The 128,494-nt window shown below is 32.6% G+C and overlaps 9 protein-coding genes across 9 annotated transcripts; 7 read left to right on the forward strand and 2 right to left on the reverse strand.

The window, feature by feature from the left end:
- The first annotated feature begins 26,701 nt into the window (after nt 1-26,701).
- LOC123670092 (protein rolling stone-like) lies at nt 26,702-34,966 on the forward strand. The gene is made up of 5 exons (XM_045603604.1): nt 26,702-26,850; nt 27,385-27,596; nt 32,186-32,326; nt 32,560-32,787; nt 34,815-34,966. The coding sequence occupies exons 1-5, from the start codon at nt 26,702-26,704 to the stop codon at nt 34,964-34,966; spliced, it is 882 nt and encodes a 293-aa protein (XP_045459560.1).
- An 8,743-nt stretch (nt 34,967-43,709) lies between these two features.
- Nucleotides 43,710-62,945, forward strand: LOC123657591 (protein rolling stone-like). The gene is made up of 5 exons (XM_045593116.1): nt 43,710-43,906; nt 49,352-49,765; nt 54,739-54,846; nt 55,142-55,337; nt 61,696-62,945. Exons 2-5 carry the CDS (start codon nt 49,453-49,455, stop codon nt 61,889-61,891), a joined length of 813 nt encoding a protein of 270 aa, XP_045449072.1. The 5' UTR covers nt 43,710-43,906; nt 49,352-49,452; the 3' UTR covers nt 61,892-62,945.
- Nucleotides 62,946-62,990: 45 nt separating this feature from the next.
- Nucleotides 62,991-68,902, forward strand: LOC123657597 (protein rolling stone-like). The gene is made up of 4 exons (XM_045593122.1): nt 62,991-63,921; nt 66,060-66,173; nt 67,424-67,610; nt 68,089-68,902. The coding sequence occupies exons 1-4, from the start codon at nt 63,606-63,608 to the stop codon at nt 68,270-68,272; spliced, it is 801 nt and encodes a 266-aa protein (XP_045449078.1). The 5' UTR covers nt 62,991-63,605; the 3' UTR covers nt 68,273-68,902.
- Nucleotides 68,903-70,926: 2,024 nt separating this feature from the next.
- Nucleotides 70,927-74,639, forward strand: LOC123654123 (protein rolling stone-like). Its single transcript, XM_045590079.1, has 4 exons — nt 70,927-71,242; nt 71,371-71,481; nt 72,718-72,907; nt 74,254-74,639. The coding sequence occupies exons 1-4, from the start codon at nt 70,927-70,929 to the stop codon at nt 74,480-74,482; spliced, it is 846 nt and encodes a 281-aa protein (XP_045446035.1). The 3' UTR covers nt 74,483-74,639.
- A 3,050-nt stretch (nt 74,640-77,689) lies between these two features.
- LOC123654140 (protein rolling stone-like) lies at nt 77,690-88,773 on the forward strand. Its single transcript, XM_045590080.1, has 4 exons — nt 77,690-77,984; nt 82,939-83,049; nt 86,934-87,129; nt 88,001-88,773. The coding sequence occupies exons 1-4, from the start codon at nt 77,690-77,692 to the stop codon at nt 88,209-88,211; spliced, it is 813 nt and encodes a 270-aa protein (XP_045446036.1). The 3' UTR covers nt 88,212-88,773.
- Nucleotides 88,774-93,460: 4,687 nt separating this feature from the next.
- LOC123654156 (zinc finger protein 628-like) lies at nt 93,461-102,434 on the reverse strand. Its single transcript, XM_045590083.1, has 11 exons — nt 102,153-102,434; nt 101,774-102,021; nt 101,168-101,363; nt 100,321-100,554; nt 100,046-100,225; nt 99,800-99,995; nt 99,464-99,609; nt 98,723-98,860; nt 95,795-95,886; nt 95,075-95,168; nt 93,461-94,132 (listed from the first exon to the last, which is right to left on the reverse strand). The coding sequence occupies exons 1-11, from the start codon at nt 102,432-102,434 to the stop codon at nt 94,058-94,060; spliced, it is 1,881 nt and encodes a 626-aa protein (XP_045446039.1). The 3' UTR covers nt 93,461-94,057.
- A 2,996-nt stretch (nt 102,435-105,430) lies between these two features.
- Nucleotides 105,431-112,299, forward strand: LOC123670101. The gene is made up of 5 exons (XM_045603612.1): nt 105,431-105,852; nt 106,092-106,274; nt 107,366-107,690; nt 107,883-108,141; nt 112,000-112,299. Exons 1-5 carry the CDS (start codon nt 105,739-105,741, stop codon nt 112,259-112,261), a joined length of 1,143 nt encoding a protein of 380 aa, XP_045459568.1. The 5' UTR covers nt 105,431-105,738; the 3' UTR covers nt 112,262-112,299.
- A 3,112-nt stretch (nt 112,300-115,411) lies between these two features.
- Nucleotides 115,412-117,617, reverse strand: LOC123657610 (piggyBac transposable element-derived protein 4-like). Its single transcript, XM_045593135.1, has 2 exons — nt 117,448-117,617; nt 115,412-117,365 (listed from the first exon to the last, which is right to left on the reverse strand). Exons 1-2 carry the CDS (start codon nt 117,584-117,586, stop codon nt 115,522-115,524), a joined length of 1,983 nt encoding a protein of 660 aa, XP_045449091.1. The 5' UTR covers nt 117,587-117,617; the 3' UTR covers nt 115,412-115,521.
- An 8,035-nt stretch (nt 117,618-125,652) lies between these two features.
- Nucleotides 125,653-126,307, forward strand: LOC123670111. The gene is made up of 2 exons (XM_045603622.1): nt 125,653-125,781; nt 125,988-126,307. The coding sequence occupies exons 1-2, from the start codon at nt 125,727-125,729 to the stop codon at nt 126,263-126,265; spliced, it is 333 nt and encodes a 110-aa protein (XP_045459578.1). The 5' UTR covers nt 125,653-125,726; the 3' UTR covers nt 126,266-126,307.
- Nucleotides 126,308-128,494: the final 2,187 nt, after the last annotated feature.

Raw genomic sequence — 128,494 nt, forward strand, 5'->3', positions numbered from 1 at the left:
CATTCATCACTCATCGTCATCACCGTCATCACCATCATCACTTCAGCCTATCGTATTCCACTGCTGGACATAGGCCTCCACAAGTTCACACCAATAATGGCGTGAACTCGTGTGTGTGCGTTGCCATAGTCACCACGCTGGGCAGGGTGACCGCAGGGCTGGCTTTGTCGCACCGAAGACGCTGCTACCCGTCTTCGGTTTGTGTATTTCAAAGCCAGCAGTTGGATGGTTATTCCGCCATCAATTGGCTTTCTATGTTCCAAGGTGGTAGTGGAACTGTATTATCCCTTAGTTACCTCTTCCGACACCACGGGAAGAGAGGGGGTGGCTATATTATTTACTGCCGTAGCCACACAGCAGCCTTATACATTATATATAATATATAATGTCAATTTTAATAGGAACCGATCAATAATTGGCATTCCTTGGAGACAAAACCTATGCAAACTTATGCATAGAAAATATTTTATTTGAATAATACTTCTTAATTTGATGCTTTGATAAAATTTAGACAAATCAGGTTGTGTTTCAAATACTTAGGTATATTTTGATGTATTTTGGGTGTAGTTTATATTTACAATTTAGATGTAAAACTGATATGTTTTGTAGTTCATGAATACAAAAATCGTCACCACTGTAAAAATAAGAATAAACCAGAGATTTACCTTTTTATTTATTGACTATCAATTTATTTTTAAGTTTTCGAGAAAATACAGTCCTGTCTTTTAATTTTAAATGTCTACCAAATAATTAATTTTTATACTACAAAAATCTTTGTAAATAATTCGAACCTTTTTAATAAATTGTAGCCTAGCGATACTCAAGATTTAAATGTTTCTAAACTTTCAGAGCTGATAAAATACCTATAATAAATCTCAAAATACTTTTCGTGATTTAGTCAATATTTACATTACGTATATCAAACAAATGAGTTTAACTAAGCTAATATCTTGAATATTCGTAGCTACGCTGTAAAGTGATAATGAAAACATTTGAATTTGTAATTCAAAAGCAATTTTATCGCAATAACAACAGTTTCAAATAATCAATCCTTGAATTGTAAATATTACAGTTGGAGTTCAGAAATTCTTTTTGTATCGAATACATTATTTATTTCTATTAGTTTACATTTACACTAAATAAGCAATTATGAAATATTTTAAATATCGTCTTCATTTTAGACCCAATAGAACGACTATAAGGGTTACTTTTTGACTATCAAACTATTTTACTTAACTAACATACGTAAGATTATTATTATTGGTTATAGGTTTTATTGGTTTCAATACTATTTCGAATCCTAATTCACTTTCATACTTTAACCATAACAAAGAAAAATGTTCAATTACTACAATTAATAAATATTCAAATTATTGTAACTTGTCTTGTTTCTTAATGAACTATTGAATATTCAAACAGCTACATCGAGTTGGTACAGCCGAGCTATGAGTAAGTTGAGCAGCCAGCGACGTCTAACTAGAACTTATTTGTAGTCTATGTAACTTAGGTATTTCATAATTAAACTAGTCGTCTTCATATTATCTTACAAATTAGATTCAATGACGGCATTGTACTCAAGCCGCAGTTCGTTTCATTAACAGAAAAATATGTTTCTTATATTTTTACAGAAAATAAGTTTCATAATCATACTCTATTAAAAAACCTACGCGGTTTAACCTATATGATATGTTATATTTTACAATCTGTGGAAGGCTAGGTAAGGGTTAAACCGGCCTTGCCAAGCTAGCCCCGAGTGTCGTGAAAGCCGCCGCAACACTCGAAGGCTGCTGCCGAACGTGGATGGTCCGAGCGCCAAGTGCCATCGGCTCTACTCCGGCGTCATCCGGAGTACGGCCATTTACGGGACACCCGTCTGGGCGGATGCCCTCGGTCGCACCAACAAGACCCTGCTGCGACGACTGCAGCGGGTCATCGCGACGAGGGCGATACGCGGTTACCGGACGGTGTCCTGGACGGTGGTGTGCGTGCTGGCCGGCGATCCCCCCTAGGAATTACAGGCGTAGATTCTCACCGAAACATATCATTTGGTGGCGGCGAGGAGATCTTGGGAGAGCCTCCTTACGTGGGAGGATTGTGCCGGGGCCCGGAAGCTTTGTCCGGGCCTACCGCCGGGGCGAGGTGGCGAATGCTAGCGCGACCCCATCTCGTCCCACCCAGACGGACGACTGCTCACACGTGGTGGTTTTTTAGTCAGTAGGAGTCTGACATAACCCTCTGGCGCCCCCGCGCCGAAGGGTATCATGATGGATTTTCCCCATGTAAAAAAAGGGGGTGAAACCGGCCTTTACAATCCTGTTTCTGGTAAAGTAAGCCTCTATAAACGTGTAGCACATAAAGAGAAATTCTTAACACGTAAAAATGAAAAAAAAAGCTCTTTTACATGACTGTTAAAGATATAATCTTTATAAATAATGCATCAAGCAGTCGGCGTAAAGTAAGTCCTTTGAAACTAAAAGGTCGACCCGAAGTTTCTCTTTTTGATGTAAATATATGCATACAAATAAGAAGCTTGTAGTTGCCAATCAAAATATTAACTTAAATCATATTTGTATTTAAATTACAAAAGCTTTTTATTTCCAATTAAATCAAGTAATGATAAGTGGTAAGTACGTACTACGAATATATTTAATAAATTTTTGTGTATTTACGGCAACTTTTTATATATCATAAATATTTTTATAAAGCTGAAATTTACATCAAAAAAATTAATTACGAACTTAAAACCTGTGCTACTTATATACTTAGTGTGTATATAATAAGTATTAATAGCCTTTGACTTCTTAGAAGAAGAACTGTATTGGAATGTTTCTTTGTAATAAAACAAGTAAATGAAAATTCTATTTGGCAACTCTTAACCTTAAACTAATCCTAAGATTATGATCATTAATAATATCACACCTGCTGTGATAATTTGTCTGCCACAAACAAATTTCTGTCCATAACACAAAAAATATATTAACAAATTTCGTAGATGTAATAGTGTGTAAATGACACTATGTAATAATATTGATAGTATCATAACATAATACTGTCGGTCAATCACTCTTTTTAATAAACTCTATTTCCATTGTCCTAAATATCCATTAATGTAATATATTTCTCGCCGGATAACTAACTAAAAATGTTAGAAAATTTCTAATTTTGAGTATAAGTAAAATATAATAAGCAATTAGGAAAGTAAACTAAAATATTTCGTTCAGATATATTCAACCTAATTTATATGCTTTAATTTAGTCGAAGAAAAGAAATAAATTAAAATGAAAGCTTTCAGTATAAATGAAAGGTAATGATGTCGTTAAAACTTAATAGCTACCGAACTTTCCTCATTACTCAAGTTAAAACGACCCTCAATTTTTCATTGCGTAATTAAAACGTATGAGGTTTGAAATAAAACGAAAAAGTGTTTACTCTTTTTTCCAAAAAAAATTTTTTTTTTTAATTATATTTTTGTTTATAGTATTTAATTTCTAAGCATTGTTTATGAGTCTTAATGCTAATCTTAATAAATAAATAAATAAAAGTCCTAACATATTTATTAAACAATCATATGGAAAACGCGATATGTTATAAAATGTAAGCTATTTTATCTTAGCTATATAAACTATGTGATATCACTATATCCTTATAGCAAGGATCAAAATTGCTATAACTTAAATAAAATGCGATAAGAAATTAATTTATTTCAACATAAAAACAGATATCGCTACATGAAATAAATATAAAAAGTGTGTGTGTGCAGTTCACACACAGCAAAAGTAAAACTTCTGAAAAGTCATCGGAAGTAGAGCGATTTGTTCTATCGATGATGATCACGGTGTTTTGAAAAAGGTCGTAAGCGCCGCCGTGAACACCGCGTACATGAGTTTTAAGCAGTAATGTATTTTTATCTGATTATCTCCTATGCCTACATTTATGTGTTTTTTTTTTATCGTGACGCATTTTTCATTTCTCCTATTCTTTCCTCGATTCTAAAGAAGTTTGACTTCAAAAATATAAAACACAAATTCGTAAATCGTTTTTCTGAATTCCAAGAATACATTTTGTGTACCTACTCGTATCACAATACGAAGTTAATCTTCTTATATATAAAAATGAATCGCAAAATGTATTGCTAAGCGCAAAACTCGAGAACGGTTGGACCGATTTCGCTAATTCTTTTTTTAAAATGTTCCTTGAAGTACGAGGATGGTTCTTAGGGAGAGAAAAATTCTAAAAAAAAAAAAAATTAAATTTCCTGAAAAAGTCTAAAAACAACACTTTTCTATACTCCCATACAAAAGATTTGTGATAATAATTAAAAGTCAATTTGAACTTTAATACCATACGATAAAGTTTGTGTTAGGCGATACGAAGTTCGCCGGGTCAGCTAGTTGGTTATAAAAAAAGCCTTGCTTCTTTTTATTATGCATAATATAAAATTCAAATGTAATTTTACAAAAATATCTTAATAATAATAAGAAATAAAAATTTCGTAAGTATTTTCGTAATTGTTTTGACTTCTACTTCGACAAGTAAGCATAATGTAGATAGACGAAAACATAGTGAAGGAAATAAGGATTATCAAAAATTACTTAAAAAGTAGTGATCATATAGTATCTCAATATCAAATTTAAATGGGACTACAAAACAAGTATCAGCTTTCGATTAAAACAAGAATCATCAAAATCGGTATACTCAGTGAAAAGTTATACGAAAGTTATAATACAATGTAGGTCGACGAAAATATAGTCAAAAAATATTAAATACGCATTATTAGATATAACTCAAAAAGTACTTGTTAGATCGCAATTAAATTTAAATGGAACCCACATGACACGCGCCTAATTTGAATTTAATCTTTTTTATCAAAATCGGTTCACCCAGTCAAAACTTCTGAGGTAAAATACATAAAAATACAATCAAATTTAGAACTACCTCCTTTTTTGGAAGTCGGTTAAAAAGAAAAGTCAATCGTTTCATCTGTTTTAAAAAAAGGCAAAATTTTCTGGTTAGAATATTGGAAAATATGTTAAGTAAAAGGAGAACGGTGGAGCTAAGGTGCTCTATAATTTTCTGCGCTCTTATTATCTCTAAGTGGCTGACTTTTCTGTGACAATTTATAAAAAGTAAAAAGTTGATTACACCTTTAGAAGACATCTATAAAGTAAATTTACCTACGTATCATATATCAACAATTTCCATCGTCTTTATTTTGTTTCAGTTAGTAAAATGATTTTCGTGTTTTTTATTACATTAATGTTTCAAAGTTCTCAGAAGCTTTATATATTTTTAATTTTGTTTAAATTTAGCGACTTATTTTTTTATCCTTTCTGAATTTATCACATACTTAGCTAAAAAGTTCTTTGTATTTATTTTTACCTAAAGATTTTAAGAATCTCAGAGCTCTAATGATTAAAATATGTTTTTTTTTCGGTATTTCATTTTGGTTGGAATATTTTATTTTTAAGGAGATAAAGAAGCGATTTATTTATTACTTTTGTAAAGTATTAATTCGCTAATTTGTACAGGTATTCTATGCTTATATATACACGTACTTACTACAGTTCATTTCAGCCTAATACAGTCCACTGCTGGACATAGGTCTCCACAAGTTAGCGCCAAAGATAGCGTGAACTCATGTGTTTTGCCCATAGTCACCACGCTGGGCAGGCGGGTTGGTGACCGCAGGGCTGGCTTTGTCGCACCGAAGACGCTGCTGCCCGTCTTCAGCCTGGGATTTCAAAGCCAGCAATTGGATGGTTATCCCGCCATCGATCGGCTTTTTAAGTTCCAAGGTAGTATGGAACTGTGTTATTCCTTAGTCGCCTCTTACGACACCCACGCGAAGAGAGGGGGGTGGCTATATTCTTAATGTCGTAACCACACAACAGTTAAGCAATACTAAATAATGCAATATTATTATGTTACTAATATTTAACTTTCCTCAATTGAAAATTAGCAAAACAAAAAACAATTCTATGGGAAAAAAATGTAAAATCAATATCTACCACTTGTGGCGTATCCACACAAACTTTTTATAACAGCGTAACAATCAAACTTCATTTCATGTTTTTTTTATACTTTTTATAGAATATTTTTTGATAGACGTCAAGTATTTGTGTTTTGAATTCTTCTTTATATTTTATTTTACAATTAATTATTGCTATTGTATATTTTGCTACGTGGTCGTTGTTTTATATTATTTTTGTTCATTAATAAAAAGTCGGTGAAAATATCGAATATTTTATTATTGCTTAACTCGTTTAATCATTCGCTAAAAACTTCGTAAAACTGAAAACTTTAGTGTGTCAACCGATCTTTCTGTTGTTATGTAGCTGATTAAAAAATTCAACCTTTTTATTAGCGTACAACACATTAGATAAGTCATCAATACCGGGTCCAATATAAAGTCTCAACAAACCTTAAACTGCAGTAATAGTTATATAACTTTGAAGATATCGGAAGGAAGTTAGTCACTGTTAAACTACCTCCCATTTCATGGATACCACGTTGAATTTTATTACGAGTAATATAAGTTCTTCAAAAATTAAGTTAAGTGTCTTAAATATTTAACTACTACCTGATCAGGTTGACATTCGTTTCTTAATAAGCTGCGTATTACGATAAAACAAACAGAAAAAACGACAAACATACAGACTGCCAGTCCCATGAAGACCCTTCGTAAAAAACATTCAATCTATTTCCTATATACACTTATTTTATAAATATAGATTTGCCGAAGAATATTACATAGACATAGGTATAAATTTTTCTTCATGTAGAGAATAATCCAAGGACGACAACGACGGAGAGGCGCCATAACGTCGAGACACCCTCTTTATGCCACGGAATGTTCTTGAGCGCTTCGATATTAAATCCCTCTTAAACACGAATGATATAAACGTTATTTGAATAGTTACATAAAAATGTATATAAGGTACGATTTAAGAACATATATTCTGAAACGATTTATAAGCTGTACTTAATATTTTATATATGATTGAATGTCCTTACGTTCCTCGAGTTCCTTTATTTTTACTTCAGCATAATAATTATGTTCCGAAAAACGAGCCATGCTATTTTTAGACTTAACGTCGAGAGTTAATACTAATGATTTCTCAGACTTTTTTACAGTTAAAAAAAATAACGATACTAAGTAGTTAAATTAGTTCATTACCAAAATCTTAGCAATAATACTTCAAATCACTTACGCTAATAATTTTTAAATTCCCTTTCGCTATTGTTACTTAAATACTTTTATTAAATTGCCAATATCTTTCAATTTGAAATTGGAACAGTGTTTGAACTTCCAGAGACTCTCCTACTTTATATTAAGAGGGAAGCGTGCCTAACCGGGTCAAGTTCATCAAATTGTTTGATCAATACTCATAAGGGATATTCGTTGTTAGTGAGAATAGAGACAGTTTCTTTGGCATCATACTTGCTTATATTTTGGACAAAACAAAACTTCGTCCATTCATTGAAGGTTTGAAAATCACCTACTTAGATAGTTGTTTTTAGGGTTCCGTACCTCAAAAGGAATAAACGGAACCCTTATAGGATCACTTTGTTGACCGTCTATCTGTCAAGACCCTTTTTCTCAAGAACGCGTGTAGGTATTAAGCCGAAATACATATCAAATACTCAGGTCTACTATTCCTTGGAGCTGTGACCTAACCTAACTTCTAAACCAACGGAATCAAAAGATACAGCCGTTTATGCTGCAAATTTTCGACACTCACAAGGGAATCGAAACCTACAGAGTACTTCCCGTGAACTCAGAATCTTGAAATTTGGTACGAACCAGCTTCTTATAGCACACATGAAAGAAAAAATTACGAAAAGCATAAATTTTTAGTTACTTCATATCATAAAAATATTTTTAATAATTTTGTCATCATTAATCGTAATATGTAACTGACATTACACTGATATAACATGACTTCTCTGAAGCTAGTTTAGGACTTTTTATTGACATTGGGTAAACATGGTCTTTGTTATCAAACAAAAAAAAAAAATTCCAATTTTCATCGATAAAAAATATAAAATAATTTTTAACAAAAAAAAACCGACTTCAAACAGGAAACTAAAAAGTGAAAAATAAATTTACTTAGTACAAAGTAATTCGTATTTTGATTTAGTTAATCAGAAATGGTTAAATAAATATTTTATAATTTTGAAGTCGGTGCCAATCAGCCGGTCGGTGTACAATTTTTGAAAGTTTTGTGATTAAAATCGAATGAAGCTGGTGAATTTCATTAATTTATTACATTAATTTGTTACAGCACTAGTATTAAAAATAATACAATTGTGTTTGCAGACATACGAAGAAAAACCGACTTCAATTATATCGACAAGTAATACAACGTAGGTAGACGAAAAAATAGTCAAGTAAATACGCATTATCAAAGATTACTCCAAAAGTTGTAATCAGATCTCGATGAAATTTAAATGTGACCACATGATAAACATCGGCTTTCGATTAAATTAAAAATCATTAAAATCGGTACACCCAATAAAAAGTTATGTGGATTTTCGAGAGTTTCCCTCGATTTCTCTGGGATCCCATCATCAGATCCTAGTTTCCTTATCATGGTACCAAACTAGAGATATCTCCTTTTGAAAAAAAAAAGAATTATCAAAATCGGTTCATAAACGAAGAAGTTATCTCCGAACATACATTAAAAAATATATATATATACATATATATATATATATATATATATATATATATCCGAAATGAGTAACCTTTTTTGAAGTTGGTTAAAAAATAAAAACATCATCATTGTAGGTAGTGGCAAAAAATACCCAATTTCGTATAGGAATAACTTAAAAACTTATTCGTCAGATCTCGCTCAACTTTTAATGGGAGTTTCGAAAAAAAATACCATCAAAATCCACAAAAAGTCATGAGGTAACCTTAAATTTTTTTACCATCGAACTGAAAAACAATCGAAATGAGAAACTGGTCCTTTTTTTAACTCGGTTAAAGATTAAAACAGTCAAGTACTGTCAGCACTTAATTAAATACATTTTGTTTCATGCTTTGCCTAAAAGTGAAGTAGAATATCTATCTACAGGAGCTATAAAAAATCAAAAATCAAAATAAAAAACAACTTCATTCAAATAGTCCCCATTAACATTTTCGAATCATTTTACAAATTAAAACTTTCAATATGATTAGTATTATTTTAAAAGTAAAGCTACCACCGATTCGGAATGTAGATTTTGCAGAGAAGAATCGGCAAGAAACTCCCCAGTTACTCTTTTGAAAAACTAGAAGAATAGAATATCAAATCATACTACTAAGGGCTTAGGGGCAAGGTTACCTTGTTTAATATATGTTTTATTTGTAATTTAAATGTCTGTATTATTAATGTGTGCTGTGTTATGATTTATATTTCAGATTTCTAACTTAGTAAGTATTAAATCTAAAATTATTGTACCTACTATATTCTTTATTTTATGAACTGTAAAATCAGATGTTGTTTTAACTTCATATATGAATCAGCTTGTAACATCCCACTGCTTAGCTTTTTTATTCGTGTAGGAGAAGAATTTAAATACTAATTTAATGCAAACTTTACTTTCAAATCTATTTTATACTAGTGACCCGCCCTGGCTTCGCACGGGTGCAATGCTGATACTAAATATACTACAGAATGTCTTTATTTATAGTGTGAAGCTAGCTTATAGCATGGTTATTAACTTAATAACAACAACATTCAAATATGCGTCGTTAGATTACACGTTGTCACAGAATGCGTCGAAGAAATAGAGGTTCACTGCTCGTTCCCCGTAGGTGATAACGTGATAATATACAGCCTATATGTTGACCCGACGTCATACTACTATTTTAATTTCAAAAAAGAAGTTACCTATAATTTTGATGCTCGGAAATAATATATGTAAATAAATGACAATGAATTGCCGAAAAGAATGTACGCACATTACATCCGAAAGGCTTCGCCAAATTGGATAATCTTTTTTAAGTTTATTATTTTACAAAGTTTGTAAAAAAAAAAATTAAAAAAATCGACACATTCAGAAAAAAGTGATACAAAGTTCGCCTGGTTAGTTAGGGCGTTATATGAAATTAATATCACGTAAAGTAATGAAAACGGATATATACTTTTAACACAAAACTTTTTATGGTTAATAAATTGCTCGTGATTCCTTCTTGATTCGGGAAAATGTACTCTCATTTTCCCGAATTTCCCACGTGAATAATCCATCAACTTGAGATTTCATGGATCGTCAGGACAAGCTTAATAATATAATAAGTATTTAAGTTATTAGTGCGGAAGATGAAATGAATAATGAAAATAATAAAAAATGTTATTTTGTTTTGTATGCAAACGTGTGCGGCAGAAGCGCTTTACAGAAGTTACACTCAGTGTGACTCTAAGGCTAAATCTATAAGTTTAAAACGACACGCGGATGAACACAATAAAAAATTCGAATTGTTATTCAAATATATTGTTACTTAAATATATTTTATTGTAAGCTGTAATATTAAGATTTACCTGAGGCAATTTTTATATTACTCACTTATACTTTTAAATTTACTTACAATAATGGAAAGGTTTTGTCGAATATCACTAGAACGCTACATAGTATTACATATAAAAAAAACCTTGGTGACAAAATTATGACACTAAGTCCAAAAAAAGACGTTAATTTTCAAGAATCGCCCTCAAGTTTTCTCCCAATATTTGTTATCCAATTCATCTAAACAAATATGAAAGTCATTGAAGGTCGGAGTAGGAGAAAATTACTAACTTCATAGGATCAGTGTAAGAAAATGAAAGCCCATCCTCTTCGAATTTCTTTAATTCGTTATAATTTTTCATTTTTTCAAAATCACAATCTAATATGGCTGTACTTGACGAATAACATACACACGTAATTCTTACAAAGTTACAATAAATATTATAAAGCTGAAACGCGCTAATCTCAGGAATAGCTGGTTCGAATTGAAAATTTATTTTTGTGTTGAATAGCCTATTTACCGAAGAAGGCTATAGGCTATTTATGCCACGGGGTACATACGCGGATTTTATGATAAAATTAAATATTTAGGGTATAATTTGTTATTCTTAAACATTTCAAGAGGGTTTGTTCAAACATTGTAGATAACGCCCTCGTGGAAACATTTAAAATCATCTTCGCTTAAATCCAAAATCATAAATATGATACAATATTTTTGCTAGGGCATCATTTATCAAATACAAACGTGAATATTGTTCACCCTTTGTTATATGAATTTACAATTACAAAACAACATTAGTATTTAGATAGTTTTAGCAGGCATACAGAGTACAGGATAGACTGGTTTTTCTTAATCTGTACAAATAAATAAAATTGGAGTGTCTGTTTGTAATATTAAAATAACCCCATTTCCTAAATGCATATGGATGTATATACGATACATACATATACCAAAATAACATTTTTTACAATTCTGGTCTGTCTGTCAGTGTCAGTTTGTTCCGGCTAATCTCTGAAATGGCTAGACCGATTTTGATGGCACTTTCACTAGCAGATAGCTGATGTAATAAGGAGTAGCTTAGGCTACTTTTATTTTATACAAAGATTTAATTTTATAACTTTGCAAACTTATTGAAAACTTTTTGTTTAATTCCACGCGGATGAAATCGCGGGCACGACTAGTGTTATTTAATTATACTTTAAAAACGTAATAACTAATTAAATCATAATATTAATATCATTTCATCGTCTAATATTAAGAACAACCGGACTGAATTGCTTTAAAAAAATGGTTATCTGTAAAGTTAGTTTACGGAAGATCATAACAAAACATCTCGGACGCATAGGCCTCGATTGAGTGGAAAAAAGATAAGTGTAGCTCAAGAGTACAATTAGCGTAACGGGACAATGAGGACACTTTTTTGTGCATGCAACCAGCGCTCATCGATTTATTAGACGTTGTCACGTCAATACGCAAATATAATACGAACACAAACATCCATAATTTATATTAGATGTTTAATACAATTGTTCCTTCTGACAATGTATATAAACTTCTTAAACAAGGCTCTATAATTTTTATGTAAATGTTAGAGTCACTAGAGCTATAAAACACAGTATATCGCGAAAAACTGATATTATGACCTTAAATAACCTTGAATAAAATTAAACTTACAGCGCAGACAGGTCTTGTAATCGGTACATTTAAGAAAACTTATGAAAACAAAAATGAATGCTTCTTTTCATTTGTTTCTATATTGCACATTCGTTAGAAATATGCTCGCAAGTAATTTGTCCCTTCAAGTTATCTGTTAACTTATAAAATTAAATCATTCTTTAAGTCGATTTGAAACGATTTACTTTTTATATAAAAAGTAGTTCAAATTAATAAGTTACGGTCAGGTGCTCAAATCGAAATAAATTAATTTGTAAAAATAAAATCATTAATACAAATTGAATTTTTAGTAGGTAATATACATATACTTTATATGCACACGTGAACTTTGACATACAACTTACTTTGGAATACTTTGTTTCTCGTTGCCGTCACTTCGCTACATTTTCACATTATAGGGGAACCCAAGTGACTAAATAAGGATTTACTCGATCGTCATGGAGACCAATCTGTTCAATTGTGAAGACTAGATGCAAAAAAAGATTTATAAGATGTATGCCCTTTCACAGTTGAGAAAAGCATACACAGTCCTAAAAATAAAAATAAAAACAGTCATGAAAACACACTGAATAATATACGCAACTTATGTGTTTCAGATAATGAAGAAATACTAATTCATCAGTTTGTATGGTGGGAGCTGGCGTACGACGGGAGAGAAAGTTAAAAAAATTATTGTTCTAGCACGTCAGATATTAAGAAGGGGTGTTAAGCAAGCCTTTAAGTAGGTCTTATTCGAAAGACTAGCGATTTGGACGCAACCAAGTCACAACTGAGATCTTTTCTCAGAGGGACACCTAATGGGACATATGTACATAGGTAGATACATGTACGATACTTTATTGATTATTTATTAAAGCTATTTCAGCCTCTGGATATCAGCACACTATAATTTTCCCATAATCCTTGAGTGCTGACCTTCGTAATAACAAAATGTTAGGGTAAGCTTTTTTTTGCAAGCTTTGTAACTTATCCATTTCCTCAAATGGTTTGATTACAGAAAATCATACTTTTCTGCATGAAATTAACTCACCTTGCTTTAATTTGACATACTTAAAGTTTTCTAATGATTAATTTTTTTGGCTCCTTTATACCAATAAACCTAATACATCAACCTAATAGTATAAGTCCAGTACAAAAGGGGAAGTACACTATCCCAGTTAAATCCTGAGTTTGTATTACATCCTGAGTGAACACAGAGGCTACGGCTGTAGCTACGGCATTAAAGAATATAGCCACCCCCTCTCTTTCCGTGGGTGTCGTAAGAGGCGACTAAGGGATAACAAAGTTCCACTACCACTTTGGAACTTATAAAGCCAACGGATAGCGGGATAACCATCCAACTGCTGACTTTGAAATACACAGGCCGAAGACGGGCAGCAGCATCTTCGGTGCGACAAAGCCAGCCCTGCGGTCACCAACCCGCCTGCCCAGCGTGGTATAACACACATGGGTTCACGCCGTTTTTGGGGCAAACTTGTAGAGGCCTATGTCCAGCAGTGGACTGCAATAGGCTGAAATGATGATGATGAATGATGAACACAGAGCTGGTGCCACCCACATAGATCTCGATTCTTTTGTTGTTGAAGTCGAGAACGACGAATAATTCAACTTGATCTTGGATATCATTTCACGGGGGGTTGTGGGTTCGATTCCCGCCTGAGTATGGGTATAATATTTGTATTTATATATGTAATATTTTTATGAAAATTTATAAAAAAAATTTTTAGCTACATCAGCTGGCTGTTACCTATTACACGCATTAAATTGCTTATCTTAGGAACAGATGACTATGTGTGATTGTTATAAGATATTTATTTATAATTTTTTAATTATAAAACCTCTTATTTTCAAAGTACGCCTTTAACAATAACAGTGTATAACACAAAAAATACACTCGCAAAGATGTTTATCTAAAGAACACTAATATTTTGTTTTCTCTTTTTTTAATGATTTAGTTGTTTAAATATAGTATAATATTGTACGATAATTAAATGTAGTACGATGGTATTGATCTTTAAATATACATGTTTTTGGATTTTATAAATACTTTTGTTTATCTCACTTATATCACTAAGGTACTTGTTTGCCGACCTAGTTATATAAAAAAATATTTATTAATCTGCACACGTCGTGATGAAATGAGAAAACAAATTATATATGAGGAGTTTTTTACTACGATTGTAATGTACGTATTTTACGTTTAATTAAATACAAAAATCCAGTGGTTGGTGCACTCTGTGTCCACATTAAATAAAAAGTAGGGGTTCGCGACCCCCAGCGTTGTGCGAAAAAAGACACAAACCCACAAACTTTACTGTAAAAATAAAAAAGATAACATTTTTACAATAATTAATTTATTACAACTTCTTCGTTACTAGTTTTAGTGTCTTTTTCGTGCGTATTTGTTTTATTAGGTTTTTATTTCCATAAGTAATGTATTTTATCGAAATAATAATAAGTAAATAGCCAGCGAAATTAAAGTATCCACCACATACACTTGTGACCAACAATAAAAATAACCAATACTCATTGACATCTGTTGAATAACGCGAAAAATAATATTGTAAAAATGACATTGCATTTAAAATGACACATGTATAGAAGAAAAGAGTTTGGAAGCCGCTGACTTATAATATTAGTGGCGAACGGTAGTCTGGCTCAGTGCGGGAGCGTCGAGTGCATATGCTGCACACGCCGGGTCGGCCACGAGACGCTACGATTGAAGCCTACGGTTTGACGTTCCTAAACTTCCGATAGTAAAACAAAAATCAAATACATATATTTTTCTGTTACAATGTGCAAACATTTTGTGTTAGTTCCTTTGGACGCGAGTGAATCTGGTATGTATTTTATTTAATTTCTTTTTATATCGCAATATTTTATTTCACATAAATGACAGCGACTTCTATGTAAACATTACAACTAAACACGAATTTATAAAATAACTAGCTTACCCAGCAAACGTTGTTTTGCCATATATATTAAGAAAATTTTAGGTTGTATGTATTTTTGATGCTAAATCATAATAAAATAAAAATAATATCAATTATCAAAATATATAAAAAAAATTGGGGTGGACTACCCTTAACATTTAGGGGGATGAAAAATAGATGTTGTGCGATTCTCAGACCTACCCAATATGCACACAAAATTTCATGAGAATCGGTCAAGCCGTTTCGGAGGAGTTTAACTACAAACACGGCGACACGAGAATTTTATATATTAGATTTTATGCAAAATAATTATAATAAAAACGAAATTTTCTGTAATTTACCTTCATTAACTCTTTTAGATATTAAAGTGTACTGAACATTTGTTAGAAAAAATTAAAGTCAATAATAGTTGATGACCACATATTATAAGCCCATTTGTTTTTATCAAGGAACATCTATTAATCGATTATTTCGACAATAAGTCGTCGAAATTGAGTGTTATTGTCAAGCCATGAGAGCACAGCCATAGAATTAATTCTAATCGAGCGGGCAGAAGAGGGTTATTAGTGATATTGACATCCCACGGCTCGCACCGCAGTGGTTCGTGGGCAGCGCGCCTGCGCGCTACGCTGACTGTACTCGTATTAAAAACAACTAAGAAATACGAATCCTTGTTATTTGTTACGATAAATATAGTGCCGTTTCGTTATTTAGTTGGAGTTACCCGAAACTATAATACGAAAGATGAGATTGCCGAAACTGGATAAGTGTAAGTCTACGAAATCGTTAATAAACCTACACTTTTTAGATGTACTTGCATGTATTTCCTGTATTCTCAACTTGCAGTTAAATGGTTTTTTTTTGCAAACAGAGATTTATAAATTACCCATTTTACAAGTACTTTGTTTTCGCTTTTAAATGTTATAGAAGATTTGATAGACGCCTACATCAATATTATTTTTTTCGCATACGATGTTTTGCAAAATAGTTGCCCTTGTTACAGATGCAAGAGTTAAATATAATAAATAAATAAAAATTACACTTAGTATTTAGGTCATTGTAATTTTGGGACGGACGTCGTAGTCAAGGTATTAAAACTACATTAAAGCTAGAAAATAGATTTTTTTTTACTAATTTTTATTCATACATAAATTGTAAGTGTTTTTTTATTTATTTATTAACCCGTAGTTATCAACCGCTATGCGACACAATAACTGAACCATGTACACAGCAAAGATAAATAACTAATGTCATAAATAGCCTTAACCAATGTTATTGCTACGTCACATCCCTATCGATTTTGTTTATATAAACCTAAACCTAGTTGTTAATACTGTCCCATAAACAGCAAAAAAACAATTCTTTTGTAGCTATGACGTAGCTACAAAAATGTTTTTACCTATCTTCTAAAATACAATAAAATATCAAATAAAAATCACTAGTCAAGCTATTATTTTATGTATCAAGTCATCAGTCAGTCAGTTCAGGCTATGCAGTCCACTGCTGGACATAGGCCTCCCCAAGTTCGCGCCAGACATTCTGGTTTTCCGCAATCCTCATCCAGCCTACACCGGAAATCTTACGTAGATCGTCGGTCTAACAGGCCGGAGGACGTCCCACACTGCGTTTGCCAAGACGCGGTCTCCACTCCAGGACCCGTCTGCTCCAACGGCCATCGGTCCTGCGACACAGATAATCAGCCCACTGTCACTTCAACTTGCTAATTCTGTGGGCTATGTCGATTACTTTCGTTCTCTCGCGGATAGTCTCATTTCTAATCCTATCTTTGAGAGAAACCCCAAGCATAGCCCATAGTCATACAGTACAATAATTTATTTATTGTTTCTTTCTTCCAAAAAACGTCTGAATATTAAATTTTATCGAAGCAAGGATATTACCGAGACGTTTAAAACGACAATTTATATCGGCTAGTGAATCTTGTTTCTGTATGTTCGTCGTGTGTTCGATTACATGTCGTAAAAAATGTATTGTTTCGACCAACCGCTGGTTTGATTGTTTGAGCCCTGTAAATCAATTATAGGTGAAGTTACAACAATATTAAGCTAAGACAACAATATTACAGACGCCTCTTACGGCACCTACGGCAAGAGAGGGATGGCTATATTCTTTAATGCCTTATTCATACAGCGCGTATATATTAATATTATTTACTGTTAATTAATTGTCATTTATATATATATATATAATAAAAGAATGTTTGTCTGAATGCCGTTTATAGAATCGTAAACTATGCATTTGGTCATGTCATGATCTTCAGCAAAGTGTTTTGCATGAGCCCCCAAAGGTTTAAACAAAAAAAACGCGTTGCAATGCACGCAGGGTACTGTTAGTTATCAATATTATTTTGCTAAACACTAATAAATGAATTAAAGAAGCATGTATTGACAATGTTTTTACGAACACTAGCTAACAAAACCTGACGACGATTAAGCCTGTAACATCCCACTGCCGGTCATAGGCCTCTATCTCCACGTAGAAGAAGGATTAGAGCCTAATCCACTACGCTGCTCCACTACGGGTTGGCGGATATATTACTATGAGTAACAATCACTATCAGTTGTATATGATAGCAACTGAGACCGATAGCATAACGTGCTCTCCGAGACACGGTGGGAAGAAACACAAAGTCAGACGTCCAAACCAAAAACAAATATTTGTCAAAATTCAAATATTCATCCCGAGCTCCCGACAACAAACAACCCGAAAACGCCGGTGTTTATGCGTCTACATGGCACACTCACCACTACACCTGAGCAGTTGTTATCATATATATCAAGTAAAACTATATTTATTTACTATTATCGTATAATATAAGAGGTTTACCGCTTAAACCAGAAACCACGTAAAAAAGCATTCAAAAATGGGGCTAATACGTTTATCCTATCTTTTATTGAGTTATATTATATTTAATTATTTATTCTACGATACTGAAAGTTATTGATTCCAAAAAAGATTTATACAAATAAAAAATTTTAATTGTAAGAAAAAGTCACTTATATAATAATTGTGTTTGTTCACAAACAAAAAATACCGAATTCAGTAATACAACGTAGATGGACCAAAAAATAGTCAAGTAAATACGCGTTATTAGAGGTGGCTCTCAAAGTACTTGACAGATCTCGATCAAATCATTGAAATCGGTCCACCCAGTGAAAAGTTCTGGAATAACATGCATAAAAATAATAAAAACAGTCGATTTCAGAAACTCCTCCTTTTTCAAAGTCAGTTAAAAAGCAGCTATACAAAATTTAAATATATGTATATACGTATTTTCGTTTCGTTATATTAATTCGTGAAGCAAAAACTTTGTACCCTTTTTTAAGAAAATTGCGCGGACGGAGGAGTATTAAATTCCGCACACTTATAGTTTATATAGAGAAGGAGTGCAGAATGTTATTTTTTTTTTAATTATGCATTAAAATTAATTAAATCAATAAAAAAATATTACACACACTACCATGTATTGGACACACACACACATATTATACTCTTTTGTTTATTATTATAGAAGTATATTCTCTGACAAGAGAACCTTAATAATGTTCATACTTATAATTTAAATTAATTATGGTCAGATTTCGAGAACTGAGCGACCGCTAGTGATACGTAAATACTTAATAAAATTTATATTAAATTGTGTAATCAAAATAAATGCCCACAAACAGATATCAATCAAATTAAAAAAAATACTGAATGCAGAAACTGTTCTATTAAACACAATATTGACAGATAACAAACTCTTTTAAACGACAACGACAAAAAAGGACAGTACTCTGATGACAATGAACGTTTACGTCAATGATATCAAGACTAAAACAATTAAATACGTATGAATGAATATGTTCCTATTAATTAGCATTTGTTAACAATCCTATGACCTAGGTCTACTGCAGGTGGCCAATTAATATTAGTATCCATTGGCAACAGTCCTACAACCGTAATATTCCAATTAATCGCAATTCAAACTCTGACATTCACTTGAACTGTCTCGACAAACAATCAACATATTATGATACAGATTGCCATTCAGTCAAAAATATTCTTGTATCGATCAATTATCGTCTGACGTTATAGGCTGCTCATTAAAGAATCATCTGAATGTCAAAACTTCTGATAAAATTTGAAATTTCAATTGAAAGAATTGAATTTAATTATGGTACCTTTTACAAACAGATTTTATATATTTTATTGAACACAATAGATATTTGTATTTTAATGCTACACTGATATATTTTTTTTTGAGATTGAAGTTCAATTTAGAAAGTCCTCAAAAAAACAACGATGTCGACTGCTGAAATAATTTTCCTTGGTAATTAGTGAAATATTAAAACATTTTTTTAAGATAATCTTAAGGTGTCTATTTGCTGATGAAATACTTCGTACGAGACATCTTAAGTGCTTTAATTAAGAATTTAATAACGATTAAGCACTTACGACAAAGTCTAGTCGCGGCTTCCATTCAAACAGAATTAATCATAACGTTTCCTTATTAAATTTATGTCGGATTTTTAACCAATTGCTTTCAAAATTTAAGTTTTTTTTTTTTTTTTTTTAAATTAAAGATTGTATAAAATATCGCTTATATTTGAAAGACTAAAATGATAATATAAAATATATATTTAGTCTGAAACAACAATTTAGAATACCTAATTCATTTCCTTCAGTGTGTACAAGTTTATTAGTAAAACATAAAAAAAAGTGTACATAGTTATAATGGGGATTTTTTATGTCTCTGACATATGAAAAAATCTGCTGAGTGCACAGTAAAAGTAACGTCAGGATTATTGCGATTTATCACAAGTCGCAGCATCCGCTCGTCAAATTGTCAATTCTGTGTCTGCCCCGCTCTATTGTGCACATTGTCATCTATTCACATTTGCAGTTTTGTAAATTACTTTTATCAATATATAAAGCAGAAGCAGCTCGCTACACTGAAATCATTTAAATATTTAAGAAACTAATGTTGCATTCATCCTCTAACAGCCCACCACTGGACATAGCCCTCTTTCTCCATTTAGGAGAAGTATTGGAGCTTAATCAGGCACGTTGCTCCAATGCGAGTTGGCGAATATTTTACTATCAGTTTATATCGTAAATTAAAGATAACATAATTGTGTTTGCAGGCAAATGAAAAAAAACCGACTTCAATTATATCGACAAGTAATACAACGTAGGTAGATGAAAAAATAGTCAAGTAAATACGCATTATCAAAGATTACTCCAAAAGTTGTAATCAGATCTCGATGAAATTTAAATGTGACCACATGATAAATATCGGCTTTCGATTAATTTAAAAATCATTAAAATCGATACACCCAGTAAAAAGTTATGCAGATTTTCGAGAGTTTCCCTCAATTTTTCTGGGATCCCATCATCAGATCCTGGTTTTCTTATCATGGTACCACACCGGGGATATTTTCTTTCCAACAAAAAAAGAATTATCAAAATCGGTTCATAAACGACGAAGTTATCCCCGAACATACATTAATATATATATATATATCGTTTATGAACCGATTTTGATAATTCTCTTTATATATATATATATATATATATATATATATATATATATATATATATATATGGTCGAATTGAGTAACCTCCTCCTTTTTGAAGTCGGAAAAAAATATAAAATACGCTTTAGCGTATCGCAAGATTTTGTAGACGCTCTGATTTATTAAGTAGCTCTTATGACACATCTAAAAAGCACATATCTGCATAGTCGAGGATAGGTAAAAGGATGGATTGCGCAAACAGAACTATTGGTTTTAAATGAAAGAAAGTATTGAAGATGCTTAAGAGAGTGGAATATGTAGTGCATCCGTCTGCTGACTTCACTGACACGAGCTATCCAAAATATGTTTTTATCCAAAATCAAGCCTAGGTTTCTAACTTTGTCGCAGTATGGTATCGATGTTCTACAGTACAAGACAGGGAATACTGTTTTTCAGCCAAAGCGGTTTCTCAGACAGCTGCTACCGATAATTAATGACTGAGATTTTACTGTATTTATAATAAGTCCTAACAATTTGGCCCATAGATTGATAGCAGCAAGATCCTTGAGCTTTGAACCTTGTTAGGTTGGTCGATAGCCTCATGCAACTCAGTCAGCCCAAAATGACAGAAGTGTCGTTTGGGACAACTGTGCGCACTTTTGTCATTCATACGATTCTGTGTCTTAAATATTACAGCTAAAGGAATAAAAAGTTTATCCTTGAAAAGAACATTTATTAGTCTATCAATGGAAATTAAAACTTGAACAAATTTAAAGTAAATCTTTTTGCAATAAACAATCAAAGAGAAAAAATCGGAATGCGTTCATTTGACCTATATTGCAGGTCTATAACTATGGAGTAAGTAAAACTATGGAACTGAGTCGCATAACTATGGAGTAAGTAAACGCGTATAGGGTAAGGAACCGATTTCTTTAGTAAAAACACGAACAATTACAAAAATATTATTTTGGAGTCAATACTTTCTGGAAGATCCTATTATTAATTCAGTCCTCATTTTTAGTCACAAAGGTAATTTAACTTAGTATATTTTTTCGAGATCAATCATATTTATCTCAATCACAAAGTTAACTGTCAAATGCTATGCAAATACTTTGTGATGAGCCTCCATCCGATAAATCATCACGGTGTCTTTTCTGAGAATAAATAAACGCTGGTGGGATATATTGGCGATCACGGTGACGCCTCTCTCTACCTTTTTTCCTTTTTTAGTAACCACCTTTGGAGTGTTCTTTGGCACTGTGCTCACACCAGTCTCATCTACATTGAATATGCGGCTTGGCTGCAATTTGTATTTCTCATACAAGTTTTTATAAAATCGGTCAACTTGAACTTTATTAAGCCCCATAGCTCGAGACAGACTAGTTGCTGCAGATTGTCGGATGACTTGAATGAGTTCAGCGTGACGTTTTAAAAAACATGCCACCCAGTTACGCCCTGCTATTTTTTGAAGAACGATTAAATCTGTTATCGATATTATTCGCAGAAGCATAGGTATTCATATCCCAAAAGCCATAAATCATTTATGGTGAGTCCAAAAAATCTTTCATCCATTTTCTTACAATGAATGACAAACTCTTCCTCTTGTTTATTATCGAATGTTGGCATAAAATGATCCATTGAATTAGCAGGTTCATCCTCTTGTCTAGGATTTACTTATGTCTATGGCGTAGCAGCAGCAAGCTTACTTTTTCCATTTCGGATAAGTTATTTAGCAGTAACAAGTTGTTGTTATGTGACTAGTGCTAGTTCAGGTTTTTTTCTAATATATATTCGCGGCATGATGATCAACACTGCAATATAAAAAATCAATATACATAAGCACCTTCAAAGAGGTGTAATTAGAAGTTTATCTGTAAATCAACTAAGGCATTATGCCATCAAAAAATTTCCTAATGTAAGTGTACGCGTGCGCACACTTACCTGCGCACACTTTCCCCAGGAAGCCAAAATACAAATAAATGTTGATACAGGTTTAGGCAGCGAACATAACCTCAATATTATTTTTCACAAATCTATTTACTAGAATATGCTTATTATATAGCAAAATATGACTTACCTTTACTGGATTTAAAACTTAGACACTACACGAGTTTCCAAAAGGCCAAAAATTACAAATGAAACGAATAAATTTAGTTAAAAACGGGTAAGAACTGGATAAAACGTCACGCGGCGCAATGTCATGTCACTGCGCTAACGCGTCGTCAACATGTTTGTAAAAGTACTGGCTGTAGCGCATCGGTAATAGTACTGACTTTTGCGCTGGCGGTCGCGGGTTTGATTCCCGCACACGACAGACATGTGTATCGGCTATATAGATGTTAGACGCGGTCTGGGCGTTGTGTTTATGTATTGTATGTGTTTTCAGACCCCCAACACAGGAGAAAATCCTACTGAGGGATCCGTTGAGTCTGAAGCGTTTATTAATTATTAACAACTAGTTTGCCGCTTCGACGTCCTTGTTTCACCCAAACAAACCACGCTCTCGCGCACCTCGTTCCGGAGATATACTCAGTCCGCTCACTTACCCACTGCGCACGCTTACCCCTAATTACTCTATAGTTGTAAATCATCTGCATACAAGTGTATGTTCAATTTAAAAAGTGTGATGAACAACATAGATTGCATAGATAAGAAACAGAGTTTCACTTTCTAAAGCATTACATTATATCTGTATAACAATGTGGAACTTTTTTATAAAATAAATAAGTATGATAAAATAATATAATAGATTCCAAGAATTAATTAGGTTAGCGTCATGATAAAGAAAATCTACGTCTACGGCATGAAAGTAAAAATTATCTTTGAAAATCAAATATAATTGTTGATCAAAACGAAATCAAATAAGTAAAAAACTATTTTTACCCTTTTCATATTTAAATTTATATTTGTTCAGATGCTTAGCACGTTTATTGTTTTGTTGAGATAGTGGTAAGCACCCGAACAAATCTTATTTTTATACTATTAAACGAGCAATTCTTGTATATATATATAGTTATAATCTGAATCTCGGAAACGGCTTCAACGATTTTCGTGAAATTTAGTATGCAGGAAATTTCGGGGGAGATAAATAAATTTAGCTAGGATTCATTTTTAAAAAATGTCGTTTTATCCCTATTTTTAGTCAATGAAAAAATGGTAACAATATCGTTAGAATACGAAGGTAAATTTCGCACTTGTCAATTCAGGTGTGTCAGTTCAGGTGGGAAATCGACCGGTCGCGATCGGCCGAAAATACCACGGTTCAAAACCTCAAATTTCCAGATCGATTATTATCGTTTCTTTTTTTTTTTTCTAATTGGACTTGTTATTTTTTATTTAAATAGCCAGTTCATATTTTTTATTATTATGTCGGTTAAATAGAAAAATATTATTTATATTTTATCATTATTTTTTTTTTTTTTTTTATGTTTATTTATATATTTTACTGTTGTCGGTAAAAAAATATTGTTCATATTTTATTATTATGTAATTCGTATTTAAATATGATTTCCAAAAAAACACGATTTACTAAAAATACCGAGCTAAGCTCGGTCACCCAGGTACTATAAATTTAAATATGAAAAGTGATCGCATTAACTTAAAACAATATATTTTTACCCTACCTAAAAAGTTGTACTAATTTGTAAGAGCATTTTAATAAAACGGTTTGCAACGTAGAGATTAGGTTTTATTATTTTCCTTTCGGAAAACTCACATAATTGACTTTCCGACCCATTGATCTCGATTATTGTTATCGGATTCGATTATCTGATATGAACTCCACGGTTTACCAATTTTAATATATCTCATAAAATACTATAGATGCTATAGTAATGTTGAATAACTCTTGTAAATATGTACTATAATAATGTTATTAAATAACTCTTCGAATATCGTATTTATAAAATCCAGACTTATAGTTTTAATAACTCTCTCAACTGTTTTTACCTCTTTCGTGTTTCGAACATATTAAAACTTTGAATTCGGCTATTAAACTTGTCAACTCCTCGGATGTTGTAGGCTTAATTAATTCAATAGAAGATGTTTTGTTGGTGGAACCTAGTACATCTTCATTACTAAAAATATAAGAGGCACCTCTAGACCAGAACTATGTCTGCTGAACATGATTTATACTCGTACTGACCCCGTATGACTTAATAGTTCTTCTGGGAGGGTTCCATTCCAATCGTGGCTTAACAGTCTCATAATGTTGACATACTAAATATAATGCGATAGCTTAGTGAATTCAAACATTCATGACAATAACTTCACATAATGTTTGGATTGACTATTGATTGGAACGTATGAAGGTAGCAGGGTTCAGCCTGTCAGTCATGTTTTCAAGTCATATAATTTTTTACGTTTTTCAAACAGATGCAAGGATCTTAAATGATATTTACCTAGGTCTACGTTTTGAATAAATTAATTACTATTGATATATTTTTTCTTTAAAGTCGAGAAAGTCTGATTTTTAATGAATTATCTTTGAATGAATGCCGAGTTATTATATTTTTAATTCCATCGTTGTTATTACATTCTCAATTAAGCTTCTGAATACCCGCTTTGTGTACATCTGTCACTAACTCTTAATCTATCCTTCCTAAAATACGTAATAAAAGAAATGTATTCATAAAAATAATCCTATATACAACATTGTATGCTTAAAACGAATAAAATTCGATCTTCAATTGGCCCATATTTTATACATGACTGCTGTTATCTGTTATTTCATCTTCATGTCAATTATTGTGTATATAATAAAAAAATAAATCATACAAAATAATACAAGAAAAAGTCATACAAATCTTACAATTCCTTTCATTTATTATACCTATATTATATGTATATATATATATATATATATATATATATTGCAACATAATGCACGTGTAATTAAATAAATGAACTATTAAAAACAAAAGTTTAAAGGGTTCTTATCATTTATAATTATTTTTCACAAATCAAAATGTCAAAGTTAATTTACTCAAATATTTTTCGCCATAATATATTTTCTATCAATGCTAAAATAATAATGTTAAGCATGAAAGTAGGCAGGGTTGTGTAAAACTTGAAATTATGTTGTCTTTATGAGTTTGGGCACAACAAATGTCTTACTTAAAATCTACAACAATGTGACTGTGAAAGTACCTCAACTTTATAAAAGATTAATACCGACTAATACAGCTCTCAGTATATTAGTAGTATTCTTTTGGTGAAAAGGATTTTCAAAAATAGGGGGCCAATACGAAAGCTTTCAAGAGATTTTAGGCTCCGCCAACAGCGTGCGTAGCTACGTTACTTACGTTAGCTGCGTTTTCCAAGAGTCCATAGAATACGGTAATGCCCGGACAACAAAAACATAGATAAGTTTATTTATTTCGAAGTACCTTTGTGTTTCTAATAATTCATTTAAAGACTATATTTTCATAGCCTTTATACTTTTTTTATTTTTTATTTTAATATTATGAAAACTCTTCTGGAAGCTTAGTTATATTTTTATCAATTGATCTGTCGTTGTATGAATTTGTCTATTCCGCGTAGTGTTTCAATTGATATCAATTTGGAACTGTCTTATTATTCTTGTTGTGGCTAATTGAAGCATTCTCCAAAAAATTGCCTAAATCTCCTGTTGCTAACAACATTATTTCATTTAAAACCTTTTTAACCGACTCCTATATAAGGAAGAGGTTCTCATTTGTGTTAACTCAGAACTTTTGACTGGGTGGACTGATTTCAACATTTTTTTCTCAATGTAGAGGTGTTGCTTGTCATGTGGTTCCATTTTAATTTAATTGAGATGTGACAAGTACTTTTTGAGATATCGCTAATAATGTAATTGCTTGACAATTTTGTCGATCTACCTTGTATTTATTATATCTCATGCCTTTTTAGTCGGTGAACCGATTTCGATATTTCTGTTTTTAATTGAAATATGGTGCTTGTCATATCGTCTAACTTAAATTTTAAGACGATTATATTATAAAACGATATATTTAAAACGACTTATGATAGTTTCAAAGTATCAAAATCACAAAATAAAACTAATTTTTCTTGTTATAATAATACAATGATGACATTTGACAGCAATGAAAAAAAGCTGTAAAGCAGCAATGCTGAGCAGGATCTGGCAAGCGAGTCGACGGGCTCTGAACTTAGAGCACTCCCCTCCTCAAGTTTTCGCCTGTAGCCAGTGGCAGCGTGGGTCTCAACCAGTCACATCCTATCTCGTTTACAGGTATACTTACTATATAAGTGTTACTAAAATAAATATAATTACCGTTTCGGGAAAAATGGAAAAATACCTTTTTCTAAACCGAAAATCAACTCTAACCTAATCCTCTAAGTGACTCCACTTTTGTAAAATACAAAGTTCTTAATTTTAAGTTAAACATCCCGCTTTCTTTATACAAAATTTCCTTTATTGCCAAACATCAGATGAATGATTAAATAAAAACCCTTAATAATTTAGATGCTTTTTCGTATTTGATCTCGCGACATTTCCGTTACGATCTTGTTTAGTCAACTAGTCTATCCCATACTTTTTAATAAACTTTGAGGAATAAGTTTTTACTATCATCAAAATACTATTGAAAACTAAAGAGCCACGTAATTTGACCTTTTTACGTCATTTACTAAATACATATTATGTAATCCATTCATTCATACGAAATTATTCAACAAAAACAACAGCAATCGTTACTAAAGAATGGAATCGAGTCTAAAGTCCTCATATTATATTTAAAGTTGTCAATTAAATTTTGCTCTACAGGTGGCTACTATTCCTCTCCGTGTTGTCAATTGGAATATCAAGCTTCGCATGTCAACGCCTCCCGCGATTATACAAGGGCCCTAAGGTAGAACTGAACTATATGAAATGGTTCATATACTTTACCAACTGGGGCTACTTGCTCATCGTACTGCAGGCTGGTCTGGCGCTCATGGTAGTACACCGGTACAGATCACAGAGATCGTTTAATATACGTAAGTACCATTAGTGACTATTTATTTGTTACTAGCGGACCCGACAGACTTCGTTCTGTCAAAAAAATTTGGAATGTGGCAGTTTTTTGTTCCTACCTATTTTATAGTCGGCGCAAAAAATTCTCCTGAACAGAACCGTCACCCTGTTGATAGGGTGGTGTGTGAGGTTCAGCTCAGGTGACCAAAGTATCTTCGCTTCCACGAACTTTGGCCACCCTTCTGTGACCCACTTAAAAACTCCGACTGGGATGTCTGCAAACCTGATTGGAAAATAATCAATAATAATAAATAATAAAGGGACAGTGGGTACCTAAAAGTGACAAATATTTAAAAATTGTGTGCCTCAATGACATAACATAGAGATAGATGTATTATTAACCGACGTGATTGTATTTAAAAGTGGCGCAAGTCTACGTCACAGAACTCGCGACGCGTCGTGCCCAATCGCGCCGATTTTGCCTGATCGTGACGTGATATTAAATTAATAATATTTTTTTTTAAATGTATACAGTAGCGCTTAACTGCGATCTCACCTGATGGCAAGTGAAGATGCAGCCTAAGGTGTTGCGCACTTGCCTAGAAGATGCCTATTCACTCTTGATTTAAAGATACCCAAGTTATATTTCGTTGGAAAAATGGAAGCCGGAAGGGCATTCCAAATTTTTGCGGTGCGTATTAGGAAGGAGGAAGCAAATCGTTTAGTGCGAGATCGTGGGATTTCAACCACATAGCGGTGCAGATTCATGCGATGCCTTGCGGTTCGGTGGTAGAAAGGTGATGGTGGAACCACATTGTATAGTTCTAGAGCACACTCTCCGAAATATAACCTGTAAAATACCGACAAACAGGCAACCTTGCGCCGATGTTCGAGACTTTGAAGTCTAGAGCAAACCAGCGATTTGTCACCGATGAGTCTTCTGGCGCGTCGATCCACAGAATCCAAAGCAGCGAGCTGGTACTTGGCAGAGCCATCCCATAAGTGGCTGCAGTACTCCATACACGATCGAACTTGTGCTTGGTAGAGAGTAAGAAGCTGTTCCGGTGTGAAGTACTGCCTGACTTTATTGAGGATACCAAGTTTCTTACCAGCAATTTTTGCCTTGGATTCTATGCATTGTCCGAAGTTCATATTAGACGAAATATTTATTTAATTAAAAATAATAAAACCATTTTTTAACGCGATTTGTTTGACAGATTTAATGACTTGAAAACTAATGCATTTTATGTCGCGTGCCGAAACTAAAACAAAAGAAATAATATCGCGAAGCCAACCAAAATAAAAACCAGTACTAATGATCTATAGCTCTTACATTTTTTGACTATTCAATTTGGTCGAGTTCGCGATATTATCACTTTTGTTGAGTTTCGGAACGCAACATTAGATCGTCTAACGCGGACACGCACACAGTTTTGATAGATATGCTTGAATTTGAACTTTGTGCAGTGATAATAAAGTGCAAATTGACTCTTTGACGTTAGGAACATACCTACATTGCTTAGACAACAGTGAGTGCTTGTAATTTAATATGAACTTTATTAAATAGCAATAAAGTTCAAATTGACTCTACATTTTAGTTAGAAAACGTTTGTATGGAAAAAAGAAAAGGGCTGTTTTTAGGGTTTTCCCAGAAATTATTCGCGTTTTTCTCGCCGTAAAAACCATTCTTGGACTTCAACGAAAATTTAAAAAAAAGAATTGTTAAAATTGGTCCAGGCGTTGTTGAGTTATGCGCTTACTAATACATTTTGCGATTCATTTTTAAATTATAGATTATACGTTTTCGAAAGCGTTGACATTTTACCACACTTATGAAACCCTGAAATGACTGCTTAATTGTATTAAAAAAATTTACATGTGAAGATAGATTCGGAGTCGATATTTTTTTTTATAATCTGCCACAGTCTACCAAGGTGATGAATTTTGGATAATAGTTTGGTTATATATAAGTGGACTTTAAAACCATAAATATCTCTCCTAAACCTATAAATTAAATCGTTGACAACGTAATATTTTACACAATGTAATTTATTAATTATTCTTTAAACTGTGGCCATGAACTACAGTGTGGTTTATTAGTGTATAAAGGCATTTACAAGAACACACATGTGGACAAATCAGTGGATTTCAACAATGTCAAAAGGCTTGCGTGATTTAGCCTGTTGGATTTATCAAAGAACTCCCGCGGTCGGTAATTATTGATAGCAATAAACTTGAGTCACGAGTCGCGTGTCAGGAACTAAACACTCCTAAGTCTTGTGACTATTAATTATTTGAAAAAAATCAACGGATCCGATGAAAGTGCGCATTATGAACAAAATTTTAATTAACCCAAAACAAGGATTTGGAAAAGCGACTAAATACTTAGGGTTATTAGTAATTAAATCTTACATAAAAATTGAGAGATTTTATCCATTCTTTAAGCAGAATTATATATAATGTAACGTTCTTTTACATTTCAATAACAACCTACACATTTGAACACAACAGCATTTGTACAAATAAATTTTAAAGTTTGAATTGCCTTTGTATAAGAATACTTTTATTTAAACTTCAATATAGAACTAAACAATGACTAAATGAATTTTGCATGACAGATTCGCATTTAGAAACAAGTTAATAGACATTCACATTAAACGCGGCGCGAGATAAAGATCAGCTTTACAAACATTGTATGATGTCCATAGTATTTGTTGTATTGTTAAATCTATTATAGTATAATAAATGCAATGCCGTGGTTATAGAACGTCAACATTTTTTATATCGTTACAGAATACATGCGAAATCTAATATATAAATGGCTTGACCAATTTTTACGATATTTTTTGTGTAAATAGACTTAGGAATAGGTCGTAAAGTACATTTTATACTATTAGTTGATAACATTGTTCTTAAATCTAATGTGTCTAGAAACTCCTACATGAATATCTAAACAGTTTTTTTATCTCAATTTCACGCATTTTACAGTTCGCAAGAACAGGACCTCTGTCGAGTCAGCGACGGATTATATAAACCTGTAGATTTAAACTCTATATTGATTCATACTCTCAGTATTTTTCTATGTTCCCATTTCTAATCCAAACAGTAGGAAAAGTGAATAGGTTTTAAAGGTAATAAAGTCTACTACAATCTTTACTAATCTGACGATATTCAACGCTTGAAATGTTGAAAAGAAAAGCAAATTTTCTAACCCATTATGAAAACCATTTATTTTAAAATAGTTCCTACATCATATGTAATTTAACCTAGACGCATAAAAAGCATATTCGAGATTGTAATCTGTCTAAATGAAATGAATCACTAAATGTGTTGCTAGGGCATTAAACTCGAGAACGGCTAGATCAAATTCTTTCCTCAATTCTAATACTTAATAAAAGGTTTATTTGGAATTAATTTCACAGAAAATAGGAAATTTGCAGAAAACGTCACGAATGTTTAAATTTCATATTTTTAATAGTTTGCGAAACAGGATCTGTGGGGCCAGCTAGTGCTCAATGTTTTTCTGATTGATAGATTTATTTATAGATTGAGCCTGTAACATCCTACTGCTAGGTAAAAGCCTCTTTCTCCCACTAGGAGAAGGGTAGTCAACCATACTGTTCCGGAATTCACTTAAATCACGGTTATGGACATGAAATGGAAACCGCAGCCCACGATATTTTCGTGCCATCACACACCACAACACCTAGAGCGATGCCAATGATCAAAATTTTTATTGTAACTTTCTAAGCTAACTATACACAAACGCAAAGCACACGAGAGGACGGGACGGCTGAAGTGTACTTGATTGATACAATTCCGCGTCAATTAAACTCCGAGTGGGCCGCCACCCGCCACAATTATCCTCATTGGTTCCTCATTCCTATTGACGTCCGAATCGATATTACAATGTTCGACAATTGTTACAATATATCACCGTGTATGCTCACTTTTACTACTCCATCTGCTTGTCTCTATCAAAATTTAAATTAAAAAAAAATGTCTTCACGAAAGAACAGTGCTATATTCCAATAGATGCATAACAAGCTGAGTGAAGGCCTAGGGACAAGTATTTTAGTTTTAAGTCGCTAATTGTTCTGTTACTTTCTTTTTGTAATACTTCTGCCCAAATAAATGTTTTTTTCTTTCTTTCTTTTCCGTGTAAACGTTAGGAAGAAGTTAACATTTAAGTGTTATTTATGAATTCCTCTTAAATTATAATTAATCATAAAAGGAAGGATAACACTGTATGATATTGCTTCCATCATAGTACCTGTCATGTTGGACCACATGACAGGTACTTAGTTTTAAATTGATAGAGATTTGACAAGTATTTTTTTTGTTTTATCGACTATCTACGTTGTATTACTTGTCGGTGTAATTGAAGTAGGTTTTTTTAAGTTTACGAGCAAACACAATTAATACTTTAGCAAGCACGAATCTTTTTAAGTTCAGTTTTCTATCTTCTTTTGTTTTAAATTTGTTCAAAAAAATATATTTCAATTTCTTTTAAACCAATATTGACGGTAATTTGAGGAATTAATGACAAAACATTAAAATTGCATAATACAATAACGAGAACTATAGGTATTCATCAATGTCTTATCTTTAGCATGTGAAGATGGAAACATTCCAATGCCTCGTCGACAGAGAACGCCGCTGCTGTGCCGCGTCTACTGGCTGGCGCATACCGTCGCCACCGACCTAGCCTTCGTCATCACGCTCATATACTGGACGTTAGTTCATGATCCTAGTAAGTTGTCCCCTTACAACATTTATATAATTAATTCTAAAACATGTTATTATAAAAATCAAGCTTAAAACTTTATATATATATTTACCGATTATTTTTGCTAAATTTTTACCTTATAAGAAAATAGTTGCCTACATTAGTATGTGTTATAAACAAAACTTGCCAAAAATTCTAATTTAAAAAAAATTAGTCATAAAAATATCGATTTTTAACATTTCATTTTCAATGCGCAGAAATTCATGAGATAAATGCCCTCAATCTACTGGTACACGGAGGAAATTCCCTCGTAATGCTGATTGAGCTGGCGGTGACAGCACATCCTGTACGGGCCGCGCATGCGCTGTTCGGTGCCGGCGCAGGCCTGGCGTACGGCGTATTTAGCTGCTTCTACTGGGCTGTTGGTGGCACTGATAGAATTGGTCTACCAGCCATATACCCTGCTCTAGATTGGAATAAACCAGGTTCTAGTACTAGCACTAATTTAATCTAATCTTAAAATTGCATTTAAACAAGTGGGCACTTCTCGTGCTTTACAAATAGACATATTCCTGAAAATGTGTTTTTGAATAAAGTTCACAAATATTCAGTTAAACGCGATCGCGCGATATTATTATATCGTTCAAGCACGTATCAATTATTATGTAATGACTAATAAATTGTTTCATTCGTCAAATTGTGTCATTATAATCGCCTAATATACGGTGGGAATGAAAACATCTTTTCCAATAAAATATCATTCCTAACGAAAGTAAAGATATATTATTTACATTTTGAAATTAATCGTGTTAAGCTGACAACACAGGTTACTATATTATACATACGATATATCATACCTACGAGTACATAGGAATATGAACTTTTGGAAATTAGATTCTAATATAGCGCTGGTGAATTAGTCGTTATTTATTTCAGCTATGTGTCAATTGTATTTTAATGCATGTTCAGGGATAACTCCGTCGTTCATGAACCGATTTTGATAATTCTTTTTTTATTGGAAAGAAGATATCCTTAGTTTGGTACCATGATAAGGAAACCAGGATCTGATGATGGAATCCCAGAGAAATCGAGGGAAACTCTCGAAAATCCGCATAACTTTTTACTGGGTGTACCGATTTTGATGATTTTTAATTTAATCGAAAGCCGATGCTTATCATGTGGTCACATTTAAATTTCATCGAGATCTGATTACAACTTGGGGAGTAACCTTTGATAATGCGTATTTACTTGACTATTTTTTCGTCTACCTACATTTTGGAGTTACAAGTTTTGTGATATTTGCATCTTTTTGAAGTTACGTTTCAGATATATGTTTACGTTAAAGTTTTAATAAGGAAACTAAATAAAATAGTAAAGAGATGTAATGTTTATAGACTACTTAAAAAGACATTAAATAAATATGAGAAGCAAAATCTTCGTACTTAAATATCAAACGAAACACGTGTAGGGAGGATACGTGGAACTATATGCTGTTTACTGTCTAATTTGTTTGGTCATGATAGCGAGTCAGCAGAAGCTAATACGAAGTATTTTTATTTCACCTGTGTAGGTTTGTTATGATAATACGTAAAAGATACGTTATATTGTTACAAATAAAAAATAAATCAATATTATGATTTATAATTATAGAAGGCAAAAATAATGTGAAACTTAATTACTAAGTTATTTTAGAACAAGCTTTATACTTTGGTTTGTTTATTATACTTAATTAGTTAAGTTAAAAGTAATTAATTATTTTGAGCCTTATCCTCGGTTGGGTGTACAATGCTGTGCGTATTTACTCAATATTTAAATGAAATAAAGTATTAAAAACTGAAAATTCACCGCATCACCAAAAGCTTAATATACCATTCCATAATTTCTTTATTCAATATACTTTTCTATAATGATTTATGTACCGTCGGCCAAGAAAGTGGTGTACCACCCTAAGGTTGAATGCCGCTTGCAGATTCATAGGTGATAAAGATTAGTTTTACTTGCAAAACGATCTGACAACTTCTATTGCCGTCTTTATCTGATTATTAATAACGATATTATTTATACCTAATAGAGATTAAAATGTCACGTATAATCATGACGTGTGAATACTTATCAATTAGGTTTACGTCATTATTATATGTCTCTTTCAGTAATATCTTTTAATAACGAACCATGTTGTAATTTTCGATGACCAGGAAACTAAATCAAAACTGGTACACCACTTGCTTGGCCGACAGTACATGTTTATAAATCAAATATAACAAAAACAGTTTTTTTTTTATTAAAAGTAAATAAAATGCATAATAAGCGAAATTATTTAAACTTGTATATAAAAAATTGTTCTGAGACATTTCATACGTTGTCTACTTTGCTACACAATAGCGCGTTGGATTAAACTCTACATTTTTCTCTAAAATAACACCTCTATGAAAAGAGCATTAAAAAAACCAGCATTGCGATATTTATAGGCTGTTACAGAATTGTATGCTAATCAATTAATTCGTCGTTTCAGCATCAGCATTAGGTTTCGTGGCACTCTGTGCAGCGGTGATGATGTTCGCGCACGGAGTTGCAACGATACTCGCTTATACTCGATCGCGGGTGGCGGCGAGACTGCTGCCCAGCCATGCGCCAGCGGACCGGCTCACGCTACCCACACACTGAGGACAGAGAAAACGGCGATACGCACGAAACTGCTACAGGAACTTTAGAAGTTATAGGAATTAGTGTACGTGTTAAACATTCCTTAGAGGATTGCTGCAAAAACTTATAAAGTGCAAAATAATTTAAACAATGATTAGATAGTAAAGTTTTCAGTATCGTTAATAGCACGACCGGTGTAATGCGACATTTGTGATAAACGCACGTAACAGAGACACGTCTATAATACTCTGATACCGTTGACCAGGCTAGACATTTTTTTATAGGCATGTGTAAAGGGTTTGTGCGTATCGAATACAGTGTCTATAAAATGTACCTCAAATATAAAAATGGTATTTATTAAAAAATATTAAAATACCTCCTAATTATGATGTCACTATTAATTGCAATTATCACAATAAAAACATTTGATTAACCTCAAAAAGCAACTAGAGTAACGACAAAAAAATGTATAAACACCATGAATATCCAATAAATATTCAGTATCAATGCTCAATATACTATAAACAAAGTATTTGCAATAAAGGTTAGAGTTATTTCTTTAAGAAAATACTATTATTGAGTATTTACTTCAGTCCATTTAGAGAAAAAATTATTAGGTATATTAAGATATGGTATTATTGCTCTAAGAGCTGTAGTGTTAAAACACAAGTATTCCATAACAAAATAGTATAATTGTAACATAAATTAAATATATCCTAGTAAGATTAGCACCTAATGATTTAATCGCATCTACAAACCCAAAAACGCGTTAAATAGCGGAGTTCGTTGTGACAGTATCCGTATTCTACTAATACATGCCTGTCATACACACGAAAAATGAACGTCGACGTAAATTCAATACTTCGTTTATACTTTTTATTTATGTCAAACGTTATTTCAATGGCTTAAACTTATATCCAGTGTAATGTTATTTCACTAGTATGAAATTTGTGAAATAACATTGGTGAATAAAGCAGACACTTTTTTTTTATTAATTTCTTTGATTTACTAGCTTTCAATATTGCAAAAAGATCACTGTTTTTCAACAGTGTTAACGAAAAGCTTCATTGTGGTTTCAAGTCACAAGTCAACAAAGTCAATTTTATTTAGTATTTTTATTGAGGAAATTGGTATACACTCGGATGATTTTTACTTACGTTTAAAAAAAATGTCATGAATGTTAAGCATAAAATGATTACATTACTAGAATACTGAAACTGAAAAAGTTATATATTGTTACATAATGAAAATATTGATGAGTCTAGCTTTGTTACAAAAATGTAATTGTAAAGTAGGTCACCAGGTGTCGCCGCCAGACTACGTAGTGCGGAATACTCCAGCAGTCACAATCATTCTTAAATTAATATAACTAGAAATGGTGTTTACTAAACCGGCAAATTATTTATATTTATTTTGAGTAACTAAATGTATTAGTCTACGCTCAGACGAACCCCGTCAGGTGTTATATTAGTAATAGTGCTTATCAAGCCCGTAATGGATTAATTGGTAGGTAGTAATTTATGTCAAATATATTTCATAAAATGAAAATTATCTATAAAAGTAGTGAGGTGCAACTAACTGTTATCGTTCGTTATTATACTAATAAATTCACATAATTTATTATACCAATAAATAATTTAATAGACAAATATTAAATTTTAATATAATTCCTATTAGCATATATTTTAAAAGCATTATTATCCATGTGCGCCAAATTATGAACAACTATCTATGTAAGTACTATTATTTTTGTTCATTATAGGCACACAATTTCTGAAAGTCGTGTCATCTTAATGGTAAACTACGTTATAAGATCGTAATAATTAATCACTACATATATTAATTGTAAAACGTAACATTTACCGCATATTGTTTGCACAGCTAGGGGATATTTACCATAATGCATAAAAACCTCATAAATATTTCTGGCTAATCAAATCATGAGATGGGGTACCAATTTCGATGTCTAGCGTTCATTAGAGATTATTGTTACTAGATTACATGGCTTTTAGTTCTGGTGACATAAAAGTCTGATTACAACTGCCAACACTTTATCCCACATAATTATAAAAAACGTTTTAGTCTGAAAAACTTATGTATGTTCTTTGCTTTAAAGGTATATGAAAAAACAGTTTTATTCAGACTTCAAATGATATCATCATCATCACCATCACTTCAGCGTACCGCAGTCCACTGCTGGACATAGGCATCCACAAGCTCACGCCAAAAATGGCGTGAACTCATGTGTGTTGCTCATAGTCACCACGCTGGGCAGGCGGATTGGTGACCGCAGGGCTGGCTTGAATGTGGTGAAAATGATACGCATAATATAATATACTACGCACTGTCATAAGTTACAATTTATATCATAAAAAATCAAAGCCTGTCTACGTCTGTAACAGATAACCAAATATCAATAGTTTTTATATAAGTAATAATTATAATTTGACGATTGTTATTAGGTACTATTTAGCATTTATTAATTTGATACATGTTATTCTTTCACACTAAACCGGATGTTTTGGTTTTTCGATTGTGCATTTATTTAAGTTTTAAACGTATAAGGATTTAATTAAAAATAGCATACATACTGATGTATTTGTGTTATGTATATGCATTTATGTTAGCTTTAAAATCAGTCTGTTCATTTTTAGCTACCATGTATGTATCTTTACGATATTGGCTATAATTATTCAGCCCCCTTGAGGTACTCCTCAGGGGGGGCTTAGCTTATTCCATAAAATCTTGAAACATATTTCGTTTTTGAATTTTAACCAAATGTGGCTCTTTAACGTGTGTAATGTATTAATTATTTAAATTGACACTCATACGCCTGTAATTTTTTAAAACGTATCTTTAAAATATTTTGCTAATGTACATAGATTTTAAAAATGTTTAGGCGTAGGAAAGAATATCGTTTACTTAATAAATTACAAAGATTAAATAAAAGAAAGAACGACAGCTTATAACCTTTGCATAATTGGTAGAATCGTTTTCCATTAAGGAGAAGGGTTAGAATTGATTCCCTGTCACTGTGACGCTACAGAAGAAACATGTAAAAAGATTTTAAATTTTTTTTTTTTTTTTGTTTAATTTTTTCACAATCTGTTGCTTCTTTGATTTGAAACTGCATCCAAAACTCAGCTGTGCCAACTCGAGGCTATCTGAGTCTGCGGCAGTCTATTGTCTATACACCTATTTAGTCCACTGGGCCACTTTAGTTCGTAAAACTAACATTATTTTGTGCAATTATTTTATTTATAAATGAAACCAATGTATTTTTAAATTGCTTTTATATATAGTACAAAATTTTACCAATGTCGCTATGTTTTCGTATGTATTGATAAATAATTTAGCATTATATCATTATAGTTTTATAGTCAGTGAGAGTTACTTGTGATTTTAGAAATAGGAGAATTGTTCCTAGCCTTAACATACTCGTGTATTAAAAGGTAAACTCTGTGATGCGTTTCACGCAGGTGTTATTCTGGCACGTGTATTAGTATGTAGTTAGTGAACAAAAGCAATACTTTTGTATATTGATTTAATTGATTATTAATTATTAATATTAATTAAAATCAAATCTACTCTTTTGATTTTTGTAAACCTGTTGCAAAGGAACAGATTCTGAGTCAGTTAAATTCGAAGCAACAAATGTATCTGTGCAATTTATTATGATATTACTGAATTTATCGTTTTAATAAAATGCATTTCTCATACTTATGATTATTTCATTTATTGTCATTTATCATTATTATCAGAATTATAAGCCGTAGTATGCTTGTATACCGTGAAATAGCAAATCAGAACAATACTAACAGACACCTGAAAGCCAGAAATACTATATAAATACATATCAGCAGACAGGGTACGTGTGTCATTTACAATTACAATTAATAATTTGAATTTTTGATTGAGGTTAGTTTAAAGTAATCAATTTATATAAATCATAATCAATCGTATCAGCAAACTCTAATAGTAACGATAAGACGTGTATGTGTGTATTTAAGTGGATGGATTAATACTTGTAAGTAATAATATAGGTATTACAGTTATTTTCTTCACGCTGTTATTTCATGAACTCTCTCCCCCGCTACATGACACTCTTTCTCATGACGATTGGTTGACTGGAAGAGATCTCTTCCAGTAAGTCCACATTTTTCATCAACTACACATGTAGTGAAATGACCTGGCAAACGTTATCTTGCCACTAAACGCTACTTAAAAAAGGCTTATATGTATTTTTTAATTAAAAATAAAAACAAATATTTGGTGTTGGGTCACTTTTATCTTTTAGGGATATAAAAAAAATTGATATTGGCCAATTCTCAGACCAACCCATACAAAATTTCATAAAAATCGGACCAGCTTTTTCGGAGGAGTTTGGCAACACACATCGCGACACGAGAATCATATTATAATATTATATTAATACGCTAAAGTTAAGATTTTTGCCTCCCTTTTTAGAAAAAAATCTTAGAATTACTATACATAAATTATATATCCTTTTATTGTGATGGGTCCGCTTCCACAATAATAATAGCCTTTAATTCTTCATTATCAACTTTGGTGTCCGGCCGTCCACGGGGCTTGTTCTGCAGGTCGAAATTTCCAGAACTAAAACATTGAAACCAAAAACGTACTATGTTTTCTTTTGCTTTGCCGTTTTTACAGCACTGATGCTACGTACTTGTAAATAACACGATATTTCAAATTTTCCATTTTGTAAACTGAGTGAGACAAAGATGAAAAACAAAAGAGCAAAAAAACAAATGAATTACGATTTTTGAAACGCATATGCATGAGTAAATAGCTGTATACATTTGAAAAGGGAATTCTTAATCAAAGAGGAAATATTTAAGATCAAAGTGGCCAGTACAATAAAACGCCAATTTCATATGTAAGGACTTAATATAAGATAATAAGACGTCAAACGAATAATTTACAATGTATGTATGTATTCGTCAATATTGCAATACCACTAACTCAAGCTCAAATATCTTTTGATGACTACTTTTTTTAGTGTTCAATTTAGGCTTGAAAACATGAAAGAGGATAGAGACCAATTATAGTAGTCACAAAATAAGAGGCCCGTTTTGACCTTTGACAAATACCCTAGGACGTAACATTGTACGAAACTGTAAGAAACAATAAAATAATTATTAATAACATAAAGTGTTTTTAAAAAATAGGTAAATTTTTTGGCGCTTTAAATAATATGATATATGTTGGGAGTATTCTTTTCGCGCCTACTTTATAGTAGCATGCAATTTCTAATTAATACGAAACGTCTCAAAAACAGTTACGTTCTAAGTCTTCTTTAACCGACTTCAAAAAAAGGAGGAGGTTACTCAATTCGACCGTATATATATAATTTTTATGTATGTTCGGAGATAACTCCGTCGTCCAGAACCGATTTTGATAATTCTTCTTTTTGTTGGAAAGAAACCAGGATCTGATGATGGGATCCCAGAGAAATCGAGGGAAACTCTCGAAAATCCGCATAATTTTTTACTGGGTGTACCGATTTTAATGATTTTTAATTTAATCGAAAGCCGATGTTTATCATGTGGTCACATTTAAATTTCATCGAGATCTGATTACAACTTTTGGAATAATCTTTGATAATGCGTATTTACTTGACTATTTTTCGTCTACCTACGTTGTATTACTTGTCGATATAATTGAAGTCGGTTTTTCTTCGTATGCCTGCAAACACAATTATATTACTTTTAATACTAGTGCTGTAACTAATAAATTACTGAAATTCACCAGCTTCATTCGATTTTAATCGTAATTAAATATTATGTAGTGATCTTTACTGAACAATAGAGCTTGGCATTCAATGCCGTAAAATTTTTTTCATTATAATGATTAAAATTCGTATAAACATTATTAGAAAAGAATATAAAGATATAAAATAAAGTCAAATTGAGCTTTTATACCATTGTATTATTTCAAATTATTTATTCATTTATTTTTAATGTACACCAAAATACAGACACATATAAAGAAAGATACAATACAAGATGTTCAAAGGCGATCTTATCGCTTAATAGCAATTTCTTCCAGATAACCTTTGAGTACTAGCACTAACACGATACAGTAGCAGCGGTTAGAAGTGTGCTCATAATTTACCTACAATATTAAAGTACAAGATTAAAATTTTAATCAAATGCACTTTACATTACATATAATCAAATCGATCAAATACTCATCTCAGAAACTAAGCTGTCGTATGGTTCACTATACACGTCCCGATGACAAATGTCAAAACGGGCCTATTGTTTTGTGACGAATATAGTTGTTAATTGTATTGTAATATGATTGTAATATACATAACCATCAATACTATAATCACGAACCATCATAAAATACATTTTAATCGCAAAATAATTTAATTTTCTACGTGACTGGCGAAATCATCTGTGCTCATTTGGCACTATTAAGGCCATTTTGACCTAAAGAAGAAAATAATTCTACTGTTTGATTCATATAACACATATGTTAGGAACTCATATCAAACATATTTAATCGTTTACAAATAATATACATTTTGTTATTTTTTGAACAAACTAGATAACACTATAAAAAAAGTCATTTCAAATATGAATTAACGTACACATTCATGTCCTTAGAAATTATATTCTGCACTTATTTTAATATGACAAAACTAAAAATTTTATTCAGGCGCTTAAAGATAAACATAATTACGTAGTATCGTTAGGAGATTAATCTACAATGTCGCTCCACTACAAATTTACGGATAATTTCCTACAAATAACTATTACAAATAACTATTTTTTTTTAAATGATTCACACTACTAAACAACACTGTTTTCAAGCAGTGTTGTGTTTCTGTTGGTGAGTGAGGTGACCAGAGCTCCAAGGGGGAATTGGGGATGGGGTCGGCAACGCGCTTGCGATGCTTTTGGTGTTACAGACGTCTATAAGCTACGGTAATCGCTTACCATCAGGTGAGCCGCTCGTTTGCCGATCTAGTTATATTTAAAAAAACTAATAAATCGCATCTGCAATGGTTAGCGTTAATGGAACTTTCATCAATGCTACACTAGTATGGCATTCACAAGGTAATAATAATACCTTAAAAAAATTTAGAACAGTAATTATATACTACAAGCACACCGTAGTTTTGACATTTATTGTTGTTGCTTGATTTTCATTGATGATATGTTAAAGTCTTAATAACCTTTTATAATTATTAACGGCTGTAACATTCAACTATATTTGCCTTTTTCACCAGTTGTGGATAGAGCTTATCTTGCAAATAAGCTACGAGTAGAGGCAAAATAGACTGTTGTGACCGGTTTCTCTTTAATTAATGAACTACAACTTTTAGATTCATTTGCAAATAGATGTCATATAGATATAGTAAAATTCGTTGGCTTAAAAGAATAATATGTCAAAAACTTTTATCTGTTGGATACCGTCATCCGTCAAAAAGCGATTTAAACAACTGGTGAAACAGGACCTAAATCTATTGTGTAACTTATATGCTGAGTTTATTGACTTTAAACGAACTCTATATTAGCTTTGTTATATTAATGTTTATTAACAAATAAATAAAAATATTTACTTTAAATCGTTCATAAAGTACTGAGTGTGTAAGTATAAATATACAAGATTTGAGATTTCAAATTTGTTTTAATGGTCATGCGTCAAAAAAACTGGAATTATATTTTTAATTCTGAAGATGTTGAATATTTATGAAACGGAATATTTTTAAATGTCAGATTATTTTATACTCGTATAATTTATTCTTACTGTCCTATGCACATTAGAACAATTAAATCAAGTTATACATATTTTAATTTTGATAACTGGAAGACGTTTCGCGTAGTTTCTCAATAGTGTTGGATGACTTTAGGTGGCATCGGAATGATTGGCGGTGCGTGAAGGCAAATTTTTCTTCTCGTGAACCTTGAATCAACGGTAGAGCGCGCACAGTCGTACACGCATGCGATATCAATCAGGGTTGCCGTGACCGTGTACGATAACGTTACGAGTACATACCATTTAATTTGAAAATTTTATCACTATACATACAAAATTGCACATAACTAAGTATATGATATTTAATATTATTTTAGATATACACAACATTACTAATAGAAAAACTTTGTCACTATGTGACAAATGATCAAAAACTTAATTTGGTGATTTAAAATCTAAAAGTAAACATAGTTATTTGTTAATTTATATGTTTTTATTTTCAAATTAACATCCACAGGCTCTAAAATACTAATGCCTTTTGTGTAACACCATGCATTATAATTATGCTTATCTTGCAGGTGACATTATATTTAAGACTACAATTCAACAGTTCTCTGACTGCCTAGTAAAGCTAGGACGTGGCCCGGCGCTAATGTTATTTTTCTATTACAATATCTATTTTTTTTATCTGTACCTTTGAAAAAAAATTCTTCGCAATCCAACAGGCGCATACACTCACATACATGCACACATACATACACACGAACATATGTACATATATATGTTATTTAATCAATTAATTTTTTGATGATGGCTTACAGATGACTACTCTTTTTATGAGAGCATGGACCCCACACTACCCCTTAGCATCTTGAGCAAAACCCTTGCTACTGACATGTCGCCCTTTTAGAGGCATCTTTTCAGATTGTATTCCAGCATGGTTAATGTTATTGTGTTTAAAAGAAAACGATATTTTGACAGCCCTACACTCGCAACACAACTCGTCTGCTAGATCTTCGCGCTTCCACACCAGGTACGTATGCCAGCGATGGCAGAATCAGTCGTACTCGCGCACTAATGTGCGCACGGAGCGCGCGATCTTTATGTTATTATTTATTTTACATAACACCGGTATTAATAGCAAAATTCAATTTAAACATAAATAAAAGTGATTGTAAATAAATCAGGAAATCATGTTGCTTTTATAAATTCGATTAGCAAAAAATGGTAAGCTTTATTAATAAGTTTAACTTGATTGTTATAAACTACTGTTCATAATAAAATATAAATATTATTTAATAAACCTAGGTAACCTTTGGTTTTTTTTGTGTAACGTTTCTTTGTGGTGTACAATAAAGAGTGCTTATTACTATTATTATTATTATAACCTTATTCGCATAAGTATTTTAATTATTGGGTATATCTTCATATTTACTGCTACATTTTTATTTAAAACCTGCTTTTGGATTCATTTTAAGTAAAAAAAACGCGTTAACATATGAACTTGATACTTTTTTTGAACGTAATTATTGACGCACGAGTTTATTTCTTGTTATTATTTATTATTTTTATGCCAACAAATAATTGTTTTAGCTTTTAAATTATATTTTATATAAAAAGTAAACACATCTTATAAGGACGGATTTACCGGGGTGGTATTTTAAATAAGTATTCATTTTACTTATCAGTATTAGTGTTGGTTTTGTGTGCGAGAATAAAATTTACTATTTTTCCAATTATTAAAAAATATACATTTGAACTAACATAAACTTAAAAGACAAAAAAAATTATTATCTACTTATGATTCCAATTACCTATAAAATCATATCGCTTTGATTAAACGCTGTCAATGAATCAAACTAACAAAAGTGGTTTATGTGATCACATTTCCACGTTAATAAAAAATGTTTCTCATCTTACAACACGAGATAATTGTGTATCAGGTAAATATATCGAAAATCAATCCATTCACATACTTCTTGTTTATAAAATGTCACATTGTATATTGGTATTCTACATTTTTGTCTTTTGTTTTGCCTGCTCATTGCCAATAAGTTTTCATTGTTTGTTCTTTGTAAACTATGACCTAAATACCAGTCATTGCTGACTTTTTAAGTACGAGTCGGAAAATATGATGCTATTAAACATTATTTTACGTAATACCACATAACTTCGAAATAAACGTTTATTGTTTTTTAACATTTAAATCACTCATTTATATTTTATAAATAACGATAGGTTGTTCTTTAAAAATTATTTCCTGATTACAGATTTATTTTTAAATTTAATGAAATGAAAAATACGGTCATTATTCTATGAGGAAAATGTAAGCGAGACGTAAATAGTGCCAATATTTTTTTACACTATTATCAAAGATAAAAAATATATTATTACAATTGTTTTTTTTTTCTCATCATTTATTTTTACTCGTGATGTTGTTTGTTACTAATAATTTTACAAATACTATCTTTAGTTTCTTTCCAGCGTTTATATATTTTTATATTCATTATACTTAAATCAAAAACGAAATCAAAAAAGGAAAACAAATTTCCATTGAATTCTCTTTGTTCAAGCTTTTTCTTTTATTTTCTTCTACCTGTCGACTTTGTACACTGTGTTGCTGTGCACTGTGGCTCACCTGCCACTTGCCAGTTTAGCTTGTCAATCGTTACAGGAATGTTGTCCAATGGATTTTAAGTTTTTCTGGCAATCATCAAAATTTTACCTTTCTCCCTATTACTTTTGAATTTCTGCAAGAAAGCTACAAAAAGCAATTCTATTTATGGAATGAATATTCAATATATGTAGTAATTATCACAAACTATAATACTAGAAATACTAGAAATTTAATAAATAAAGACCAATCCTCACAGATGACTCTTTTTGTTCAAGGAGAAAAACATTTTTATTACTATTATTGTTGGCTACTTTATTTTATTTTTATTACTCGTTATTATAATGACCGGAGAAATACGCATTTTGATTCCGCTAGTACCCTTTGAATAAAAAATAAAATCCTTAAGATCTTAAGACTTAATAAGATTTTTAATGAAATAAAAAAATAAAAGTAGCAGTTTATATTACAAGTTGATTCATAAGTAATAAACAAATTAAAGTGGATTGTAATAATTGTGTTTGCTCGTAAACGAAAAAAAAAACCGACTTCAATTACATCGACAAGTAATACAACATAGGTAGACGAAAGAATAGTCAAGTAAATACGCATTATCAAAGATTACTCCAAAAGTTGTAACCATCACATGATAAATATCGACTTTCGATTAAATAAAAAATCATCAAAATCGGTACACCCAGTAAAAAGTTATCCGGATTTTCGAGAGTTTCCCTCGATTTCTCTGGGATACCATCTTCAGATCCTGGTTTCCTTATCACGGTACCAAACTAGGGATATCTTCTTTCCAAAAAAAAAGAATTATCAAAATCGGTTCATAAACGACGGAGTTATCCCCGAACATACATTAATATATATATATATATATATATATATATATATATATATATATATATGCGATCGAATTGAGTAACCTCCTCCTTTTTTAAAGTCGGTTAAAAATAAGAAATAGGATTATGCCTGTTCATAAACAAATTTTTTCAGTCACTCTTTCACCATTCGGACAATTAAGCTATGAAATAATTTACCATTATATACCATTATATAAATTAAATTAAAAATTAAAAAAAAAACCCGACACAATAACCTGAGTTGCCTTTAAAAAGTAAAAAATAATTAAAGAAACTCAATCTTAAAGTACCTAAATATGTACAGAGTATTAATAATTCTAAAAATACATCGGCGATTATAATGTAGATTTTGTTAAGTTGTTAATAATTGAGTATTTTCCCCACTTTTACCCCCAGAATTTTTTCAGGGCTCAACCGATTTTCATTGAACAAATAATTTTTAATGTGCACGTGATGCGCTTTCATTTGAGACCCCACTAGACTATATTTGCAGATATTCGGTTATTCTTCCCCACTTTCACCCCCCACAACTTTTAAACGACTCAATCGATTTTCATAAAACATCTCTAAAAACACTCGCCTGTAACTCACCTTTCATACAAAAAAAAAATTAAATTAAAATCGCTTCATACGTTCGCAAGCTATGGAGCCACAGACAGACAGACACGTCAAACTTATAACACCCCTCTTTTTGCGTCGGGGGTTAATAAAAGAAGCCAAATCACTCCCATTGTTCAAAAAATTAGTAAAAAAGCATTACCTTAATACTGAGGGCGATTCCAATAAATTTATAATATTTGTTTTATTTATTAATTTTTTTAATTTTTTATATTTATGTCGGAATTGATTGTAAATTCTATGAGATACTATTGTTATATGTATGAGTTTATTATATTATTCTAATGTATATATGTATTGCTTTTAAGTATTAATGTGTAGATATTTGTATGTAAGTTTATTATAATATAACTGCACCACCTACCCGATCTTCAAATAAATAATACTCAATCCTATTTCGGGTTGTCTGGAAGAAATGGCTAACTAGCCATAAGACCGCCTCTTGTACTACACATTCTTAAGTTGTCTGTATTATTATTATATTGTATTTGCATATTGTGGTGTACAATAAAGAATAAATAAATAAATAAATTATTCAATAAAATAAAAGATATTGTATAAACTAACGTAATTATATTAATTTATATATTATTAGCAACTTAATTGCAATTGTGAAATAAATTTTAATAAACTACCTAAGTTTTGCCAAGAATCATCCGTAATGCTACTCAAAACTCATTGCATACTCATATCCTCAAAACGAAATCACTCATTTTCCTCGATTTCTATAGCCGTGAATCAATTACTACATTTTATAGTAACACGCAACGTGCATTGCGGGAAATCAAATAAAATGGAATTTAAAATTTAAATAAATCTCATCACTTATAAATTAATTAATGAAATCTATGACCGCATATCCTTGACGAAAAAGGAACTTAAAACGTGTTTTGTGTTGTATTGAATCTCTTATTTTAATGATTATTTACTGAAATTAATTGAACTGAATCAGTCTGTATCGAATGTCTTACGGTTGGGAAATGGCCTTACCCCCATTTTGGAGAAGTGTTTTAACGCAGGCCACCATGTGACCATACTGTTCTTTGTCATTTACTCTGCTCGCCTAGGCTAATAATTCCTAGTATGGCTTGCCATGCGCTATGCCAAAACATCATATTTTTATTATTGTGTATTTTCAAAGTATGAATTTACTATTCAAGTTAATGTGACTGTCGAAACATGAAAGGAATAATAACCTCAATTTTTTCCAGTAACAATTCATTAAAATTAATTTAAATAAAAATTGCAATTGTTTTAAATACAATTATAATAACAATCACGGTCTTACAATAACTGTATAATTGAAAAACATTTGTGTTAGCATTATCTAGGAAAAACTTTATCTTATTATTATTACATTTAACTGTTATCGTTCCTTGAACCATTGTATATAATAATTACAATTTCCAATGTCATTTTACAACATAATAGTAGCAGTAAAAGAGTGTTGTAAAATAAAAACAGTTAATCTGGTGTAGTGTACGAATTCGATTGTCGCTAAGAGCAGATATTTATCATTGCTTGTGGTAGTAAACACATCCAACAGCCCACAGTAAAACAGCGTGATGTATTTAACTCATCTCCGAAAAACGGCTTTTCCCAAGTGAGACCCTTTAAAGCTGATTCAGTTCAACAAAACCACAGCACTCATTTTTTTTTATCATCAATTCATAGACAGTAGTCTGTCGTAATTTTTTTAGATAAAATAACTAATAAACCATAAACTTATTCTTACTCACAATTACACGAGTATAAACGCTATGTAGATTTTTATTTTTTAATTGATGCTGCATACAATAAGTCATCACTAAATAAAGAAATATTTATGTGACAAAGTTATTTACAAATAACGAAACTTGAATATATTCATTTACATATACGGATATCATAGAGATAAAAAAAAACTGTTTGCCTTCCGTGGAAAATTTATACGTGCGTTATATTCCAGTAACCTTTCATTACGATGTATATAATAATTAGTACTATAGCCCTTACAATGAGCCAGTTTCAACATTTTATTTATTTATTTATTAAAAATAGGTTTCCTAATCAAGTTTGTACAAATGGAATATAAAAATTAAGAACTCTATAGTAACAGTAAATACAAAAACCAATTAATGGTAAAGAATATTCCGATAGGTATGTACCATTGTACTAAGTTTTTAATTATTTATTATTTTTAAAGTTATCTGATTAAACTATCTGGCGCATAACGATATCAATCAAATAAAGATTTACCATATATTCTTCTTTCCATGTTAAGAAGTTCCATTTTATTTGTCAGGTATTTGTACTCGAATCTTGTGACTATAAAGTTTTAGTTTATTAGTTGAGATGAAACCTGATCTAAAGACCTACTATAACTGATAAAGCCTATCAGTCACTTATATTATAAAGATCACAGAGGTACAAAAATTAATTTTCTCACGATCTTTCAAGTAGATAGAATACATATTCATCTAAGACAAAATTATTTTTTTAGGTCAGGCCATGCTAAATTTTTGTACCATTGTGGAATTAAATTAGTTCTTTTGAAAGAAAGAACAATAACGTTTCGTTATTTGTTCACAGAAGCAACAAAGGCAAAGAAATATATTACGCATCTAACATAATCATTAAATTTCAAAAAAGAACATCGGAATTCAGTTTTTTAGAGAACTTAGTATATAAAAATGACGGAGGTTCAAAAATGGAAAGAAGAAGCGCCAGCGAACTTCTATGCATGTTGCACAGCGGCACTTAAGGAAGGAAACCAATCGCCAGAATCATTCAGAAAATGTTGGACCAGAAGGTTGTCACCGCTATACTGGCGATTGCCAATTTTCCTGTGGGCCATTGTCATTATTTCCTGGTCGACCATTTACTTTTGGGGACCTCGAGAAAAGTTCCTACTATATATGACTCATTGGGGTCTTGTACTTATTTTCCTGGAGTCTCTTTTTGGCATCATTGTCGTTGTCAAAAAATACCCTGAGCAACTACCCGGTAAGTTTTAAATAATTATTTTCCGTAATTTTTAATCTTCTGTATCGTTTTAAGTGTGTTTGTTCGTGCATGTAATTTCTATATAAATATGATGCTGTTTTATAACTTGAATAATGATTTGGTACATTTTCATTTTACTGCTTTGTATACATTGAGTTTAATCTCGACGCAAATAAAATATCACCTGACTGAAATATAGTTGCAGAACTAAAATAGCACAAACACATGTCCCCATTCTGTTCGTAAAATAAATATCATTGGCACACAGAGTCATTAATCCCGGTAGAAATCTAATCAGATTAAATAAATCGAATTTAGAAGCTAGTTAGAATAACTGAATAAAATAATGTGTACCTGTCTGTTATCATTTGAAATATTTGATTAATAAAAAATATTACTCGAATATTCTTACTATACATTTTGTCGAACACTTCAAATAGTCTTTAAACGTTTAATTTTATTACATTATTACTTATTAGCATAATATTTAATATTACTGATAATAGTAAATTAGTTACTTTTGTATTATTCACTAGCGACTCGCCCCGGCTTCGCACGAGTGCAATGCTGATACTAAATATACAACAGAATGTCTTTATTTATAGTGTGAAGCTAGCTTATGACATGGTTATTAACATAATAACAACAATATTCAAATATGCGTCGTTATATTACACGTTATTACAGAATGCGTTGAAGAAATAAAGGTTCACTGCTCGTTCCCCGTAGGTGATAGCGTGATAATATGTAGCCTATATGTTGACCCGACTTCTTAATAATATTCGTGCCAAATTTGAAGTAAATCCATGCAGCACTTTTTGAGTTTATCCCGGACATACATACAGACAAACAGACAAAAATCCTAAAAACTATATTTTTGGCTTCGGTATCGATTGTAGATCACACCCCAAGTATCCTTTAGAAAAAATATTCAATGTACAGTTTTGACTTTCCTACCATTTTATTATATGTTATATGTATAGAACATAGATAATTTCTCTCTCTTAATATTTTTGAATACAAATTGATAAGACATATATATGCGAGTTGTAATAATCAAATGAGAAGCTTAGCATTAAGTTGTTTTAATAAATGACAACAAATAAATTATTAAAAAATATAAAAGAATTTATACAGACATTTCAACGAAAACATTGGAACAAATGCACTGATAACATGGAACAAATGTACTGATAACATGTGCGATGACATAATGCTTCCAAATGTTAATCTATGTCAATATCTCGGTCATAATACAAAAGTCTAACAGTGCGTGTCTGTAATACTATAAGCAAGTAGTACGTGATCAGCCTTCACACTTATCCGTGTCTCTTTGGTATCTTATATTTGTCTTCTGAAAAATTACATATGCAGTATCATATGCGTACGGACATACCGAAAGTTTAAATTGAAGACTAATATAATAAACTTGTATCCTAAGTCTATAGACAATGAGACAATTATGTAACAATTTAAAGATTGAATATTTTTTTACATTCTTTCTACCATTCCTTGCAAAACAAATCCGTGACCAGAGTTCTGCTCGGGTGAAAATATGGAAAATAAAAATCGCGATAATTTATATATAATATATAAATTTTAAGCCACCATAAGTAGATCAAATTTTGATGCTCGTAATCATATATTAGAAATATCATCGAAATCGTGTAACAGTTTTCGCGATTTCATCTTTATCTATACTAATAAATGAAGAGCCGGTTTTTTGTTTGGTTATACTGCGAAAACGACGGAAGCGATCGGAATAATATTCATACCATAAGATGCAGCGTGTTTCGGAGAAGGTTGTAGTATATGATATGTTCGTGATTAGTTATCGTGCAAAAAAATATGGGCAGACAGACGTCGCTAGTATACAATATATACATACAAATCTTGCTCGTTTCGTAGTATAGGTACAATAAAAAACAAAATTCTATAAATTTAGTTCTATTTTTAATTTGGTTAAAAAGCAAATATAAAATAAGTATAATTATTTCATAAAAGATGTAAGTCCGGCTATTTTGAATTAAAAATATTTTTTGTTATAAAAAACATAATTACAAAAAATAACAATTTATCAAACAAATAAATATATTCTATTCAACTGATTATTTTAATTGCTTACGTAATTATATATTACATTTGCAGTGTTTCCATCGCGACTTGTATCAAAAGTACTCAAATATTACGCGATTTCTGTTATCCGATTTTTATAAACACACAGTATCTGTGTATATTTAAATAAAGATAAATCTCTATGAATATCAACCATATTCCAACCATTTGAACGTTTGCCGTGTTTACATTTTTTATGTTACGTATATATTGATATTGGTTCTACGTGGATTTTTTTCAATCTATCAGCTTACGATGTAAGCAAATAATTCTAAAAGTGCACATGTTTCTCGCAACCAGTCACCACATCATTAATGTATGACGTAGGTACGTCTTATAAATATTAAACTGTTATTAAAACTAAAATTCTACTTGTTGACCGTGAAACTGGCATTTTAATTAATGTATTTATTAATGGGATCAACAATGCATTACGAACCCAAATATTAACGCAAAGACATAAAAATAAATTAGCTATTCAATAACTTTTGCAATAACCACATTCTGAGAATTTAAATACCAATTTTTATTATTTAATTCAAAAGATAATGTATAGCTATATATATTTTAACCTCGTATTATACCTTAATCGTCATAAAACTTATTAAAAAACAACCGTCAGCGATAGGACTCCTGTTTTTTGGAACCGACAACTTAAGCTGTGACTACCAAGGTGACGATTACCTTGTCCTTGCGCACGACCGCCACGTAGATGTATTCATTAGGCAAATCAGCATAGAAATAACCATGTTACTCTATGGAAATAACCAAAAAGGCATTTAAACTAACCTTTTTCGTGGATCGTAAGACCTTTGACATTACTTTCAATTCGTATGGCTATTAACATCGCATCCTTTACCTATATTAATAAGTGGTCATGTGACGCTTATTCCTATGAACAAGAGATATGATTATAACATATTAATTTTTAAAGGAGATTAATTCTTGCATATTATCAAAATTAACTTAGGGTTCCGTAATAAAAATTTTAATAGCATAACCGTTAAAAAATTGTGTATTTGTCTTTCTGTCCGTAACAGATAAGTCACCCAGAGTAAAATTGTATAATCCAGATTCTGTGTGTAAAGCAAGTAACACTACATTTGGAAAGTATAAGCGTGTGTAAAACTATAAAATTTCTCATGTCTATCAATTTGAAAAACAGCTGTTAATCTTTTACTTCTCAAAAGTTATTAAATACCTTTAGTAAAATTTTATCCCAATGCGCACTACTGTAATTGCTAAAATATCTAATAATACACGTTGAGAAACACGAATATAATTATAATGTTCAATTGAAATGAATTTTGTACTTTACTAGCTAACGCGTCGATCTTTGTAGCGCCATTCCTTTTTTCGTAAGAATATCGATTTTTTTTTTTTAATTTTTATTTTATGCAAACTTTGACCTGATATTTGCGAACACAAAAAAAAAGAATTATCCACTTTTGGGTAGTCCAGAAGTTATGCGTGTACATTTCAGTGATTCATTTTAATTTATATGGGTTGTATTTTGCGAAACCTTTCCTAAGATAATTTTCATATTTGACTAACATACTTACAATTTATTGTTTTCTATCTAAACGTATATTACACAGATTAAATAAACATCTTTAATAAATCATTCACATTTAATCATTTTAACTACTGCAAGTCTGTGTTTGATTTACGATCTTTTGATAATTACGTAACATAACTGCATATAAGTATTTTATCTATGTTTTTTATTATTATTTTTGTGTTTACTAGTAAACAATGAAAACATAACAGATACAATAAAGTTCCACAAAACTGTTTTAATCACTTTGACTGCGAAATCAGTAATAGCCACCATACATTAGAAATAGGCACAATTCAACAAAGTGAGAACAGGAATTTGCGCAATTTATACTTAAATAAACTTAATTTGGTCTCCTGTCGGATATCTTTGGTTTCGGACATTAATTAATTGGTTGAATTATGGTGATTTTATAATAATGCATTTGGTTGATATCATTATCATGTGTGTATCGTAATAATCAACATTTAGTCATCTACTTACTATGATATCTGTAATCTGATTAAAAAATCATTTAATAAAGATTATATTTAAAATATAGTATAATATGTTTATAGGTACATTTACTATTAGACTTTTGAAAGCGTTAAAAATTAAATCTAAAGATAAATTAATTATTTTTAGTAATATATGGATGGTATGGATCGTTATTAATTTATCTAAATGCTTAGGTGATCTTCACAATAATTTTAATATGTGTTTGAAACTAATGTTTGTATAATTTACGACCGCTCTGGTGTAACGGTGCGTGTGCCGTGTCGGCGGCGCCTAAACACCGACGGTCGCGGGTTCGATTCCCGATCGGAGTGGATATGTGTGTTTATACAAATATTTATTTTCGGTCTGGTTGTTGGTACTTTTGGGTCTTCCCACCGTGTCTCGGAGAGTACGTTAAGCTGTCCTCCCGATTGTTATCGTGTACACATGAAAGCGATCGTTACTTATAGTAGGCAGTATATCCGCCAACCCGCAGTAGAACAGCGTAGTGGATTAAGCTCTGATCCTTCTTCTACATGGAGAAAGAATCCTATTATATAATTTACAGTATACTTAGTATCACTAAAATGGGTTCGCCGACCAAACCGTCACAAACAAAACAAATGAGCGAACTGACAATTATCTTGAAGTCGCACATATATTTTTGACATATGTTAATTATTTTCAAGTAAACATATCTTCTTTTTAACGTTGACCTAAAATTTTAAATATCTGATCTATTCTTTTAACAGTTCACTGCGGTTTTTTTTGCATACTACTTACTATAGTTTAATGAACATGTCAAATAATTGTTCATTTTCAGAATCAAAAGGGATGCCATGGGTTGTAAAAACCTATTGGGTGCTATACAACATAACTGTGCCTGTGGCGTTTCTTATCACACTCTTCTACTGGGCAATTTTAAGAGCTCGTACGTATTCAGTATCTAATCATAAATAATATTGATACTAAGAAATTGCTACTTTTTAATAAATTAATGTATCTATATATTTTTTTAATTTTTATCAAAATGTATATTTTATACAGAAGAACCAATAAAAATGTAGAAAAAGATAATAGTATTTTGCATGATTTTTTAAATACAGTTTAATAGTTTAAAATTCAAACTCTGATCAGTCCATTTTTATCATTTACTCGTATATTTAACAATCGTATATTAATTCGTTATTATTCGGTAAGTTAATTTATTATATCAACCATTTCAGCGGGAAAGAAAATCAACTATGCTCCAAACCCAATCTTAGACATAATGCTGCACGGCGTTAACTCAGGGCTCATGTTCATCGAGCTGGTCTTCTCGAGGCACCCTAGCCGACTGCTTCATATAATGCAGCCTCTGTATTTCGCCCTTGCATATCTTCTATTCACCGTAGCGTACTATATCGCTGGAGGACTTGACCCGTAAGTTATTTTTATGTTCTTTTTAATCGTAAATATATGGGTAATCTATGAGACACGGTAAGAAATATACTGCTTAAAATTTGGAACTGTCCGACTTAGGAAGTACCTCAATGATACAGAGAACAATCAAACAGAAAAATAATACTTAAGTGTAGCTGCAGTAAATCTATGTGAATGTTTAAATAGTTTAATAATGCAATAAGTATATAGTGTGTATAATAAATGAGTAGCAATACGAATATGTAAATCATAAGATTCACTACGAAAGTTCACTAAAACATTGTGTAAAATTTCAAACAACTTTTTACAATTTTATCGTAGTTTATTGAGTTTTTAGATGCCTGACGTCTTGGATACTTTACAGCAACCATGATAACGAGAGAACTGATTTATTAGATACAATTATCATATACAATTATTATATTAGAAAACGATGTGCAAAACCTGATTGAAAAAATACTCAAAAATCTGACAAAAATACTTAAATCCATTCCAACTTCGATATTTATTTTATTAATCAAAGTGTTATTAAAAGTAATATAATTATCACATATCGCAATATTGCCAAAATGCAAATGTGATAATATAATCACAAACCGAACCAACATGTCAACCTTGTGATTTTATAATTAGGTAAATTTAATTATTTTTTTAATAATAACTTTGTGCAACGGTAATTATTAAAAAAAAAGTAAAAAAAAACAGTTTTCCGCTACTTTTATTTTGTTTTTCTGTTCGCCATATTGGGTGACTCCAACCAATAAATTCGGTATACTATAAAGTCAAAAAAGGAAAAATGCGACTCAAGCTGCGACAAAAAAATTGTGACGTTTATGGACCTAAAGCAGTGTCAGTAACCGTAGCACAAAATTGGTTTAAGCGTTTTCAGTCAGTAAATTTTGATGTCAAAGATGCATTTCGCTCTGGTCGTCCAGTAACGGATAAACGTGTTCTCATTTAAAAAAAATGGAGTTAGATCGACATTTGAGTAGTTACGATATACCTGAAGATCTTTGAATTAACCATAAAACAGTTTGGACCCATTTGAAAAAGGCTGGCTATACAAAAAAGCTAATAGACCGTATACTCTGTGTACATATAATATTATGATTAATGTAAATAAATTTTGTAAAATCTTACCTTGAGTTTTTATATAAAATACGAAGAAACTTTTACTCCGACCTAATATTATAAAAAATTCTGGAGACCTATGTCCAGCAGCGGACTGTACTATTCTGAAGTGAAGAATTATAGACCACTAGGTAATATTAGGTATACCTATATAGGTAAAGTTAATTTATTATTAAAATCGCCCAAAACGCCACTTTAAAACAATTAAACAAAATAATATTGCCTAACAAAGGACGTACACACATATATTATACATTAATGTATATGTTGAAGACCCGATATACACTATCTTGATAAAACATAGATACTATAAGTGAGATAGGTACGCCGGGGGAACTATTAAATATTAAATAACTCAGCATCGAAATACAAAATAAACCAAACACCAGAATACCAGATACACAAAATAACTTTTAGTTTAACTGATTTCTAAGCTTACGTTAAATTAAAATATAAAGCAGCCGTTTAAGGTTTTTTAGTATTTAAAAATCACAGACCACAGAAATACTAAAAATCACAGACCACGAAAAAATATAGAAAAATTGAATGCAAAAAGAATAATGAACTATTGAAAAAAACTGAATCCCAAAATTATTAGGAAACGATATTCGTTTTTTTAGTTTTTGGCAAAATGATAGCATAAAAATGTTATCAGGTAACTTTGGAGTTCATAATGATTTACTACATCAATCGTACCTTATCTGAATATTATAACAGAATATTATTCTCGGGATTCCTATAAACAGATTGGAATCTAATCCTTGGTTAAAATTTCTTGACAGGGAACATCTTTCTGACGTCTTAACAATGAAGTTAACTTAAACAGCAACGCAATTTAAAATATTTTAATGTCAAATTAATATCTTTTATAAACATCATTGATTTGTTTACATTGTGTTAGCAACTGCGAATGTTTCAAACATAATTTTAACATATTTTAATACGTCTGAAAACCTTCTATAAAATAAAGTTATGGATCTTTGACGAGTTATCGCCCCATTCTTCTCTCAATGATAATTAAATTAGATGAGATATTTTAAGGTATGTTATTCACACGATGTAGTTATTGAGTATACAACAAACAAATACTAGCATCCTTCTAATAAATCAAACAAAGTATTAATAGCGCAGCGTGTATTTGAGAAGACCTTTAGCGTTCAATGACCAGATATTTGTATTACACGTTTATATTATATACACAATATGTATGTGTTATTAAGTAATAATAAGTTAATGTAAAATATTTTATGTTAGTAAATTTCAAACAAAACTTACTGAATAGCTTAAATATATGTAATTATAAAAAAAAATCTGTTTACTCGTAGACGAAAAAAAAACGGCTTTTATTTACATCAACAAGTAATCGTATACGTGGGTAGTAATCAATTAAATACATTTCTATAAAGTACATACAAACAAACATTAATTTTACATATATAGATTAGCGATAACTCTTTTTGAGTCTTTCAGATCTCGTTCAAATTTAAATGAGACACATGAGAATCCCCAGTTTCCGATTAAAAAAAGAATCATACAGTAAAACGCTATGAGGTAATAATACACATAAAATACAGGCGAATAGGAAACCTCCTTCTTTTTTATGTCGACTAATAAAGCCTCACAAATATTCTTTAAAAAAAAGTCTACATAAATAGTTCACTGCTGAACAAAGTAACCTACGAAACATCCCTACGAAAGATAAGCTTATCTACCACCTGCAATACTGAAGGTCAGTTATGTGTCCGTTATTTATTTCAATTCTTCCGTAACATGCCGGTATCAAAGTTTGCTATCATTTTTTAACTTATGTTCATCAAAAATTTGCAAGTTTTGTTAAAATCTAGAACAACTGAACTATTGTTTGTGATTCTTTTCACATAAAAACCTTGTTACACGATCTAAGGTAAAGATAGGATACAAAACATGAAACATTAGCCATAAATAGCCATAGCCAACACGATATGTATTCCACATGTTTATTTTTAAACATGCAATTACTAATTCTAATCATAAAGCCATTGTCTACTTACTTTGTACTCTGTTCTCTACACAAATAAATACCTAAATTAAAATTTTAATTGGTTTGAAAATATAAGTAACAAAGGGAGCTGTAAGAAAGAGAGCACAGTTTGAAGAGATTTTCACCTTTGGTTAACAAAATAGAGCTCGAATTTTTTTTTTTTTTTTGTTTTGTATACAACTTTTGCAGTTTTTTATAAAATATCTTAGAAAAAACTTTTTTTTTTTCTTTTATACAACTTTGTCGGCAAACAAGAGTACGGCTCGCCTGATAGTAAGCGATTACTGTAGTTTATAGTCGCCTGCGACACCAGAAACATCGCACGTTGCCGTCCCTAGCTCCGACCTCAAGGAACACAAAATGCTTGAGAACAGTATTATTTAGTAATATTGTTTAGCTCTTTTGTAAGATCGAGGTACTTTCCTAGTCAGAATGCTCAAGATTTTGAGCAGGATATTTCCGGCTGCGTTACCCCTACTTCAGTTAAACGGTATATTTGTGTGAATTAAAAAATATCCTGTATTATGTGTGCCTGATAATTTATGTTATTAAATGTCTAAAATATTTATGTCGTAGAAGTGTATAAGTATGTATCCTGCATTCTTTTTATTTGTTTTGAAGATACAACTCTCTATTAACAATAATACTGGCATGAACGAATGTTACTGGCATTAACCGAAAAAGTTATGTTTTTTTTTTTCCATTGGCATAGATCTTCTTTATAAAAATTCTCCAGTGCAAAATCCATTCATAAAACTTTCATTACAACAGTTCAGTTGCAAACAGTGCGAATAGTGCACTATAATGGAAATTTTTTCCGAATCTTGCTTAGCACGCGCTGTCGCGTTTAACTTGTCGTGTTTTTGACACAGATTTAAGACGCGCACGTGACCGTTCGCACAAATGATAATATGCGACAGCTGTTTAAAAATCTTTATGCAAACGTTACGTATATTATGTTGTAGATGGTGTATGTATAGAATATATTTTCCTTGTGTAAAAAATAGTAGTAAATTAACCACTTAAAAGTGATTAGCAAAACGTACATAAATAAAGCATATTTTGAATTTAGACCTAGAATCTCCATTTCTTACTAATAGATATTTTCAAACGTCAATTTCGATTATTATAGGCAAACGACCTTAACATGTCGTGAGCGAGCATGCGTTATTTGATTGTACAATATTGTTGCAAAACTATCGCTGATTGGATATCAAAAGTATATTTTTTTTAGTCGTCATTGACCTTTCTTATACCTATTTAACTTCTAAGGTTGTCACATCAAGTTTTTTTTATTAATGACTTATTATCATACTGTATTTAAAGGCTGTAATGATGATGATGATAAAAAATAATTTATAATAATTATTATCATTATATATAATAAAACTAAGTTGATAAAATGTGCGTGCCGATAAAACTTAAAAAGAAGTCCCGGCGCGATAAAGGGACTTATATAGTGTGATAGCCCTTTATCCCCCCTCAAACAAGAAAGTTCCCGTTTTAACCTAAAGGGCGAGTTTTTAAAGATATAAGGGCTTTTCCAACCCTTCAACTTGGAAATTAAGTGTAGTGGCGCCATCTGTTGTCGAGTATTTGAACTTCATTCAGAACAACGATTATTTGGGTTGCATTAATGGCGCGAAATTTAAAATTCCAATTTCAATAAACTCTTAAATTACATTTGTTACTATAATAAAGTAATTAAAATTTTTAATATATTTTTTTTTTTTGTATTTATACAGCGGTAGCTAAATTATATTTTGGAGTTAAAGCGACATTATTTTAGTTATTCAAATTAGTTCTGAAAACATTTTAAAATTTAAGTTATTAAATTTCGCACCTTTACTACGTATGCTACTGCTGCAGAACCTATTGTTACGGCGGACGATAATGTCGAGAACATTCTAGAAGGTGTGAGAAAGAAAATATTCTCAAACTTTCTCGAATATCTCGAATATAAGAGCCCAGTGTCGCCCGCCAGAGTTAATTCGATTTGAACAGCAAAAAAAGCGATTTCGAAACGAAAAGGAAAAAGTTATTTAAAAAAAATTGGGATTGGAAATTTTTGTTAAATACCCGTGCGAAGCCAGGGCGGGAAGCTGGTAATACATATAAAGTTATGCTCAATAAAAACTAACACAGTCACAACCCTGGTTCAAGGTCATCGCTAAGCAACTCCGAAATAAGACATTATTTTGTATTGGTGAATTGAAATAAATTAGGGTATACTTTATACTTAAACTGTTATGGAAGTTACTACACGTAAACATCCTGCTGCAAAGTTTGGCAATCGGATGTATGAACAAAAACACATTGTATTATTAACATAATTATCATTGAATGTATGAGACATAGATAAAGCTTGCTTTAAACATGTAGTAGAAAAAAGTTATTGTTATCATATTTAACCGACTTCTTCAAAGAATGAGGATGATCGTAATTCGATTGTATATTTTAATTGTATTACCTCATAACTCTACTGGGTGGACCGATGTTATTAATTCTGTGTCTAATCAAAAGCGGATGCTTGTGTGGTTTCATATAAATTTGATCGAGGCCTGACAAGTAATTTTTGAGTCATACTATAAAGCGTATTTAATTGAATATTTTTTTGTCTACCTACGTTTAATTACTAATCGATGTGAGTGTGCCAGCAAACACAATTATTTTGCGATATATTTCTCGCAATTTTAAAACTTTGTGGTTTTATGGTAATTTCCTAATACTTACTTTTCACGTAATTACAGACGAAACATTTTATTTTTGAAGTTTTTATACATGTTTATAAGATTATATAAAATACATACTATATAATCATCAGATCAATTATTAAATTCCCGGTAGGTAATTTCATTTATGACTCATAATTTGATTTGATAATCGAAAAGACACACACACTATACTTGAGTAGTCACACTTATCTGTAGTGAATAAAACACGTATTTATTATATACGACTACGACTGATATCATCCTGATAGGACTTTAAAAATATACCAGACATGTTTGAGAAAAAAAATATTGAGAGAGCGACCTTGTGTCTTATTCCAAGCGTTATCCTTACATCAAGGTGAATATTATAATTAACCCGGTCAGATCTAAAAGATAGTGATGCTCTGCATACTAATGTACCAGACAATCGATCGTGCTCTTTTAAATGTCATTCTAAAGTATCTTTGTCATTCTAAGTACATGCTTGTTACAGATGGGGCAACGCGTTCATTTACCCGGTCATCGACTGGTCAAAGCCACTACAAACGCTAGTGGTGGTGACCTTAACGGCTCTCTTCCTAGCTCTCATGCATATAATTACGGTGGTCGTGGCTGCAGTACGCGACTTCATCATCAGGAAAAGCTCGATGAGTAAAAGCGGAGAATATAACGACGGTTTCGAAGCATAGCCGCTTTTACTCGCACTGGTAACGGTTATAGTACAAAATTATAACCGTTTAGAGGACTTTGACAAAACAGTGTAATGATAAACGATAAAGTATGGCGGTAATTTTTTTTTTTTGGGTCATAGTTATATTTTCTTACACGAGTAAGCTAATATGATTTGTCGTATATTAAGATTAATAAAATAAAGATCAATAAAACATTTATTGGACGGCAATCATTTAAATCTACTTTGTATTTTTATAAACAATAAGTAATTACCTCGATGGCTTTTAAATTTGTAAATAAATATAAATGACTCAAATCAAGAAGTAATAAACATTTGTACATATAATTCATTTCTTACATTAAAGAAAAATTGTAATTATAATTATGTTTAGCTGAAGAGCGTGAACTCCTTGCGACTTCCTTGAAATAGAGGTTGATATTGAGATGTGATTGACACACATATTGCCAGTGAACTTACGTTCTGTGAATTATTTAACCAACCGGTTACCATTTTTAAAAACGGACGACTTGTTTTGGTAGTACTGATTATATAATTAAATGTTATTGATTGTGTTCTATGATTTTTCTTTTTTTGTGTATCTCTTTGATTTAAGTGTGTATTAACTTTTTTAAACAATATTACTGTGATATTTATTTTTATTGTTAATATTAGTTACAGGTATGAAAATAATTAGATTAATGGGTTTGCCATTTTGCAGTATAAGATATTTCTATAATATATATACCAATTTTGTATCCTTTAATTTAAAGTGATGTCAAGGATTCAGGGTCTTGATTGTTAATTGTTTTTCTCTGTGCACTTGGTATGTATTGTAAGTTTTCAAAGAATTATATATACTCGTAATTAAATTTTCCTTGATGTGGAGGTTTCATGGCTTAAAGACATTTTAACCAAAAGCTTTATCCCAATTTTAGTGCAAGATAAACATAAATATATATATATGAAAATACAGACCATTACTAAGTAATGAAATTTGTAATATTTTAATATAACATGTAAGTTTATATACAATAGTATTTGTAAGCTATTTATGAAATATATAAGAAAAATATTTTTTTTTCATTATATGCGATATGTGTACACCAACATTTTAAAAATATCCGTGCCTCTCTTATTTCTTATACATTTAGTTATTTTTTTTTTTTCTATTTTAGTATAGGCACTTAGGTGTGGTACACACAACATAAAATATGAGCGTGTAATCGCATTTACAATGTGTTGTGCAGTAAAGAATACTCCCTTTACGTCGTAGTCAGTACCTTTGTGGAACTCGCAGGCACTTTAATTGTTTTTCTGAAACGTTTTTTATTGTGTAGGTTTGGTAAACGCTCCGAATCAAAATACATGCTTTTTTCCACCGTTGTATAAATGAGTACAAAACTATATATAATCTTTACAAATTTGTTTATGTCGATAAATATTTTTTTCAAATTTGTTTAAATAGTAAATATTATCTGTTACGTATGAGGGTATTTGTCCTGATATTGAGATTCCTTAAGTCAGAGAATGTGTGGGTAGTGACGCATAAAAGCGAAATCGCAGAAGAGGTTATTTTAATTTTCTAAAAAAAGTGTCATACAATCGATCGCAAATCTTATCAGAGATAAGAACAGTATTTGAAAACTTATAACGCTGGTTTGACACATCCGCGGACAACCGATAGTGACTGTTGTGTGTGACCTACCTTGTAGTAAATAATAGTGGACAAAATGGGTTCAGTAAAAAAGTATTTCAAGAAACAATTTCGACGTAATATGTTTGGTTTAAAATATAAAAGTAATTCAGATTTTTACTTGAGTTGTTTTCAAAGTAGTACGTCGGCACTACCGTTGTTGATTGTGAGATTATTGCTTTTCTTAACATGCCTGGGAATTTTTATATCATCACTTACAATCACAACAATGTACTTCTCAAATGCAGGACTATGGTTCTTATACATGACATCTTGGGGCGTAATGTTAATAACTATAACTAGTGGTTTTGGATTTGTCGTGTCAGCTACAATTTACCTTAAAGGAGATCCTGGTAAGAATAATTTCAACAATTAAATGGCTATGTGCAACAAAATTTACGTGCCAATCGTAAGTGTAATCTATTAGTTCATATATAGTAGATACATAATTGTAATGTCTGATACAGAAAAGCAATATCCATGAGTAATTTTCTGTCTCAGACATTAAAATATTAAACAAAAGTACATAATTGTAATGTCTAATACAGAAAATCAATATCTATGAGTAATTTTCTGTCTCAGACGTTAAAGTATTAAACAAAAGTGTTTTAGAAATTTCGTATTTTATTTCAAATATCAATACACGTATTTGTGATTACAATATCGAATATACCTGCGATTATTAAAAACTTATCAAGGAAAAGCCTTGAATAGTACGGAATGAGAATATTTCATACTAAGTAGAATACATAAATTCCAATTACATATTATTACTTAGTACTGCAGGTAATATTTTCTCGTCTATTACTCTATTAAAAAAAGTGTGTGTGTCAGTTCTGAATGCGAATGGAGTTTACTCCTGAATGAATAGCGTGATATTAAAAAATTAAAAAGTTCTAGTAAGTATATAAAAATATAGTAAATTAAAAAATAAAACTATAAAATCAAAACATAAATAATGTTTGCTATTCATATCAGCATACTATTATAATTAGATATATCTTGCTTCAGCTAAAAACGCTCTATCTCACTTCAGGTTTTACTGCTGTTTCTTTGTTTCACACGATTTCACTCCTCAAACTTTTTTGATTCCGTGCGCCTTATGTCGTTTTTAAGGAGTTAACTACAACAAAAAAAAATTTCGTTAGTAATAGTATCACTTGTAAGCATGAGGTGCGATATCACACTAAGAAACGGATCTGTAATAGTACGAATGAAATCAGAAAACCAAAAATTCAGTTGGAGTCAGTTTTTAACCGACTTCTAAAAAAGGAGGAGGTTACTCAATTCGACCGTATATATATATTTTATGTATGTTCGGGGATAACTCCGTCGTTTATGAACCGATTTTGACAATTCTTTTTTTTTTTTTTTGTTGGAAAGGAGATATCCCTAGTTTGGTACCATGATAAGGAAACCAGGATCTGATGATGGGATCCCATCGAGGGAAACTCTCGAAAATCCACACAACTTTTTACTGGATGTACCGATTTTGATGATTTTTAATTTAATCGAAAGCCGATGTTCATCGTGTGATCTCATTTAAATTTCATCGAGATCTGATTGCAACTTTTGGAGTAATCTTTGATAATGCGTATTTACTTGATTAATTTTTCGTCTACCTACGTTGTATAAATTGTCGATATAGTTGAAGTCGTTTTTTATTTCGTTTGCCTCCAAATACAATTATTTAAAGATTAATATTATGGTAATATAGCGATTTAAGAGAGCTTATAAATATAAAGCCTACGTAAATGAAGAGATTTTTTAACTTAACCCGACATTTAAAAAAAAAGGAGAAGGTTTTCATTTCGACTACTGTGTTTTACCCAGAGGCGTATTAACCCTATGGCCATAAGCAGCACCGACCCAGGACGGCATTCTACGAGGGGCGAAACAAGATATACCTATGCGTATGCTCTGCTTGCTTCGCTCCTCGCAGATCGATAGAGCGATGTGAAAAAGTGATCGATTTTCACAACAATGGATAACAAAAAAAAAAAACACCATTGTATTTATGGAATGAGCGGGCCGCCTAAAGAAAAAAGGTCAGCCAAAAACTTCACCGAAAATAATCAATTATTTATTACACATCCCTTATACATATGCTGCTTTTACCTTTTTCCCCTAATTTATAGGGCGGTAAATTAAAATCAAAATCATCAAGTCAAATAAATACGTGTTAATAGCGATATTTTAAAAAGCACATGTTACATCTCAATTAAATTAAAATGGAACCACATCACATTTCGATTTACAAAAAAATCATTGAAATCAGTCCACTCAGTAAAAAGTTCTGAGGTAACATACATTAAAAAATAAACTCGAATTGAGAACATCCTCCTTTTTAGAAATCGGTTAAAAATAAGACTATAAAAAGTAATTGTTCTATTGTGTAATGTCTGTCCTGTAAGCCAGCACTTAACAACTTATTATATAAGTATTTTCTTATCAAATGTTGAACTATGATAAACTTTAAATATATTTTCAGATGACAGCTCTGGTCTACCTTGGTATATTAAGGTGTATTGGGCGTTGTACACATTGACAATTCCAATAGCATTTTTCATAACCGTCTTTTATTGGGCCTTTTTATCAAGTGCAAGTAAGTAAACCTTCAAAGTATAATTGTACCACCAGTAACAAGAGCCAGTAACAAGAAAACGTTTCGTGGTCATTTAATAAATTGTATTGTTTTGGGCACTTAAAACATTCATAGTATTATAAGAATGAATTATTAGGTTATGATATTCATATGCATAATAAAATCTCACAAACGATTTTACAATTGCAAAAATTTTTTTAAAGTATATACCTATTAATGAGTATTTAATAGATAAAGCATATTACTCTGTTCAAGATTATATTAAAGATAAAAATGTGTGGGTTTAGTGGCTCTTTATTTAATACGACGAAATTTATAATGTTTGACACTTTTTTTTAAATGAGTAATTATGAAATTTCTTGTCGACTCTTCTCTGCATAATCTACATTTCGACTCAGTGATAGCTACAACATAATTGTAATTAATTTTTTTAATGTGATATACTTATAATTTGCAAAATAACGATTCATAAGATCTATTCTAGTCCTCTGCCCAAAGGTTGCCTGGAAGAAATCGTTGCTTTAGCGATAAGGCCGCCTGTTGCAACTAATGTAAATTTATTATTTTTGTCCTCTTAATTAAATTTATGTTACTTTTTGTGTTGGTGTGCAAAAAAGTGTAAATAAAGAAATAAATAAATTAATCTTTTCAAACCTACTTAAATAAAGAAACTTCTGATATTTATTTTAAATATTATTTATTTTATATAAAATTTAAAAGAGTGACTCTGCTCTGAAGTGTAATTTCTGTAATAAAATCAATTAGTGGTTTAGCATTTCATACCTTTACTTTAATAAATCGTCGATAAATAAAACGATAAGTAACAAATGCGATAGATTACAAATATTTTCGTGATTTCAAGAGTAACACCTAATATCTATAACCTCAAAAGTGACTCATTTTCCGGTCTTATAGATTACGATAAATATTTAGTTATGAACACCCCTAAGTCTACCGTATAAGACTAAATATTTTAATACCAGCTCAGCGTTATGTGCCTACCGGATGAGCTCACAATGTAACATGAAAAACACTAATAAAGTATCCTCCAAATCGGCACTACACTTCTTTGTTATAATATTCCTCAGTCAATTCCTGAGAATAACCACTTAGTATTAAATATTGCACGCTCCAAAACAAAAATACCTACAATTATATACAAACTGTTTAACCACTAAGTAATAATTTTGAATAAGAAATATAAATAAATAATTGTTAGGAGTTTAATAATAAAAATCATTCATTTCCAGACGAGGAGTTCGCCGTAGACTCCGTGCTGGACATCTTCATCCACGCGATAAACAGTGTCATTATGTTCCTTCTGCTCATCACAGCTCGACAACCAACAAATCTGCTCCACTTTTACATCTCTATACTATTTGCTATTGTTTACGTTATATTTACTGTGATATATTATTCCGTTGATGGAAGAGACCCGTATGTACACTACTACATTTATTAATAATGTAATTTTGTAATAACATATACATTACCTATTATGCGTATGTCATGAACTCCCTAAATATCAGAAATAAGTTGGGAACAATTTAGTAATATCTATAACTGTTTTGATAACTCCATTATGTATATAAGAAAATAATGAGAAACTATGATTAATTAATATAATATAAATAAACAGTAATAGGAATATATCCCATATACTAGATTTGTTTTAAATCTTGCTATTAATAAAGAAAATAGCAGGAAAAAAAGGATCTTTAAAATTACAGATATTTTGAAAATTGTCCGTCTATATTTAGTTTTATAAAGGTTCAAATTAATGATTTTCAACCGATACCACTAAAATCATTTGTATTTGACTAGATTTTTATGTTACGAATAGGTTTTTTTTCAATGGGCAACAAATTATAAAGTAACACCAAACAAAATAATGAAATTCAAATTTTTCTTTCAGGTTCGGCAATCCTTACATTTATCCTGTATTAGATTGGAACAATGCCGGTACATCCATGATCACGGTTGTATTTGCAGCTATATTGATTATTGTTTTTCACTTCCTAACTGCAATGATGACCGTTGCAAGAGACGCCTTTAGTCGATGGTGGACGAGAAATGATGACAACTTTCAATTAGCCTAAGCCGCAACATTAAGTGCCATAATTGTGGAATAAAATCGCCACAACTCTTAACATTGCTAATTGCCAAAGTTGTAATTTTTACATGGATTACTAACTATAAAATATATAAAAACTTTTAAATATGTGAGAGCGAGTGTATGCAAGTGTTATCCCATATGTGACGATAGGTATATTTTACTTAATTCTGTTATCTTTTTTTGTGAAAAGATCTTAACTAGAGTTGTTTATTACACTGATAAGTTTTCTGTGACGGAATGTAAAATCTGAATAAAGACAACATTTTATTGCGATTTTTACATATGTATATATTAAAAGGAACTCAAACTGTTCGTTGACGTTAAATATATTAATTACTATTAACGTGACTTTGTAAATAAATTGTATACTTAAGCTTTATTTTTATTGGCAAATATGCGTCCATTTACAATTAACCCTAGTGTCGAAGGTTCTTCGTTAAATATATTTGAATAAGAAGAAACGTCGATTTACGATTTCCATTAGAGGTATTAAAAAAAAGGTATAAATATAAATGACAGTAGCTTAACATACTACTGGAGGAATCTAGTTCCTCCAGAAATTTGTTACAAATACTTTATGATTGAAATATTTAATTAAAAGTCCAAAATATTATTTGAGTTTATTTATTTTTTGTTCATTAGATTTTACATCTGCTGTGTCGTTATGACAGCAAAGTAGGTGTCGTAAGAGATAAGAGAACACAGATCTACTCCCACCTTGGAACTTAAAAAGCCGACTGATGGCGGGATATCCATCCAACCGCTGGCTTTGAAATACACAGGCCGAAGACGGGCAGCAGCGTCTTCGGTGCGACAAAGCCAGGCCTGTGGTCACCAACCCGCCTGCCCAGCGTGGTGACTATGGGCAACACTCGTGAGTTTTTGCCCAACAACGCCATTTTTGGCGCGAACTTGTGGAGGCCGCATTGTAGGCATAGGGCACAGAAGAAAATATCCTGCTAAATATTTGGAGTAGCCCGACGGGTCAAAGTACCCCAATCTTATAAAAGATCACGACTAAATAACACCGCTGTCAAGTAGGGTTGTCTTCCTGTGGTGAGTGAGGTAATCGGAGCTCCAAGGGGGGATTAGGGGTAGGGTCGGCAACGCGCTTAAGATGCTCTGGTGTTGTAGGTGTCTAAGCTACGGTAACAGCTTACAAGTAGGTGAGCCGTATGCTTGTCTGCAAACCTAGTTGTAGCTGCAACCAACATTACAATATCTAGCATACCTGCTATTATTAAAAGCTTATCAAGGAAAAGCCTAAAATATAACAGAACGAGAATATTTTAGTGGAAGTATAATATATAATTACTAGCTGACCCCGCAAACGTTGTTTTGCCATATATGTTATTAACCCCCTTAATCCCCCCCTCCCTATAACTTAGGGGGATGAAAAATAGTTGTTGTTCGATTGTCAGACCTACCAATATGAAATTTCATGATTTCATGAGAATCGGTCAAGCCGTTTCGGAGGAGTTTAACTACAAACACCGCGATACGAGAATTTTATATATTAGATAAATTACAATTATTAGTATAAGTAGGTTTAATGTTTGAACTAAAAATTAACGTCTTTGGAAGTTAGCCATTATACTATAAATTGAAAATAAATATACCCAAAAAATATAATTAAATTTTATTTGTCCTTTCAGATTTGCTAGTCCTTGTATAGATTCTATTATTAGATTGTAATCATCCTGGTGACTCGTCAGTGATCATAGTTGTAATTAATGCCATTCTGATCATTATTTTTAACTTCAAAATACTAAAATGACCGTTACTACAGATCCCATCGGTCAATGGTGGACGAAAAATTATGACAAAAACGAACTGAGATGTGCGGCCTCGGAAACAATACAACTACAATTTATTGTCAACTAAACTTCTCAATTAAAGAAAAGTAAGGTTTTTATAGAAGATTTACAAGTAGGTAGATACGTCACAGTTAACGCTGACATTTATTTATTGATGATATTTAGCATTTATTTAATACAATAGAAACCGTATCAATTTACAGTAATCCTACATGGAGGTGTTACATCAATTTCCGTTAGAGGTTAGGTTTAACATGCATATAAATGATAGTAGTATAACTAATACTACTTCCATACAGGAGAAATCAAGTTGTATACTATAAATATATTTTTGATTAAAATATTTAAGCAATTCTGAAATTTCATTTGACGTGACGAATGATATAAAGTACTAGCTAACTTCTTCCAAGCAACTATTAACGAAACTTAAAAGTAAATATTATTTAATTTTTAAACCGAGGTGACCTTTCTATATGGTCATGATTTTGTTGCATGAACATAGTATTCAAATATTTCGAAAATGAGTAAAAGGCTAAAACTGTGGCTCTATTACACAACAAAATCTTATTCTACATGGACAGTCGTTAAGTAATACATGATATTAATAATAAACAATAATTAAAAGGATACAAACAAACCCCAGCAGCGTTATTGAAAATTTAAGGAAACGCCCAAAACGAATATTAGTTCCAGATTTTGAACCAGATTAAGATTTAGCATGAATAACTTGTACATTGTGACACGCGATAACCGAATTCGGCGATACGATGTGTAGACGATAACGATACGCTTAGTATCAGTATTTGTGCGATCAGTTACAATGAACACTGTCAAGAAATACTTTAAAGAAGAATGTCAGTTACTTATGTTAAGTTTAGGACACCCGAAAACTTCGGATTTTTTTATAAGTGTTTGGCAGACGACCCGGTCCCCTCTGCCACTTTTAGTATGGAGAACTCTCTTTTTTCTTTCCTCTTTGAGCATAGTGATAACTTCACTCGTATACTACATAAAAAGCCCCGTGTCTGTCAGTTTCTGGTTCATATATATAACTCACTGGGGTTTAGTGTTAAATATGTTTGCTACCGGCTTCGGAACGGCGATTTCGGCACGTTGTTACTTCTATGGTCCTATAAGTAAGTATATTTTTACTTTCATGATGATATTATGATAAGTGATTTTTTTTTAAGTATTGATATTTAAATTGCCTTATTACTAGTAACTGCATTTCGTTTAAACACAGGATGCTTTTAATTCTTAACAGGCGCTGAATTCAACTTGCCATGGTACGTGAAAACTTTTTGGGTTCTACACAATGTGTCCGTTCCCTTGGCTTTTCTCATCACGTTATTTTATTGGACTGTACTTTTTAATGGTAAGCTTTTTTATTATTTGATGGATTAATAACAAAAACATTTGATTCGTATTTATTTATTTTTTACAACTAGGTCGGCAAAGAAGCGTACGGCGAGCATAAGCGTACGGCTCAATTGATACGCGAACGCGATTACCGTAGCTTATAGACGCTTACAACACCAAATGCATCGCAAACGCATTGTCGACCCTACCCTCAATCCGCTCCAGGAGCTCTGGTCACCTTACTTACCAACAGAAACACAATACTGCTTGAAAGCAATATTATTTAGCTGTAATCTTCTGTAAGGTCGAGGTACTTTCCCATTCGGGCTGCTCCAGATATTGAGCAGGATATATCTCTATTACTCATACTAATAGTATTTCAATTACTTTTTAATCGACTTCAAGGAGGAGAGTCTCAATACGACTGTAAATTTTTTATGTGTTTTTTTTTTCTTCGATAGTAAACGCAATTATTATATATTATTGCATAGTATAAAACAAAGTCGCTTCCCGCTGTCTGTGTGCTTAAAGTCTTATCTGTATCTTAAAAATTACGCGCCGGGTTATGATGCGATTTTCTTTAGTAAATAGTGTGATTCCAGAGGAAAGTTTATATGTATAATACATGCATAATATAGTAGAGGGTTACTGATAGTTTTAGAGGTTTCTAATGTGATGTACTAAATAAACAAATGTTTTGCACATATATTATATTTATTTATTTGATTTAAATTATTAATTGTACAATAAATACACTAATACAAGTGTGTACAAAAGGTGGGCTTAACGCTAATGCATTGTTTACCAGCCAACCTTGGTATGTGTAAGAAAGTATAGTATGTAGGTGTACAATAAAAAAATAAAATAAAAGTAAAACAAATATTATTTTGTTTTTTATTTAGTATCAGCATTGCACTCTTGCGAAGCCGGGACGAGTCGCTAGTATATTATAAATATTAATTTATTTCATACATTTACTTAAATATATATTAAAATCACACAAGCTATCTTATAACTCAGTCATCTACTGTGTTTTCATATTTTTCAACTAACCTAACCTAAATAATCTCGTAAATATTTATAAATAAATAAATAAATAAATAAATATCTACACAATACACACACACACATTTATATTAATGTATACCTCTGTTAAATTAAAATATTAAAAATCTATATTTTTTCGTTACTTGTATATATAATTATTAGTTATTGTTTATAAAGTATTACTTTTATATGTAAATTATTACAGCGAACTTCCTCGAAGAAATGAACCAAGCTTTGGACATCGCAATCCACGGGATCAATTCACTCATTATGTTCATACACCATATGACGTCCTCGCATCCGACCCGCTTGCTACATCTAGTGCATCCCTTTGCACTTGCGCTCGTTTACGTGTTCTTCAACATCATCTATTATCTTGCCGGCGGCACGGATCCGTAAGTTTATAAACATTATAATATTTTTATATAGAACAATAGCTAACCTTTTAGCGATACCTGATATTGCCTTTGTTTCTTTAATCACGAACATCCAATTTATTATGATGCAACGATTTTAAACATCGTTCAGATATTTGCATGTGCATGTCATTATTTGAATATTCATCTTGTAATTATTGTACAATACTATGTGTTTTTTCGTTTATTTTGTGATTATTATATTATAACTACGTTGCATATTTTCTTTCTTTACTTGTTAATGTTCCATTGCTGAACAGAGGTTCTTCTTTACAAAAAAAGGGGGTTTTAATATATCTTTCCTTTTAGCATTTATTCATAAATACCATCAATAGTACAATAAAGATATAACGAATATACGAATTGTAGTTACTGGATATTTTTAATCACGAAAGCACGGTTTCTTTGGGATGACGGAATAAAATAAAATTGTGTACATAATTGTAATTTTTATGTGTTGTTGGGTTTTATTAGATATTTTTCCTTTTTTTCAAAAAATAAAGACAATAGGTTTGTATGATATTAATACAAAACAAATTAAAAATTGTTCAGAAATCTTCGTCTTTAGGGCTCAACTTAAGGTGACTTTTTTGCCTTATACACTCAACGAAAAACATGACCTACGAATTAAATTGAGAATGCAGCTGAGAATAAAAATTATAGACTTATTATTAAGTTATTAAACTTTTATATTTAATTAAAAGATTATATATTTTTTCTTAATTAGGATCTCCTACATGAAATTAATGTAAATTTATAATTCTTATTTCTATATTCTTAATTTTTTAGCAATACTAGTTTTGAAATTGAGATACGTCTCTTTGACACTTAAAATTAATAAAATTATTTATGTTATATTATATACTAGCTGTGCCCGCGGCTTCGTCCACGTGGGATTTAACAAAAAAGTTATTGTTCACTTCACAGGGTTATAAAATAAATAAATTTCTAAAATAAAAGTAGCCTAAGTTACTCCATACTATATCAGCTATCTGCCAGTAAAAGTCCCGTCAAAATCAGTTCAGCCAGTTTCAGAGATTAGCCGGAACAAGACAGACAGACAGACGACAAAAATTATAAAAAATGGTTTTTGGTATATGTATCGTGTGTATATACATCCATATGCATTTAGTAAAAAGCAGTTATTTTAATATTACAAACAGACACTCCAATTTTATTTATTTGTATAGATTTTAATTAAATAACTTGTTTCTTAAGGAAGGCCATAATATAATAAGTTAAAGTCATCAAGACAATTGTTCCGAAAACAATCGAAACTCGCTTGAAATACTATTTTTATAATCATTAATTTCATATATTTTCAGGCTGGGACAACCATTTATCTATCCTGTAATAAACTGGAGCCAACCGGGCTCTGCAACGGTTGTCGTAATCGTGACAGGGCTGCTTCTCATATGCTTACACTTTGTCACTATCGGTCTGGGAATGGCCCGGGATGCAATTGCCAACCGTATTCTCAGACCTTCAGTAGCCGTCCACGTCGACGAAGACATTGCGCTTCATAACACTAACCCACAAACTACTATGGTCTAATTAATGACTGATTCGACATCGAATTTATATAATAGTTTACTTAAATACTTAATTATTTAAGCGTAGCCATAGCTTTAATTATTTTCCATGATGTTTTAATTTTTATTTATTTGTTGTAATCACTCTGGTTGGTTGAATTAAAAAACAATTATACCTGCTTGTATTTCTTATTTATTTACTCTTTCTTGACTCTTTTGAAGCTTAATATTAAATTAAATAATTGTAGTTCTATATAAAACATCTAGTAGATGAATAATTGTGTTTGCAGACAAACGAAAAAAAACCGACTTCAATTACATCGACAAGTAATACAACGTAGATCGACGAAAAAATAGTCAAGTAACTACGCGTTATCAAAGATTACTCAAAAAGTAGTGATCAGATCTCGATAAAATTTATATGTGACCACATGATAAACATCAGCTTTCTATTAAATTAAAAATTATCAAAATCGGTACATCCAGTAAAAAGTTATTGCGGATTTTCGAGAGTTTCCCTCGATTTCTCTGGGATCCCATCATCAGATCCTGGTTTCCTTATCAAGGTACCAAACTAGAGATATCCTCTTCTTCTACAGTCGAATTGAGAACCTCCTCCTTTTTTGGAAGTCGGTTAAAAATAAAATAAAAAATAAACTCCCCACACTCACCGGCCCCACTAGAATTAACTACTGTGTCGAGGGTCCGGAAACACACACAATACGTAACATAAACAACGCCCAACCACGGTAAATGTCTGTATTGCCAATACATACTCGTATGTATGCCCTGTGTTAGGATCGATCCCGCGATCGCCAACGCAACAACCATAAGCTAGTCCTGTGACCGTTGCGCTATTGCGTTCTCAACACAGTACCAATAGGACCTAAATCAGTGCGTCACACTACTGGAATACGTTTGATGTACAAATAAAGTAGATATGTAATTATATAGGTGTATTTAATGTAGCGGAATGAAAGTAAATAGCAGAAATAAATAAATAATAAACAGATAAATATTAATAATAACTATATATAAATAAATATATTTAAAAAAAACGTTACTAACAGTAACGTAGGCTAAGTGTAGTAAGTATTTATGGTAACTAGGAAATAAGTGTACATATATGATAAGTAGCAAATAAGTGTAGATATAGACATAGATAAGAAAATGAATAAAATGTTCAGAAATTATGAATGAATGAATAATGAGTGATCAAAGAGTATTTGTAAGAGGAAAAAAAACCGTCAGCGTCGGTTCACAACCTAGTTTTATTAGGCAGTCACAAGACTGTCGATCTGTAGTTTGTATGACAAATCGTCTGTGGTATTAATATATCTAATTGTAATGCATGTTTAACAAAAGGCATGGGCATTTTAAGCCCGTGGATGTAAATTTTTAAATAAATAAAATAAAAATAAAACTACTAGAAAACATTCTATAAATAATTAAGGTTTCTCAAGCTATTGATGCTTTTCATTTAATAATGAAAATTTCGTTTATTTTCCCTGAATTTGATATAGGGAATCATTTTTATTAAGTTTACTTTTTTGGAAGATCTGATAATGATGATTGTTTCTGATTAAAGTAATAATTAATATTATTATCCAAACATTATTTTATACATATCGTACCTACTTCCTGATCCAACATGAAATAGCAAATAATTATCAAAAAATTCTATACATAATTATCTGTAGAAATCTATACCTCCATAATAAAATTTTATTTGAACTATGTCTGTACATGAAAGACATTTAGGAAAAACGAATTATACCCGAGTAGAAATTTTTTCGTGTTCCTTAGAAGGGCCGGACCGGGCATGCCCGATCTGGACCGGATAAGCTATGTAACGCAGAAGATTTGTCTGGACCTGATCAGGATGAGATAAGATTTCCTGATCGGGTCCAGATCAATCATCTGCGTTACATACCTTGCCTGGTCCGGGTCGAGTATGCCCGATCCGGTCCTTTTCAAAAAGACGAATGTATATTCTTGAAAAAATTGTTTAATAGAAAAAAGGTGAATTGATATTATAAATATCTTACTTAACATAATTAGTATTATATTTATATCCGTTTATTTTTCCAATGTATTATTTATTCATGTTTTTACTTTAAATATTAATTATTTTTTATTTCTTTTTAAATGATATATTAATTATTATTATTAATTAAATTTTATTTATTAACTTCTATTAATTCTTTGTCTGGACCTGATAGAGCTTGCCGGATCTGGATCTGGCATGCCTCATTCTATCCTAATCCGGTCCAGATACATCTGGTTAAGCCTAACTTTTTTTCTAGTCGGGTAGAGATACATACTCCTGAGAAAAGAGAACAATAAAACCTACAAATGTTTGTAAATTGTTGTCTTAATATTTCTTCTGGTACCGCGCAAATTCTGCTACACAAAATTAAACGTACCTTACTTTTAAGTTGTGACCATAGAAATCAATTTAAAACGTAGTGTAGTTTTCACCTTGATAGGCGGTGTAGAAATGGATTTATTACTCTATAAATAACTGTAGTAAAATATTGTAAAGTAATCTATTTGTACATAAATTTACAGCGGATAAGACCACGGGATATGGCTAGCGCACATTAAAAATAGAAATTGTCCTCCAAAAAAGGAAAGCTCCTTGGTATAGCGCGTCTAAAATAGGATAGCGATGATTGACCAACAATATTACAGCATATATTTCTTGACATTGGGACATAAAAACCTGTTTGGATCTACAGAACAGCTGATTACATAAAGCCACACAATTTACGCAAGTATACCGTCGAAGGCGACTGCGGCGTTGCGCCGTCAGTTGCCGACACCGTCGCGCGCTCTCTAACCGTTCTTACTTCTTTTTTAAATACAACCTTTTATTTTCGCCTTATCGTGACTAAATAAATAATATTAAAACTTAAATAAATCCTGTCAATTCAGTTACTCTCTTTTCCTTGTCACTCGATTTATAAATACATCGAGGAAGCAACGTGTGAATGTTTAATAACAAGTGTGAATGTTTTACTAAGATAGACTGTTCGCATATTATGAATTATTAACTTGCGATAAAGATACTACATCGATAAGAAATATCGTAAATTCTTAAAGACATCTCACTCTTATTATGAAACTGTAATCAGAGCGATTTGCGCTCGATAGTTTGATGTTATACTATTTGAGTAGCTGACGATAAAACTGAAAATAGTAATGTTAAAGTGATATATAGTGAAAGATGGTTAAAAAACTGAAGAATGCATTCTCGATCTCTGATTTATGGGTGTCTTCAAATGAAAAGACGAGCGACTATTACTTAACATCATGGCAACGAGGAGATTCGGCAATTCCTATGTTTCTTGTGCGGCTGCTCCTGAGCTCTGTGTCTGTCGGGATCTTGGTGTGGTCACTGGTGGTTGGAGCTGGCCCCCATTGGATGATATACCTCACAAACTGGGGTCTCTTGTTAGTGACATCATTAACACTTAGTGGCCTATTAGTCTCTTGTTTTGCAATATGTAAAAAAATACCAGGTAAGTTTTTTGCAAAAACATTTGACCATTTCTCTCTCTTCTTGAAAAGGAACAGATATTCATTATAATTCATTAAAACTAATATAACTAATTAAAATTAGTAAAGTATTACACTTGTATTTCTGAAACTCTATTAATTCCGAGTTTTATAAATAAATTATTAATTACTTTTAAATTGTTCCATAATTTTTTCGTAGAAATCAATTCTTTTCTACCTTCGCTGTACTACAGACGTAATCATATAGAAAATGATGGAAAATGTAACCAACGATTACTGTACATTTTATCATTGTTCAATTTATAAATAACAATCTTTAACTTTTTCCTCATTTCGCTTATTCCGTTTGTTTGTTAGTATTTTTCATTTGTACTCGTAGAACTAACTTTATTAATTCTACCTAAATATAATTAAGATTATCTTTATTTCCTTTTATCAGTACCGCCAATTTTATGATACCTATATAAAAATTATTGTATCCAAGTATGTATGCAAGATGATTCAATCGTATAAATATTTCTTCTACATTTTTTGCATTAAGATTTATTTATTTATTGAACACCAACAAAGCACGCACCACATTTCTAGCATAATTATAATACAAGTACAATAAAGTCTAAGTATAAGCTAAATTATAGGTGATAACTACATTAAACATGAATATAACGTAAGATAATGTTTTGCAATATATTAATATAAAGGATTTATCAACAAGAACTTTGTGTTATAATAAAAAAAAAATCAATAAGTTTAGATACAATTATTCAAATTTTTACTGTATTAAAAAGAGTATGTGGTTTGGCAATTATGAATGAAAAATTATATCTCATGAATGTCCACCACACCCACGGCTACAGATATCGATTCTTTTACCAAGGTTTTTAAACCTTTTTATTTGCCAAAATTGTTTTTTTTTTTTTTAATTACTTAAACAAAAGAAAATTTCTTGTTGAAAACCTATTTCACACAAATTAAAAACAAAATGTGCAACTACATCATGAGATAAAGTATAAATAAAAAGATTGTGTTTGATGATATTTATCAATACTAAAATTTGTGCTTGTATAATTGTCCGCAACCAAAAAATCTAATTCAATTACATCGACAAAAATTAAAACGTAAATAGACGAAAATCAGCTTTTGATTAAAACAAGAATCATCAAAATCGGTACACCCAGTGAAAAGTTATTTGGTATGATACAACATAGATCGACGAATAAATAGTCAAGTGAATATACATTATTAGATATAACTTGAAAATAACTTGGTAGATTGGGTCCACATGATACGTACCACCTTCCGATATATTTTTTTTGCAGGCAAACGAAAAAAAAAAACGACTTCAATTACATCGACAAGTAATACAACGTAGATCGACGAAAAAATAGTCAAGTAACTACGCGTTATCAAAGATTACTCAAAAAGTAGTTATCAGATCTCGATAAAATTTTAATGTAACCACATGATAAACATCAGCTTTTGATTAAATTAAAAATTATCAAAATCGGTACACCCAGTAAAAAGTTATGCGGATTTTCGAGAGTTTCCCTCGATTTCTCTGGGATCCCATCATCAGATCCTGGTTTCCTTCTCATGGTACAAAACTAGAGATATCTCCTTTCCAACAAAAAAAGAATTATCAAAATCGATACATGCAGTAAAAGTTATGTGGTATAATACAACGTAGGTCGACGAAAAAAGCGTCAAGTAAAAATGCATTATTAGATATAACTCGAGAAGAAGTTGTTAGATCTCGAATAAATTTAAATGGGACCAATTAGCACACACCACCTTTCGATTATAAAAAAATTTGTCGAAATCGGTCCTCACGATCAAAAGTTCTGATATAACATACATAAAAAAAGTACAATCGAATTGAGAATCTCCTCCTATTTTGAAAGTCGGTTAAAAATTATAAGCGTGAGCGGGCGTTATATGAATGTAGAGGACAAAAAATACCTAAAATTCTTTCAGTGACCATTTTGTCAAAAATTTAAATGACTTATGTATGTTCTTTTCTTGTGCTCATTTATAAATTATTTACTGTTGGAAACTTTGTTAGTTTGTGTATTGGCTGTATGAATTTAAAAAAATAAAATAAAAATATAATAAAATGTTACATAGTATCCCTGACCATATGTATTATGTACCATAAAGCTATAATATTTTAATAGATAAAAATGTAGTCAAAACTACCATAATAGATAAGTAAAGCAATAATTGCTGGGGATTAAGTCGTTTTTTGTAATCTATAGGCTATTTAATATTATTACACTTAAGATTAGATATACCTCTTTTATTTCTTTTTGATTAATTTATCTTAGTCATGAAGTCACGTAATTTAATAAAAACCTACCGGAAGACTTAGTCTAGTTTAATCTTTAAATTATTTTTACAATCAGACAAGTCTTTACAGTAAGAGTCTTTAAATCAGACTGTCAATACCAGCAATATGAATGTGTTTAAAAACTTCCTGTTCATTCGCAAGCGTATTCAAAATGTATTACTGTAAATGGCAAGCTAAAAGCCATGTAAAACCATTACATTTTTAAATAATATTTACATTTCACTGAATGCACGCGACTTTTCTCCGACACCTTATAATGAACGTTTTATGTACTGCAAACATGGTTTTGTTCTCCTTCTTTTACGTGCACATGACGCGCATTAATAGTGGCATTGCTATGCAATGACGTTGCGATTGCCGTCATTAGTTGGCCGGGTTGGCCCACATGTCTCGTGTGAAATAACACACTACAGATCAGCCATGACGTATTTTAAAATAAAACATGTCGTAGAAGTTTTCCTTTCATTCATAAAAACTAGGAACATTTCAAGGATTCAAGTATCTAAAGGGTAGTTATTTAAGATTTTCTTGGCGAATTAAAAAAAAATAAAAATCGTACTCTTCTTAACTTTATTTACATTAACTAGTGGTCGCCCAGTGGTCGAAATTCGACTATAATCGAAAATCTAAATTAAAACTTTTTTATTAAATTAAAATTTTTTTAAAATTTTTCGATTTGCAGACTGACAATCAACAAAACAGTATAATATGCATGTGTGTGTCTAATACATGGTAGTGTGTGTAATGTTTTTTTATTGATTTAATATATTTCTATGCATCATTTTTAAAAAAATATTAGTATTTTGTACTCCTTCTCTATATAAACTATAAGTGTACGAAATTTCATACTCCTCTGTCCGTGCAATTTTCGTAAAAAGGGGTACGAAGGTTTTGCTTCACATTTTAATATATAGATTCTTAACGGTTGTTAATAACAAGTATGTTTTACATTTATTTAAACATCAAGTATTGTATTTGAAGGTTGTTATCGTAAAATTAATTTGAATATTGTGATATTCTATAGTTATATATATATCCATTTATTTATAGTGATTTTAATAAATATATTTATAAATATAAATCTAGAAATATAAGTTTTAAGTATAAGGCAAGTAATCAACTGACAGACGATGAGTATAATCAACAAAAAAAACTAACTTGTAATCCTAGTGTTAACGTGTACTTTCAAACATGAACACAAGGTTATATATATACTCGTATACTATCTTTCTACGGTACCATGCAATTTATGTATGAAACTCGTTTTTGAAACGGATATAATTATACAGTGATTAATTCCTTATTATTGTACTACAAGCAACTTTTCACCCACTTTAAGAAGGATCTCATTTGATGGTTTTTTTTAATGTATGTTAGGTACCTCATTACTTTTTACTCGTTGTACCGATTATGATGATTCTTTTTTCAATCGAAAGCTGGTACCATGTGGCCCTATTTAAATTTAATCGAGATCTGATAAGTACTTTTCAAGGTACCTCAAATGATGCATATGTATTTGACTATTTTTTCGTCTATCTACGTTATATTACTTATTGATGTAATAGGAAGTCGGTTTTCTCGTTAGTGAGCAAACAAAATTATACGTCTACAACTTCGACAATAACCTGTGATACACAAATTATCATTACTATAATCATTACCCTATTAAGAGGATAAATATATAATTCAATTGGTAAGGTATTTAATGCTGTAACAAATGATTCAATTGAGAGAATCTTATTACTGAGGCTTCATCATTCTGTTATGTCATATGTCTGCTCGTGTGTATCTTTGGAACCATTATAGACACCATTTGAACATTTTCTCGTATATTTTCTCTGACAATAGCAACAAACAATATAAGTAAAATAAAGTTAAAAATTTAAGCACTTTTTCACCGTTTTCAGTTTAAGCATCACGGAATAAGTAGCCGTCATCCAAAAATGTGTAAGGGCTGTTATAAAAAATATATATTATAACCAAATTCCTTACAACTTTGTAAGCTAAATCGAAAATATTATTTCACGGAAATTTAATGCTTACTTAATTATTTTTTTATCACTAAACAAAAAAAAAATGCTACTAATGGTTAATATTCGTATTTATAATAAAGTCCAAATTGTCATAATAATGTAACAACCTTGACGTATAAATGAAGTTATAAATTATATTCAAATTTAGTAATAAACGCATGAGTGTATGTGTGTTTGTTTTGTATTTGTGAGTCAGAATTACGGTAGTTACTGTAGTAAATAAAACTACTGATTAATATATACAGACTAGCTACCGTTAAACTTTGTTTTTTAATCCAAAGTCTAATTAAAGACTAAAAAAAAATATTTATTTACACGTACGAGAAATTGGCAATAGAGCGAAAACTGTAATACGTAGATAGGTATATACTTCTCCCGTCATACTTGAACTAAAACGTGTATTTGTAGCTTAGATGAGAGTCCTACTAAAAATATAACTTAATAAAATGATATAGATAAACTAATTTCAGACTGCAGCTATATGTATTCTTGCACTTATATTATTTAATATTTGGAAAAACAAGTATTTATAAAAACTGGTTTTGACTGTTATCTAAAATTATTTTACCTTTTCAGATGGGGGTAATTTGCCATGGTATGTGAGCATATATTGGCTGTGCTATAACATTACCATTACAATAGCAATTATGATAACTGCCCTCTACTGGATTTTACTATTTTCTCCAGGTACGCAAACATAATTCTTACTTAATTTAAATTGTAACACCAGTAAAAATCACGAGAAATCTAGAATAGCTAAAATTGCAATGAGTTTAAGTACTTGACAGATAGACACAAAGAGACAGAGATTTTTTGGTAGACTCATTTTTTAAGAATCATAGAATGGTGTTTTAAACGCAGGGGTGGATCCACCATTGTGGGCACGGGGGGCGTGCCAACAGCCTTTTCACAACAATGGATAACCAAACAAAAATAAAGGTTAGCGGAAATTGGAATATGATTCGAAATTCCTGATGTACGTAAAAAAGTCCTAGCAGTGTCGGATTTACTAGTAGGTAGGTTGGAGACAATCGGCAAATTTTAGGGGCAGCAAATTTGGTTTAATTTTTTATTTATGTTACACAAATAAAGAAAAATGTTATACACCTAGAAAATTAGTTACAAAAATTTAACAAAAATCTCAATATTCCATTACTGTACAATGTCTGAATCTAAAAAAATTACCACACGCTCTGTAAAATAGACTTTTGAGACAATGAATTTTAAGAACGATCTTAAAGATCAGGAATCACATCAATCTATACTAATATTATAAAGCTGAAGAGTTTGTTTGTTTGTTTGAACGCGCTAATCTCAGAAACTACTGGTCCGATTTGAAAAATTCTTTTAGTGTTAGATAGCTCATTTATCTAGGAAATTTATAGGCTATACCTATATCATCACGGCAAGGCCAAAAGGAGCGGAGCACCAATGGAGAATGTTTCAAAATCGGGGGTTCTTTTTTCCTTTTGAGAGCTTCCGCTGCGTGCGCTGTGAAAACAGTTAAAGTTTTGCAAAAATCATTTATGACAGAATCGATCCTCTTTAAAAGTTCTAAAAAAACCGTCTCCGCGACGGCATATATCTATCTTTTAAGGTTGGCTCACTATAACCTTTTTTATGCTAACCAAGTTTGTTCCAAAATAATGCATTATTTGCGAAGATGTTTTTATAAACATGATATTAATCCTTATTTAAATAAATACGTTATTCATTACAAGTATTTAATTTGAAACAAAATAGCCCTTTACATAATTCGATTTCAATGAGTATCTCAGGAGATCTCGCAACAAGATAATGGTCAAGTATTGCGCGTGCCTCTGTTCCACGCAGACGAAGTCGCGCGCGAAGCTAGTCTATAATATAAATACAATATCAAAGATCAGATGTAAATTTTGTGTACCTATACAATAGGTATGTAAACAATAAGTAAATAAAAATCCAATGTCATTTCAATATTCCATTTTACAAATCAATAGTTTTACTCATTTTTTAATTAATATTTCTTTTGACGCGTTTAGAGAGAAAGAGACACGCGAGTTTGAAATTAGGAGCTGAACTGCAGTTGTTATGTGGAATTATGTTCATGTCACTGTACACTTTTAATGCCAATTTTCCAGTAACCAGAGTCTGGATCTAGCACTTAATATGGCTCTATTCACACGAGCGACAAATTGTTCGAGTAAGAGAAGTTTTTAGAACTAGTTTGAGTCAAGAAAAACTCACCTTAGCTCTTTTTTTTAACTACAATCAAAATGATTGAGAAAGATTTCATAGGTTGATATAAATGATATAATTAATGGGTTTACAGATTTGAAATTTCGCGTAAAACTAACATAAAACTTTTATAACTTAAATGATTTCATTTCATGATTAATCGGATTGTTAATAGAAAGTTAAATAAATATTTATATTTATAGTCATAAATATTTATATATACAGTCCTCCCGTGACCATAGTGGCTGTAAAGTATACGGAACGTCGAAAAAATAATAATAAACCGCGATAATATCCGAAAAAGTCGTTTCATTATAATGAGTGAAATTCGTGTAAACATTAGAAAACAATAATATTTATATTGTTTGTATTTGTTAAACTGTAATTGTAGTACATTTAACAATTCAACCAAATAAACATTATTTTGTGTAAGCTGTCGATTTCAAGAGATCCAGTAGGGGCGTTAAAACTTTAAGAGCCTACTGGAGGCGAATCCGCCACTAAATCCTTGTTGTATTGACGTCATAGTGGTGAAATAAATATTTCAGTCAAAATAGACATTTTTAATAACAAAAATTCCGACAGAGCTGAATTTTGATAGAGACTTTGAGTAAGCTAATAGACAAATTGTGCCAAAAGTCACCATAGACTCCATGTGTGTTAAAAAAGCTATTTAAGGTCAACTGTCGAAAATTTTGTTTTTGGAACGAAGTTCCTTACGGCAGGCTTGACATTTGGCTGGGCGACTGAACTGAAAAAAAGTGATACTAAAACCGTAAGAAAAATATATAACGGAAGTGACGTAATATCAGTCACACGAATGTATAATATGACGTTTGTAAAACTAAAATATTCCCAGTAAACTTTTTTTAAATTATTTATGTAATTTTATACCGTAGACAAATATAAATAAAGCCATATGTTTTTTATTTCACTTAATAGTTTGAATTATTATTATTATTATTATTTTACGGTATTTGTCATTTTCTAAAATACTAAATTTCCTAAATACTTCTATTTACTTAATTATAAACCAATCAACAAAATTAAAAAAAAAAAACAATCATGTATATAAAATTCAACATATTTTTTTTCAAACTGTGTTGCTTCTATACTACCCGAAGGAACTTCGTTCCTACTTGATGTCTCATGACACAACATATTTTTTTTATTCGAAAACAGCCGTCATTAAATATAGACACAGGAAAAATTATAAAAAAAATAAAGAATGGAGTGACAAATTATCGGTGGGCACCGGGCGGCAAAAGCCCAGGCTAGGCTACACGGTACGCGGTATACAAGCCTAATAAATATAAAACGGAAGGCGATACGAAAAACTTAAGACATAGGCACTGAGATATTTAGATGGAATTATAATGAAGGCTTTCATCATATCAAACTCCTGGGTACATCCAGCATATAGACGTTATGTTGTTTTGTCCGATTATTGTGTTCATATTAGCGTACCTAAACCAAATAAGACTGGATTGCAAAATTTTAGAAACTAATAAATTTATTTAAACGGTCAAAATAGCTTGCATCAACAGAATCTTGAATTACTTTACCCACTTTTAATGCAAAATTAAATTTCACAGATAATTTTTCTCTGTATCTCATTATTTTTACACTTTTTAACAAGTAATAAACAAGAAAAATCCATGATTCGAATTTTTTTTCGTGTGATTGAGACTTTAATGGGCTATCTATAAAGCATCTATGTAAAGGTACGCAAATGAATGAATTATAAGCAGCCAATTAATCTCAATATAGGATAATAAAGGGATTACAATACACCATGTAGGCTACAGAGATATAACTAAAAAATTTCCTAGGTAAAATAAAAAAAAAACACGGTTTTTTTGTCTTTCGTGGAAATAAGGTTACAAATAGTCATTTAAAATAATGATTAAAAGCGAAAAACGCTAACTACATTGAAACATCTTTGAATGCTATTAACTACTTTTTGAATTTTTTTTATAAATATACTAATACCTATCGTATTTTTTGATTCTGTAGCCCTTGATATCGTTTATACTCTTTATTCGTGTAGTATATAGTTTGTATTAAATAATATCACTGTTATTTATTTACACTTAGTTCTTTCTTCTGTTATAGTATAAAACAAATATTTGCCAATTTAACTACTACTAACTACTGATTTTTGCGTCTTGAGTTTTAAGCTCTTGAGATTACCGTATCCGTAAAAATAAATTCTTTAGTTTTGCCACTTTTCGTGTGATTCTGTTCAAAAATATCTTAACAAAAAAATAAAATGAAACAAGTACAAGTGTTTAGATATACATAAATTAAAAATTAGAATTGATACCATTTTCCTATACTTATAATACTTACAGAACTTAAAGCCGAACAAACTGCTGGTGCATTCTGGCTAGACGTGGCTACTCACGGATTCAACTCCTGCTTGGCGCTTGCTGAGCTACTTCTGTCCCGTACTCCCATGCGCTTTTTACACATCTACCAGCCTCTCGGCATGGGGGTGTGGTACGCTGGCTTCAGCGCTATTTACTACTCAGCGGGCGGTACTGATGGGTTTGTACAATTGATAATACTTAATTCTTATTAAACCAAACTGCTTCATGTCATCTTTAGACATAAATATTATACATTGTTGAGTCAAAGTATGTTATGTGTATTGTGTGCATAAAACATAATAATATTTCTTCTCTAATAAGTCCTACTAACTTTTGACGACACAATATTTCTGAGATTATAGTATCAAGTTCGTGTGATATTTAGGTGGATTTACCCAAAGAAATACATGTACATAACCGGATTGTTACCTATTGACGAAATTGGAATTACCCACCACCTTTCCTTATAGGTGGTACATCTAATTTAACTAAATTTAATATTTTTGTGTACTAAATACTCGCATGTTTCAAACGTATATGTTATGCCATATGTATATGTTGTATTACGGTGAGATACACAAGAATTTAAAAATTACGACTCGCCGTGACGATAAAATATTATTTATACCTACTTATAAGTCTTTTCATTATTATCTCAGGTCATAAATTTTATAATAAGTAGACAGGTATACAAATAGTCAGCTTTAATAGATATCGTAAATTTAATGTAGATTACTTTAGTATAAAAATTGTAACTGATAATTTTAGGATTTTATTTTAATTGTATAAATATTCTTTATTGTACTTAAAAACACCTGCATTTGGCTAGGGCGAACTTATCTCTAAAAGAGATGAGATGAATGATGGTGATAACGCGGTGTACAGTAGTGCGAGAGAACGAAAAAAAAACAAAAAAAAATCTCTTATATAATACATAAACTGTTATATAATATATACCTATATATACAACTGCAAACAAATAAATTACATATACATGAAAAATTAAACACATACGTATATATTGTTAGAATAATATTTTTTTTTTTCAGTATGGGTAATCCGTTTATCTACGAGATTTTGGATTGGAGCCAAGCGGACCGTGCTGGAGTAATAGTCGCTATATCTGCAGCCAGCCTAATAATTCTCTACACTGTTTTATGGTTCTTAACCCTCGCCAGAGACAAGTTGTCTGTTTCACTCATTCGGACCACAAGCCTTCCTCTGACACCTCCTGAACTACATTCACCAGACGTTGTTTGACTCTCGAAAAATGTATGATTAAATTAATTTAGATTAAAAAATATATGATTATGTGTAGGTACTTATGTCTTATAGTTGAATATATTTAAGCTAGGTATTATTCAAAAATTGTAAGTAATGTTTAAATTCTCAGTACTGGTGTATTCAAATTTGATTAAAACTTATTCGCTCGACTTTAAAAGACTTATAAGCAGAGACGGCTCATCTTAAAAAGCGCTGATGCAGTGCACTCCCACGAAAATTACATAATCTTGTATCTGTGTTTCTTTATAATACATACTATACTTACATTACATTCTTTCTATTGTACTATGCCTATACAATAGTCTAAGTATTATATTAACTATACCTACGCATACATTTGACGTAAAGTTGTAACGAGTGGAGCGTCAGCGATTGCGCTCCTATGAAATGAAGTTTAGTACGATTCCTAGTACTGTATTTAATGACTGCGAAACAGAAACATCGAAAAAGGTTAACCGCGTGAAACAAAAGATTTCTATATGTATGGACGGAATTGTTATTTTTTTGTACAAATGAAATAAATGTTACCATTTAGTTAGGTCTGCTTTTTGGTTTATTTCTTGGGAGCCCCTAGCAAAAAATGTCACTAGCTGCGTCTGCTTATAAGTGTAAGATACCAATTTACTTTGTTTTAATCTTGTTTAGAAATGAGTAAAACTCAGTATAAGATCAATCATCATCATTATCAATGTAGTAAATATTTCAAACAGTAGGTAGTTACGATGACACTGCTCTGCTGACACGCGAGTGCCGTGTAGGCGCCTAAACTCCACCGGTTGTGGGTTTGGTTCCCGTTTACCACGAATCCGTTTTTCCAAGTAGCTTAATTTAGGTATCTTTAAATCAAGATTGAATAGGCATCTTCTAGGCAAGCACGCACCACCTTAGGCTGCATCTTCACTTACCATCGGGTGAGATCGCAGTCAAGCGCTAGTCTATATATGTTTAAAAAAAGGATATTTGTATTTGGATTGGATGTACATAGGTAAATAAAAATATTAGCATATTATATTTTGGACAGTATTACAAAATAATTTAAAATGTGTGAAAACATTATTAAGTTGAAAAAAACTTCAAATTAAATTTTTAAAGCTAGACAGCTTAAAAATTTAATTTTAATTGACACCTTTGGTAGAAATTATGTTTATTAAGAAGCAAAAATTCAAATGTTTGTGTTGGACAAACACTATTTTAATTATGTAGGTATTATTTTAAATACAATTTGTACATATAATTTAAAGTAGCATTTGAATCCAAGCAACCGAGACCAGAGATAACGATCAAATTTCAATTCTGTATCCTTATTAAAAACTGTGCATAATCAATAGCGAAATATTATCATAACATGTTTTTTTTTATAGTAAATATAACCACCGCCAGCGTGAAGTATTCTATGTATGAATGGCAATATGTTTTTTTTTTAAGTACCTATTAATAGAAATAGTTTTGTCATTCGAGATACAATTTACTGACAAGTAAGCCAGGTTCCTAATTTTCTATCTTCGAACACATCGAGCTAGAAATTACGAATTATTGTTTGAGTATAAGAATTTGACCTAAGATTTATTACAAAATAAAGTAACATAATTCTTTACACTATTAAAACTTTAGTTCTAATTGACAGAAAATAGATGAAATAGGGTTAATGTACTTTTGAAGTATTTCATCACAATTTTGTTGGGCTATAAGTAGATGAATATAGTTAGTATGGAGAGCATTAATTTTTCTGTAGATTTTGAAATATCCGGTTCTGTCAGTGTGACTGGAGAATTGCTAAAATAACACAATAATACAACCTTTAGTCGCTTACGTCACGTCTCGGTCACGTGAACTCAACGCGTCCATTAAAATTTAACCAGTTATTATTACCCTATTATAAGCATATTAGCTGATATTAATGGAAAAATTACAATGAGTGTGGGTAAATGTCCATATCATTATTCATTAATTTATTATAAATAAATAAACAATACATAATATAAGAATCGTAAACCATTAAAAAAATATAACTTGTTTTTTGTAGATTTGGCTATTAATTTTAATTATGAGATAAAATATTCAAGCGTTATTTATACCTGAAAAATATTTGTTTAAAACTGCACTCATTAGGCCATTTTTAAATAAATAAAATTCCTCTTTTGTTCAGTATACCTCCTACTTTGACCTCGATTGTATTTCTAAGTCCTTTATTCGATTTTCAATTTTTGAAAATGTATGTAAGGTGCTACTTAAAATAATGAAACTTATGTATCTTAGTTTGGTATACATTTTAAGTTTCGAATCCTTTACCTGGTATATAGTATATTTCACTTTCACCCTAACATTATTTTAATTGTTTTATTAATTATAGGGAATTAATTATAGATGTATTTTACCAAATTATATAGCAAATGAAACCAAATTTTTATTCAAAACATTTATTCCTATGATATAGCAAAATCTGAATAAACACGAAGCAAACAATTATAATATAATTAATAACAAAACTAAATATGATATGTGATTAATTTAAGATTGACTTAGCGCGTTCGTTCTGTGCAAAAATGTGATTATATTTACGAAATTACATAAACAAATATATAGAAACAACTAAAATAAAACTTATCTATAAATTAATATAATTTAGAATTTCATTTATAGCTCCTTATTTGAAAGTTTTAGCTAATAGCAGCTTGTACAATGTATTCGAGTTCTGGTCGTTTAAAACACTATGAACAGGATTTATTATGTAATTTAAAATATAAGTAAAACTTCAAGTTTATAAGTAGGTATGTTAGCAAAGGTAATTAAATCAGGAACTTTAGAAAATTTAGTTTTGTACTAATGCAGAAGTTTTGACAACAAATAAGGAGCCGCAGACATAACTTTAGATTATAATTTTTAACAAAAATTGATTTCGATCAACAGTCTCAAAAAATAAGCATCTCACCCTATGTTTGTATATCCAAAAATATAATTTCTTATTTACATATATAATTTTAAACTAAATTTTCGTCTATATAATAAAACTTATTCTAGCAGGCGTTACTTGGCTCGTTCCTTGGATGAGTTTTTGACTAAAGCTTAACATGACGAATCTACGCATGCAACACATACGAGTACTGGATAGTTATAAAACATTTGAAAAAAAAATAGTTCGACGATAGAAAATCACTGTATATTTGAAACTCTTGATGATAATCAGATTCAGTACAGAGAAGTTTGGAAAGAAACGATGAAATAATCGTATTCTTTAAAAAATGAAATTTAGTTACTTTTACTATAATTACACATTGTGAAAAATATATGTCTGGTTCTAGTTGTCAAATAGAAACAACGAACGCAAATTAACACCCATGTACATAAGTTACAAAGAAGTTTATTGTAAATAACTAAAAAGAAAATATTTTTAATTTAATATTATTATGTTATGTATAAAGTAATTTACTTTAATCGGCAAACAACGATGTAATGAAATCAATAAATATATAAATATATATATGATAATTGTTACGTTTTTTACTATCATAGTCCCAATATCTGTTACGTCTATATACCCGATGTTACCTATTTCTTCCCAACTGAATCGAATATAGTAAAGGTTATGAATTTTTGAATTGATGAATTATAATAGTAAATTTTGACGATGCGCCCGCACACCGTCACAAAAAACCAGCACCCTGAAGTTAGCACGTCAACAAAGAAAAATTTCGCAACGTGAAGTTAACTAACCAATGAAGTATTACTTCTTACGTGCGTACATAAATACACACACAATTTTTTGAAGTTTTTAAGAGGATCACAAATACCGTTCTTAATAACCCAAATGTAACATAACATAGATCGTCATGTCAGGTACAATTATCCAGAATGTTAACAATCACCTTAACCTACATTACAAACTAAATTTAACCTATAAACTATACCTAGTAACATATTGTACATTATGCATATCAAAAGTCAGTATCACAAACATTACAAAAAATTATGCTATTATAGAAAATATACATAATAGACTTATTTAGAAGGCAAATAGAGATCAAATACTCATATCGTCTTCGACCAAGTATCGTGATACTTAACTTATACTATATAAGCAGTCGAAAATAAAAACACGTGAATATATTTTAATAGATTTGACTCTTGTAAAACAGTTAATTTACTGTTCCACATGTAAATATTTCTCCAAATTTTTATAAATGGCCAAAAAACACCCACATAAACAAATTTATTGCACCCTAAATAACATCGTTCGTTAATTTCGTATATGCACAGATCTTTGTACCATAAGTTCGTATATCGTTCAAATATAAACTTATTGCGTTTTAAAAATAAATAATATACCAATTAGTACTATCACATAATAACTTTTAAAACAGTTTTAATGAAATCAAACAAGAGTGGTTGGTATACTATTAGGAGATTGTTTATAACAATTACCTTACAAACCTTACCTATTTTTTACAAGTTTTTAATATTATAATAATATAATAAATGCCTTACGTTTAACTAATAGTAATATGTGATGGTAATTTGACAAATTTTCCTTAATTTATCAATCGTTACTACGAGTATCATTATATTTTAATTAAAATTATAAACTTCAGTTATAATTATAGCGCGGATTTTTTTTTTAATTTTTTTTAAATACCTAGCGTATAACTGTAATTGTGATACCATTTTATACGAATTTGAACATAGATGAAAATGTCTTTAGAAATACCAGTTTGGTCGTTTTCAAGGCTGGTTCACTGAGTATTTTATTTTATTTTGATATCTTACAGCTTATTATAACTATAACTAATACAGAATAGAAATAAAAAGCTAATAACTGGCTACCACTTATTGGTACAATTCCACAGTATTGAACTAATGAAATCTTGTTCCTAATCCTTAGTCCGTCTTTTCATCCATATATCACTGGGCTGTATCTTGGAAACTGTGTGTGTGATTGACATGAAATTTTCGACAGTTTAAGTTTGGTTTTGAAAATATTGCAGGGTTATGAAACGTTCCATAGGCGAATTTGACACATGCTTCACCTTTTTTAATAGTTGTTCTCAAACGAGAACAATAGTGTTAGACAAACTTATAAATTAAGTTCTTTTTATTTTTCATATAGCAACATTTTTCATAAATAAATTCATATACTAAAATAAATTGTTGTTTTTAAAAACAACTTAACGATGAAAATAAAGAGGAATCTTAAAAAATACTTTTACATTAACTAAAATAAAAGTTAATTATAATTAATAATTCATATTTCTTTTCTTTGACATTTGAATTAAACTTTTTTTTTCTAAACTCTAAAAACAGAACTCTGACACTAAGCGCGACCGTACATTGTATAGAATTTTTCTTTTAGAAATCTTTGAGTAAATAATTAGAAATAAGGACGGCACTAACAGAAATTTTGACCCAGCTGTCCCCGTCACGAGTACCATAAATCATCTTTTTAACTCTTATAACAACTGACGTCACACGCTTTGCATGCATTCGAATTATTTTTATTTTATAATTTTTTTTCAATTTCAAATTGAATTGAATTAAATTGGCTAAAAGCGTTTAGTAAATAGCTTGCCAAGTTACAGCTAAGCATCATGATTCGTATGATAAGCGGTATATTTATTTCGTTTGTCGGAAATCATTGACACAATAGCGCAATACATCTGAGACTATGGCGCTTGCATTAGTTTCGAAATATCGGAAACTCAAATGACCAAACAAAAACATAGTAAATATTCCGTTTTATATACAAATGAATCATACTACTTAGCATCAATTACCGCTGTTACACAGAGAATATAAATAAGAACATTTTAGCTAAAGGCAGTCTTAGACGTTTATGCAAGTTCCTCGCCACTGAGCAGAAATACTCTGAAGGAAGACTCGTCCACGGCGTCTGTATAGAGTTCCTCCTAGAAAAAGTACTTACTATTACATACCGATGCTTTTTTAAGTGCTAGGTTTAATACATTCTTCAAAACTGACATCATTCATATTCTAAATTACTATAAAACTTTGGAAGGCGTTATACCTACTGTATAGACTGAAATAAGAAATATTCAGTGTGACAATCAAATGAGTGTTAAATTACAAGTTAGAAACCAAGTAGAGAATAATATAAAAGCAATATGGTGCTCAGTAAATGACAAAAAACGAATATAATTATAGTAATATTTTCGTAGCAGCGATGTGTCTTCTGAGGTGGAGGTGGAAGTAGCACTTCGCACCTCACGTCACTATTTTTAATGTATAATATATGTGTATAATATAATTTAAAAAAGTGTCGGTGTCAGCTACGACACGTGACTGGAGTTTACAGGTTTATTTACTAAGAAAAAATAGCGTGATATTCAAAAATATATTTGTCTCTTTCTCGCAAGCGATGTTGCTCGCTAAAACGCCTTAACGGCTAAATGTTACTCAAGGCACGGTTACTTTTTCACACAATTTTACTCTACATATTTTAGTTCACACCATAAGGATTTATATCGTTTCTTAAGGTGTTAACTCCAATAACACGCTCTAAAGAACAGCAGCCGGTTACACGACAACCGCTCTGGCGTTGACGACCGTTCTGGTGTAGTGGTGCGTGTGCCGTGGAGACACCTAAGCACCGGCAGTCGTGGATTCGAATCCCACTCGGAGTCTTGTCTGTCCTTGTAGGTCTTTCCACCGTGCCTCGGAGAACACTTTAAGCTTTTGGTCCCGGTTGTTATCATATACACCTGATGGCGATCGTTACTCGTAGCAGGGAATATATCCGCCGACCGGCAGCGGAGTACCGCGGTGGCCTAGCCTCCCTCTCCCAAGTGGAGAATGAGCGCACGGGTGTGGCCAGCAGGGCGCCGCGCTACCTGGTCGAGGTGCACGGAGGGCGCGTCCAGCAGCAGGTCGGCGTCGAGCGCCAGCGCGCCGTCCTCCGCCACGCGCACGCAGCGGGACATCGGCCTGCGGCACACGCGCTACGTGAGCGTTTACACACGTATGACGTCATCCGTCACTAAGAGACGTCAGTAATAGTGCCCTCATTTTTAAATCCTTTTTTTTATTATATTTTTACCAAGGATTTTTGTAGTATAACGAAATTCAATATATATATGTAATTTAGAGTACATACATATGATTTTTGGCATTACATATAAGTACGTGTAAATGAAGCTATTTTACTTTTCATTTAATTTGAATTTTCCGCACATTACCTTCGACTTTATACGTCAAAGTATTATCTGTGGTGGCAGCACTTTGCACTATGTTCATTCTAGAAATTCGTCTATAAAAAGATTATCTTTTCTTTGGCTTTGTACAATAAAACGTTAAAGAGGTTTTTTAAATTTAATTTTTCAAATTATGATTGTAAGAAATAGTATTTGAAGCAATAGCTTTTAATGTTGATTCTCCTTACAGGTTAGTAATTAATAATAATAAGGACATAAATTTAGAAATGTTATGTTTGCAAAAATAATTTGTGATAATGTTTCATGAAAAATAAATTTCTCTTTACAGAGCAACAACTTTAGTTTTTGCTTCAATAAACAACATAATACATACATTTTTTTACTTTCTATAATACTTACTCGCTGTCCTCGTTGTGCAGAACGTTTCCGTGAAGAAACAGATCACTTCTCACAGTATATATGTTATTTTCAAATCCTTCAGATTGCTCCACCTATAAAAAGGAAAGATCACGTTTAAATGATTTACTAATAACGTAATTATCATAGTCTTAATAGGATGCAATGTCACATTTTTTTTTTTTCAATTAATAAACGCTTTACACTCAACTCCGCCCAATAGGATTTTCTCCTGTGTTGGGGATCCGAAAACACACACTACACAAACACAACGCCCAGACCACGACAAACATCTATATGGCCGATACAAATGTCTGTCGTGAGCAGGAATCTAACCCGCGAGCGCCAGCGCAGCAGTCAATGCTATGACCGCTGCGCCAACGCGTCGTCCCGTAACGGTATATATTACAATCATGACATCATGAGAATAAAATTTATCATTATTCTGACATATTGATTTAAATCAATACTATTTTCCTTCCAAAAGGGGACACCTTTGATAAAGTAGTAACTTTACAAATAGATTTTTATTTGATAATTTAATAAAGAGTTTTGAAGTTACAGTCGTCACAAAATAATCGGCCCGTTTGGACATTTGAAAAATACCCTAGAACGTAGCTTGGTACCAAACTGTAAGAAACAATAAAATAATTATTACTAACATAAGGTGTTTTTAAAACATACGTACATTTTTTGGCGCGTTAAATAATATGATAGAATACATTGGGAGTATTCTTTTCGCGCATACTTTATAGTAACATGCAATTTCTAATTATTACGAAACGTCTCAATAGTATATTTCATTACAAGTGTGGAAAGGCTGTCATTGCAAAGAGTTCCGACAAATGTCTACCCGAGCCGAGGCGCAGCCGAAGGCGAGGGTTGACAGTCGGAACAAGTTGCAATGACGGTTCCGCACGTGTACTGAACGACTATTTTTAATACAGTTGCGAAAAAATGAAGCAATTTAATAAAATAATAAAAAGAAAATTTCTGAAAAATGGCGCCAACCGTAGAATATAAGCAGAGTTTTTTTTTCTTCACCCATTCTGGTAGGCAAAAGGAACTATGCCTATACAGCCAAGTCTTCAGTAGAAGTTTTTTATTGATATGAAATGAAAATGAAATTTAATGAGATGAAATGAAATGAAATGAAACCTAACCAAACTCATTCAATAAAATCATTAAATCTGATATTGAAACAAATTAGTAGCTTCTTTTTAGAAATATACGCATTTGGATGAATCATAAAAACTTCTTGGTTGGTTTTTCTTTTTAATAGACATTATTTTGACAGTTGGGAAAGAGAACGCATGAGTTCGGGAAAGGTAAAAAAAAAGCACGAGTATGTAATAGCCCATATCCCGAACGCTATACGTCCCTGCAATACGCCACTTTTTGAGCAACTGTATTAACAATACAATTACGTTGTCTTTTTTTTAAACACCAGTGCTGTAACTAATTAATTACTGAATTTCACCAGCTTCATTCGATTTTAATCGTTATTAAACGTTGTGTCGTTATCTTTACTGAAAAAAAGAGCTTGGCGCTCAAAGTCGTAAATAAAATTTTGATTTGGCTAATAAACCGCGATAAAATCCAGAAAAAATGTTTCATTGTAATGATTAAAATTCGTGTAAACAATAGAAAACAATATAAAAATATAAAATAAAGACAAATTAACCTTTTGTACCATTGTATTATTTCAAAATACCTACAATATTAAAGTTTAAGTTAAATTTCTGATAAAAATTTTAATCAAATGCACTTTACATTACATAATCAAATCGATCAAATACTCATACAAACTTGAATCGATTTATCGTATCGAATACCGAGTTGTATCTTTACTTCGCTATTTACGTCTCGATGACATATATCCAAACGGGCCCATTATTTTGTGACGACTATAGTATAAGTATCGGCACGAATATTGAGCAAATGCAACAGATATCAAAGGAATAGCTTTGCAAACGTTCAATGGTCGCAAACAGAAAATAGTTTGGTTCAATACGAAAATAAAAATAATTCAAATGCAAAAGTATTTAGTACTCGTTAAACATCCACATCCTTAAAATGTTGAAGTAAGGTTGAAGGTCAGCGCTCAATATCGACGTCGATAAGTAATTTCAATGATTTCATGTTCCCTTATTGTACGTTTAACTCCTTTAATTTCTGTCTGCAGACATTCCTTTTCGGGGGTGCTGAAAGAAATATCTTCTAGGGATAAGCACACCTATTAAAAGGGTCTCAATGACAAATATTTTATATAATTCTATACATATAATAATATAGTTAAATAAAAAAACGAGTGTGAGAGTGAGAGCACGCGACTGCAGTAAAGCTTACGAAATGTCACTTCCTCTCTTTCTATCTTCACTAAGTTAATCTTCCGTTCGCCTCGCCCGATCAGAGTCTTCGTAAGGCTGTAATCACGCATTCGCCAGCCCACTCCCTTAGGGAAGCGTGCGCAAGTTTAAGTACTTGTTCACGTTGGAACGCGCGGGCGCGGTCACGAAATATCAAACATATGGCGTAATATCCAAGTGTTCACGTACGATAGATGTTTATACGTACGATAGTCACGTAGATGTTTGTGTGTGTTCACGTCGAACTAGCGGCGGAGCGCGCGATTCACTCGCGACGTCAGGTAAGTTCAACCAGTATGAACTTGTCGCTAGAAACGTTAGCGCGTCTTCATCGTGTCTTTCAATACAGAAGAGTTTATTAGTGCTGTTCAGGCTAGAACTAAAAAATAAAAGATCGTCGTCCATGGTTACAATCTCTGACAACATGTCACACCCGCGCAAACGCCTGGCGGCCAATGTGAACACGAACCCGCCACGTCTTCGCGACCGCACCCGCCACCGCGACCGCGCGTTCCAACGTGAACAAGTTACTTAGTGTAACAGAAGCCGGCGGGCGCCGTACCTGCACGTCGTCGGCCAGCACGCAGGCGTCGGGCGCGCAGGGCGGGGCGCGCGCCAGCGGCCACGTGCAGTGCGTGCGCGCCGCGTGCGCCTCCTCCGCGCCCGCCGCGCCAGCCGCGCCCGCCTCCAGCAGACTCACCTGAAACCGCCTCGAGCTTTACATGTTCCTTTACAATTTCTTATCCAAATTATTTATATTTAATTCTTTTAATATTTAATTCACTGACACTAACGTGTTTTTATTGTCATTGTAATTTTTAATTATTGTATTTTGATAAGATTGTATATTTCTATTTCTAAATTTATCATTATTTTCTCAATTTGACATACCTGCGTTTATCCTTTTTTTCTGATTGACTTACTTGTGATTGAAGGAAAGCTCTGTAAACTTGTATGTATGGAGAATAAATAAATAAATATGTGAATGACAAATAAATAAATTCTATGATTTAATATTCCTTATTGGACATCTTTCTTCTTTAATTTGGGTGAGCAACGTAATAGGAGTGTTATAATTTGTTTTATACATATTCGTTTTAGGTAAATGTTTATACATAATATATGTGTACATATACGAATACCTGTAAATGGCTTAGTCGAAATGTACAATTTGTACTCATTTAATGTCTTATGTGCTGATGATGTTTTAAATAAAATAAAATCAATAAAAATAAAATATCTTTCTAATGTTTTAGACACGTGTAATAAGTTGCTTTATTTAACCCATAATTATTACACTTACCATGAACAAATTTTCGGACGTTACTTTTGGTAATTCTTGATTGTCACTAGTCGTGGGATTCGCTGGTTGATCATTTTCTTTCTTTTTATGTACTTTCTTCGTGTGCATATACAGGGAACTCATGTTCGTGAAGCTTTGCTGACAGTCTGAAAATTTAATAACATATTAAAGATAACTAATGTTTTGACGTCGCTTGAGCGTAATAGTCCACAAGTGGCTGATGCGATAGTCGATCGCAGGTTCAATCTCCTGGGCGCGTGGTGCCGCGCGGCGTGGTCGCGCAGGTGCTCGCGGCGCACCAGCTAGCGCAGTAGTGTGTGGGCTGTAGTTACCGGCGTGCGGGCAGGCGTGCGTGCGGCGCGCGGCGGGCGCGTGGTGCCGCGCGGCGTGGTCGCGCAGGTGCTCGCGGCGCACCAGCTAGCGCAGTAGTGTGTGGGCTGTAGTTACCGGCGTGCGGGCAGGCGTGCGTGCGGCGCGCGGCGGGCGCGTGGTGCCGCGCGGCGTGGTCGCGCAGGTGCTCGCGGCGCACCAGCTAGCGCAGTAGTGTGTGGGCTGTAGTTACCGGCGTGCGGGCAGGCGTGCGTGCGGCGCGCGGCGGGCGCGTGGTGCCGCGCGGCGTGGTCGCGCAGGTGCTCGCGGCGCACCAGCTAGCGCAGTAGTGTGTGGGCTGTAGTTACCGGCGTGCGGGCAGGCGTGCGTGCGGCGCGCGGCGGGCGCGTGGTGCCGCGCGGCGTGGTCGCGCAGGTGCTCGCGGCGCACCAGCTAGCGCAGTAGTGTGTGGGCTGTAGTTACCGGCGTGCGGGCAGGCGTGCGTGCGGCGCGCGGCGGGCGCGTGGTGCCGCGCGGCGTGGTCGCGCAGGTGCTCGCGGCGCACCAGCTAGCGCAGTAGTGTGTGGGCTGTAGTTACCGGCGTGCGGGCAGGCGTGCGCGCGGCGCGCGGCGGGCGCGTGGTGCCGCGCGGCGTGGTCGCGCAGGTGCTCGCGGCGCAGGAAGGCGCGGCCGCACGTGGCGCACGCGTGTCTCCGCTCGCCCGTGTGCCGCCGCGCGTGCCGCAAGAGCTTGCTGGCCGTGCGGAACGACCAGCCACAGTTCTGCACGAACGACAGTAATACAAAAATTTATAGAATAATCATAATAATTTATTGGTTTGGTTGTTAATAAAAAAATAACAAATATGCAAACATGATATATTATGTTGCGAGTTAAAACAACTTTGATCTAAATATAGTTTAAAATGAAAATCGCTTTACATAACTTCTAATAATGTATTTGTATTGCTTGTAAATATTAATGTGTAGATATTTGTATGTAAGTTTATTATAATATAACTGCACCACCTACCCGACCTCCAAATAAATAATACTCAATCCTATTTTGGGTTGTCTGGAAGAAATGGCTAACTAGCCATAAGACCGCCTCTTGTACTACACATTCTTAAGTTGTCTGTATTATTATTATTTTGTATTTGCATATTGTGGTGTACAATAAAGAGTTAATAATTAAATTAAATAATTAATAATTAGTGAACATAAGATTTTTTAAACTCATCGAAAAAAGAAAAGACTCAAATAATAAATTCTAGTTATGTATACATTTATCCAACCAAAACATTTGCCTTCAAAAAAGTGTATAACGCAAAATCGTAAAAATACGTCCAGAACTATACGTAGCGTTTTGAATAATTAAAGTGCAGTGGTCAGTCACCGGGTATCGGCAGGGGTAGGGCTTGTCGCCGGTGTGCGCCCGCGCGTGCTCGCGCAGGCGGCAGGGCTGGCGGAACACGCGCGCGCAGCCCGGCCACGGACACGCCAGCGCCGAGCGCCCCGCACGCCCCGCGTGGGCGCGGGCGTGCGCACGGAGACCTGACGCCCAGAAGAACCGCCGCCCGCACTCCTGACACCTGTCAACGAGTAAGATGTGAATAGAAATGCCGTCATATAAACTGACAAAGTCGAGCTTTTCAAGCTATGAAACTTTATGTGAAATTATTATTTCTCCGAATAAACTACTGAAAAGAAAAAGTATTTAAATGTATATATTATGTTGCAATAAATATTTCCTAACGCAAAAAATTGTTTAGTAAAACGTTTATTAATAAAACATCAGCCTTAATTACGTTGACTATTTTAGGTAAAACGATCAGGCGGCAGTTCTAACAAATTTTTTCCTCCACATTTTTGAATAATAGAAGTTAATTTATTTTTTTATTTTTTTTTGATGTAATATTATTTTTTGCTGTAGTCTATCTACTATGAGCAACTATTTCCTAATTGCATGAACACGAAGTTGAGGGTTAAAGCTAGTTTTTACCTATAAGCTGCCTCTTCTATTGTATGCTCTTCATTCAAATGTTTTACAAGTTCCTCTCTAACATGAAATATTCTTCCACATGACTCTTCCAACCCATTTTCGAGAATCTTTTTAACTGGACACTCCACTGTTATCTGCCTTGCAGATTTAGTACTGCTGTCTTTGTTGTGTGAACTTTTATGTTTTTTTAACTTTGGTTCACTCATAAACTCTTTGTTACAATTTGGCATATCACACTGCAATGATTTTCAGTTAATTGAAAAAAACAATAATAAATAATAATAAAAAATTAATGCAGTTTTTTTTTTACAAAAATTATCTATTATTATTAATATTATTAAGATACATACAATAAATCCAAGATACAAGTTTTTTTTACCTTAAATCTTATTGGTGCACTGGTCAACTGTTCGATGGAAATTTTTTGTATGTTATCCATAGAAGTTAAATTTTGAACATTATTTGATTCCTGATTTGTAGATGTTACTGTAGATATGTTGTGTTCAGAGGTCACAGTACTAAAGTCACATGAAATAACTTCAGAAGAATCATGTATTGATACTGCTGGTAAGCTTGTCATTGTGGCCATAGACGTATAATTCTCATTTTGCACCAAATTATGTTCTGGACGTATTGATGACACAGCGGCTAAGGGAACCATTGTACTAACAACATCTGGTTTCTGATCTAGATATATGCTCCCTATTTGGGATCCATCATCTGTAATGAAGTATGTATAATCTATTAATAATTACAAACAAACAGAGAATTTGTGTTGCTTTTGTATTAATTTCTCTCTTTTGTCTCTTTTTTATCGTTTTTTTATTTTACCCAAACCTTTTTATTGTTCATGTCATTAAAACACTAGGCTAGATGACCATTAGAATAATTTCTACACCTTGAGCAATAATTAATTATTAATTAAAATGACATACTTTTGAATTTAAAGAATGACCAATAAGTTCAAGTACCCAGATCAGAAACAAATATTTCTTTAATAAAAATATAGTAAATTCTCAGAAGACATAGCTTAAAACATCACGCGACTTTTCTTTTTTTATCAATATAGGAATCTCTAAAAATATCAACCAATGTAAAAGGGGCGACTTCTAATTTAGCAATACTTACAATGTTCAATTATAATTTTCTGCGAGTCTTGAGTAAAGTCTAAGCACCATTTTTGCTTCGGATCTTCTAATTCCTTATTCTGCAGGAGACTATTTTCAAATATTGGAACATTCTAAAAAGAAATCATACATACAAAAATATTTTTATTATTAAGAATTTTATTATTATAATATTTTATTATGAAATGAATTATCATGACGTATAACATGAACATGATTGTATTGAAGATAATGACGTCATATTGTTTCACGTCACTTTATTAAGAAGCCTATGCTAGAGAACCTTCTCCGATATATATATTATATTTTAACGATATTTATTTGTGTAATACCTGTCTATCTACTTCTTCCATTAACATAGATTCAACACTTATTGAAGATTGATTTTCATTGTCCTCGTTATCTGAAAAGAAAAATTAAATTTTCAAGATATATCACATTTTAGTGAAAACTATCAAGAATAAGCACAAAATACAGGGCAACTTCTTACTATTTTACTTCTTATATTTACACACATACTATATTTGACATCTGATGTGGAAAGATTCAAATTACAAATATTTTCATAACATAATAATTGGCTACTTACTATTAATAGGGCTATTTCCGAAGAAAAACATACTCTCTGTATCAATATTTGCATGATCATTTTGAATAATGTTTGTTTCCTCTTTTACAATATCAATTTTAAGCTTCTGAACAGATTTCTTGACTGGAAGAAACTTATTGTTTTTACATTTTGCTACTTTGTCAACACATATGTCATTTTTCTGGTCGAGTACGAAAGATTTGTTTAAAATAGATTTAACATCGGGAGATTCATAATTTGCACATTTACTTGGTGCTCGCATAGCTGATGTTTTATTTATCAAATTAGTTTTTCTACGGAGAATATTTGGCTTTTGAAATTTTTTCTTGCTAGGATTTGTATTTTCTTGAGCCACAAACATGTTTTCTAATTAGTTTTAGTCCATTTGATAAACTCAGCTAATGGCCTAGACCTGAAAGAAAATATACAAGTCAAATAATAATAATAAAATAAATTTGATACAGTGAAGGTAAATTAATAAATAAAAAAACACCCTAATGCTCGTAACGTTAAATAATTAAGTAATCAGAATTAAAAATGAAATAAAAACACAACATTGGTACGGAATACATTAAAACAACAAATAAATTTGAACTAAAATAAAAACAATATACCTTTCCTACGACTGATAAAACTTAGGTTAGTTTCTCGTACATTTTATACAATATTAAAAGGCAAAAAAAAATTTAACCAACAACAACGTCATTGGAAATCATTCCCCGTTTAAATAAAAACAAATCATTTAAATTCATTACAAGCTTAAAAGAGAATAGAAAAATACAAGTATAGATAACTGACAGTGACAAATTATGATGATGTCACTGTCAACTTGTCAAGATAAATTTCTACACAGGTCTTGCAACATCAAATCAGTATTGAGGAACGTCGGCTTAAAAAAATTAGCCGTGACCATGCCGTGACATATGCGTAGAAAAATAGTCGCGAAAGACAAAACATTATATAATGGTTGCGCTTTTCTTTTCAATTTACGGCCGCCAGAGGCATGACGTTCGATGGGTATGCTGTGCCAAGAAGTCATAATAGCATTAACCTCTGGTAGACCGGATTCCACCGAGCGCGTCTCCTGTAGTCTCCCGCGGGATTGAATTTAACCCCAGTATTCAGTCTACCACACAGCCCGCACGGCGCTGACTTCGCATCTTCGCATCTTCGGGAAGTTTGAAAGTAGCACCCGTAACGGAGAAAATGAGAAGCAATAAGTTACCGTAGTATGGGCATGTAATGAGGAGGAATGAACGCTATATTTGTAAAATAATGTTAGAGATTAATGTCGAAGGACGAAGAGCGATCGGCAGACCAAAAAAGCGATGAATGGATTGTGTGAGTGAGGATATGAGACAGAAAGGAGTAAGCGCTGAAGTGACGAATAATAGAGAGGAATGGAAGAGGAAAACACGTTGTGCCGACCTTACATAAGTAGGATAAGGCCAAGAAGATGATGAACTTACGAGTTTCTACACTTAGAACAAAACGCTTATATTATTTTGAACTGTATGAACTAAGCTTTAATTAACTGTATAAAAAGTGTTGTACATGTGTGTCTATCAATTATAAAATCGAATATGTGTTAGAGGGAGGGAGAAAAAGTTGTCTTGGTGAAAAAATATGTTGAAAAAAAATATAGTATTATGATACATTCATCGTTGATTCTACTTATTCTGTTTCCCAATATTATCTATCTAACTCTAATAGCTTATGGAATATATTCTGATACGGCAGTTTCTATTTTATACTTGAAAATAGGCGGTCTAGATTGCGAACGCTCGAATCACGACATTTCAATTACATCTTGTAAAGCAATTATCGTAGGTTAGGGGTTTGTACTTCATAGTTCATTTAGAAAACTAATCAAAATTACTCCTGGCTGTCAGTTGACTGTCAGTGTCAACCATAGAGAAAAGTAATATACTTAAAAGTGTCAACTGTTAGTAGCACATGTTAGTATTTTGAATTTTAAATTTTGTTTTCAGTTTTCCTAAAGGTACTTGTATGTTTAAAAGTTAAGTGTTTTAAGCCATATAACAAAGAATTGAATTTACTTGCAAGGTGTAATTTTTTTTTTTGCTGTATAACGAGAAACAAAACCGTGTATTGTTCTATGAGTACCATTGGTAGTGTATAACGATAACAAATAAACTGCTGTAGTTGCTGTTAAACAGAGGCTGTTACTTCAATTTTTATAACTTTATTATGAATAACGTATTCTACCGCAATTAAAATAATTATTCATGGATCTCGTGCAACGTTTTGCTACTGTTGAAGATTTAAGTGACCCTACATTGTTAGATGATTTACAAATGCATTTAGAAAAGATTCAAACTGAAGATGAAGAGTTCATGCAGGTGTTTATTTTTTTATGATATATTACAATGTAAATAAATTTGATAATGTTTAGAATGAGTGGTTAATTTAAAGAGCTATTTAGTACTTTTGCTCAGCAATGATACATTTACAGGCAATAAATAATACAGCACAATTTGTCCTATATTACAGTTTAAAACATGCTAAATATTGTTTACTGTATTGGATATAATTGAAGTCAAAATTTCCATAAATAATTTATATAATGTTTGTTAAATAGATACTCTTAATAAAAAAAGATGAAATGATTATTACGTGGGAACAGCCCTGGTATCAACGTACAAATTGCTTAACCAGACCACTTAAAACAGACACTGATGACACAGCAGAGACATATCTAACAGATACTATTTGTTCTGAAGAAAGTGAAAAAATAGGTAAAAACTGGAAGGTCTTTCGAAAGGTATTTCAAATATGTTATTAGTCATCATCATCATCACTTCAGCCTATCGCAGTCCACTGCTGGACATAGGCCTCCACAAGTTCGCGCCAAAAATGGCATGACCTAATGTGTGTTGCCCATAGTCACCACGCTGGACAGGCGGGTTGGTGACCGCCGGGCTGACTTTGTCGCACCAAAGATGCTGCTGCCCATCTTCGGACTGTCTATTTATTCTTTACTGTCGTAACCACACAGCAGATGTTATTAGTAACTAGCTTCCCGCCCCAGCTTCGTACGGGTATTTAACAAAAATTTTCAATCCTTAATTTTTTTTAAATAACTTCTTTCCTTTTCGTCTCGAAATCGCTTGCTTTGCTGTTCAAATCGAAATAACTCTGGCGAATGACGCCGGGCTCTTATATATTCAGAGAGCTAGGCTCTAGGATATTTGAGAAAGTTTTGTGAATATTTTCTTTCTCACACCTTCTAGAATGTTCTCGACATTATCATCCGCCGTAACAATAAGTTCTGCAGCTGTAGCATACGTAGTAAAGGCGCGAAATTTAAAAACTTAAATTTTAAAATGTTTTCAGAACTAATTGAAATAACTAAAATTATGTCGCTTTAACTCCAAAATATAAGTTAGCTACTGCTGTATCAATATATAAAATCTAATAACTTTATTATAGTAACAAATGTAATTTAAGACGTTATTGAAATTGGTATTTTAATTTTCGCGCCATTACTACACATGCTGCAATTGCTCGCAGCGCCTTTCGAAATGCAACCCAAATAATCGTTGTTCTGAATGAAGTTCAAATACTCGACAACAGATGGCGTCATTACACTTTAAAAAAACCCTTATATCTTTAAAAACACGCTCTTTAGGTTATAACGGGAACTTTCTTGTTCGAGGGAGGATAAAGGGCTATCACACTATATAAGTCTCTTTATCGTGCCGGGACTCCTTTTGAAGTTTTATCGGCACGGACATTTTATCAACTTAGTTTTATTATATATAATGATAATGATAAATAATAGTGTTAAAATTTTTTAAATTATTTCTAATGTTTTATTTACCTATTTTCCTTTTAATTATATTATTATTCCAGACTTATGACGTTCCAAATAAACCAGAGTGTCTAGCAAGATGGCGAAATAAAGATAAATCTCGACACCCAAACACTCCAGAAGAGTTCGTAAGAAGATTTGTAATGGCATATTTAGCTAGAGGCTTGAATAGAACTGTGCATCAAGTATATAAATTTTTCATAACTCATTATGGTAGTCCGTACAAGGGGCGATATTCTTCATATGAAGAAAATATTATGGCAATTTGTGTTTATCATAATCCCAGGAATGTTGTCCCATATTTATCGGCAGTCCTTGGACGAGAACCAAGAGGAATTTATAAAAAACTGCATCAGATTTATAATGGTATTTAGTTAAATATAATAAATTCAAAAAATAATAAAAACATACACACTAAGGAGATTTTCAATGATTTTAGTTATTTTTGTATAAAAGAGTAAAAGATAATCATCTATTTAAAAAAACTTTATCATTAAACATTAATGTAAGCTTAAATTTATAAAAAAATTAATTATAATCTCCTTTGTCATTTTCAAGGGAAACCCGAAAGCAAAAAACTGAAATGGACATTGCCTCTGGCTACGAAATTTTTGAACCTACTTATTAAATACAGTGGTGAACCATTAGAAAATTTAAAAAATAAAAGAATTGATAAGTCAGTGTGGCTTCAACTTGAGAATGATATGGATCAACAATATATTTATTTACAAAGTTTTTGGTACCACACACTACACGTTCAACTCTTTGTGAAGTATGATGTAAAACTAAATAAACTAAGGAAGAAAGTTTTAAAAAAGTATGTATGGAAAAGCTTAATATATTTTTGAAATACTAAAACACCATAAACAACTGTTATATAATTTAATTTAACGTTAGCTAAAAAAACCAGTTAAACCAAAAGTTATTTTGTGTATCTGGTATTTATTTTAAGGTAATTTCGTATTTTTAACCGACTTCCAAAAAAGGAGGAGGTTCTCAATTCGACTGTATTTTTTTTTTTTTTTTTTTTTTTTTATATATGTATGTTACATCAGAACTTTTGACCAGGTAGACCGATTTCGACAAATTTTGTTTTAATCGAAAGGTGGTGTGTGCCGATTGGTCCCATTTAAATTTATTTGAGATCTAACAACTACTTTTCGAATTATATCTAATAATGCGTTTTTACTTGACGCTTTTTTCGTCGACCTACGTTGTATTATACCACATAACTTTCTACTGGGTGTACCGATTTTGATAATTCTTTTTTTTGTTGGAAAGGGGATATCCCTAGTTTGGTACCATGATAAGAAAACCAGGATCTGATGATGGGATCCCAGAGAAATCGAGGGAAACTCTTGAAAATCCGCAATAACTTTTTACTGGGTGTATCGATTTTGATAATTTTTACTTTAATCGAAAGCTGATGTTTATCATGTGGTCACATATAAATTTTATCGAGATCTGATAACTACTTTTTGAGTAATCTTTGATAACGCGTATTTACTAGACATTATTTTCGTCACCTTACGTTGTATTATACCTCATAACTTTTTACTGGGTGCACTGATTTTGATCTTTTTTGTATAAATCAAAAGCTAATACTTGTCATCTCGTCCGTTTTAAATATGATTGAGATATAATGAGCAATTTTTGAGTAATCTTTGATGACACGTATTTACATGACGATGTTAAGACGACTGCGGTCATGTTCAATACTGTGCCACAACGCCATCTATCAAAATTTTGTGAAATTACGTCGTTCACTATCGATCAAATTACAATATTCCACTAGAGTAGAGAGTAGCAGTTTATTCGTTATAAATATATTTGAGCTTTTAATTTTTGAGTTATCGCTAATACTGGGTATTTACTTGGCTATTTTACGTCGACCAACGTTATATTAACCTCATTACTATTTTACTGGGTGGACCGATATCGATGATTCTTTTTTTACTCGATAGGTGGTGCTTGTCATGTGGTCCCATTTAAATATAATTGAGATTTGACTCGAACTTTTTGAGCTATATCTGATATGGCGTATTTACTTGACTGTTTTTGGAGTTTTCTCCTTAAGAATCGATTTTCATTTAAGGCCCCGGAATGAAAAAATTGAACAGTAAAATCTACTGAACGAATGACCTTATTAGAGATGGCTTTCAGACGTTTTCTAATAACGCAATTAGGTTCCGATAGATGGCGTTATAGATCCATTTATTTACAATTTGATATAGTAATAATATATTTCTTAGACTAGTAAGCCTTTTTGTGCCTATTTAGACAGTTGATCTGAATGGGTAAACTCCAGTAGTGCATCGGAGCTGTGTGAAAACATGAACATTACATATTTTTAATAAAAAAGACATAAACCGTAATTCAATATAAATCCGCTTCAACTAAAAAACCCGCCGTAATAAGCGATGTCAGCGCTTCGCGCGAATCGACGACGGGCCTTTTATGAAATTTCTGCCTACAATCGCTAACAAAATGTTAGAAATAACAGTAGAACATTATATAATTGCACAATTTTATAATGTCGCGTTATATGGAATACGAACAAAGTATTACTATTTTTTCGTCGATCTACGTTGTATTACTCTTCGATGTAATTGAAGTCGGTTTTTTTTTCGTTTGCGAGCAAACACAATTATAATCCTAAGCTATTTAATATTTAATAGTTGTCCTGGAGTGTCACACTTATAGTATCTATGTTTTATCAAGATAGTGTTTATCGGGCCTTCAACTTATACATGAATGTAGAACTTATGTGCGTGTATGTTCTTAATTAGATAAAATTATTTTTAACTTCCTTCCAAAAAAGGAGGAGGTTCTTAATTATACTATTTTTATGAATGGGTACCTCAGAACTTTTGACTGGGTGGACCAATTTCGATTATCCTTTTTTTAATCAAAAGGTGGAGGGTGTTATGTGGTCTTATTTAAATTTAATTGAATTCTGACATGTAAATTTTGAATTATATCTCGCTTCAACCTGTAATATCCCACTGCTGGGCATAGGCCTCTTTTCCTATGTAGGAGAAAGATTAGAGCTTAATCCACCACACTGCTCCAATGCGGGTTGACGGATATATTTCCTACTATGAGTAACGATCGCTATCAGGTTTACATGATAACAACCGGGACCGACGGTATAACGTGCTCTCCAAGTCACGGTGGAGAGACCTACAAGAATTGTACAAACACCCAGACTATCACAAACCAGTGCTGTGACCGTTGCGCCAACGCATCGTCGAGTTATATCTAATCACCCGTATTTACTTGACAATTTTTTTATCGACATTCGTTGTATTATACCTCATATATTTTTACTGGGTGTATCGATTTTTATGATTCTTATTTTAATCGAAAGCTGGTATTTGTCTTGTAATCCTTTATAAATTTGATCGAGATCAGCAGGCCTAGCATGCGCGCCACGACAAAATTTTGTCTACCCCTTTTCTCGTATTATCTCTATGTCTTCAGTAGCTAACATGCGTGCACGCGATACTCTTCTCGTTACGTCAATAGAAGAGATAATCATTAAATTTTAGTGATCTGTGATATTTATCTCTACGGAAGCTAACATGACATCGTAATTTTGTCGTTTTAGGAAGAGAAACTTCTCGTTTTCAATATTATCGACGAGAAAGACGATAAATAAAAAACAAATAAAACCGGGTGCCTATTTTTTGTATACCATGGCGTTTCCCTATTATAATTATATAATTTCGGTATACGAAGAGCGGGAAATGCGAAAAGTCGAGTGAAGTGTGCCATATAATGACACAAAAAACGTATTTGCGCCCTGTTGCTTCTTATTCTAAATAATAATAATAATAATACTTTATTTCAGACCAAAGTATAAGTCCATATTGGGTTAGTACAACAAGACAAGACAACATTCAGAATAAAAAACAAAACAAAATTATATTAAAAAAATCAATAAGTAAAAATAAAATTAAATAGAATAAAAGTAAAATCAATAATCAAAAAAAAAAATTCAAAAATTCAAAAAATTTTAAAAATTAAAAAAAAAAAAAAACAATGCGTGATAGAATTACAATTATCTAATGTGCGACAAGATATAAAGCACAACACGAGCATATTGTTTTACATATATAATTAAATTCATTTACTTACGCCGTTTTATTTTCCATATTAGATTTTTTAAATTAGATATACACTTTTTATCTTAGCCAAAAGGCCGAGAACATTGTTAAATAAAACATGTGTCACTCGTTTGAAATTATACAAACGTTGGCTCATCCCGGTTTGGAACGATTGGTCAATAACCTTGTAAATTCAACTTTACGACATAAGAAATAAGAATGATATTCAGTTGTGATTATGGTTGATAATGTTTCTCTACTCGACAAGGCGAAGTCTTCGGAAGAGAATTTTGTCTCTCGTAGTGCGCATGTTAGGGTAATCGAGAAAATACTCGATGTAGACATTATCTCTCTCTCTCGTCAAGAGATATCTCGTTGTATGCATGCTAGGCCGGCTGATGACTACTGTTTGAGTAATCTTTGATAACGTGTATTTACTTGAATATTTTTTTCTACCTACGTTGTATTAATTGTCGATGTAATGATGAAGTCGGTTTTTTTTTCGTTTGCGAGCAAACAATGATCTGTTTATAAAATTTGATTTTTTTTTTTTTTTTTTTTTTTTTATTAAAACTTTATCCATATCGAATTTGGTCTGATATAAGGTGGAAAGAAATTCTCAAACATTTTGATGATGGCTTTAGTCATGGTTTTTTATATAAAATTACGTATTGCATATTCAAACACTACAAAAGGTATCGTCAAATCCCTATGGAGGAATTATTAGTTTATGGTCTGCAAAAAGTTAAAACAATACCAAATAAAAGATTAAGAACATTGATATTAAATGAAAAACAAGAGCTGGAGGTAATAAGTTACAAGAAGTAAACTATTTTTGTTCTTTAATAAGAATTTTGAAACAAAAATGTTATTTTTATTAACCACCTTAATTTCTTTGACTATATTTTAAGAAAATCTATATTATAGTTGTCTTGAGTGGAGATTGCTTTGCACATCATGCATGAATTGGGAACATTTTAGTTTGCGATTCATGTATACAGTTGTTTGGTTTTTATTTAAGGCAATGTGTGAAAGGAAAAAGGAAAAAAGAAACTTTATGAAATATTAAAGAATATTGAAATTTAAAAAAAATTAAAGACAGGTAACAGTTTTGTTTAGTACCTACAAAAAAATTAAATTAAAGTATTCAATATCTATAAAATTACGATATCTTTTCGTATTTGTGGTAACTTTTCGTTTTAAGTAATTGTAAAGAAATAATGTCGTAAGAAAAATATTGAATTGTTATGGATAATTGTTATAACTAATTTTAAAAAAAGGCTTTAGTGCATGTGGAGTTCCAACTCGAGATAAACCAACATATAATTGGGAAGCCCATGGAAAAAACATACCTTTCTCAGATCCAATACCTACCAGTGAAAATGACTGAGCTTATCCTTAGCCTTATTTATTGTAATGCCAAATGAGACCTTCACTGGAAACTGCAATTTTTGAAAGGATTACTGTTAGCCCTACTGACTTTTACAGCGTCACCAGTGACTCGAACCGGGTACTAATGATCCCGACCGCGAAGGGAAAATGGGAGTCCTTTAAGAGGACTCATAGAGGAAACTCGCCCTAAGGGTCCTACCGAGATCACACCTTGACTTAGAGCGTCGTCGGAGTGGAGGAGGCTCTACAGTAGTATTGTATAACTGTATTTCTATTTAAATAACAGCGTCAAATCTCGAAGGACTGTTGCTATAATATTTTTTTCTATTGTATGAGTATTTTGCGACGCCGCGTTGGCGCAACGGTCACAGGCATGGATTGTACATGTTGCGCTGGCGGTTGCGGGTACGATCCCCGCACATGACAAACATTTCGACACCAGCAATTTATACTAAGCTAACTCTTAAAAGTGAACTTTACAATAGAGGCTTATAAAAGGGAAAAACGTGATACCTTTTATATTAATTAAGAAACCTTTTTGAAATTTGGTGTCTTTAATAGTTAATTTATTCATTGCAATTTCACTTTTTTTTTTATTACATATAAAAACACATTTTATCAAGTTCGCATTAAAAAAACAAACTTATCGAAAAATCGAATTGGCGTAGTATAAATTGTTGGTGTCGATTTGTATTGGCCATACGGGTGTTTGCCGTGGTCTGGGTGTTTGTGCAGTCCTTGTGGGTCTCCCCACCGTGCGTCGGAGAGCAAGTTAAGCCGATTGTTATCATGCACACCTAATAGCGATCGTTACTCATACGCTTCAGCCTGTAATATCCCACTACTGGCCTCTATTCGGATATTATTCCCTAGTATGAGTAACGCCAACCCGCATTGGAGCAGCGTGGTGGATTAAGCTCTGATCCTTCTTCTACATGGGAAAAGAGGCCTATGCCCAGTAATGGGATATTACAGGCTGAAACATATGAGTATTTTAGAAATATAAAGTTAGCTCAGTTAGTCAAATCTTACAAAAAGCAAAAATATGAAAAAAGTGACCTTTTGAAATAATTTTTAAATTTTTTATATTATTTCTAATAATATGGCAATACCACCTAATAGTCCGTACTCCGTACATGAGAAGGTCATAGAGGCTATTATTGTCAAAAAAGGAGAGTGCAAGTTACTGTTATAAAACCATTGCTAAACCATTGATACTAAAATAGATACTGAGCTTCATTGAGGTGAGACATATAGGCGGGTCAAAGTTGGCTTTCATCAAAACATGGCGGAAATTTTAAAAAACAACTGTCAGTGTCTAATTGTTTTTATTTTTTATTTTATTTTATTTTATTTGGATAGCTTACAGCTTATTATAACTATAACTCATACAGAATATGAATAAAAAAAAAAGCTAATAACAAGCTATCACATATAGTTTATATTGTGAATGTTATCACTCATTCGTTTCTGCAAAAACACAAAGATAAATCCCCGGGTATCCATGTTGAATTAAGTTTTACTCCAATATACGCGAAATATTCACTCCCAACCCCCACAGCTGCCTATTTACACCACGTCTCCATATTGCGAGCACACAGCTGACACCTGACACTTTACAGCGCCCAAATATGCGTTCCACTTATAAAATTAGCCCGTAGCGTTTTTTACGTTAGTGGCACGGCAATTTCAGCGGTCGTGGTCTATTGATCGTTGTGGGCCTTAGGTAGAACGCGCTTTATATCATTGATACTGATAGCCTGTTGCGGGGATTAATTAAACTGTCATAATATAATAATCAAGTGTGGCAGCACTGGCAATACCTTTATATCAATGACATAGAGCAACACGGAGGGGAGTAGCCATTGCGTCTGCTACCGATACAAAATTGTCTGTCATTTTTTGCGGGGGGAAATTACACACATGCACACTTTATCTAATTCCCACACAAAAATAATCGTCTGTCACTACGAAACTCACACATACTAAATTAAAATCACACTTACATTTTTCACACACACATAGATACATTCTGTGTCATTACAGTATAATGACACGCCGCAACTACACTGACAAGATTCTTACAGCCATGGTTGTAACAACTGTCGATATCCATTATCGATAAATTCAAGTACTCGGTTAGGGAAATAAGGTTTTTAAAGTGATACAAAGGTAAGATGTTATTATAAAAATAGGCTTAATTTATTATATACTACAATTCAAACATCTTCATGTAAAATAAACGATTATAAAGAGTAAAGATTTGATTGTATGTTTGATAGCATTGAATAGGCTCCGAAACTACTGGACCGATTCAAAAAATTATTTCACCGTTGAGAAGCTACATAATCCTTGAGCGACATAGGTTATACTATATTTTCAAAAATATTAGGGATCCTTACTAAAACTCCAATAATGTAACCCAAGGGATAAAAAAATAACCTAAAAAATTCCTTACATTGCGTACGCTGCAAAAACTAATGATAATAGAAATATATAACCCTTAATTGGGCATGGCGTGTGTGGGTTCTACTCGGTTTTATAAACCTAGTGGATTTTTTTTATTTAGGTATGAGGTTAAAATTCTTTTTTTTGTTTTTATATTTTTTTATTATTTAAATAAAAAAACAATGTGGGAAATATACTCCTACTGCAAGTGTAGGGCTAAATTAAATGAGCTCTTTGTGGGAAATAATCTACATGTTGGAGAGTGCTGGTGTAGAATGATAATTCTCAAAGCATGGAGCAGCACATAAGGATACCAAACATATGGAACAAGAATATTTTGTCCTCTGCTCTTTTGCCCGGGTGCTACAGAATCGACACCTTCTATATTTACTAATGCGTGGCATATGTAGTCCAACATTTGATAAACGGGTCTCATCTGGCACACCATAACAGCCCCCTTTTTTCGTTTTGAATACTGCAGCCTGCTTCTTTCTGCTACTAAAATTATCAATAAGTGCACGTGCAAGACGTAAACGGAATTCTTTATGGGTGTTTCTTCGTATTGAATGAGTAGTCATATATACTATATATGAATTTATAATGGCAGCTTCCAGTAAAAACCAGAATATTCGGTGCCAATTTTTTCTGGATTTTCGACCTACAGGATAGGAAGACCTGTAATGGTCAAAAAGGTCAACTCCACCCATGAACTCTGTATATTTTTTTATGGCCAATGGACAAAACATATTTTTCTTTGAACCATCTTTTTGAGTCCTCTTTATTTCAATAATATCTTTGGGATTGAAAGCAGTAGTACACACAAATACATCTTTGGTGTCTCTCCATTTCAAAACTGAAAGCGGCGCCGAATATTGGTAAATAAATTCACCAGGTTTTAGTGTTGTCTCTCTAGATTTCTTGGTAATCAATTCTGGTAGGCCTTTTCTGTTTATACGAACAGTGCCAATTGAAAATATTTTTTTTTCAAACAAAGCTGTCATTAGCCCCAAACTCGTAAAAAAATTGTCAAATACCAAGAGAGTATTTTCTGGCACATCATCTGCAAGATCTAATACCACCCGGTAACCTAAGTTTTCTTCGGATGTATTACCAACTTTACCTGTGTAAAATTGGAACTGGAACAGATAGCCGCTTTTGGAGTCGCACCTGGCCCAACACTTGTACCCCCTTTTTATGGGTTTTTTGGGCATATATTGCTTCATGGTACTCTTACCTTTGAACTTAATCATAGATTCATCTATGGACTGTGTTTGAGATGATGTGCAAGCTTCAGCAAAGGTCTGATTTAGTTTTTGAATGAGTGGTTGTATTTTACATAGTTTGTCATAGTTGGGGGATGTTTTTGGTAGTTCTGTTCTTATGTCAGATATATGAAAATTTTCAGTGATTTTCTTGAACCGTCTTAGGGTCATGACACCAGAAATAATTGGGTTTTTATAAAACACATCTGTGGACCAATATAGCTGGCTATCAGAAATTGGATTGATTGACATCAGTATCATCATACCTAAATATGCAGAGATCTCTTCCTTTGTGACATCCTGCCATCCATGTGATCTTTTTTCATTTGCATATATGTTTGTATTTTCTACAATTAAGTTTATCATAGATTCCGGAAACATGTCCAAAAAGTAATCTTTTGGGGTACTCCTATTAGTATATATTTTTCTTACTTGCAATGGCTTGTCAAATGAAGGGATATTCAAGTCTCCGACAAATGTGGTCCATAATCGCTCTCTATTCTGCATCTCAGAATAACTTGGTCTCGGAGTATTTGAGGGAAAGTTTCTTCTTTCAGGAGACATATTTAATACAGGCTCCTGCAGATTGGGCTGTGTATCTATTATGTCCATTGCTTCATTGTTCATTTGAATTTGTTGAAATACAGTACCTACATCTAAGCTCCTGGTAGAAAATTGTTCATCAAGAGGTTGAATAACTATTTGAGTGCTTGCACTGGCAACAGGCACTCCATCAGGAATGTAAGCATGTGGGGTACATTCAGGCCTGTTGACAAGTACTTGTTCATCTGCATATTGCACAGTTTCAGCTGCGTCTGTATTTATTTCACCTGGAAAAATACAGGTACTATAAAACTAAGTACTGAAAACATCTATTCTTACCTAATTGTTCAATGCATAATATCTACTTACCACTCAAAATAGCAATCAAATCTTCTTGAGAAAATGATTTTTGAATTTGGTCTAACATTGTATTCGTATGTGATACATCATCTACTAATGGATGTTCATCTTCACTAAGGTGGTCAGATTCGTCGTCTTCTGAAGACATCAATATTGACAGCGCCCTTTGCACATTGTCTCCCTTTGAGAGATCTAGTATTTTTCTCTGAAACACATAATTATGTTAGTTGTATATTTTCGTATTAGCTAAAATTAGAGTCTGTTGTGGTCTAAAGTATTATAGTTCCCACATGTTTTGAAGCTCAATAATTACACTGATATTGAAACAATCACAAAAAAAAACATTGATATCCATAAAACAACTCAAAACCTACAAATAATACTAAGTCAAATAAACTTACCACATTTTTCCGCGACATTATAATGTTATTTTGTATTTGCACTGTAATTTTTGGCTCACAACTCAACGAAAACAAACAGCCGGTTTTTTCACTGCCCACAGATAAAAAATTCTGTTACGTTCCGTTTCAAGTTTGACATTAGGGCAAAGACACATTGTTTGTTCGTATAATAATTGACATATTGTGGGATTCATGTAACTTTTGACTGCTTACAGACTCTTAAAATGATGTGGGAAGCATTCTCCTTTAGTCCAATTAAGGGATAATGTAGTAAGACTTTGTACAACACATCATTATCTACAATAATTGTATTTGCTCGCAAACGAAAACAAAACTGACTTCAATTACATCGACAAGTAATACAATATACGTAATATATACGCGTTATCAAAGGTTACTCAAAAAGTTGTCATCAGATCTCGATAAAATTTAAACGCGACCACATGATAAACACCAGCTTTCTGTTAAATTAAAAATCATCAAAATCGGTTCACCCAGTCAAAAGTTCTGAAGTAACATACGTAAAAAAATACAGTCGAATTGAGAACCTCGCCTTTTTGGAAGTCAGTTAAAAAGTGTCGCGACAGCCTATGTCTATTTTAATTATGTCACAATACGTTTGGTGCAACGTTGTTGTGCCAAACAATGCCATTCTACAATAAACGATTTAAAGTTAACATACATTTTGAGGAGTTGATGATGTACACGGTAATGTCAACGAATCGGGAGTAGGGAGCGTAACACTAATGGCATCATAAGATGATAGCTTGTCATCTGCTAGATTTAATGATTTGTTGATGACTGAAAGGATGGACATTGTTCATTTTCAAAGTTGATAAATCTAAGCTTCATTTCACTACTATGACTAAGGTGAACCATATCTTGATTACCTTGTACATGAGACAAAAAAAAAACTTACGGGACAAAAATAGTGTGGCGTTAGTGTTGGTTTGGTGCCCTCGACTAATCCTTCTATTGTTCGCCAACACTTAAAAGTTATGGGTATTGATATGATCTGAACAAATTACACTATTTTGTGGGCGTCCAGGTTAATCTGTTATTACCATTTTTTTCTATGTATCCCCTAAATTTGGATTTTTAGAAAACCTGCCAAATTTTTATATAAAACATTATGGTGGAAGTTCACATTAAGTAATTCTAGTAAAATGTATTAATACTCGTAATACGTGTATTATATTTAATTTAATGCAATTTTATTATATAACTATGTTTATTAAAAAAAGCTAGCAATATATTATTTTAAATAAATCAAAATCTCAAAAATGTCTGTCTCCTCTTTTGCCTTTGCCATTTTTATCGATAACCATCTACAAACACACATACATTGTGCTGTGTGGCTACGGCACTAAAGAATTTAGCCACCCCCTCTCTTCCCGTGGGTTCGTAAGAGGCGACTAAGGGATAACAAGGTTCCACAACCACCTTGGAAACCACCTTGGAGTTCACGTTATTTTTGGCGTAAACTTGTGGAGGCCTATGTCCAGCAGTGGACTGTATAGGCTGTAATGATGATGATAATGATGATGATGATGATGATCCGGACCGGCCACTGATAGTTACGTGTGACGCGAGCGCTTGCGGGATCGGCGGCGCGCTGTCGCAGCCAGCTCACGAGGGCAGGGGGGAGCGCCCGGTCGCCTACGTATCGCGCACTCTCACCGATGCAGAAAAAAACTATTCACAGATACATCGGGAGGCACTAGCAATCATATTTTGCTTAAATAAATTTCATCAATATGTTTATGGTCGTCACTTTATCTTACGTACGGACCATAAGCCACTAGTCTCGATATTTGGACCACATAAGGGAATTCCGACCATGGTCGCTAGTCGTATGCAAAGATGGGCCTTAATGGGTCGGTTTATACTTTTGGCATTGAATATATACGCACGGATGTGAATGGAGCGGATGGTGTATCTCGTTTACCTGCCATTAATAATAAGCTTAGTAAAACTAGTTTATCAGCACCCGAGCAAACTTACCTTCATTTGATTCAGCAAGACTTACTTCTGGATTATAAAGTTATTCAATTAGAAACGAATAAAGATACTTTCGAAAGTATTACATTACATTAGGAACGGATGGCCTGCCCAGTGCGTAACTTGAAACAATTCTTTAACCGAAAAGACGAATTATACGAAGAACTAGGGTGCATAATGTGGGGTTATAGGTTAGTGGTACCGGAGAGTTGTAGAAATAAGATTTTAAAAATGATTCACGAACCACATATGAGCATTGTTAAATCCAAAGCTTTGGCACGGAGTTATGTATGGTGGCCGGGCGTAGACGAAGCAGTACAAGTCATGTGCCGTGAGTGCGTAATGTGCGCGACGCAAGCAGATGCGCCACCGCGCAAGCCACCGCACATGTGGCCCTGGCCACAGAAGCCACAAGGCTACACTTGGACTTTTTCGGCCCGATAAATAATTGTCAACTTTGAAAATTTTATGAAACATCATAGAATCGATCATATATTTACAGCTCCGTATCACCCATCCTCAAACGGGTTAGCTGAAAACGCGGTAAAAAAGTCTTAAGCGGGTTGTCAAGAAGGCTTTAGCTAAAAAAAAAGACATAAACAGAGCATTATGGACTTACTTATTGAATTATAGAAATGTAGAACATTCAACGACAGGCGAAAGTCCCACGATGTTATTCTTTGGTAGGCGTACTCGAACTAGGTTAGATATTTTAAAACCTGATGCTCAAATCAAGGTACAACGGTCGCAACAATATCAAAAAGATACTTCGGGGGGTTCTGATAAGGCTATCGGATTAGAGGAGGATGTATGTTACCGTCAGTATTTAAAAAGTGACAAATGGTTGCCCGGTCGAGTGAGTGAGAATGTAGGTTCAAGTGATTATAGAGTTGTAGGTCAGAACGGAGAAACAGTTCATAGACATATTGATCAGTTGCGGAAACGATCGTCATTAAGTCATCCAGTAGAAACGGTACCTTGTAAGAATGATCGATCAGTTGCAAATTCTCAAGGGGAGGGAAACATTTCGCCAGCACCTCCACCATTGTTGGGGGTCCCAGGACCGTCGGCGGGAGCGGTATAGTCGCCGCGCGGCGAGCCTCAGTTGACCGATATGCTTCCAGTGCCGGCCTCACCGGATTGGAAATTTTCCTCGCCTATGAACGTTCCTACACCAATACCAACCACACCAACTACAACACCGGGCAATGAGAGAGCGGACGGGTTGGCCAAAAAAGCGGCCTTAACAAAAAAGACGGCACCTGACTACGACAGAGTACCCGTCTCGTATGTCAGAAGGCAGATCAGGGAAGAGACTGTCAGGATGTGGCAGGAAAGATACAATTCTTCGGAGACGGGCTCGGTCACGAAAATATTCCTACCGGATGTAAAGACCGCTTGCAGGCTGGTAAGGAAATCGGCACCAACAGCTGTCGACACAAAAATTCTGACCGGCCACGGAGGATTTGCGGCGTATCTCCACAGATTCCACCTCACTGACAGTCCTTCGTGTATCTGCGATCCGAATTGTGAGAAGACAGTTCTGCATGTTATACTGGACTGTCCGAGATTCAGTAAGGATAGGCTGGATCTGGAACTCAAACTCCAGACCAAACTTGAGCAGACCTCGCTCCATACCATCCTGGAGAGCGAAACAAACAGAACTGCCTTCCTCACATTCGCGAGAAAGGCCGTCAATATAGCCGCAAAAAGGAACAGCACGACCGCTCCACCACCTGCTGTAATACCCACGCAGAGCGCTAACACCGTCGTCCACGCAACACACACACACGCAACACACACACACGCAACACACGCCCAAACACACAAAGCACAACCACAAACACAACAAAACTATGTCCAACAAGCCACCCAGAGTAACAGCTCAACGGCTCCGCGGATGACTCCTGGCCGCACCCTTCTGGGTCAAATAACAAAGGCCATGCCCTCCTCGCTGCAGAAGCTGTTCAGGAATAGAGCCGACCAAAACGCACCTCCGCAACCGACCCACAGCGGGATGACACAATCCTCGCTTAGCGAAGGGAACGGAAGCGAAGAAGTGGGAATTAAAACCAGATGCGTGGCTTTGTTCATGGACAGCGAAGTAGAGAGGATGGGAATAAGTTTCTGTCGTTCCGAAGGACGCGATCGGCTGGCGATTTCGCCGGGGCTCGCTTTACTGTTAAAGGGTAGCACGCAAAAGACAAGTATAAAGCGCACTAAAATCACAGCGCTATCGCAAGAATGGGAGGGCGACTCGACCTACCGTCTGGTGCGTTTGAACAACAAATGCATCGCGTTGTTTGAGTGGGGAGAGACGTCCCCCTTCGCGCAGTCTAGTGTGTGGCTACGCCGGTTAAGCGAGACCCCCGGTGGAGTCCCCAAAAGAATTAGCGTGGATTCGATGAGGGTCGGATATGATAGAGGTGACGTATCTGATAGGTACGGTTGCCTAATGGCCTCCAAGTACAGTGAGGTCATAGTCTACGAAGACAGGGGGGAGGATCTCGGATATCTAAGACCGAAATCCATAACACCGACACCTCCTGCATCTCCGGCTGTCGACGAGTCCACGCTCAGCGGCTCGGAGCGCCTACAGCAACGGATCGAGACCCAGAAGGCAGAGCGAATTAAGGCAAAGGCTACACCTGAACTGAGCTCGATGCCACTGGCGACCTTTATCCACGCAACCATCTCCCCAAAACCAGGCAAGCTCCCGCATCACCTCTCTCCCAAAAAGGCTGGACAGGGTGAGCGGCAATCGGCGGCGCTGAGCAGGTTCACCAGAGACAGTAGTCCGAGGCACCCGAAGGCGTCACCGGCCACTCGTACTAAGGCCGACATGGGACATGTAACACCGCCGAGACTTCGACCTGCGACCACACCGCTACAACATGCGGAGAACGCCCTAATCGAGTTCCTGGTGATAATAAAGGCAAACCGCGAGGTAAGCCTGGCCACCTGCAAAAAGATCATGCAGGCCTACCAGTATGATCACCAAAGATTACTGGAGGTGGAACTCGAGGAAGCCGAAGCGGCCATATACAACAGTGAAACCCGACAAACACTCAAGGGCAAGATGTCGGGTAGGTATATGGCAGCGTATAACAGCACTGCAGGCTTCGTGAGCGCAGTCGAGTCGGAGGGGAATGACGAGGAGCCACAAACCTTCGAAACACCTGAAGGGGACCCAGTGGTGGTAGTGGCCAGATGCACGAAGGTAATGCTGGGAGACCGGATGCTACGGATGGCGAAAACCATCTCGGGCGACCGGGACGGCTTACTGACCGTGCCCTGGGAACTACCATCACTGGAGTGGATTAACGGGGTACCGGGATGCGGCAAGACAACTCGCATAGTCGGGGACTTCGATGAGGACACGGAGATCGTGATTACGACCACAGTCGAGGCGGCCAAAGACTTAAAAGAAAAACTGGCGCACCGCTACGGCAACAAAGCCAAGCAAAAGGTGCGCACTATGGCCTCCGTACTAGTTAATGGTTTCAAAGAGGGCTCAAAAATCAACCGCCTAACGGTGGACGAGGCCCTCATGAACCACTTCGGAGCCATAGTAATGGCCGCCTGACTATCGGGAGCACAGAAGGTAGTCCTCATCGGAGACATAAACCAGCTGCCGTACATTGACAGGGACAACCTGTTCGAAATGCGGTACTGCAGATCAACCCAGATAACAACCATCTCGTGCGAGTTGTCATGCACGCATCGTAATCCCAAAGACGTCGCCCTTGCCATCAGCGAAGTTTATAAGGACGTGTACAGCTCAAGCTCAAAGATCCGATCTTTGCGAGTGGAGAGCCTCACGAGCGCGCGTATTCCTGCAGGAAGAGACCGGACCTTATACTTGGTCTTTACGCAAGAGGAGAAGAGGTTGCTGACTGACCAGGGATACGGATCCGGGGAGGGATCGCGCGTCTTAACCATCCACGAGGCGCAGGGCCAGACCTACGAGGACATCATAGTCCTCCAGACGAAGACGAGGAGGCTCAGGATCCACGACAGCGTTTCGCACGCTGTAGTCGCGGTGACTAGACACACCAACACCTGTGTCTATTACACCGACGACAGGGACGACGCAATTGATCGCTTTGTGGCGAGGGCAGTGGAGACCACGGACAAGTAAATACTCGAGCACAGTCTCAAGATGGCGATTCATCATAGAGACGCCGCCGTCACTGAGAGTGTGCTCGATATGTTGAAAACTTTTGGCGTGTGAAGAAATTTGTTTCAGTGAATAAATAGGCTGTACATAAACATATAAACTTAGTGTTAAATTAAATAGTATTAATTACATATTACAAAACGTGTGCAAAATAATTTTACATGTGTACCAAATTAATTAGGATAAATTATATAATATAGATTTAAAAAAAAAAAGGAAATACATATATGGTGATGAATACATAAGAATAAATAGAAATATATAAAAATATAGAAGAGAGAAAAAAAAATCTTACTAACAGTAACCTAGGCTAAGTGTATATTGTAAGTAGGCCAGTAGGCCATAAGTGTATATATAAGGTAACTAGTACATAAGTGTACATATACGGTAACTAGTATATAAGTGTAAATATAAACTTAGATAGTAAAACTGACAGTAGGAATACAAAAAATTTCAGAAATGTACACAGCTTCTACCCTGGATCACTGTAAGATGGAGAAAAAAAAACCAAAAAAAAGAAAACAAAAAAAAAATAATAATAATATATAATATATAGTAATTAATATATATATATAAGTCAATTTAGTATAACTTTAAATTTTTGGTCGGTGGACTCACGTAGGATTAGAGATACTAAGTCTAGTTTAATTAGTCCTCTAAGTTGCATGTGTAAGTACCAAAGATATCGAAACTAACAAACTAATATTGGAATAATAAAAGCACGGGCATTATGAGCCTGTGGATATATATTGTTATATAAAAAAAAAACCACACCAACTAGGACTCGACCGATTCGTCTTTGCAGACTTAAAAAGAAACTTTTCGAAAAATGAATATATATTTTATCTTTGGTTTGTATAGTATTTGATAAGTTATATTTGTATATAATAATTTATGTTGTGTTTGCATTATTATGTTGTAAGGCCTCAGGAAAATTATTGTTATGTAGTAATATTGTAAATAAGGAGGGAGAAATGTTAGGTCGGTAATAAATGTAAATTATTTATAAAAAGTATATATATTGACATTGACAGATAGGAAGAAAATTGGTTTGAGGCTTGATTAAATTATCGACAATTATTATGGAGTAATTGGTATTATTTCCCACGATACATTACACTTTCAAATCAAATATGGACTCAGCTTTATGACAATATTACCCAACATAAAGAAGTATAACCATAACTCGATCACAATTTAAAAATACCTATATTTCGATAGATTTTTAATTTAAGTAGTTAACATAGATTTATCTAATTCATTTATTGTTTTATCGTATATCATCTTATTGTTTTATCGTTATAATCATGAGAACAATAATGCTTCTTCCTTGTAACACAACAGCGAAGAAATGTAATTTTTTAGTATTTTCTCGTTCTCTAATGATAGAATTTAGTAGTTTTTTAATATCCACTAGCGGTAGATTCGTTAAATGAAATCTGGTCACACTGATTCTTTGCTTGCCCCGTAGTTGTCAATTTTTGTTTGTAACAAAGAGTATAATAATAAAATACGATTTGTAATCTCTTTGGTTGTAATCACGGAGTACATTGAATATATGGGTTGTAATGTTGTAAATTATACCTTTATATACTCTTTGAATATACCATATAGCGATTCTTCTATAATACATTTATATACTTTGCAATATTTTGTGTTTTTTACGTGATAAACACGCTGCATCAACTGCATATTGCACATACAAAATGAGGCAAGTTAATAACTATAAAGAAATATTGGATAGTGATGATGAACTACCATGTAAGTATATATTAAAGCATTTAACTATAATTATTTTTTCTTAACTATATAATGTATGCTTATGTTAGTATTTTAGAATGTTTATGTTATAATGTTGAAAACAAATAGGTATATAATTAATTATGTTCACTAATCCGTTTCATAAACATTGCTTGGATATTTATAAATTTAACAACTTTGAAAATCATTTATTATATTCTTTTCAGTTGAATACAATGACGTTTATGTCACACCAGCCTTTCAAAATGAAAGCAGATTTGAAAACATAAACTTTAAGTGGATAAAAACTCCAAGAAATACCAACAACCCACGGCCAATTGTTACAAGAGGTGTGATGAGTGAGCAAGATTTGTATTGTTTAAAATCAATACAAGGTTGTGTAGGGAATTCTACCCTTGTTTGGTTTTTAAACTTTTTGTTACATAAAGATTTACAATCTAAATATACATTCCTTAAAAGTTGTCTTGTAAGTAGTATTGTGTAATTGTTTATATCTATTTAGAATAAATTTAAGTATGACTATTAATTGGTTTTGGTTTTATTAAGGAACATTATTTTATTTATTTTTAATCATACAACAGATCGGCTTGTTCTGGACCACTGCCTTAGGGGTTAAGCGTATTCTTTTTGCACACCTACACTCTTTAAAATATATATATATTAATTACTAACTGGCTTTATAAACTTCGTACCATCTTATTTTTTTTTTGTGAATACAATAATTTTTTATATGGATTGTATTGTATTGTTGTGGGCTTGGTTTTCCGATTTTAGACACAAAGGTGGTCAGTGGTCCGGGCTGACTAGTTCAGCCAGCCTAGCTCCTTCCAGAAGCTCAGAAGCCTCCCGGGGCATTCACAGGCTTCTCAGAGCGTCCTTATTTCCCTAAGAATGGTTGCCCGGTGTGCGGCCACTCCCTTGCATTCCAGGATCATGTGGCCGGCTGTTTCTTCAGCAGCCAGACATCCCTTACAAAGAGGACTGTCCGTTGTATTCATAATGAATAGTTGGTGATTGAGTGCCATGTGGCCGGTAATCGTGCCAACAACTATTCTGATGTCCAGACGGTTTAGACTGGGCAGTCGGCACGATAGATGCGGTGATACTTCCATGACTATCGTTTTGCACTGTCTACAGCCAGTTTGGTTTGCCCAAAGGGCTTTGTTAGTTGCACGTGTATGTTGCCTTACCCACGAGCGCAATTGTCCAAATAGTAGCAGCATTAAGATAGTTGGGCCAGCAACCTTTGTCTTGGACCCCTGTCTTGCAAGCTCATCGGCGGCATCGTTTCCGTGAGATTCGCTATGTCCTTTTATCCACTGGAGGATGGCAACGTGAAGGGTCTGCTAGGCTTCCTCAAGGAGCTAGGCTGGCACGAATAGTGCCCACCAGCCGATCACGCAAAAAAGGCGCACCAAGAGCGGAAAAGAGCCCGTGAACAACTACAACAACAACACCCACTGGAGGATTACCTCATTATGTGAGGCCAATACTTCCAGGGTTTGGTGACATTCATATATAAGACTAGAGTTGATCGAATTGCTCCCTAGTGCTTTAAGTACAGCCATGCTCTCCGACAGTAAACGGATGTTGCAATCCTTAAAGCCTTTTGACAGGACCCCTTATTTATATGGAAATAAAATATAGCTTATTTTTCAAGCTGGATCAAACTGCACGTGATGTGCAAATTTGATTAAAATCGATTAAGTAGTTTAAGTCCATCGCGATTTGGGGGTGCGTGAGGAACCCCCAAATCCCAAATGTTGAGTCCCTCATCCCCCATAAAAAAGGGAGGATCCTCCGACCAGACGGGATTGTGTCTGACGGGCCTCCCCAACGGTCGTTGTCGGGTTCTTGTATACAGGGTGTGGCGTAAATAGTGGTCCACCGTTAAGGATTCGATAAACCAGGTAATTTCCTATAACATATTACAATTTTATAAATTTTTACCCAAAGGTGCCGGAAATATTTTTATTTTTTATTTTTTTACGATATTTGTACCCCTTGTTACAAATTTGGTTGTAGTTTTAACAAATACCATATTTTTTTCATTTTGATTACTGGCAATTACTGCTGAACACTAGAGCTATCGTTTAATAACATGTTTTTAATGTAAATTTAAGGCTTTTGAAAAAAAAAATTGGTTTTACTCTACTTTAAACCCAAATTTTTAACATATCATGCTAATTCAAGAGCGATTTTTGTAAAAAAATGTACTAAGCTGTAAGTGCCCATTCATTTAAAAATATGCCTACTAAATACCAATTTCAAAATGGTATCACAATAAGCAGATCCTATTGTTTAACAGAAAGATATCCAATTTTAGTTGAAGAAAGGAAGATTTTCATTAAAATACATTTTAAAATTTAGTTGCGTTAATACTTATGATTTTTGTAAAAAAAGTAACTAGACTGTCAGTGCCTGTTCATTTTAAAATATTCCTACTAAACACAGATTTTAAAACGATTTGCCATCTCATTAATAAAAAAAAATATTGCAACTTTAATTGAAAAAGACTTAAAATTAAAATAAAAAATTACTACTGTTACAGAGTGATCTTGGCCTAACTTGTAAATTAGAACAAGGCATTAAAAATAATTGTGTTTGCTCACAAACGAAAAAAAAAACGACTTCAATTACATCGACAAGTAATACAACGTAGATCGATGAAAAAATAGTCAAGCAACTACGCGTTATCAAAGATGACTCAAAA

The sequence above is a fragment of the Melitaea cinxia genome, chromosome 1 (genome assembly GCF_905220565.1).
Source record: "Melitaea cinxia chromosome 1, ilMelCinx1.1, whole genome shotgun sequence".
Classification (NCBI taxonomy): Eukaryota; Metazoa; Arthropoda; class Insecta; order Lepidoptera; family Nymphalidae; genus Melitaea; species Melitaea cinxia.

Excerpts from the sequence above, each read along its gene's own strand:
- LOC123670111 (XM_045603622.1), top strand. The coding sequence starts at position 125,727 with ATGAGGCAAGTTAATAACTATAAAGAAATATTGGATAGTGATGATGAA. Across the intron at positions 125,782-125,987 it reads TAGTGATGATGAACTACCAT|TTGAATACAATGACGTTTAT; the intron begins GTAAGTATATAT and ends TATTCTTTTCAG.
- LOC123654123 (XM_045590079.1), top strand. The coding sequence starts at position 70,927 with ATGAACACTGTCAAGAAATACTTTAAAGAAGAATGTCAGTTACTTATG. Across the intron at positions 71,243-71,370 it reads TTACTTCTATGGTCCTATAA|GCGCTGAATTCAACTTGCCA; the intron begins GTAAGTATATTT and ends AATTCTTAACAG. Across the intron at positions 71,482-72,717 it reads TTGGACTGTACTTTTTAATG|CGAACTTCCTCGAAGAAATG; the intron begins GTAAGCTTTTTT and ends AAATTATTACAG.
- LOC123670101 (XM_045603612.1), top strand. The coding sequence starts at position 105,739 with ATGGATCTCGTGCAACGTTTTGCTACTGTTGAAGATTTAAGTGACCCT. Across the intron at positions 105,853-106,091 it reads AAGATGAAGAGTTCATGCAG|ATACTCTTAATAAAAAAAGA; the intron begins GTGTTTATTTTT and ends TTTGTTAAATAG. Across the intron at positions 107,691-107,882 it reads ACTGCATCAGATTTATAATG|GGAAACCCGAAAGCAAAAAA; the intron begins GTATTTAGTTAA and ends GTCATTTTCAAG.
- LOC123657591 (XM_045593116.1), top strand. The coding sequence starts at position 49,453 with ATGACGGAGGTTCAAAAATGGAAAGAAGAAGCGCCAGCGAACTTCTAT. Across the intron at positions 49,766-54,738 it reads ATACCCTGAGCAACTACCCG|AATCAAAAGGGATGCCATGG; the intron begins GTAAGTTTTAAA and ends GTTCATTTTCAG. Across the intron at positions 55,338-61,695 it reads ATCGCTGGAGGACTTGACCC|ATGGGGCAACGCGTTCATTT; the intron begins GTAAGTTATTTT and ends TGCTTGTTACAG.
- LOC123670092 (XM_045603604.1), top strand. The coding sequence starts at position 26,702 with ATGAAAAAAAGCTGTAAAGCAGCAATGCTGAGCAGGATCTGGCAAGCG. Across the intron at positions 26,851-27,384 it reads ACATCCTATCTCGTTTACAG|GTGGCTACTATTCCTCTCCG; the intron begins GTATACTTACTA and ends TTTGCTCTACAG. Across the intron at positions 27,597-32,185 it reads ACAGAGATCGTTTAATATAC|CATGTGAAGATGGAAACATT; the intron begins GTAAGTACCATT and ends TCTTATCTTTAG.
- LOC123654140 (XM_045590080.1), top strand. The coding sequence starts at position 77,690 with ATGGTTAAAAAACTGAAGAATGCATTCTCGATCTCTGATTTATGGGTG. Across the intron at positions 83,050-86,933 it reads GATTTTACTATTTTCTCCAG|AACTTAAAGCCGAACAAACT; the intron begins GTACGCAAACAT and ends TAATACTTACAG. Across the intron at positions 87,130-88,000 it reads TCAGCGGGCGGTACTGATGG|TATGGGTAATCCGTTTATCT; the intron begins GTTTGTACAATT and ends TTTTTTTTTCAG.
- LOC123657610 (XM_045593135.1), bottom strand. The coding sequence starts at position 117,586 with ATGTCTTCAGAAGACGACGAATCTGACCACCTTAGTGAAGATGAACAT. Across the intron at positions 117,366-117,447 it reads TTTGATTGCTATTTTGAGTG|GTGAAATAAATACAGACGCA; the intron begins GTAAGTAGATAT and ends GTATTTTTCCAG.
- LOC123654156 (XM_045590083.1), bottom strand. The coding sequence starts at position 102,434 with ATGGTTCCCTTAGCCGCTGTGTCATCAATACGTCCAGAACATAATTTG. Across the intron at positions 100,226-100,320 it reads CTGGTGCGCCGCGAGCACCT|CTGGTGCGCCGCGAGCACCT; the intron begins GCGCGACCACGC and ends CTACTGCGCTAG. Across the intron at positions 95,887-98,722 it reads TGCTGGCCGACGACGTGCAG|GTGGAGCAATCTGAAGGATT; the intron begins GTACGGCGCCCG and ends TCCTTTTTATAG.
- LOC123657597 (XM_045593122.1), top strand. The coding sequence starts at position 63,606 with ATGGGTTCAGTAAAAAAGTATTTCAAGAAACAATTTCGACGTAATATG. Across the intron at positions 66,174-67,423 it reads GGCCTTTTTATCAAGTGCAA|ACGAGGAGTTCGCCGTAGAC; the intron begins GTAAGTAAACCT and ends ATTCATTTCCAG. Across the intron at positions 67,611-68,088 it reads TCCGTTGATGGAAGAGACCC|GTTCGGCAATCCTTACATTT; the intron begins GTATGTACACTA and ends TTTTTCTTTCAG.